Here is a 144,179-nt window from a genome sequence, read left to right as displayed (position 1 = left end):
GAGGTGTGGCCTTGTTGGAAGAGGTGTGGCCTTGTTGGAGTAGGTGTGGCCTTGTTAGAGGAGGTGTGGCCTTGTTGGAAGAGGTGTGGCCTTGTTGGAGGAGGTGTGTCACTCACAGATGTTGTGTAGGAGGGCTGTGAGGTTTCCTAGTGCTCAAGCCCTTCTCAATGTGGAAGTTCCCTCCTGGCTGCCTTAGGATGAAGATAGGAACTCTCAGCTCCCTCTCCAGCACCAAGTCGGCCTGTGTGATGCCGTGTTTCCCACCTTGATGATAATGGATCGAACCTCTGAAAGTGTAAGCCAGCCCCAGTTAAATGTTTGCCTTTATAAGAGTTGTTTTGGTCATGCTGGTCTCTTCATGGTAAGTAAGACATTGAGTTACCTGATGTGGGAAGAGCTAGCCCAGTGTGGGTTGCGCCATTCCCTAGGCAGATGGTAGTGAATTGTGTAAAAGTGGAGAGGTTGAGACCAGAAAGCAAGCATGCGTTTACTTTCTCCCTGCTCTCGACTGTGGATATGGTGTAACGTGCTGCTTTGAGTTTCTACTTTGACTTCCTGGCAGTGATGGGCTGTAACCTGGAATTACCATCTAAAATAACCCCTTTATCATACAAGCTGCTTTTGTCAGAGTATTTCATCACAGAAATGAAACTCGGACTGTTTTTCTGTGAATAGCTGATCACTGTTGCAAAGGAGAGTTGGACCCTGTACCTGCTCCTGGAGGTACATAACTTAACCTTCCCAGTATGTAGAAGTCCTAAGATGCTAAACAGACACGAGAAGCTGCAGTATGTGTCTGCCAAGAGGCCCATTTAGGAGTCCTTCCTTAACCACGGAGGATCTTACCAATGGGTGTCCCTCGTTTTGTTCCCTACATGTCCCTTAAGGTTACAAATTGTTTTATATTCCCTATGTGTTTCAAATACATTATTACATTTGCTGCTTACCACAGCATTATTTGGGAGATCTAAGGGATTCAAGTGACCACTTTAAGATCAAGAGGAAATATTTATGCTCCTGAGTTATTTATATTAAGAAATGATTAGGATTTATGCAAGTCTTTCTATTTCTTTGATCTCTGTACTACTTCTCAATTTGTGAACATTGACCGTGCTGTTCCTTTGTGTTAATTACTCGATTTCTTCTTTGGACCAATCCATTTTTAAATCACCTCTTGTCCACTTTAAAAACAAATTTCCAGATTCAGTTTCATTTTTTGTACACACCATCTCTGGTTCCCAGAAGTCTAGGTGATCATTTCTTTCTTTCTGCTTTGTAATAATACCCTTAAGATGTTTTGTGTGTGTGTGTGTGTGTGTGTGTGTGTGTGTGTGTGTGTGTATGCAATGATATATGTGTATAATTTACTAATGTGTCTATCATTATGTCTTTCTATCCTGTATTTTATGTAATATATGATATAGTATTATTATATATGATACATATTACATACTGTGTATTTGTGCTCGCATGCTTGTGTGTGTGTGTATGCAATGATATATGTGTATAATTTACTACAGTGTCTATCATTATCTCTTTCTATCCTGCATTTTATGTAATATATGATATAGTATTATTATATATGATACATATTACATACTGTGTATTTGTGCTTGCATGCTTGTGTGTGTGTGTGTGTGTGTGATATTTGTGTCCTTGTATCCCTAGTGTCCAGTTCTGGGAAGATGATGTGCCTACTGCATGCTACCCTTTGTGTTTCCAAGTTTAAGAACTGAAGCACCCCTTTGTGGCGGTGCCTGGCTCGGGTCACACTTCTATCAATCACTGATTGACAGTGTTGTGACAAAGCTCACCAGGAAACTGAACATCGTGATGTTTCCATGATTGGCATTGTTGGGATTTGTTTCTTCATGGGCCTTACTTTCCTTTGCAATTCTTCATATGTGTTCACATTCTTTTCATTATTTGTTGTACGCAGTTGATCATGTGTGCAGCAAAGAGCACATGCTCGGTTTATTTGTCACACGCTCAGTACAGCAGGCTCACGGATGTGCCTTGCTTTATAACCGAGCTACATACATGTCTGGGGCTCTTCTGAGAAGGCTGATGGGCTCCCACAGGTTTTTTCCATGCACACGCCTATGTTCTGAGAGGAGATGTGTTGGGCTTGGGGAAAGATGCCCGTGATCTCATATAATTTAGCAAATCTCCTGAACCTGTAGTAGACTCAGACCCCTAAGTGAATCTGACTGTGCTTTGTGCTAAGACCTGCTCAGTAAAGGTCTTCAGATTCTCTCTGCAGACAGCTGTCTGTCTCAGTAGCTGCCTGGGGAAGCAAAAGAAGTCAGATGCATCTGGTTTTTGAGGTTAGTGGACTCTGGTCTGTAAGGGCTATGCTAATTCCATGGAGGCATATTTTTTTCTTTTTGTCCAGAAGTCTGAATAATGGAGACATTTTCTCAGAAGGCCCTGCAAAGAGCCAATGGCTTTTCCTATTATGGTTATTTGTCAGTCTGTGAACTAATCCATTATTTTCTATACCTGCATTGATTTTTTTTTTTTGGTGAGGAGACTGAAGTTTTATTCATACAGATTCCACTCTGTTTTTGCCAAAACATGTTCCTGAGAAATTCCCGAATGTATTTCTACACGGGGGGCAGGGCGTTCTTACTCACTGCTGTGCATTTGGAGTTAAGATCCCAACAAAACAACAGCTTCAAAATATCACAAGTGGCCTTCATGACCAACAAATCCAAGATACAAAGTTCAAAATCTTAAGAGAATGTGTAGTATCTAACTACTATTAATGTGCAAAACTGTAAATTGACAAGTTTACATCCAGACATGTATTTCATATCCATTGTATCTAAGCACCTCCTGTATGGAGCATCCACACATCTCATAATAGATTAGGCCATTACCATGTTAACAGAAAGCACATTGTGCTGGGTATAAAAAGTATCCTGAAAAATTAAATTCATTTTGCTTATAGAACTTTTTAGAATGGTTTTGATCTTCCTCAGGTTGCCCCCAAATGAGTTTTCTGTAGCAGCTGTTTTCCTGTTGCTGTGATAAAACACCCAGCCACAGCAGTTAAGGCAGAAAGTGTTTATTTTGGGTCTCAGTCGGAAGGCACAGTCTATCATGGTGGGGCAGTCACGGTAGCATGAGCTTCATACAACTGGTCCCAGTGCATCTAAAGTCAGGAAGTAGAGAGTGGTGAATGCTGCTCATAAGCTCTTTCCTTATTCAGTCTAAGACTTTAGTTCAAGAAGTAAGAGACTTTCGACTGGGATTAAACTAATCTAGATACACATCTAACAGTCACACCTAGAAGTTTGTCTCCTAAGTGACGCTACATCTTGTAAAGTTGACAATCAGTATTAACCACTACACTTTTGCTTTTTCATTACCTTGCATGGTGTGCTGATTTATCACACAACCAACTACACTGGACAATACTTATCTGTGACGGTGTTCATCGTGATGCTTGTGACGGTCGCACTCCTGACACTTCATTAAGAGGGACAAAAGTGACTACAGATTGCCATCACCACCTAGCAACATTCAAGCAATAAAGACACGAAACTACCAAAGAAACGACAGCTTTTTTTTTGTTGTTGTTGTTGTCAACGATATTTCTAACTAGCAGACAAAATCTGGGCTGTGGCTGCAACTCACCGTCAAGTATCCGGCTAGAGCGGATGAGGCCCAGCATTAGATGTCCAGTCCTGGGGGAAGACTTGGAATCAATCAAACACCTCACAAGTATGAAGGAAGCCAACCATGGGGCATTAAAGTAAAAACTTCTTCTCATGGTTGAGATGTGTTGTGTTCTCATGAACATAAGGTTTGAGTTCATCAGAATGGCAGAGAGGACCCAGAACTCTGGAACTAACCTGTCACAGGGCTCTACCTTAGAGTCTGGGACACAAGGATAGCTGATAATGAGACAGTTTGTTATCTTTGGTCAGAATTAGTTCTGCATATAAATTCCTAAGGAAGCGCCCATACGTGATGGTTGTACAGGAGGCCATCATCATTTTAATCCACTGACACCTTGCACGGCTTTCTACCACATAAGAAGACAGGTAGTTTCCTGTCTAGCTTCCAGCTAACCTGAAAATTCAATTAAAGAGCACCCTCCTCACACCGCAATCCATTGATGCTCAACTGTGCACGCTCTGCGAAAGGCCAAGTTAGATGAAACTAATATTTTGACAGTCGCATTTCGGGCTGAAATAGAAATTGAAATAGGAAAGTTTTTTTTTTTTTTTTTTTGGCTTGCTTGTTTTGGTGTGGCTTTTCTGATAGGAAGTTGTGAGAGGGGACGGTTGTGCTTATGATCAGCCAGCATTTCCCCAGCCTCCCTTGCTGCATTCCTGAGTGTGCTCCATGAAATTATGGACCAACTTTGGCTTACAGTGGCTACTTCCTGTCTGGTTTCTCAGAAGATCTTTGGGTAGTTAAAGGTTAGGGCCACTGAGACTATTGTTGACCGGCTTTCAAGGGTTTCTCTGCACTCAAACTCAGAGTTAATGAGCATAACAAACAGAGGTACTGATAACCCCAGTCTGCTTGGTCACAGAATAATGGTATCCTTGGAGGAGGGTACGTCTTGCAGGGGACGGTGGCAAGCTTGGAGAAGAACCCTTGGGTTCTGTTTAGTTGAAGATTTGTTTCACGGAGTTGCTTCTGGTAGTGAGCATCTCATGTCACAGCGTGTCCTCAAAGTCTGATTAGGCGAGCCTCTTCCCTCTGCCCTTCCTGTCAGCCTTTGGATGCGCTTATTTGATACCAATCTCTTCAGTTCTCGACACTGCAAACATGGCACAAACCCATGTTGCTGAATCTCTGGGGGCAAATCGTCCTTAAAAGGCAAACACACAAACAAGCAAACGATAAGAGCAACAACAAAACCTTCAGCTTTTTCACTCTCCTGAATCAAATTACAGCTAGAAAAAAGCAAAGTGGATAAATAGAGACAAGATTCACTGAGTGGCAAATGCTATCAAGCAACTACAGCGTTCTCTTCCAAGGCTCCCGTGTTGCTGTTAGCTTGACTGTTTTTGTTACTCCTTCTTGACATTGCCTTCTGCATTTCTTACCTTCCTCTTGAAAACCATATTCCCTTATGTTCTAGGACTTGAGGATTTACATATATATATGTGTGTGTGTGTGTGTGTGTGTGTGTGTGTGTGTGTGTGTATTATATAAATCTGGGAGTGTCTAGAAATGCATATATTGTTTTCTTTTTTTACATAGTCTTGAAGGAAAGAAAAGGAGGCCTCCATTTGTTTCTGAGCTACAAAAGAACAGTTCCTTTCCCAAAGGCCTACTGCAGAACTAAGAGCCCTAGAGACAGGGATGGGATGTACTCTGTCCTTCAAGCTCAGAGCTGTGCCCTTGAGGTGTTCAGCATTTACTGGTAAGAGTTATTTCATGGATTTTAGCAGCTGTTCTTTTTAAAGGTTTAGACTTATTGCAGTGGTTCTCAACCTTCCTTATGATGTGGTGATCCCCAACCGTAAAATTAACTCCATTGGTATTTCATAACTGTAATTTTGCTACTGTTGTGAATCGTAATGTAAATATCAGATATCTAGGATATGCAACTCCCAAAGAGGTCTCAACCCACAGATTGAGAACCATGACCTATTGGGGATGCAAGAAGAAAGAGAGAGGCTTATCTGTACATAGTTATTTGTGTGTGCACACATATGTATATATGTGTGAATTCACATGCACACGTGTAGAGTGTTGTGGAGTCTAGCGGTCCATCTCAGTTCTCTTAGGCATGGTGTCAATTACTTTTCTGTTGTTGTGATAGAACACTGTGACCAGAAATGACTTCCAGAAGGAGACCTTCCTTTATTTTGGTCTCTGGTTCCAGAGGGATAAGAATTCACCACGGCACGGAAGTATGGCAGCAAGAAACAGGAGCAAGAAGCTGAGAGGTTACATCTTTTATGACCAGCGTGAAGCGAAGAGTCCACTACTTAGAAATAAGATGAGGTCATGCAATTTCCCATCCAACCTCAATGACAGACTTCTTCCAGCAATCTTCCTAAGCCTCCCCGCATAGAACAGTGACCAAGTGTATCGAAGACCTTCCTCATTCCAACCACCACCAGGCTATCTAGCTGTTTGCTTCCCTTAGCCTGGATCAGCTAGGGTGATAGCCAGTTACATTCATTTGTCTCGGCAGTCTGGCTCTGAGCATGCGCTGTTTCTCTGGGCATGGGCTGTCTCTCTGAGCATGCGCCGTCACTCCAAGCTTTTTCATGTGGGTGGTGCAGAGAGAATTCAGGTTATCAAGCTTTTCCATGTAACGATCACTTTGCCAGTTAAACCATCTTCCCAGCCTATAAGAGAGCCTTTCTTAAACTGAAGTCGTTTTTTGAAGGTTGCAAGATGGAAAGGGGCTCTTTAATCGAACGGCTCCTCTAAGGTGCTAGAGCCAACTTGGTCCGTGGTTTCAGAGACTGTTGTTAGAAAGTTCTTACTTTCAGCAGGGCAATCGGCTCCAAGCTTCTAGGCTAGGAGTCCTGTGTCTTATGTATTTAGTGTGCGGGATGCTAAGGGGCCTTTATTCCAGGTCCAATATTACGCTGAATCATTGATTCTACAGTGTCTCTTTCATGGGTAAGGTATTCTATTTGGGCCTCAGATATTTGCATGTTAGGGAATCTCGTTCCATTAGTGGTGCAGGTCATTTGTGGTTTCTGTAATTATACATATCAACTCCCTCAGGCAGATACCTCTCCCACCTTCTGACTTCCATGGAGCCACTTTTCCCATGATGGGTATTTAATGTGTAATATTTCTAGATTTTAAAAAAATCTCTCACTACACACACACACACACACACACACACATGTATGTATGTATGTATGTATGTATGTATGTATGTATGTATGTATGTATGTATATGCAAGCATACACATGTCCTGTATGTGGAAGTCTGTGAGTGGTGATAGTGGTGGTGGTGTGTGCGGGTAGGTCAAAAGAAAAACTGCTGAAGTTACTTCTTTCTCTCACGTGGGTTCTAGGTCAAGCTCAGTGGCTATTTTGCCTGTTCACATGTTTTTCTCTCTGGGGCTTCTCTTCCTTGGGTGTTCAGTGTTATGCAGGTTCTCTTGTCTATAGAAGACGCTACTGGCGTGTGCAGGCATCTTTAGCAGAAAGTACCAGATGATCGGGTCCAGGATTGGGGTGGGATGGTGGCTATCTTAGAGGTTGTAACCAGGGCAGAGCAGACAAAGGGCTAAGAAAGTACTTTCTAGAATGTTCTCACATTCTTAGTTATTGGAGAAACTCCTCTCTGTTAAACACCCTACTGATCCAGGGTCCTAGGCACTATCTATGACTCCATAACTCTATTTATCCAAAGGCCTGTATGAAATCAGATTTCCAAAATCTAAGTCACGGTCTCTCATCTGATGTCATTGTCACGCCTCTGCTGTTCTGAAGGTGACATCGCTTCCACGTCTCATGACGTCTTTTCAGCTGCCACCTGTTCTCTCCGAACTGTAAAAATCAGCATCCCTCAGCAGGACAAGTCAAGGAGGACTTGCTACCTTACGGCTGGATCTACACAACTGGGAACGCGCTCACGCAGCAGAGACAAAAGAGGAAGACAAGAGTTATCTGTTTCTTGAAGGAGCCAGTGTTGAAAAGGCTAGGAGAGGAACGCGTTCTCGAACTGAGCAGTATCTACTACATATGGTTAAAAGTAAAAATGTTCCTGGGCCAGGGGCCATGGTTGCACTAGGGGAGTGGGGCAGAAGTTTTGATTGAGAACTTTGATTTCCCACAGATTGTTTGGGTCTTAAGTGAAAGTTGGAGAAGTGCCCTTCACATCAAAGACTGTTCTTTTTGGCTAATCGATTGAGTATGTTGCGCCCATCCTCCCCCGGGTCTTCCTCCCTTCCCCAGCTCGAACATATGTCAGATTCTTTCATTGCCAGTGATTTGGAAGCTTGGGACAATAAACGTCCTTTCTGCTTTTTCTTTGCCTTTTTTCCCCCCTAAGTACTAGGAAGGGTGGTCCTGGGGACTGTTAGTGTAGCAGGGCTCTGCAACAATTTAGTCTTCTCTGAGAAAATATACAAAGTCGAGCCAGTCCTTCTTTATCTAAATATTATCTCCATAATTTGAAAATAACTGAGGGAAAGGAGGAGACCCCACCTCGCTCACTCCTCTCTGCTCACATCTGCAACAGCTGCCCAGGCCTCTCCAAGTGGATTTTGTTCTGTTCTGCAGGGCTGATTTGAAACTCAGGCAGAAAATGAAAGTGAGCAAATTTACCCCTGGCATTCAAAGAAATGCTTTTGGTCAAAGTGTTTCTGACCATGACTCATTTTCAAAAGGAGCATTGAATTCACTTTGTCATCTCTGTCTGGATCGGGCTCAATCGGCCCTTTTATGATTTTTAAAATATCCTATATAGCTAGGACGGCATTTATTAGACTCTGGCTATTCAATATTGCATTTCAATGTATAAAAGTCACTGTTCAATTGAATATTGAGTTTTTCTAAGGAAATAAACCTACAGAAAAGAAATTTGCAAGAATCTAAAATAAATGAGTTTGAGGGAGATCAAACTGCCCCTTTGGCTGTTTCAAAGATCAAACGAACTCGCCTTTATAGAGCAGTTTGAATAGCTTTCTCTCCTCCTCTGCAAAGCTCCGCTTGTCCCCGTCATTGATAGCTTAGGAACCGCACCATAACGGTACGAAAGGCCGCGGGGTAGGGAGATGGCTTCATTCTCCAGAACTTTTGCACCTGAAATAACAAACATTTTAATTAATTTAGTCTGAATCCCAGTAGAAGGAGCACTGAAAATATGTCCTGGGCTCTTTGAGGAAGGGATGGTGGTAGTCATGTTGGCCTCCAGAGGAGCTCCTGGGAGTTCTTCTGCAGGTTCTACCCAAGGGAGACTATAAATAAGAACGCCATCTTGGGCCACACTTCCTAGAATGCTGCATACTCTTAGGAAGGAAGTCACCTAACCTCACCCCATTGCTTCAGGTGTAAACGGAGAAAGCATGAGGTGGTTCATTGGCTTAGCTCCTTCCAACTTGGGCCGCCATGTTCCTTCAACTGAATGGGGAAATAGGGAAGCGACGTTATACAACGGCATCTTCTAGGAAGACAAGAACAAAATGGTGAAGTGAATGAAAAGCATCAAACCCGGCACATGGTTGGTGACACAGAGATAACATGTCCTCCTCTTCCCTTGTCCTGTGATCTCCCAGGACTTGGGGCGTGTTGATACGTAGATAGGCCTTGTCAATCACTACGCTATATCCAATCGCCTTCTTCCCCGATTTATCTCCAAGGGTATCAGGATGACACTGTTCCTTTCTGCTTGCTGAAACTGTTCTCTTTGGGGGGAAGATTGTCCTGGTTTCACAAGAGCTTCCTAGGAGACATCTACAGTATGAAAAAGCCAGGTTTTAGGGTTATAAGGAACTGGGGACTAGATTTAACTGCCGAGCTTTACACACTAGGATGGTTCTCTTCTGCCTTAAACACCAGCAACCATGGCCATCATCATGAACCACTAACTTCCTTAGAGTTGGAAAACCCAAATTGTTATCTTCTGGTCTGCGGGGGGTGGGGGAGGCCTTCATTAACACTGGGAGAGCATTCTTGCGTGAATGCCCATCATTGCAACCTGTTTGCTTGGGATAGGGTTCTAGAAAGAAGTTCTTTGTTGATATTAGCCACTTAGGAAGTAGTTTATTACCAAATTATGTCTGAGAAGACAAAGGCCCACATATTAGGGCATCTGGTGGCTTAAGTGGAAGGGAAGATTTTCGCTTGTTTAGACTTTACGTGGGCCGTCTTTGGCAGGAGGAGTTTTCAGAATTCAGACTTGGAAAGGCTAGAAGAATGAGCTCCAGGCAGACATTCCAGGATTCCTACTTCAGAAGAACTCCTCAGACCTGACTAGCCGTGAGAGGTCATTCCTCTATCATTGTCAAGCTGGAGAACAAGGAGATCATCTTTAAACTAATACTCTTGAACACTGTCTTAACCTGCACTGGCAAAACTCCTGGGTAAAGGAAGGAGGGGAATGCCCTTTGTAGGACTTAAGAGATGCTGGGAATTGTGGGAAGTGTGGCCACTTTTCTCTAGCCTATGAAAAGGCTGGCATGGACTGGTAAGGACCACATGTAGATTCCACCACATAAGCAGGGCAGTCAGGAGAACATGCTTGTGGGAGAAATAGATGGGAAAAGGACTGTACTGTTGACATTGCCTAGGGCTGGTTATTCAGGCAACTCTTGTTAGGTAGCCATTATTATTCTTTTTGGATAGTTGATCTTGAGGCCTCCAAGTCTACTTGTTTAACAACTCTCCTCTGTGTCCTGCATCTTGGCATCGATGGTGGTAGTGGTGGTGGAGGAGCATTTGAATTCCTTCCTCAGCAAAGGAAGAAAGGACAGGCCCTCCCCGCCCATTTTGGGACTGACCTGCAAATGTCAGGCTGCGGTGGGCAAGGGCCTCAGAATAATGAGTGACAGGAGAATATTTGGATGGCCCCTGTGTACGTTCATCATCTTATACAAGAGGTGACTGTTTCCCTGATGCAGAGAACCAATGGGAGCCTGAAGATGCTGGATGTTGGTGGATCCCGGGAGCCCCTGGGTATTTTGGAAGCTGGCAGTCGGCGATGCTTTCCCTCCACCATCTTTTTAACATTCAATCCAGCCAAACACCTTAAGCTTTAATAAACAGCTCCTCCTTTAATAGTGTTGACTCCAAGCTAATAAGGCAACGGGTGAATCAAGCGAAGGTAAATTTCTCATTAACAATTTATTTAACTTTGTTGAAGAGAGCAATTTCAACTTCTGCTAATTGAATTTGTAGCAAAATACAGGCATCCATTTTACTACCACCCTCAGGACCTTAATCAAACTCCAGGAAAGGTAAAGCCGCTCTCACCAGCAGAGGAAGAGCTAAAAATCGAGGATGGGACAGAAGGTACCAGGACGTTGTTAAATCCCGGAAACTTTAACAGGCTTGTCACGCTGAGGCAGAGACTGGCATTCTGCAGTGGTTTGAATTTTATTTGATGATAGAAGAGTCCTTACAACATGGAGCTGAGGCTGGACACCTGTCAGCCTTTGAAGACGCTGTCTGGAGTATTTGGTTACTATGTTTCACTTATGTAATAGCTCCCCGTGAAACCCGGAAGAGGCAGCTGGGTAGACTGTGAGAGGACCTGCCTCTTTCAGTCCATCCTTGTCCTGAGGCTCTGGAGGTGGCTGTAGGAGGAGTTTGGTTAGGAAGGGCTGAACAGGATTTCCTGAAGTGACAGTCCCTCCAGGCAGGGGGCGTGCAGCATGTTTGTGATGGAACCGGGATTGAACTTGAAGGGATTTAATAATTCTTCTATAAAACTTTTGTGTTTTCAGACTTTCCCCTGGAAGCCTTATTAAATGTGTATTATTCCTTCTTAAGTGATTTTTCAGGGCCTTTATTTTGGATTTATGAGCGTCAACACATTTTAGAAGGTATTAGTGAGCTGTTCTGTTGGGGCTTGATCTCTCCTTTATTCTCTCGAATAACTCCTTTTCCATTACACTTTTATATAGGAAACAAGAGTCTGAAAGCACTGACTGTGTGCTGAGGATTGTTACAAGGCCTAGAAATGCATCTGTGTTGTGGGGACATAAAAATAATTAACTTGGAAATATCTATATAATTATAAACTATGAGGAATGGATTAGGATTTGCCTGTCCATTCGAGTTTTCATGCTGAGTTACAGCCTAGAGAGGAGAGGCCTGAGAATAGCTCGTGTGTGTGTGTGTGTGTGTGTGTGTGTGTGTGTGTGTGTGTGTGTAGCTTTTGATCAAATAGCCAATTCTGTGAGTGTGCGTGCAGAAGGTTAGTAATGGAGGCTACAGGGCATTCTAAGCTATTTTCCCTTTGGTACTGTTCATTCTTTTCTTTGAATCAGGGTCTCTCATTGATCTGAACTTGGCCAAATAGGCTGGGCTGGCTGGTGAGTCATTCACAGAGGTCCACGTTTTCTCACTTCCCCATCGCTGGACTTATAGGCATATGCTACCATATGTGTCTTTTTTGTTTTTGCTTTTTTAAGAAATATGGGTTCCAGAAGTTGAACTCAGGTCCTTGTGTATGTGGGTTTTTGACTGTGGCTGGTGTGTAGGCCGCACTTAAGGTCGATATGAAGGCGTGTGCTGATGCTAGTACCTTGTCCTTATCCTTATTCATGCTCATCGTCTTCTAAGATACCTGTCCCATAGAATTAGGAATTTCACAGTTGTCCCAGCTCCTCAGGGTCTCACTGCTAAGAAATTCCTTTGGTTGGTTCTTTGAGAAGTGCATCTGTAGTCTTAGTTATTTTTCCTCTTTACTGTGACAATATACTCTAGCATAAGAAACTTCAGGAAGAAACAACCCATTTGGTTGCCTATAGTTAGAGCAGATACTTAATCACAGTTAGAGGCAGCTAATCACACTGTATCCATAGTCAAGCCTTGAATGCTTATGCTCAGCTCACTGTCTCCTTTTTTTATACAGTCTAGGGCACAGCCTAGGGAATAGTGACACCCATAGCAGGCAGGTCTCCCTACCTCAAATAACCTAACCAAGATAGCTCCTTACAGGCTTCCCCAGTTGATTCTGGATCTCAGAAAGTTGACAACTGACTAACTACCTATAAAGTTTTTGTCTGGGAGCTGGATAGAGCAAGTAAAGGAAACATTGGGAAGTGAATCCTTTGAATCATGATGGAAATGATAACCAAAAGGTTCAAAACAGAATCTTGGATCTACCTGTTAAGCTAGAATGGTGAGTAAAAAACAAAAAAAAAAAAAAAAAAAAAAAAAAAGCCAAAATGTCAGAATACAGGTAGGCAGGAAAGTGTATGGACATGTATAGACATGTCCAGTGTGCAACCCATGGGCTGCACATAGGTTTCTATAGGTGAGTAGAGTTATGACCAGAGCCCAAGATAATACTCAAAATGTACTTAAAAGCTCGATATTTTGCTTTTTTGCTGGTTTTTGTTTTTTATAATTTTCTTTTTGTGACTTGATTGAACGTTTCTCCAGCATCAACTTTGTAGATGATAGCATCATACCACAAAGTGAAAAGGTTGATTGTACGTGAAAGCCTTGTCTCTAACTGGTGTGGGTACCCACATGTCAGCTGAAAACTTCTTGTTAGGGTTCATACCAGAGGTGGTCAGCTACAAGTGAGTCCCTTAGGACAACTTATCTACTCTACCCATGGTTTGGGGAACCTTGAATAAAATATATGGGAGGGCCAAAATGCCATCTCCTCTCAGGCGGAAATAGAGTTAGCCCAAAGCAGAAGAGAACTGAGTAATTAAGATTCAGCTGAAGACCTTTTTATGAGCCCTTCATTAAACCCCACAATTCAGAGACTTTGGTGATTATTTTTTGGTTAGTAACATGCAAGAATCCAGAGGAATTGTTGAATTCCTAGGAATTGAATGCCTAGGAATCAAGCTTCTGGGCATGTCTGTAAGAGATGGTTAGGTTGAGTCCTGTCCTCCAAGTGGGTGGCGCCATTCCCTTGGCTTGGGTCCCGGACTGCATAAAAGGGAGACAGGAGCTGTGCATCAGCTCTCAGCACTCTGCTTCTTGACCATGGATGTAACAGGAGCAGCTGCTTGAGGCAATGAGTCAAAATTAACTCTTTCTTCCCTGGGTTGGTTTTGTCACAGCAATAGGAAAAGCAAGACAGAGGGTAGGGAGAGAGTAAACAGTTCTTTCTCACCCGATAAGGTGAACTGGAAACCTGCACAGTAGGCAAGGTCATGTGACTAGGCAGAGCCCGACTTAAGGCTGAGTCTAAGTCTCTTCCTTATATTTGCATCCTCTTTCCCCTTATGACTTACTAATATTCTAATAATATATAAATATAAGTAAGGGACAGACCAGAACACTGCGGAACACAGAATCCCTGTGATTTCATTGCAGAAGAGAGCAGCACCTTCTGGCCAGCTCTTGCTTTCTAGCCCTTATAGCACACGGGTATCCCTCTCTATTCACTTCATTTGTTTCCCTGCACACAGTCAGATTTCTCCATCATCAAGGTAATTAGAATGGCAGGAACCAGGAATCACTTTAAGCAGCAATATTTCACTCATTTGCTTGCACAACTGCTGAAGTATCTTCCAGACATAAATCAGAAAGCTATATCATTCTATTTGCCTGTCTTCCTGGGAAATCTGTGGGAAATGAGGTTAATTCACCACTAAATTTCCTAATTAGACTTGGTGCATGTGGTGGTTTGAATGAAAATGGCCCCCGTAAGCTAATTTGCATGCTTAGTCCTCAGTTGATGAACTGTTTGGGAAGGATTAGGAGGTATGACGTTACAGAAAGAGGTGTGGCCTTGTTAGAAGAGATGCGTCACTGGGAGTGGGCTTTGAGATTCCAAAAGCCCACACCATACCTGGTGTCTCTCTATGTGCTTGCTTCCTGTGGATCACAATATAAAACACTCATTTTTTTCTCTAGCACCATACCTGTCTGCCTCCTGCCATGATGATAATAACAACGTAACTTTCTTAGTTTTTTCTTTTTTTTGGAGCTGGGGACCGAACCCAGGGCCTCACGCTTGCTAGGCAAGCGCTCTACCGCTGAGCTAAATCCCCAACCCCTATAACGTAACTTTCAAATTGTAAGCAAGTCTTCAATTAAATGCTTTCAATCTCATTTATAAAAAGAGAGTGTGTTTTCATAACAATAGAAAAGCAGCCAAGACAGTACACACACACACACACACACACACACACAGAGAGAGAGAGAGAGAGAGAGAGAGAGAGAGAGAGAGAGAGAGAGAGATTCTATAGAAGGCAACATGGAGAAAACATAGCTCATGTATGATTACTTGAGAGTAAGAAAGGTTAAAACACACCCACAGTGGGAGAAAGGGAGAGAGAGCACGTGGCTCTGCTCGTTTTTGCTTACTTAAAAAATAAAACTCAAAACCTCTTCCAAATGTAGTTTTAATCCACTTTCCAATGGTAGGCATTATGCATCAAGATTTTGTGCAAAAGGAATTTGAAAAGGAGCGTTTGCATCAAATCACTTCAGTGGATTAAATCTGCAGTTCAGCACATTAAGCTAAAAGTGTACAAGGCGCTCCGAGAGCCCCGTCCCCTTCTGTGTGCCTGGCCACTATCTGAGAGCAATATTAAGCAAGGTCGGAGTCCGGCTACTCTCTTTAAAGAAATTTAAAGAAATTAAGAAAGAATTTTCTCTACCCTCCACTTGTCTCAGAAATGGCTCAAACCATTGAAGACCATGAAGAATGGTTTAGCTAAGCAGTTCTGCAGACTCTAATGTTCTTTCACAAAGAGCTGCCGCTGTCTGAGGTAGATGGATCATGAAGAGACGTCCTTCCGGCAGCCCAGCCACATCGTTCCCTTCCACAAGTAAACTCACCCAGGTTCAGCTTAGTGCTCCATTCCCACCATGTAGAACATCTGGATGGGAAGCGCAGCACCCTGAATTCAGATGTTCTCAAGAAGGAAGGGGTGCTGGACCGTGTTGGAAGCATGGTGGTGTTAACACCACCAACAACATGGACAGCAGAAGTGGGTGCTTGCAAGGCCCAGTCAATGACGTTTTTCTTTCCTGATGCTTACACACTAGATTCTTGAGATCTTGGTAACTCCTTCCTATACCCCAGAGTCCAGGCACCCCCAGAGACCCCTAGAATAACATGCCTTGTAGCAGCTGGGTTGAGTCTGATTTGTCGAGAAAGCCCATTCTGTGGCCCTAATTAAATGTGAGGGTTGTGGATTGACAGGCAGAGACTGACTCTTGAGGATTCACATGGTTATAAGCCACAGGCTATCCCAACAGTCCAGAGGACATCTGAAAATATGTATTGTAATTTCCAGTTTTCCAAGTGCTGAAAAGTTCCTGGTTGTGTGGCGGTTGCCTGGGATACCACGTTGTGTCCACAGCTCTGGTCCTTTCCTGGCAGCTGAAGGTTGGCGTGGCAACCGATGAGAGAAGAGCATTCTGCTTTGAATTTTCCATAAAGCTTATGATTCACTTGGAAACCCGTCTTTTATGAAGGCTGTGAATTCGATGCAATGTGGTTGTTGAGGTGTCCGCATTCAAATTGGATTCCATTAACTTTATGGCGTGATTAAGTGCCTGAACCATCAGACGTAGGGATTGAATTTAAATGCTTTCTGAAAGCGCTTTTGAAGACTGGTAACTTGGATGAGTGTAATTTGATTCCGGAGTTTGGGAGAGCAACCTGGCGAGATGTCACCTCCGATATCTCCAGGACGGAGAACAGAGCTCTGCAGAGGGCGGGGTGGTCACTTGTATGTAGGGTGAAGCTGCTCTTCTGTGTATTTTTCCCTCTAGAGACCTTGATTATTATAGAAAGATTTAGTGAACTGCCATGAGAGTAATTTTTCAGACATTAAGCCCCTTAAGTATTAATTGAGGCTCTTGTCTAAGATGCCAATTTAGGGTATCAGGGAGGTAGACCAGTTGGTAAAACTGTGAGCACAAGCCCCCAAGCGCAATTCCTAGAACTCTTGTTCTAAAGGGTCACATGTGGTGACATTCACTTGTAATCTTCACAGCAGACACAGGTGCCTGGAACGCACTGGACTTAGCTACTTGAAAAGTTTCAGGCCAATGAGAGACTCTGTCCGCATAATAGAAAGGTAGATGGTGCCCAAGGAACCAACTCAGGCCTCCATATTAAAATGCATACATGTGTATACATACCCACACCCATGAAGAAACACTCAATGCCCTAAAAAAAGTGGGTGTGGGATGCGAGCTTCACTGACTCCGTTAGAAACAACCACTGTGCTGCCTCTATGCACGGAGAGAGTGCACGGTTGGTACCCAGACCTAGACCTCTCCATATTGCCGCTCAGCGATTGTTTGTTCCATCACCCCGTTCATTTACGCTCATCCGGATGGATATTTATGACATGGAAATTATCAGTGGTGTGAAAGTCACACATGCCACCACGTTAGAAGAGAAGAATGCAGGCTGGCAGAGTGAGTGGCATATTGCAATTCACCGAAAATGAGTCCCAAAGTCTTGCCAGAAATTTAAAGTACTCTTTAACACAGAGAGGTTAAATGGGGAAGGCATAGTTGAGGCAGCCTTCATTCCCATGTGGGCAGTGGAACAAACACTTTTATTTCTGTGTTTCTCTTTAAAGGTTTCTTTGTGTTTAAATGATTTGAATTGTAGCGTATTTAGAGGCGAGAATGGTTGAAATCAAATACCTTGTTGTTGTTGATAATTTAGATTAATATTTCACAAATTATTTGTCCGGATCCTTAGGAATTTTCTGTTGAGTTATTGACATCTTCTGTGTTGATCCCAAAGTTGTTTTATATTAGAAATCATTAATTTTAATGCCAGAGGTATCTTCTAAAGTTTACAACTTGTATGTTTATGGTAAATTTTTATCTTTTCCCATGGAAAAGTTTAAAAATTTCCACACGAATATTGAAGTTTATTTCCAAGGGCTGGAGAGATGTCTCAAACATTAAAGGTGTAATTCTTTTTTATTTTTGAGTAAGTGTTTAAGCCTCCATGACTTTATGTACACCACATGGACACCAGAGCCCACAGAGGCCAGAAAAGGGTGTCAGGTCCCTTGGTGTAACAATCGCAACAGTTGCGAGCTGCTGATGTGGGTGCTGGGAACCATCAAATTCCAGACATCTATTCTCTTACCTCCTGAGCCACAGTGGCTGGAGTGATGGCTCAGAAGTTAAGAGAGCTTCTTTGCTCTTGCAGAAGACCTGGTTTCAGCTCCCAGCATACATGACTCAGCAGTTAAGAGAACAGGAGATGGAGTTTGATGGTTCCTAACACCCATGTCAGAGAGTTCACAATGGCCTGCCTCTGGCTTCCCTGGGTACCTGTAGGAGGTACCCATGTACACACATGCACATCCACACATCCAAGAAGATAATATCAGTCTTAAGAACTTGTCCTTTTACTTTTCCCTTGAGATAATGCTGCCCTAGTTTTGTCACAGTTCAACTCCCCCCCACCCCGTGAGAAAATAAAACACTCTGATTTCCTTACAGCTATTTTGTAGCCTTTTATGCTCTGTAAAATTCCACACACGTAAACACAAATGTTAACATTCTCCCCGTATAATTAATTGTTTTAACATCACTCCTTACGGGATACGTTCTCTCTGATTCGTTGTTAACTATCATTAGGTGGATTAAGTTGTATGTTTGATAACAGGCTGAGACATCAGGTCAGTTCTTCCTGGAATAGCTCCAAGATGATAGACTTTTGTTCAGCAAGAAATGCTATCATAAGATAAATCCACAATCCTTGGCAATTTCGGAGCCCGCCCGTGTGATTCCAGAACTTGGTTTCTAATTCTGTGTGATAGGCTTCTAAGAATTTGAGTTTTATACTGTGCTCACCTCTGGAAAATGCTGCTGCCCCTGGTTGCTGGTGAGCTTTCTCGTGTCTTCTCTCCCCCTACTGCCTCATTACCTCGGACCAACACCAGAAGATATAGAAATACTGCCTGAGACGTTTCCAGCCATTGAATTTAAAACCCAGTCTTTCTACTAGACTTAAACACTGTGCCTTGGAGAGTGTCCTTTGGAAGAATGTTATTGTTTTCTCTAGACAGGCTGTTTGCTTGTTTGTTTGTTTGTTTGTTTCGCTGTCCTCTCAGAATATCATAAGGGATTTTTTTTTCTACCCCGCTCTGTTCCTAACCATTATTAATTTATATAACATTTAAATGATTTAAGTGTCATCCTACATCTTACGATGTCTTTAGAGTCGCTTTCCTCACGGGTTTTCAGTTAAGTAATCTTATTATTTACACATAATAATGATTTCAGCTGCGGGTTAATTACAGTTCTAATCTCTACATGTTGTCTTATTGCAGTCATAAGAAAAGCAAAATAGTGGAGCTGGGAGTAGTCAACCAGCCAGCGAGTCTGTCTGCCATCTGCTGCTTCTTCCACAAAATATTCATGAAGTACCAGCTCCGAGCCTGGCACTGTGCTCACCCCAGAGAGAGTGCATCAAGCAAGATGGGAACAGTGTGGCTCCTCCCGGAACAGGGGTTCTCAACCTGTGGGTCGTGACGCCCCTTCTTCCCCCACCATGGGACGTGGATCGCCGATCTCATATTTACAGTACAATTCATAACTGTAGCAAAATCACAGTTATGAAGTAGCAATGAAATCGTTTTATGGTTGGGGGGGCTCACCACACCATTAAAGAGTTGCTGAATTAGGAGGACTGAGAACCACTGCTCTAGAGCACAGGCTGGACTGCAGGCCGTCAGTAAACAAGAGCATATGGTTAACTCTTGCCATAGCTTTTATCTTTTATCTGCTAGAATACACCCGCTGTTCAAATTTTAAGCCACTTTGAGATATTCTTTAATGGTATGTTTTTTTGGTGACGATGGTTTGTGTGTGTGTGTGTGTGTGTGTGTGTGTGTGTGTGTGTGTGTGTGTGTGTGTGCATGTGTGTGTATGTGTGTATGTGGGAGCACATGCATGTATGGATATGTGTATGTGTGCATGCATGTACATACACATGTATGTGAAAGCCAGATGTCAACCTCTGGTGCCCTCCCCTGAGTTCTGTATACTGTTTTTTGTTGTTATTTTTGTTTGATGTTATTAAGACAGGGTCTCTCACATGCCTTGGGAATCTTTCTGTCTCAGGTTCCTTGCATTACATCTGTGTTCTATGTGTTTGGCTTTTAATTTTTTGGTCATCTATGTGGTTTTGGGGGAGCCCAGGGAGCACCATTAGCTTCCCAGAAGCAGATGGCCAGGCAGTCGTATTCATACTTGTCAGAGGAAGAAAAAGTTAGTGTGTAAGGCTCTCATCACTGTCAGAAATATGGGAGACAACAAGATAAAGCACAATATTGCCTGGGCCTCTGGTTTGAGAGGTCTCAGTTCATAACACCTTTCTCTCGTGTTCCTGAGCTGCGGGCAGAGCGTTGCAGTGCATGGTATAGGAAATTAGAATGCCTCAGCTCCTGGTGGCCAGGAATGCCTACCCCAGCCTACGGGATGGCAATGGCCACCTTCAGAGCTGTTTGTATCTTCCTGACTGCCATCCTAGTTGATGGTCTTCCAGAAACACCCTCTCAATGCAGCTGAGTCAGCAATGAAGGTAAGCCGTCACAAATGACATGTATGGAGAACAGGCAGTTCAAAAGAAGATCCCCCGCACTGTCAGGATCAAGCCCCCACCACCATCTTGTTTGTTTTTGCCTAATTCTACCTCAAGGCAGTGGAGTATTATGGTATGTGAGAGCTTCTGCCTTTTGTCTTTTTAGGTCATAAGAAATGTTCCAAATGTCCCAAGCTTCATGGTTTTGTCTCTCTCCCAGTGGCTTTGTAATGTCTCTAGTAACGCATCTGGCTGTCCTTTTGTGGAAATTCTAAGGAATACCTGGGCTTTTGAGGATGCCTTGAATAAAGTAGCTGAATCTGAATGCAGAATGCTGGATAAAATTAGTGGGGGCCCTGTCATCCAAGCCTCAAGTGAAGGTACTTGGCCACTAGTCAGGATGAAGTCCTTCATACTGATGAAGGTTGCGTACTCTCATTTCTGTCTCTCATAGATTCGTTGGAACAGTAGCTTCTTCCTCTAAGACAAACCTACTTTTTTAAAACCACATCCACACGCAGAGATAATGATCATCAATAAAATCGTAATATCCGAAAACAGGGGCAGGCTGTAGCTATGTCCTCGTCTGTGGGCAGCACCTGTGTATCTCCCTTCTGCATCTAAGAACTAAGACGTTCCTGGCACCGATGCTGCAGAAGAAGGAGATTATCTGGAACAGTGGACATGATCACTGCCCACCTTTCGAACAGAATCACTGTTTTGTTCGAGGACTGGCTTGACCAAGTTTTAGAAAGCCGACTTCAGCCCCAGCTAATGAATCCTGCCTCACCAAACTTATTTGGTAACTTTCTTCCCCTTGTCTGTCTCTGCCCATGTGACATAGTTCTGGACAAAGGGGTACAGGAGGCTATGGGGAAAAGCTATTTTTGTTCTTAAAAAGTCTTATGAGGGGCTAGGGAGATGGCTCAGCACTTAATAATATATACTGTTTTTCCAGAGGACCAGGATCTGATCCCAGCACATGGACCAGGTCACAACCATCTATAACTCCAGTAATGGGTTCCAGTGTCCTCTTATGGCTCCTTGGTACCCTCAGACCCTGAGAGAAACACTTGCATGCACACATACACAAATAAAATGTTTAAAAAAAAAAGAGAAAGACGCAGTTGGGGTAATGTTTTCATTTCCATCGTTGACATTAATTAAATTTGTTCCTTGGCATTTTCCTCCATGTATAAAATGCATTCTATGTTAATATTGTGGTTTTAACTTTGTACTATTGTCTCCTAAGATGTAATTAGGCAATTCTTGTGTACTGTTTTTATAATTACATATGATTATAATTATTTCAAAATAAGGAATTTAAATTAAAAAGAGAGAGAGGCCAATAAAGAGAAATCTCTGTTTAGCTGAGGATCCTGGGATGTTATTGTCGCCCCTGGATAATAAGGGAACAGCCCTGAGGATTAAAACCAGGAAGCTGAACTGTGTGTGTCACAGCGGGACGCAATCAGGGCCCAGAAGCTCTCTGTATTCAAGTTTCTTTCTTCTGGTTATGCAATATGGTATATATCGGTCAATGTTCAAGATACTTCGAGATGAGATTTCACCACTACAAGGGTGACTGCCGTGACTTCCGTGCTCACAACAGGTAGACAACTGGTTATTGGGTGTGTGTGAGGGAGGGAAAAATCCATTTTTTCTATTTCCAACTCTGAGCCTCGTGCCCTTTCTGTTAACTGACAGCCGGCAACTCGCAAAGCAGACCGATGCTTCAGAAGTGTGTGTCGGTCTTCAGAGCTGGATAAAATTAATATCTGTGGCAGCCGACATATCAATGCTTACCTTAGTAAAGGCCTTGCGCAGAGACCCAGCGTATCTTTAGTATGTAAATTTTAGTGAATTAACTAGTTCATCAACTAAAGAAATGTCCTTAAGCAGGGGTAAAGAATGTGAGCAAATGGGTAATTTAGGATCTTAGTTATATTTTGGTTGTACTAGAGAAATTCTAACTCAACTGTAACAGTTACAAACGTACTAGTCTTGCTCACAGGGGAGTAGGCGGAAGATGGTTGGGCAGTTGGGGTGTGTCGGACAGGCAGGGTGAGGGTGAGTGAGCTCACACCCCAGGAAGCTCAGAGATTTGAGGATGGTGGGAGTAGAGCTGCTTTCCCTATCTCGAACCTCCATTCCCAACTTCCTCTCCAGTCAGTGTGTCGGTGGCACCTGTGTATCTAGAGAGGAGACTGAGAACCACAGCGTTCTTCCCAGAATTCTCCTCCCCTTCCGGTGGAGTGTTCTGTTCAGAAGGGAAACACTGGGCTGTGGACTCTCTCCTTAGGCCTTTTCTGTTTTCTCCAGGCCTGTGTGTAGGCAACGACCGGACAGCCTGGGCAGAGAGGCAGTACAGAAGGTGAGCTCCTGTCAGAAAATTCCCAGATATAGAAGCCAACATATTTGTGGGACTGTGCTAATTATGTCATAGATGACAAGCTTGGGAGAGAAGCTCAGGGTAATGTGAGTGAAGAGGCAGTTACCTCACACGCTACAAAAACACGCAGGCTTCTTCTGATGAATTGGTCAAATGTCACATCTCACAGTGACCAGTAGGAGACGTCAAGTTCCCACAGAGATGAGCACAATGAACCAAGAGAGTCAGGTTACGCGGGGACAACAATAATCCAAAGATGGCTATCTCTAGGGACCAACCCCTCAACCCTCACTGTGTGCAGAGCAGTTTTGCTTTTCCAGACTTTGGTTTCTTTCAACATGGCAGAGTGACATTTCAGATTGTGTTGGGCAGGGAAGTCCAATGGTCTGGGCAATAGAGAGGCTGAGAACCTCCTCCAGCTGCTCAGGGTACAAAGCTGGATGCCTTAGTAGTTCCAACCTGGTGCTCAATGCTTGGAGGACTATTGGAAAGTCAGGTCTTCAGTCCCTATTACACTGAAAGAGACTAGATACTGGTGTCACTGACAGACTGCATTATCGCCGCCATCATCATCATCATCATCATCATCATCATCATCATATGGAGGAGGAGGAGGAGGAAGAGGAGGGTATGGCATATTCAACAGCAAAGAGCAAAGGCAGATTAGCAAGGACTACACCATCTTTATTCTTGGACCTCTTTGTATCTAAGTTGTCCTTTGGAGGGTGCTACCAACTGTGGGGAGGCTCTTCCCTCCCAGATAATGCTTCCTGGAAATGTCCTTGTAGACTTGCCTAGAGCTGAGTCTGCAGGAATCTCTGATTCTGTCGAGCTGATGGTCAGGGATCAAGATCAGCCATCCTGAGGACTTATCACCCTGCAAACTCATGGCCTTCTTGAAACCGAGTCCTGTGTCCCACATCCCTGGGTTTGTTATAGCCAGTTCTGCTTCCTTAGCAAATAGAAGCATTTATGAATCTGGCAAAGGGCAACCTCTTCATTCAAGACCAGCTCATTGACTGACTGTATTATTGTGCAGTCTGTAGAAATTTTATTTCATTTTAATACTCATTTTTATTTATATTTATGCATGCCTGTATGTCTTTAAGTGCACCAATTGTGTACAGGAGCCTGCAGTGGCCAGAAGAGGGCATTGGATCTCCTAGAACTGGGATTACAGGTGGGTTATGAGCTGCCTGGTACGGGTGCTTGTGGAGGAATTTTATTCCAGCAACATGGCTGCTTCTGGTAAGGGAATATCCAAAGATAGATCCAGTGATAATGCAGACATGCCACACATCTTTAATACCTCTGGCTGGAACACAAGCCTACCCTTAGTCTATGCCTTTGATCTCCAAAAAATGATGTCTAACTGAGGGGCAGACAAAGTGATGAATCAGAGAAAGATTTGACAAAATGAGTCAGAGACAGGATATGCTCAATTCATACAAGAATAGATAGGAAAGGGGCTATTTAAAGAAGAGTGAGGGAAAAAGAATTCAATTTGACTCAGTTCAATTCATTTCAGTTCAGTTTGGAGCAGTTCAGCTCATGGAGGTCAGAGTGCTTCAGTCAGAAGCTGAGAGAAGCCAATTTGAATCAGTCAGCTTGGAGAGGAGTTTAAGACAGAACAGCTCATTTGAACCAGCCAGAGTTCAGAAAGAGATAGAAAGGTCAGTTTGTTCAGCGGTGAGTCTCAGAGACTGAAACATTCTGGGCTTAGGTCAGCAGATGAATGCTGGAAGCTGAACCCTTCAAGTTCCTGTCTTGCAGACGATTAGATTGTACTGAGGTTAGAAGGTTCCAATCTTAGGTCTAAGGATAGTTAGAAAAGAGGAGGAAACACTCTAGGCTTAGTCCAAGCTGTGTCTTCTTACAGCTAGGTTTTGGCTCTCATCTCATCGCTTCATCTGAGGAAATAAAAGGAACGGTTTGCATTTACAGGTGCTGGGAAACAAACATGGGTCCTCTGCAAGAGCATTGAAAGCTCTTCACTTCTAGCCATTTCTCTAGCACGGAAGTTTTAGTTCTAAAATAACTCAATATACTATTTACAAAGTGAGTATGTTTTCAGAAAGTTTTGAGCTCTTCCACAGAATTGAGAAGGGTGTGGGGAGATCTTGGAATATGATACACATACCCTTCTCCCCAGAGGGTAGGTACTCTCATCACTGTCTTCTCCATGACCCTATACTCTTTGGTTTACAAGATGAGTATATTTAATTTCTTTTGTGCCACTTATAAGGCACTTCATTAATGACAAAATGTGGCCAGGATCATTTTTCTTCCTAATTACCTTGTTTTATTCTGTTCAATATACCGTCTTTTAATTAATTATTAGATCTTTTTTTTTTTTTTTTTTTTTTTTTTTTATAAACTGTTTTGGATTTTCAGACAAATTGGGCAGGTGTCCCAGACTCATGTAGTCTCCCCCTCCATCCTTCCCAGTTACTACTAATTAGTAACAATTGTCACTAACCTTGCAATAAATAGTAAGATGCATCTGGGTCAGTTAATTAACTGAGATGAAGGATTTTCTTGCATAAAACCCATTATTTACTCATAGCTTCTCTACTTTTTCTGTGTTCCATTCCCCGGTGAAGTGAACAAGCACGCGAGGCCATCCTATCTCCTTAAACTCCTTTTGGAGGTGATATTTTCTCATCTCTCCCTTAATTCTGATGACTTCTGAGAGCATTGGGTGGTATCACTGAGTTAGAGTAGCTTTTCCCAGTGGAATTTTCGTGGTTTTATTCTAATGGTATTTCCCCTTACTTGGGGAGGGAGATGACCGAGATTGAACACTATTTTCAGTTGTTACCAACATGAGTTGTGATGACCTGACCATCCATCTGAAACACTGTTGATCAGGGACGTCCACTGTGAGGGTCTGGTTCCCACCTCTCTCTCTCTTCCACATTTTGTTCTTCGGCAGCAACTCACTTGGCCCTTCCTTACCCGAGTGGGACTAATATGGCTCTACCTTCAGAGTAGTGGGAGTGTACCTGCATAATTTATGTGTAATTCTTCTACATGAGAAATTTCACTGATGATTCTGTAAGTAGAGGAGCCAAAGTAGAGTCAAATCACCATGCTGGATAGAAGGGCTAGAAAGAACACTTGATTGGGAGTGCTAGGGTTTGACATTGGATACCAGCACAGACATTTTATCAGGGGCACGGTCCTGCATATATTCCTGTCCGTCAAAGCTGCTTGAGTGACAAGAGATTCACATGGCAATCAGCAGAAAGACTTCTCTGCTTGAATCCTTCCCGCACGGACCTTGACTCCGCCCCTCCTCTTTCCTCTATGGCCACTGCCTCTCAGTCGCCACCGTCAGAGCATCCTTGGTTCAGTAGACTCGTGTTCCTTTACCATTTCTGCCTTGTGCGTTTCTGTCCTGTGTTTATGCCATTGTTATTGTATTGAATCACCCTGCTTGTCCACGTCTTCCTCATCGGCCATTGGATGATGACCATTATTAGATGCATGCAGTCAAGGACTGTTGTCTTATTCATCCTAATACCAAGAAACTGCCCCAAATGAATTAGATTAGATTCAAAAGAAGATAGAGATATTAGGTTGACCATTGAGGACACTTCCATGGAATGTTCTCTGAAGCTACAAATTAATATAAATGTGAAAGCCCTTTCATAACTCTGGGTAAGTGCGTGGAGCCACTCTTACCAATGGCTGCCCTTCTGTGGAGAGGGAAGAGTTCTGAAAGCAAATTGTATTATTAGCATCTGATCTCTGTTTGGGCATTTGTAAATCCCAACAAGATGTGCTCATTCTGATTTAGACTGACTTTTCTTATGAAACTTAAATTAATAGGTAATTTGCCTGGCATAAAGGAGATCTAACTTAGTTATTTAAGACATTAAGGAAAAACCCTTGACTTTTATGTCAAGTGGAAGGTAGCCTCCCGAGACTCTGGAAGATTCAGAAGAATCATGTGGGTTAAACATCTGGTCCTCTCAAGAATTTCCTAAATGCTGGTCATGTAAGAAGTATCACAACTTTAAAAGGGGGAGGGATATGTTTTTACTTTAATTAATCTTCACCATGAGATAGATAAAGACAAAGGTAGACTCGATCAACTTTATGATTATGTGAATCCAGGTTCGAAAGCCTGTTTTACCACTTGCCAGATGTGCAATAATGGGAAAATGTCTCTGAAGTCCCCTGCATTCACTCTTTGTCTTCTGCAAATTGTATACAACTGCATTTGAAGCGGTGGCCCACTGTTTTTTAAATACGGCTTGTCCATAATTGGGAAGATTAATTAAATCACTACCTAGGCTCTTTTCTATATCCATATTCTAGAATGAGGAGGCAAAGGTGCTGGAGGGAGACATTAAATGTCTGTCTGTCCATCTGTCCATCCTTTTTTCCATCTATCTACCCATCCATTTATCTATCATCTATCTATCTATCTATCTATCTATCTATCTATCTATCTATCTATCTATCCATTTACCATTTACCTATCCATCATCTACTATCTATCTATCTATCTATCTATCTATCTATCTATCTATCTACCATCTACCTATCCATCATCTATCTATCTATCTATCTATCTATCTATCTATCCATCCATTTACCATCTACCTATCCATCATCTATCTATCTATCTATCTATCTATCTATCTATCTATCTATCTATCTATTCATCCATTATCTATCCATCGATCCATTATCTATCTATCCATCCATTATCTATCCATCCATTATCTATCTATCTATCTATCTATCTATCTATCTATCTATCTATCTATCTATCTATCTATCTATCTATCTATCTATCTGTTTACGTGCCTGCAATCCTTCCCCACGACACATTCTTGTAGGTCCACTTGCTGTTGAAACTTTGCTTAGTCATTTCTAGAAGCTTCCTTATTAACTGTCCTTGGTTTCTTCAGGGTCACTGCTGTCTCTGGTGAAAAGATAGCTAAGGGAATGCAGGCCATTCTCAGACAGCTTCTCCTGTTTTCTAAAGGAACAGGGGTTGGGAGAAGAAGGCAATCCCGGGTCTTTAGGGCAAGAAGCAAACCTGCCTTTATCTTAAGAATTCCTTACACCTCTGGACCTGGGTATTTAACAATGCTCTCAGCTTCATCTCTGTCCCAGAAGAACATGTTCTGGCTGGTTCCTTGGGTCCTGATTGAGAGAGCAAGACCGTCATCCATACCCATCCAAATGCCACCCAGAATGAGGTATGTGTACCTCAAAAATTCTTGAGGGAGCGCTCTCCCTCCAGCACTTTTGTGTCCTCTTTCTAGAATATGGATATAGAAAGGAGCCTAGGTAGTGATTTAATTAATCTTCCTAATTATGGATAAGCCATTGGCACATAGCTATTTTCATCTTGAAATTGTATTTTCATAAGGGTATTTAAAGGCTCGAGATTTTTTATTTTTTTCTTCCCTGAGTACCTCATCATCCCTGTGCAGTATAATGGTTAATTTTAGGGACTCTGAGTTTGATTTGTATTTAAGATTTTTACAATCTATATATAGGCTGGCCTTTAATAATCATTTATACGTTGCTTCTTTTTATATAGGTCATGTGTTCTCCTGGGAGGGTAACAAGATTAGAAACAGCAAATACAGTGTGCAGAATAAATTAAAATGCTTCAAACTGCATTATATAATTTCAGAAAATTGGTTTCACACTGAAAGGTTTAAATAAGAAAACCAAATGAGTTAAATAAGAAAAAACAAAAAAACAAAAGAACCAACCCGCCCCCTCAGTGCATAGCAGGATGGCCGTTGTTTAGTAGGTTTGACCTTAGAGTGACGATTTCTGGCCTCTCCTCACAATGCCGCATCAACCGGACCCACCTGGCCACTAATGGGTAAAGGTACTATTACTTTACTACATTTTTTATTGTTATTTCAAAAGGTTAGTTTCATTCCCGAGAAGGAGGAATAGTATTCATTAGTCAAAACAATAGTACTTTCGTATAGAACTTCCAAAATCATACAAAGCAATGCTCTTGCTTTTGGCCCTGTAAACTCAGAGGTGGGTGTGGAATGGGAGGGGCGGGACGACGCCTTGTCAATCACTCGGGATAACGGGAAGTGGGTTTTCCTTCCAGGGCTTCATGGAGGTGACATAGTGCTATAGAGACATTATTATTCTGGCCGGTTTTGTTGGTTTCTCGGAAGATTAACTTGTACTGCATTCTCAGGGTTTCTTCAGTTTCTCTATTCGCGCATTAAAGGACTCTTCCTGTACTTGCAGTTTTTCGTTTATCTCGTTCTGTGGAGACAATCATAAAAAAAAAAAAAGTGGTTATGACGGAGCTATCTTTGGCTGCACACTGTCTTTGTGGTTTTGACATACTATAGTGCCTAAAGACAGACATTATCCCTCGCACACACCTTCCTGTTTTGCAGACAGAGCTGGGTTGCAGCCTGTGGTGATTCGATAACACTTTATCGTATTTCTCTGCGCATTCCCAATGTATAGCGTGTCTACCGCGGACAGGAAGTGGTATTTGGACAGCCATTTTTCACACAGCCTCATGGTGGAAGATAGGATAACTGATCTGCATTGCCAGACACGTTTGCCAATGAGGGCAGAATCAGAGAAACTGCTGTGGGCTCAGTCAGCTCCGTGTTGTGGGCCCTTCCCCCCTTTGTCTTGGCCTGCCCTCTAATGCAGTCTAAATGGGATTCCTGGAAGCTTCAGTGCGCGAAAGAATAGCACAGAGGCTCTCACAATTAGGACAGCTCTCATAATTAAGAGTATTCATCATATATTACAATTCTTGCATGCATGCCACTGTGTAATATACAGTTGATATGGGGAAAAACAAAAAACAAAACAAAACAAAACAAAACCCAACTTCTCATAAGCAGTTGGTGACAGGTTTTAAGATCATGGCAGCCTCTGGCTGTGATACTGTGCACACTAACATCGATACCAGGGTAATTCCAAAAGTGCACCTCATTGCATTTGCACGTTATCTTAACACCAGGGGCTCAGAAAATGCTTTCCTTTTATCAAGGATGAATGATACAGTTGCACACAGGGAAAGCTCCAGTTGGGAGGCTTGTTGCTGACTGAGTGACTCAAGGATCCCACAAGTATATGGAGAACACTTTAAACTCCCGTGTGTTAATGAGTCAAAGTCTAGAACATTAAGTACGTCATGTAATTGGAAATCCTCATGGTTAACTGTGTTTTAAGTAGGGAAAAGGGGGTTCCTGAGCAGATGTGATTGAAAGTATTTTATATGTTTATGTAATTTTTAAGAAAGTCAATGTAATAGGTAATTTTGAAATCTTTTCCCTGATTATCATAGGTCACATTGGTGTGAACAATTGTGGATTTCTGATTTATATGAGGACAGAATGGGGCGGGACTTTTAAGGTGGTGATTGTTGTGTTGTTGTTGTTGTTGTTGTTCTTCTTCTTCTTCTTCTTCTTCTTCCTCCTCCTCCTCCTCCTCCTCCCTCCTCCTCCTTCTTTGATTAACTTTTGACTTTCGATTTCTTCATTTATTTTTCTTTCTTTGTGGTTGAGTGGACGAGGCAGGAGAAGCGATAAAATGGTCCCCTAGTTATCCTTTTACATGGATGCCCCGTGCAGTAATTTCGCAGGACTAAAAAGAATGTGGCCTATGTACCGTCAGCTAGTCTGTGGTCTCGTTTGGCTGTGTCACTTTGGACAAGCCACTTAACCCTTTGGTCTTTATATGGGACATGAAGCAGTGACTAGTTACCACTGCAAGTTTAGCTTAGCATTTATAATCCCAACTCCGGATTTCACCACATACTTCACCAGTGGCATAGTTCGCTAAGGTATTATCATGAAATATTAAAAATTGTCAGCCTTATGAATTGGCATAAACTTATGGGATATTGCACCATGTAGGTGTTGAAATGGTCTGAGGAAATAATTTCGACACGGTTCTAAAGGATTGGGGCGATGTGCTCTAACCAAGTGGTGGGCTTCTCCTCTCACGGGGGTGCTTCTGTGTTCACCCATCATCTCCTGTTCTTCAGAGAAGCATGGCTGGGCTTCCGTTTACCAGCTCCCTCTTGGCACCTCACTAAGGCTTTGGAAAGGACCTGAAAACTCTTCATGCATTTACCGCAGATAGTTTATCATGCTGTGTGTGGGCTTTGGAGAGAAGGTTCCTGAAGGTCGCATGTGCCTAACAGGAAGGAGAAAACTTACAAATCTTCAGACCATGGTGATTCGTGCTTTAGTTTAGCTACAAGTTGCAGAGCCAGAATGAAATGGAATCCACGCCTACCCAATGGATCCGTTGGTTTGCTGTCTCCTTGTTCTTCAAAATGCAGCTGAATAGACATGTTACCTTCATCTTGGGGCTGGGTCTTATTCTATCTCCTTTAGGAAGTGTTCTGAACGCCCTGTCCCGTGTTCAGTAGCTTTCACTGACCACAGCCTCATATGACTTTTCTAACGCATACAATCCAAAGTCATAACGTAACTTACGCAACGTACGTAGCTTTCGTAACGAAATGTAGGGTAACATGACGTAAGGCAACATAAACCGCAGGGTGGCCAGTTATGGTCACCTTTTCCCACATTATTTTATTCGTTTGCTGCGTCAGGGCCAACAGCCAATCTTTTTAATACAAGAGCCCAGCATTCTCGTTCTTAATTCTCTAAAATAGGATTCTTTAAATATATCAAAGTTGCTTTCACTTGGGTCTCATTTTTTATTATGCAGTTTGGGGCCAAACTAATTTCATTTCGAATGTATCTTTAAAATGAAAATATCTAGACTATATTGACTTAGAATGTTTGGTCTATTCCGTGTAATTTTAATTGACATCTGAGGGCCAAGAGAACTTCATTCGTAATAAATCTCTAAAACTGCGAAGCGAATTGTGGGAAAAAAAATAAGTAGGTGAACATAAAAAATTGAGGGCTTACCCTCCATTTTAGGAGTTCTCTACTAGGGAAGTGGACATTGGCTTGGAACCACAATAGAGGACTTACCCTGAGACAATGCACCAAAACAGGAATTCTCCATTGCCCTTTCTGCAGAAACTGCAGTAACAGCACCGCCTTTAAATACAGAGGAAGAAAAAAACAAAACAAGAGCCCACGGAGTGCTCGCAAACGCTGAGAGCAGAAAATGCATTCGCCGAGTGTGTACGGCAGATGCGTGTATCCCGTGGCCACTGACTGACACTGGGTTTCGATAAGGGGCGTGGCAAGTTTTAGAACTAGGATCACGTAAAGGTGGAAAGTAGTTCAGCCCATTGGACACCGGGCAAAACTGCAGCGAGGCTCAGGGCCATCGCCCCACTTGGAACTTGTCCAAGAGGGAGGTAGGTGAGGGGAAAGCAGGAAGCTGCAGGTGCGTTAACAGAGTAGCCTGGGCCCTGTGTTAGATGTGCGGCTTCCTTGGATGGCGCTGGACTTGTGGCTGGGATCAGGCTCATAGCACCTGCTAAGCCCACTGAGCCTGCGAACTACAGACGGATGGCAATCTGTCTGAGTCCCACTTTTTTTTTTTTTTTTTTTTTTGGTTCTTTTTTTTTTGAGCTGGGGACCGAACCCAGGGCCTTGCGCTTCCTAGGCAAAGCGCTCTACCACTGAGCTAAATCCCCAACCCTGAGTCCCACTTTTTTTGATGTTTGTCGTTGGTGCCCTCTTCACTTGCGTGGAGTTTAGCAGATTGCAGAGAGAAATTACACGTGGCGCTTCGCTAAGTTGAGACACTGTAGAAATCCATTATTATTTTGCCATCTTGTTGACAAAACAAAAACCAAAAACCCAGCAGTCATTTGGCCCACGCTGATTAGACCCACCCTATATGGAGATGCTCACAGTACCTATAGGGGTCTCCCTTCTGGGACACGCCCTCCCTCTGCGCATAACTGCGCGTAGGTGATGAAGTTGTTTAACTTCCGTGCTAATGGGATGAGAAAAGGCACACAGACTAACCCTGTTTGTTCTGTCAAGAGGTACTGAGGCCGCAGACTCTAATGCTTTAAAAGAAAAGCCATCAGCCGAATAGTTAAAAACACACAGCTCCCTTCATGGCTTTGGTAAGGATGGTTTCAATTGTGGGTCCTGCAAACAATTCTCTTGCTTGTCTGGTAGTTCCTCGGCGATAATTTCAGAGCTGTGGGATTGCAAAGGGGCCCCGGGCCATGATTATACGTAAACTATATTTAGAGGAAATGTTATCAAATCTAAAAAGGAGGTATGTTCTGAACTCGGCCTAATTCAGCTGCACTCTGCCCTTCTGCACAGTAACTGGTTATTACATTTGCAGGGCCGCTAACAATAGGCCTTTGTGTAAAACGTGTTCTTCCACTATTTCTGGTAAACACTAAACACCCCTTATTAAGCTGGGGACCTTGGCTGGTTCTGTTGGCACCAGGTCATTAAATGCTCGTGTAAATATTGCAAGAACATTTGACGATTAAACGAGTCACAAGGTATGTTTAGGACAACCTAAGGTTTTTGCTCTTCCCAAATTAGTTATTAATACAGTGTGCTTGGTATGTATGGTTCCATGTGCAGGTGAAAAAAATAAATAAATCTTCCCCCGAAATGCATACGTGTTGTTGTGATTTATAGTCATTTCTCAAAATCGGCAATTCACTTTGTTTAAGCGTCTGGCTTAGAAAGCTGTGTGGATTCTTGTAAGTCGTTATGTGAAGGTAATAGTAAGTGTTTGTTTCTTGGACAGAATGACGAAGTATTCAACACTGGTACCCAGAGGCAGCTACCCAGAGGCAGTCTCCACTAACCATTGGCAGGGCACCCTTGGGAAAACAGCTTAGCAATTAGCGATAGATGAAGACAGGAAGTACCTGAGAAGAATTTCGAACCTGACGCTGGGTGAGGTGACTGAGTTAAGCAGGAGTCCCGGTCACTTGACTCATGCACAAGGCCTGTTTACAGTGTGGTGTGGCTCAAAGTCTTCACCGAGCTCTTTTTCTGGGGTTTCAGTGTTGAAAGGTTTTGCAGGCCGATGACACACAACCCACGAGGTGCTGCTGGTGGGTCTGTGTTTGTGATCGTGTTGAATCCAGGAGACCCAGTGGAGGATTGTGTAGCCTTGTGAGGCAGAGTGTGCAAACTGTAAACCTCACTCTTGCCTGGCCAGAGCACAGCGGTGTTTGCAGATGTTGGGGCTGACGCCGCCTACTTTGCCAAGCATAATGGGGACTTCCCTGTCCTTTCTCGTTCAGTACCTGAATGCTTATCAAGACCTCATCCGTCACTCGTGCCAGGGCTAATTTTACGTCTTCAATGGTGAAGCCACCTAAGGGATCCACTTCTCCCATTTCACTCTCCAGCAGCGATTCCCGAGGCCCTTGCTCTTGATCCAGCCCCTAAGACAGTGGAAATAAACACGTTCAGGTACCGAAAGTAAGCAATACTCAGATGAGCACATGAGTGCTCTGGGATTTATGGGCAACCTCAAACTTCTACTCTGTGTGGCCCTACCAGGAGCAGTATCGAGTTGGAAGGAGGCTCTGATTAGGGATTATAGGAAACTTGGGGGGTGTCTCAGTGGTGAAGACAGCATATGATATGGGGAGGAGGAGGTGAAAATGAAGAAGGAGGAGAAGAAGGAGGAGGAGGAGGAGGAAGGAAGAAAGAAGAAGAAGAAGGAAGAAGGAAGAAAGAAGGATGAAGGAAGAAAGAAGGAAGGAAGAAAGAAGAAGAGGAGGAGGAAGAGGAAGGGGAAGAAGGGGGAGAAGAAAGAGAAGAAGAAGGAAGAAAAAAGGAAGAAGGAAGAAGAGGAGGAGGAAGAGGAAAGGGAAGAAGGGGGAGAAGAAAGAGAAGAAGAAGGAGAAGAAGAAGAAGGAGAAGAAGGAGAGGAGAAGGAGAAGGAGAAGGAGAAGGAGAAGGAGAAGAAGAAGAAGAAGAAGAAGAAGAAGAAGAAGAAGAAGAAGAAGAAGAAGAAGAAGAAGAAGAAGGAGAAGAAGAAGGAGAAGAAGAAGGAGAAGCAGCAGCAGCTGCCACCTCTTGATCACTATCAACTGACCTGTGTGTGAATCAAATCTAAAAGGAATATTGGCCAGGAAAATGTCAGAGTCAGGGACAGTGAGGGCACATGAGCTCTTTCCATCTTGGGCCATGGTAGTGCTTTTAGCAGGACAAGGAAAGGCATTGCCAAGCCTACCTTCTGTTCAGTGTCCAGCGTTGGCAACCGCTCTATGAAGGCTGAATACATGCTCAGTGAGATACCTTCTTCCAGAGGGGCTGGGAAAGGGTGGTCTGCAGGCTTGACGGCCTCTATGGTTTGCTGGAGAAGAAGAACTTTTGGTGAGGGACTCTGTCTCAGCCAGCTCCCTTACCGACTGCCATATAAAATCTGGTATTGTACTTAAGTACCATCTGCTTCAAGCCATTGATATCATTTTCTCCTCGTTGCCTTTCTGTCCCCCATTTCTCACCCACAATTAACATCGCCTTCTCATTGTTTCTGGACTCTATGGTTGAGGCTTCATTCATTTGCATCCATCTCTGCACCATGCCCCTGCCTCACACTCCTGTCTACTAGCCCTTTATAGGGAGAGAGCCAAGCCTCAGACCCCACTGTCTATCTGTCTCCCCCATTTTAGGCAGAAGGATTGGTCCTTACTACACCCAGTAATGGTTGATTGACACAATTTAGTGGGATGTCAATGCTCTTTATGGGTACAAGGAAAGTGAGTGTCACCAGTATAGGGGCAATAGGGCCTGACTTGGTCGAGGACCTGAGTTTGAGCCCCAGGACCACCCACATGAAAAAAAAAACAAAAAACAAAAAACAAAAAACCAAGCATGGTGGTATCTGGTTGTAATCCTAGAGCTGAGGAAGCAGAGGCAGGAGGCTCCCTGAGAAACACTGGCAAGCTGCAATGTCAGAAGAGAAAAGAAAAGAAAAAAGAAAAGACAGTGTCACATGCAAAGTTAACCTTTGGCTTCTACATGTACATGGCTATACGTGTGTGTGTGTGTGTGTGTGTGTGTGTGTTTATGCAGACACTTGTGTGCATAAGGCACACATACACACACACGGGGAGAGAGAGAGAGAGAGAGAGAGAGAGAGAGAGAGAGAGAGAGAGAGAGAGAGAGAGAGAGAGAATATCCAGTGGTGGACACACCAGAATTTCTGAAGCTCAGTATGTATAAAAAACCAGAACATAATCGTCAGAGGGACTCACTCACAGCAAACTCACTGTAGAGTGACACTTCCCGTGGGCAGCTGACAATACTTTGCCAACAGGGTACAGATGCGGTGGAGGGAGACTGTCAGAGACAGCATTGAAAGATACCGAGAATTATGGTCGCCAACGTTGGCAGGGTCCGTCCAGCCACCGAGGCACAGAGTGCAAGAGGCGATGGGGTTACTAAAGGCATCAAGCCTCCGAACCTTTTAATTAGTTCCTCTTGTTCTAAATCTGTGTTTAACAGGCACTGTTTTTTTTTTTTTTAAACTATAATTTAATTTCCCATCTCAGTTGATCTGTAAAGACATAGCCACTTGAGTGTTCTGGTTTCCATGTCTTCTACATACCTCAGTATAAATCAATAACTTGTTCCAATTTACATAGCACACTCCCATGAGCTCGTTAGTGAAATCACTCGCTCACTGCTGTGCTAACCAGAGTTGGGCCTGAGCACACGAGTTTGAAGAACTATGAGGATGCCCTGTTACCGTCTTAGGACACTTTTTGGAGGGGAAAATCTCGAGAGAACTGTACAGTCATTTCGGTCATCTCTGTTTTACACCCCATCATTGAAATATTAATGTTTTTTCCTTTACAGGTTTTGTAGAGTGCTGGACGAGGATTTGTTTGGTGTGTATGGATTTTTATTGTTAATTTTTATGTGAGCATACAGGAAGTTGCTGTTCAGTTATACACATATAGAGACAAAGATATTTGGAAATGGAGAGGTAAAGTGGTTGAGCTAAGATCAAATAATTATCTTAGCTCAATCCCTTTAGTAGTGACTGCAGTCGCGTTAGAGCCCGGGGCAGTGGCCCTAAGCTTTGTCCGTTTTCAGTAAATTATAACTTATCATCAAGTGGCCATCCTGGGAAAATACTGATATTGCTAAGCATTCAATTTTTATTCTGTTGGATGATGTCATTCTGCTGTTTATCTTGGGTAGAGTAAGGTTCTTCAGAATTTTCAGGAGACATCAGGACGGTAGGGTTTTCTCCCCGTCACACTCGCACGCAGGCTGATACTTTTCGCCAAGTGAGGGGTCAAGGACCCGTATCTCTTCGTTGTTATGTGCAGCCCCCCATCATGCTTGGCTTGCGAAATCCCAAGTCTTTTGCTGGTCTTCGTCTTTCCCAGACAAGAAAAAGAGGCCAACCAGGGCTCAGTGTCATCTGAAACTTTACAGGTAAAATGCAGACCTTGCCTGCGGGGATTGAGGACCTGGGAAGGCAATTGGGGTGTTAGGTTGGAGGCATGGACTTTAACTTATGGTGAGAAACACAGTGTATGCAGTGCGGGGTGTGTTTGGGGGGTGACCGTGACAAACCAAACACTGAAGGGGAAAAAAAAAAGAATCAGAGTCCACTGGATTGGCTGCTGGCACTGAGCATGCGCTGATGGGTGAGAGCGGCTGGCACTGAGCATGCGCTGATGGGCGGATTGAAAACGCTAGGTGTTTCAAGCAGGTAGAATGCTGTCTTGTTTACTGTCCTCATGTTCGTGCTGTGCTCTCAGGCACACAGGCTGGGGTCATCTACTGACAGTCTTTATAGACAGCCTCTCCCTTTGGTGAAGCAGAGTCCACGATCCGCCCTCTGCTGTCCTGATCCTCCTCAGATTCTGCAGTTAACTGCAAACAGATGTTTGTCTTCAAGTCTTACATTTTCTCCCCCACACCTCTGTGGTCTGGATTCATTGATTGACTTCTTTTTAAAAGGCGCGTGCGTGCGTGCGTGTGTGCGTGTACGTACGTGTACGTGTGTACCGGGGTGCCTTGGATGGCAGAGGGCATCAGATCCCTATGATGCTGTAGTTACAGGTAGTTTTGAGGCCCCTAACACGGGTGTTTTGAACTCAGAACCTTAACCACTGTGCCATACCGCTCTCCCTCCTTTTGTTTTGACTCTGTCTCTGTCTCTCTTTTTCTGTGTATATGTGTGCATTGTGTACGTATGTGAGTGTGTATATGTGTTTACATGTACGTGCATGTGTGACTATGTGTGTCTCGTGTACATGTGTAGATGTGTATGTGTGATGTGTAACTGCATGCGTGTCTATGTGTACATATATATATGCAAATGGTGTGTATACACGTGTACATCTGTGGGCATGTATACACAATGTGTATACCTGTAAACATGTATACGTATTCGAGTCTGTGTTTGTGAATGTCTTTCATTTGTGTGTGTATGAACCTATGTGTGTGAATGTTTGTGCTAATGTGCCTGAGTGTGTCTTTCGCACACGTGCGGAGACTTGGATCTCTCTGGTTTCACACTTCCTTTCTTTGATAGATTGAGCCTTGCATTTATTCCCAGAAGCTGAAATTATGGCTGACAGTTGAGGTTTTCTTTCTCTTGATTTTTAAAATGTGTGTAGTTCATATAACTATTAAATTGATTCAATTCATGCACGGGAGTGGGGGGGTGAGAATTTCTTTTCTTTGCACGCTCTGCATGCTGTTAATGAACCAAACCACAGCTGTTTCTCTCTTTCACGAAGAATTAAATTTAGCTGTGCGAGGCAGTAGACGAAGGTGCAGCTTTAAATACAGAGTTTGGAATAAACAAAAGGCTCCTGAGTATCACAGTGAGGTTTTCCTTATGGAAAGTGCTCGCCTTCCTCAAAAAACAAGTCCAAGGGAAATTAGACTCAATAATTGTGGTGAGCACACGGAGTCAGCAACATGCTTAAACGAAGCCGTCTGATGCAATACTGTCTTTAAAAAAATACAATTAGGCCTTTGTATTTTTTTTTTTTTTTTAACAAAACCTCATGTTTTACAACATTACTGGCTCTGTAATAAAATCTATTTAAAACAGAGAGACCTGGTCAGCTTTATTGAGTTAGATTTTCTGGGAGAACATTATAATTTCCTCAAGTCTATGAATAGTTGAAGCAAATTAATAAAGCCAATTTTATAACCATTTTTATACATTCCTGTAGGATGGCAATTTTTATTTCATATTTTTCCCCCTCAAAAGTCTAATACGTTGCCTTTTAAATCTGGAAAAATAAGACCAGAAAAAAAGGGAAAAGTATCTTATTTTAAAAAAACAAAACAAGAAAATGAATCCAAACCAATTTGGTCTGAATTGATCCATCTCAGAAGCCTTTCCACAGAAGACTAGCGCCATGACATTCAGACTGAGACCCAACGGGAAAAGCTTGGGCTGACTTGCCCCCGGCATGATGCTGAGCTTAAAAGGTAGGACTCTCTGATATATACACGGATCCATTTGGCCAAATGACTGGTTTTTGCTTGACTTTCAAATACCCCCTAAATATTACGTTGGATATAAAGTAATCAATGTGTTTCTCTTGCTGTTTCTGGATGCTTGCATACAAACACCATGTGAACTCCATATTCTGATTTTATATATATATATATGTATATATATATTTATTATTATTATTCTGAGCATGCCATTTGACCCAAAGTGAGTGCATTAAAAGCTCTAATAAAGAGGAGAAGAGATTTCTAAACAGAATAACGGACTGCCAAGTGAACATGCAACACAGCGTCCACAGATGTGGTCACTTGCAAATTAGTTTTGCATAGCTTACTTTCTGCATTTCCCCCAGATGTTTTCTGTTATGTGGGAATTACCTGAAGCTGGCTCTACTGTTCTTTGTGTGTGCGTTGCGTTTGTGTTACTTAAGATGGTTTGTAATCCGTGCTTAACTTGACTTGTGCTACGGTATTTAAGGAATATCAAATGAATGGCATTTTGGCATAATTTAATACTCATCAGTACAAAACTCCACCATCAAATATTGTGTCTTTTTTTTAATGTAAGCCCTTTACTTACGAGCCAAATGAAATCACTAGAAATCTTTTGAAATGTTGTGTTTTCAATATGAATTGGCTATCTACCATGGGAATAAATGCTAGGAATTTCGACCTCTTCTGGAGGGTCAGTTTGGCTTGGAAAATATGCTTATAGGGAATCAGATGCCCTTTCCAGATCTTAGTGCGCCTGAGCAGTGCTGTGCCGATGTCACATGGTATGCGTTGTGATGTTCCCTTCCTTCTCCTAGACTTTGTGAACTCACATTAGGCATTGACTCCCATCCACAGGTTCTCGTCAAAGAATGGGCCAGCCACAAAAGGTTTGTGGGCTGTGTTTGTACCATTAACCCATCCTTAAGGTTATAGATTTGCAGATCTGTTATTAGATCATCTGCGATATTAAAGAATCTAAGGAGATGTCGACTCTTTATTAATTTGAGTAGAAGAGAAAAGCAAGAGCAAAAAGAAAAAAAAAAATTCTACTCTGTTCTGTTGTGAGCCAAAGACCGAAAAAAAAAAAAAAAAAAAAGTGGGCTTGCTTTGAAAAGACATTTGTTTGGAATTGTTGGAGGATGACTTCATATGTAAATCAGAACTTACTAAAATATGTCAAAAGTTTCAGAAAGCGAACTTGATTGCCAACTTTCCCCACTATTAGTGGAAGGGAAAAGACACACACGGAAAAATTCTTGTAAAGTTTTAACTGTCTACCCCTCCCCCCCTTCCTCCCACCCCCACCACCCCCCTCCTCCCGCCGCTCTCCCACCCCCACCCCAACTCCTCCTGCCCCAAAGGAGAGGCATGCCTCGTTTACAATTCTAATGAAGAAGTGCTTGTGTGCTTATGGAAAACTTTTAACAGCCCGGCAACAACAACAACAACAACAACAACAAGGAAAGTTGCCCTGTTGCCCACAATACACTGCATCTAAAGTAGCAGCATCTCAATGACACCTGCGAGGTCACAAGGGAGGCCATAAACACGAAGAGAGGAAGTTCAAAAGCAGAGACAACCTGAGAAACTCCTCAATCCATTTCTGGAGTAGTTTTCCCTTTGTGATCCACCCATTACAAACTTATTACTATATCCATTACTGAAGATACCATTTCCTCCTCCTCTTCCTGCTCCTTCTCCTCCTCCCTCCTCCTCTCCTCCCTGCTCCTCCTGCTCCTCTCCTCCTGCTCCTCCTCCTCCTCCTCCTCCACCTTCTCCTCCCCCTCCCCTTTAGGTTTTTGACTTGGAAAAATGCAAAAGCAGCAGATTAATTTTTCTCTCCTATGCTTAATATGCAGTATTTACATTTTGAAAAGGTTCAAAACGTTGCCAGGCTCCTCCAGGCATGAATTGACATCTAATAACAAGTGCTATTTTTACCCACAGCACCCTGGTAGTTTGAACGTTTGTAACTTACCAGAGCATCGAGACCAGCGGATCCACACACATGCTAATCACCTAACCGGGGACCAGGTTAAGCAGCACAACAAGTTGGGGCAGGAAATGAAGACGCCCTCTGCAGCTGAAGCTGCAGGGAAGAATTTAAATTGGCAAGCCCCAGAAAACCAATTTGCAATCTGGCTTAGGCTACACCAGTTAACACCTTGGGCCCATTTTTTTTTTTAAAACTAATGTATCTTGATTTGATCATGTTAATCTTAGGTTTGAAATCTGTTCTTTTAAGTTGGATAATTAAGCAAACTGATTCTAGAGTCTTCTAGAGAGCCTTGGGATTTGCCAGGGTTCTTCTGTGGGGGTGGGCGCCGTGACGCTATTTGATAGATCCTGGGTGAGCCCCTCATGAGGACCACAGATCCCCCGGACTCTCGCTGATGAATCCCACCTCTCCCCTAGGTGTCCATGCAATTTAGAAGCAAAAGACCTGTTGGTCTGGAGCTGGTAGGAGCATTTCCTGAGGGGTAGAACTGTTCTTCATATGCCCAGGTATTTTCTGAGGACGCAATAATCTGGAAGACGAAGACGGAGAGCTGAATTATAGGCTGTGGGCTTGGCTCCGCTCCTAATTGTGAGATGGGAAGAAAATCCCCAGGCCTCAGTTTATTTATCTATAAAACAAGGGTGATGGTAATTGCTACCTGGCTGCTACATCGGAATTGTTTCGAGCACAAATTAGATAATGCAGATAAAAATGCTGGGCGTTCTTCAAAGGGAGAGGTATTATTAAACCTTATTATTATTTATAATTACTGTTATTATTCAAAGGATGGGGTCACTGGGAGACAGACTACAGCAGCTACATTTGTCGACATGGGTCTGTGGTATCTGTGTTTGCTAATGTTGAGTGGGCCGACTTATACACTTGGTAGAACGTGCTGTCATGGTGCCATCTATTCAGTGACAGTCCCTCAAATGTCAAACACACCCGGTGCCACCTCACTGGATGAGTTCCCTGGACTCGGGAACAGTTTCTCTGGTATCACTGCATAGTTTGCAACTGTGTCACCTTATCAGACCCTAAGCAACTTTACTCTCTCCCTTGCCTGATTTATCAGTCTTTTTGTTTTTCTGTGTCAAGCGTGGCCTTTGATGGCCTGGCTCCCACTCCTTCCCTTTAACATTTTTTTTTTTTTTTAAATCAAAAGGCCGGCTTGCGAGGTCTGTCTGGTGAATGTGGAGTGTCAGTGATTTTGAAAGTACTAAATTTGGATTTGTACTTTTGATTCTTACAGTGGCTATCTGGTAACTTCCTCAGGGCGAGAGTCAAAAACATGTTTATAAATAGCTGGGAAACACCAAATGATTTTTCAGAATAGTTTCTCAGACCACCTGCAGGGTGCCTGTCTACCCAAGCATGTCATATTCTGCAGTAGTGACTCGGGGACAATATGAAGTATTTAAACGAAGCCATTGTCGTGTACGCATTCTGGTTGGCTTTCATTTGGGATGTTGTGTTATTTCTGAGTGTTTTAGTATTAAAAACTGAAGTGTGTGGGCTGGAGAGATGGCTCAGCGGTTAAGAGCACTGACTGCTCTTCCAGAGACCCTGAGTTCAATTCCTAGCAACCACATGGTGGCTCACAACCCTCTGTAATGGGATCTGATGCCCTCTTCTGGTGTGTCTGAAGACAGCCACGGTGTACTCACATAGGTAAAATAAGTAAACCTTTAAAAAAAAAATTGAAATATGTTCAATTATCTATTTTTTAAGGGTCTGAACTTAAACAGCACCGCCAGTCAGTGAGATGGCAAGACGAGGTAGGATATAATAGTAGGGGAAACCTGTTTTGAATCATCAGACATAAACTTAAAATATGGATTTTACCCTTTCTCCTTTTGAATTTCTTGTCGGCCCTGTGGAGGGCTTGCCTACAGCTGAAGCTACCTTGTGGTTTTCAAAGTGGAGAATATTCTCTCGTTTCCTGAACAGCCCTACCTACCTTGGTTTGCAGAAATTACTGGAGACAGCATATCATGGTGGCTAGATGCAGAACTGCAGTGGGAAAATAACTAAATCTTTTTGGTTCCATTCTTGGTGGGGGAGAGCAGTGGGGCGACCAGGGATACTCAGTGTTCTTTTGACAGCGTAAAGTCCCTGTGTGAGATGAGGCTGAAACCGTTTATTTGGCTGAAACACCCATCTTAACTACAAAGAGTTCTGGTTGAGCTCCGAGCCAGTCCTACAGTCATCAGGAAAATTGGGAAGGGGGGGGGGACCTTCTTAAAACCGTCATGAAATGAGTTTCATTTAGAAATCTAGTGTTTGGGAGGCTAAAAGTTAAGGATGTTTATAAAGTGCTAAGAGACTTTTAGGGAAATCAAAGCAGTGATTGTCCCTGACTTTGAAGACCCAACGTATCTATTTTAAGTAATCTGACATTAAAAATGTGCTGACAAATATAGATTTGAAAAACAACACAGGAAGTTGTAAATCAGCCCGTAACCCTTAGCACTGAGGAACCAAGAGACCACGGAAATGTAGCCATTGGCTTTAGTCAACCTTAGCTGTCCTTTTTAACTAAAGAAAGTTTGCCAAAGACACGATGTTTACATTTCAGATTTCTCTCTCTCTCTCTCTTTTTTTTCTTATTCATAGTTTGTGTGCTTCTCTTCTCTCCAGTAGGCTCATAAATTATTACTAGGAAACATGTTGTCATAGCTATAAATATTTCTTTCTGGTTGGCTCTCCTTGGTCCCCCTGCTCCCTGTTTTAATCTCTGCTAGTTACTTCTTTAACTGTATTAGGTGCAGTCTTGAGGCTGGCAGGGAAAGGGCTTCAAGACGATGCTGCGGGTGTCTTTCTGGAGTTTGTTACTGTAAAGCTTGTTACTTCGGAGGGGCCTGGGTCCTTCCTCTTTCCTAGTCAGCTCTTTATTCTATATAGAGGGCGTGTCTGCGTGGCCAGCGTCTGGGGAAATCATGAACTTCCCTGCAGAGAACAGGCTAGAAGAAACTCTAAGGTTCCGGAGTTTTCCATCAAAAGAGAGATCTCAGAAATTAAGCCGAAACCAGACTTTGTGGGCAGTGTTGTTTATACACACAAAGTTCTCAAGGAGACCTTTTGCCTATATTTAGTCGATTCTGCCGGTTTAGTCTTAAACGCAGCTGTGAAGTATTTCGGGGATATCTGGATTCTAGAATGGAATGTTCTAGAAATCTGGGCTCTCTTCACCCCCCCTGCACCCCAGCGTAATGTATATTGAAATCTGAGACTCGCTCCTCCTGCTTCTTTCTGTGTGAAGTCCTTCTGAGCTGTTTTAGGTCCTCTGTGTTTCGGTTAGAGAAGGCACATTCCATGTTGCTGAATTTCAAATGGCCTTTGCTCTGTGTACACAGGACAGAAGTTGCCGGGACCCAGTGTTTTCCGCAGTGATGTAGCGTAACTCAACTGTGTGTTCCGAGTGTACTGGAGTTTTACTGGGCAGGCCCAGGCTCGCCCACTCACACTTACAGCCTCCTTCCCAGCTTGTCTACCTTACTGATATCAGTAGTTTCACATCTACTGGGCCCGGAGTGGTTTATTCCCTCAGCCTGGGCCTAACACTCAAGCAGCCAGGAAGCTCTTTGGGACAGTTCCAGGGTGATTTTATGAGGTGTCTGCCTTACTTTGGCCCTTTTTCTTTCTCGACTCTGCTCATTTGCATCTTTGAAGACCAAGTTCTTGCCTTCACAGACCTTGGGCTCCAGCTGTGAGAACGGCCAAGGTTTTCGAAGTTGTGACGAGAAACACAGCGGGTGCTCCGTAAATGTTTATTAGAGAGGAGAATGGTTAAAGAAGGATGGAGGGGCCTTGGGATGGCTCAGCAGATAACAGGCATTTGCCATGAAAAGCTGGCAGCCTGAGTTCAAGTCCCAGACAACATTGAAGGCAGGGACAGAGAGAGCGAACTCCAGAAATGTTCTCTGGTCTCCATGTTCATTCAATGGTAGGAGGACCCCCCCATCCCCACCCCTGCTGCCGGGTCCGCACCCACGCAGGCACAAACGCAGGCACGCATGCATGCACACACGTACGCACACACGTCTCCCATCACAACCACCAACAAGAGATTAAAGAAAGAAAAGGATGAAAGGAATAAGAAGAAAAGGATGGAAAGAAAGAAGATGAAGGGATGTGGCGGTTGCCCCTCCATGTTCCCCGACTGCTCCCCCTGTGGAAGGCCTCTCCTCTGCATCCTACCCTTGTTATTCCATCCGGTCTCCTGGACCCATTGTTCACTACGCTCAGCTTTTCTTTCTCTCGAGTAGTGGTTGTCACAGGGTCCTTGAGTTGTGTGTGAGCCCTGTTGTCTTGGTCTGTGGAGGTAAACCGAAGGCATGCCTTGCTTCTGTCAGACCTCTAGGGTCAGGGGTGTGCCGTGAGGGCGTGCGTTCCTTTAAAACCCTTCAGGGCGGTCTAACTTAGGTTAGATGGTGGTCTGTTCTGTTCCATCGGCTACAGTTGGGTTTGGTGAAGGTGTGATGGGGAATGGTGCCATCGGGAAGCTGCCTGAGTCCTAGCAGTGCGGATGATACTCAGCCGAGCAGCGCTACACAGACAGTCAGGGGCTCGCTGACTTGTCCACTCTCGGGAGCTGCTTTAACCAACAGCTGTGCTTCCATATGAGTTGACCAGTGATGGTGTGTATTTGTGAGGTGTATACACACGTGCATATGTATTTGCATGTGAGTGGACACTCGGGTCTCTGTGTGTGTGTGTGTGTGTGTGTGTATGTGCACGCACACATATGTTTGTGAACATGTCTGGAGAGGCCCGAGTTTGACAGTGGGTATTTTCCTTGATCACACTCTATGCGATGAAGGGTCTCACATTTGAACCCAGAGCTCACAGATTCTGCCGGCCCAGATAGCTAGACCATGTCAGAGATTCTCTGGTCTCCATCCTCCAACCACCAGAATTAGTGGTGGGCCGCCGTGCCTACTGGGCTGCTAGATACCTGAATTCTGGTCCTTTTTGCTTGAGTGACAAGCGCTTGACCCACTGAGCCATCTCCCCAGGCCTTCATGGTAGTTACTCTAAAGACAGTGTATTCTCAAATTCGGAATGGCCATCACTCCTTCATCTAGACCCCAGTAGCTTCAGGGACTTTCTGTAGGGCAGTGGAGATGCTGTCCTCCTGGACCATGACTCACAGGTTTTCTATTTCCAGTTCTTACCCCCTGCCTGGTACTGTGCGAAAGGTAGGCAGTGGAGCTGTGTGGTGGGTGTCACCTGCCCCAGTGCCACCCATCGCCGCTCAGCAAGGAAATGTTGAGGAGGCAAACATGCTCGGGAATTATGTCTCATTGTAAGGAGAGGGCTTGGGGACAGGTCTTTTTTTTTTTTTTTTTTTAAACAAAACAAAATGAAACAAAACAAAACACTCCTCCTCTCTAACCCAAAGATGTTAGATGATTGAGCCACGGTTACACAGGTAGAAAACGAACTCTGGTGAGAACTTGAATCCACGTGTTTGACAGTAAACCTGGTACTATCTGGTCCTTGGGAATTGGTCATTCGAACACTACAGTGGTTGGTTGGCTGAAATATTTGTCTGCAGTTTAGGGATGAGGAAATGGAAGCTTAGAAGAATAAAAAGACACACACACACACACACAGGATCTACAAAAGAGAGTTCTCAAGTATAATCAGAAAGAGAACTTGTCCCCAAATTAAGCCCTAAGCCTAAGTAAGGGATGGGGAATTGGATTTTTCTATGAAACACGGCACTGTATAAAAACTGTTAGGGTTATCCTGTGTAATCGGGGAGGGGCACCAGGGTGATCGGAAGGCCTGCTTTGCTCCCCTAGTGTTGTCATGGCAATACTCATTTGTTTGTTTGTTTATTGTTGGTTTTTTGTTTGTTCTGTTGTTGCTGTTTTAACCAAGATCACAGTTTTCTCTAGCAAGAGAAATATGGAAAACCAACTAATAACCTAGACAGTTCAAAACCCTTTTTAGAAGTGGACATGGTTGTGTGAGCCGACCTCTCCCAGCCTGCCCTCTAATACACTTAAAATCTATTTCAATATTTTAAATGAACATTTAGTTTCAAAAACAAACTTCCTGGGGGCCATTAAAATCACCACTGTTGGTGGAGGGAGAAGCTAATTTTACTTTGTCAGATAATTGACTAAGGATTATTTTGGTGGATTTTTAAAATTATTTTTACATATTAATGATTCAAATTAAATATGTCCCAGAGACTCAGGACTGAAGACAGTAAGAAAATATTTTTTTCATGACTGGATAGGATTTTCCCATCAAAGCTGGGTGAATGAGATATTAGTTCTGTTGTGGGTAAGTTTCCTTGTCCACCTGGCCCCCAATTCCAGGTCTTATCCGTGCCTCTTATGTAAGGAGTCACAAGGTGGCACCAAGCTTCTGTCCTAACTGAAGTCTCTGGGGTGTCCTGGCATTGTATCATTGTCCCATGGGGACCGTGGTACTGGTTTTGTCCTGTGGATTTCAGACTCCATTTTTCACATTTCAAATCGTCCCTTTATGTCCCCAAGCATGGACAATGGAGAAAAGTTTGTAACACTCCACAGACTGTATTTGACATCCGCTGTGATGACACTCGTGTCACGGTCACAAGGGAGGGGCAGACAGCAGCTGGGAGAGTGCCTGCTCATCGCTGATTCCAGGGCTGGGGCAGTCTATACAGTGGAGATGAAGTGACTGTCCACCACCCATGGGTTTTAAGTGAGATTTAGGTCAGCGTGTGAACAGTACCTGCGCCATGTCTGGTGTGTAGGAAAAATTAAAAGGACGAATGTGTTTGTGTGTGCATGCATGCACACAAGTGGCTGATAGCGGGACAATAATGGTATCTATTCAGTAACTAAATTTAAGAACGCACTGGTTGACCTCATATGGCCAATAAGTCTCCATCGCCTGACATCCCCGAAAGACATTAAATTAGAGTTTTAAGACCCTCCCCCTGTATGGTAGCCACATCCTGAAGTCAGGCTGTTCTTTATTTGAGTATCCGGTGATGCTTGTTCATTTTTAAAGAGTCTTCTCATGATTAGATTCCATATGGGGTGACGTAAAGGGAAGGTATGCTGGCAGCAACGTGTGACTTCCAGGTGAGGAAGCTTGCTCTATGGAGAGGGACTTAAAAGTCTGGAAGACCCTTGAAGGGTCTTTCCGGTTTTCATTCTTGTGTGAACATGGTGGCGGTAAGAAGGGTTGCTAAGCATAGCAATGGAATATGGTCCAGCTCAGTATACTCCATCCAAGGAAACTGCTGATATTTGTAAATCAACGCTGTGCACCAGGCACTCGCAATGATGCAAGAACCCCAGAGAGCAGCCAATCGCGTGCTACGCAGCTTTTAGGCATTGCCCCATCAATCTGGAAAAAGCTAACACCGCTGTGGTACTCAAAACCAAACAGGGACAAAGCGACAGTTTCAAGATTCCCCTGCTGGAAATAAGAAACCAGGACGAGAAACGATTCAAATAATAAGGGTGCATTGTGAAAGCGAGCTATCTCGTTAATTGGGTTAATCTAATTATACAGTCTGCAATTAAGCCTTAACATATCTGTGATTGTGTGTCTTGTTGTAAACACCAGACACCTGATCACCATCTCTGCCCGGGGAGGAGAGGAAAAGGCTTTGAAGGATCTGGTGCTGAAGGTGTATTTTGAGGAGCAAGGAATCTATCAAAATGTTATGAAAAGGCACACTCTGTTTCTTTAGCTTCTATGTATAGTGCGCCTTTATCCTCGCTGGGTTTGATGGTGCTGTGTAAATAAGGACACTGGGAAGACAGTACTCTATATTCCTAAGTCACCAGTCTTCTGTACAGTCTATTTCGCAGCAACTGGTTCATCCTTTCGCCTATTGGTGAATGATTCCCCTTTGGTCTCAGACATAAGAGTATAACATTGTAACCAATCTGTTCTTTTAGCAGGGCCATTTTTTTTTCCATCAGCATGTAAAGATGCTTTATTGTTTTAACAAGAATTTTCTAAGGTGTCTGCTGGTGTGCCTCTGAACTCCGCCATTCCCCAGCATCTGTCAGATTTCATCACCTCCAGAGGTACCTTATACCGATACCTTCTCTGAAGTGCCATCTCTCGAGCTTAGGTGTGAGAGCACGAAACAAAGCTGGTTGCACCAACAACTGCTGTGATAATTTATTGTAAATTATGGTTTTCTTGTTGTTGTTTGTAGAGAGATAAGGCACGAGAAGTGTTTCTATTTAGATTCATTTCCTATTATTTCAGCATAAGTACCCAATAGCTCCATGGGGGAAGGAGGGTGGGTGAGAACACAGAATATCCCTTAAATAGGTTCTAGTGACAGGCAAATTTATTTTCCAAGCTGCGGGCAGCAGAAATGGCATACTGTTCCAGGTACCGCACCACACTGCACAATTAATACAAAACCTGGGTGCTTTGCGTGCTGGTTGGAAGTTTCAGGTCGCCGGAGACCAAGCCTGATTTATAGGATGCGAACGGGAAATAATTGTGTTGCAAGTTGGTCTACAACAAAGCTTTAATTCACTGTCTGACACTGGAAGCAGCTAATCCATGGACCCAGTACCAGCCATGATAGATTATAATTGTTTCCCCGCACAGAAGCCACGCCCCTTTCACGGATAGTCTGTGAACCGTGGTCCACATGAGCTCAGTTAGAAGTGGTGGGAAGGGTTTAACCAAGTTGCTTCTCTAAGAAATGGGAAACTCACGAGTTATATTATTAAAAGCTAGAAGTAGATGGCAGTGAATAGCACATGTAGCTATCGCCTTTAAATCACCAAAGAAAGTGCAAATTGAGCCCTATGAAGCTCCAATGGCCTTAGTGCGCTAACGAGACAAATCTCTTCGACAAGCAAGGTTTTACGATTATATTTTTGCTATGATTATTAAGCGGGAGTGAAACGTAGGGCTGACAGAAGTGAAGGGTTAACGTTGCTGGCATGAGGCGTGGAGCGAAGGCCTGGATTCCGTAGACTTCTTGTAGCTTTGCAGGGTGTCGTGTCCTGGTTTTTTTCTTACTCCCGCACACTTGAGACAGCGTTTGAGTGGTTTTTAGAGCATCCGCTAACAGTGCCCACCGTTCTCACTTTTTTTTTTTTGAGGATTTATTTTATCTGTGTTTGCATATGTGTACATCTATCTCTCCGTGTGTATGAGCACATGTGAGTGCAATGCCCAAAGAGGCCAGAAGAGGGGGATCAGTCCCTTGGAGGTGGAGTTGCAGGAATTTATGAGTTGTACATTGCGGCTTCTAAGATCCAAGTTCCAGTCCCCATGATTGAGCATCAAGCACCATTAACCACTGAGCTACCTCCCAGGCCCTCTTGTATCCCTTCAAACTCTTTCTCGCTTCAGCTTTTAATTTTCTTTCAGTATGTGTGTGTGTGAGTGCATGTGTGTGTTTGTGTATGTATGTGTGCATGGGCATGTGTGTGTGCGAGCGTGCACATACATGTGAATGTCAAACCAAACTGTTGCTAGGTCCTTTGTGACTCTGTTAGTAAGTTCGACACTGTACTGTGGTTTGCCTCTTGTGTAATATTTAGATATGACCTGGGTATCTGTTGTGTATGATATAAGCAAGATTTCTGTTATCACAGGGTGGGGTGTAGTGCAGAGGTCTAGAGATGCTGTTAGAAGGTTGGAGAAAAAAAGTGTGGATGGTCAGTTGTGGTGCTGCACAAAAGGGCTGCAGTTGAGGGCCACCGGGTTAGTCACTCTTTATTTGGCTCTGGAGAAATTTGTGGGACTGTTCATTTCTGACACACATTTCTTTGATTATAGAGAACAGAGGAAATACTGCATTGGCCAATGATTCTTTTTTTACTTAAAATGTGTATACTTAGCGGGAATGGTGACGGATTATGGAAAATGCAGTCGATAGCTAAATATTAAAAAAAAAAATTCCTAATACTGGTAACTACTGACATGTATGTGGTTAGTACTCCCCCCGCCAGCTCTTGACAATAAGTTACTGACTATATATCCTTAGAAATAGCATTGGAAGGTTGCTACGCTTTCAAAGGACTAGATACTAATCCCAGAAATAAAAGCCCAAAGTAGACAATTTACTTAAAATGTAAGTTCCCATTTTTTTGATATATTGATCTCATCTGCCTCTATTATCTTTTCTAGACTCACGCTGTGTATATAAGTTTTTGTTTTTTTCACCTGAGCTCCCAGGTGGCCAAGGGTTGTTGTGGAGGTGTGTTAAAGCAGAGCAATAGTTCTTCCTTTAAAAGACAATGGTTCTGGCTCTTTAGCGCCTCCTACTGTGCAAAAGGCTGATTTGCAGGCATAGCCCAGGCCTACCATCTACAGATAAGTAAATGTATTTCATCTTGAACTGAGGAAGCTTGTGATTATTTGGGAAAACACCTGTGGCGGACTAGTTTTGTTTATAAAACATCTGAGCAAAGACATTGTTTCTGAGTTGCTTGATGACATTGCTAAGGCGACACTCTGTTTCTCAGGCTTGGTTGCACACTATGTAAATGATACAGCAACAATAATTTTTAAAGGCTGGAAGATAGAAAATGTTTAATGTACATGCTTAAGGTCCTTACGGTAAAATATTGTTTTATTACACTCTCAAAGTGTGACTGTCAATGACAGCAATATAAAATATGATGTTTTTTATGTTTTCTGTAATGGTGTTAAAATTTGAACATTTCGGTTCAGGGCATATTTCAAATAACTGGTCTTAAAATTTTAACATTCCCCTTGCCCACCACTGTAGGTCCTATGTGCCTTCAAAAGTGAAGTGGAACTCTAAGCATTTGCTTAAGGCTTTTCTACATATTTTCTCCTTTTACAGAATAAAAAAAGGACCTCGATATTTTTCCATATTACTTATTACTAGATATGTCAGCATATATCCATAATATAATCACTGAGGAATCTGAGACAGGAGGGTTGCAAGTCTGAGGCTAGTTTGGGCTACATAGTAAGGCCCTCAGTCCAACAAAGTTTCCCATTCACTGGGTGGTTTCCCAGGTGTCTTTAGCCGTGTGCTACAGGCCTGGAATCCAGCAATGACAGCACAGTTCTGACTTTCAAAGAGGTCACAGTTCGGTGTGAGGGTTTGCAGTGAAGTAAAGGTGACAAGAGAAATATTCAAAGTGTCCGTAGAGTACCTAGAACATGGCTATTCACTGTCAGAGGAGGGTTTAGTGAACAGGTGATGCCCAGAGTGTGTCAGGGTGAGTTAAGAGAGCGACAACAGGGTTGAATAGGGTGGAAGATGGACTACCTGGGAAGTATCACCACATTAAAGAATAGAACATCCTAGAACAAAAGATTCACATGGCGTCTGCAAAGAGATGAAGCCATCGGGCGTAGGTCCAGGCCCAGCTTTGAGATCTATTAGTCACATGACCTTTGGGAAAACTTATTTGCTCTCCCCAAAGCCTTAGGTTTGCCACCTCTTACACAGGTAAGCAGTCTTCCGGTTGACAGTCATGTAGTCAGCAGAACCAACTTCCTTAGAAATACATCAAAAGTTCCAAAATTAGAACAATGAAAAAATTTTAAAAAAAAAATGCTGTTAGGGTTTAACAAGGACAAAGTAATTTAGTCCAATCGAGGCCCACTAACATTTAAAAACACGTAAATGTAAATGTTTTAAATGCTTCAAATGCAACATACAGACGTGTCTAGAAGTTAGCGTGTGCTTGTTTTTTGTTGTGGCTACAATCAAAGGACAGAGGTTCTAGCAGAGCCTCTCAGGAGACAGCTATATCAGGCTCCTGTCAGCAAACACTTCTTGGCATCAGCAATATTGTCTGGGTTTGGTGACTGCATATGGGATGGATCCCCAGGTAGGGCAGTCTCTGGATGGCCTTTCCTTCAGTTCCTGCTCCATGCTTTGTCTCCACATTTCCTCCTATGAATATTGTTGTTTCCCCTTCTAAGAAGGATTGAAGCATCCACACTTTGTCTTTCTTATTCTTGAGCTTCATGTGGTCTGTGAGTTGTATCTTGGGTATGCCAAGCTTTTGGGCTAATATCTGCTTATCAGTGAGTGCATACCATGTGTGTTCTTTTGTGAATGGGTTACCTTAATCAGGATGATATTTTCAAGTTCCATCCATTTGCCTAAGAATTTATTTTAATAGCTGAGTAGTATTACATTTTGTAAATATACCACACTTTCTGTATCCATTCCTCTGTTGAAGGACATCTGGGTTCTTTCCAGCTTCTAGTTATTATAGATAAGAATGCTATGAACATAGTGGATCATGTGTCCTTGTTATATGTTGGGGCATCTTTTGGGTATATGCCCAGGAATGGAACATCTGGGTCCTCAGGTAATACTATGTCCAATTTTCTGAGGAACCTCCAGACTGATTTCCAGAGTGGTTGTATCAGCTTGAAATCCCATCAACAATGGAGGAGTGTTCCTCTTTCGCCACATCCTGGCCAGCATCTATTGTCACCTGAGTCTTTTATCTTAGCCATTCTGACTGGTACAAGGTGGAATCTCAGGGTTGTTTTGATTTGCATTTCCCTGATGACTAAAGATGTTGAAAATTTCTTTAGGTGCTTCTCGGCCATTCAATATTCCTCAGTTGAGAATTTGTTTAGCTGTGTACCCCATTTTTAATAGCACTATTTGATTCTCTGGAGTCTAACTCCTTGAGGTCTTTATATATATTGGATATTAGCCCTCTATCAGATATAGCAACCATATCCTCAGAGCTTCTAGGTACCACACCACCATCCCAGGAGTACACAGGGATGGACCCATGGCTTCAGCTGCATTTGTAGCAGAGGATGGCCTTGTCAGGCATCAATGGGAGGAAAGGCCCTTGGTCCTGTCAAGGCTTGATGCCCCAGTGTAGGGGAATGTCAGGGTGGAGAGGTGGGAGGGAGAGGGTGGGTAGGTGGGGGAGTACCCTCATAGAAGCAGGGAGAGGGGGGTTGGGATAGCAGGTTTCTGGAGGGGAAACCTGGAAAGGGGATAACTTTTAAAATGTAAATAAGAAAAAGGAAAGGTAGAAGCAAAAAGAGGAGAATAAATCAAGGGGTCTATTTTCCATACGTTTGAATAATATCCAGCAATTTTTAGAAATGAATTTAGCAAAAGTTCGAACAATGTGGTTCCCTCATTATTTGCTGAGAGGAAGCCGGTTGATTAATGTAATTAAAGGGTTGCTTGTAACTCAAGACTCAATTAAGAAAATAAATTTGGCCTTATTACTTTACTTCCAACTGGTGGTTTTCCTAGTGTGATTTTTGAGCTAAAATCTGCCGCTGCTTTGTTCATGACACATGAATTGTTTTAGCACATCCTTTCCCCTGCTGTGCATATGATTAAGAAAGCAGAGGTTAAATAGTGCAGTAAAGAATTGGGTAAATTCATTCTATTTTTGCCACAGTGCCTTTCAGTCCTCCCCCTCCCCCCTTTCCCTTTAGGGCTGCAAGAGTGAAGAAACCTATTATCTTGTCCTGAAATTATTTAAGATATGTTCTTATGCTCAGAATATGTCTTCTCTCACCTCACATTTTCCACTACACTGATTTTGTGGTATCCAAGCTTGAGGTATTATATGTACTAGCCAGGGTACCAAACTCGAGTGCATCCCGGCGTTTATTAAGTGCCGGTGCATGCCGGACATCTTGATGACATTTTTGAATGCGTTTCTGTTGCTTTATTTTAATTTTTACCTTATGATAATCCTAGGTGTGTATTCATTCTCAGTCGCCAGTGCGGGATAAGAGGCTCTGAGAAGCTGTGCTGCTGTTCCAAGTCTCCCAGATGACAAGAGACAGGATTAAGGCTCTAATTCTGGTGTCTTTATGCTCGACCTGGGCTCTTAACCATTGTAATTTGTCCATTAGAGAGATCGAATCTAGTGTTAGTAGAGCATCTTGTAGAGCTGATGGGTTTAACGGGTTTAATTTCAACTGTACTAAATCCTGTGCTTGGTTGAGTGTGGAGCAGTCCTTGCCTTCATTGTGTTTGTGGTCTAACTCGGTGTGCGCTCTTGTGTACTCTGGGCAAGCACTGTGGGAGGTAAGGCGAGGCAGAGGGGAGCACATGACAAGGCAACCCGCTTTATCCGTTAAGCACGTCCATCCCGTTGCTCCAGGTCATCGTTTCGACATCCATCCAGTTGTCAAGCTGAATCCCACGAAGCTTCTTTGATCCCTCCTTTTTCTACTCCTTGGTACCAGCTGACCAGCGAGTCCTTCTAGAGCTGCTTTGGAATGTACCTAAAACAACTTCTCTTCAACCTTTTATGCCTCACTCTGTTCCAAGACACCCCAATCACACCCGTCATGGAGGTGACATTTGCTCTTCTGGGTTCCCTCACTTATCCATGGACAAGAACACCCAGAGCAGACTGTACTAGGCCACAGTAAGACTGTCATCAAGATAGACACAAGAGTGAGTGGCGTGTGTGTATGTAAATGTGTATATATGTCCGTGTGAGTGTGCATGTATATGTGCATGTGTTCAGGTGTGTGCGTGTGCAAATATGTGCGCATGTGTGCATGGGCATGCATGTGAGCTTATATGTGTCTTTATATATGTAAGTGTGCATGCTGTGCATGTACATGTGTGTGTGTACATATATGTGAGTATATGTGTGTGTTGTGTGTTTGTGTGCCTGTGTATGGTGTGTTTTGGGTGGGTGGGTGCATGTATATATTTATGTGTGCATGTATGCATGCATTTGTGTGTGTGCATAGGTGCGTGTATATGTGTGTGTGTGTGCATGTATATGTGTACATGCCATGTGCATGTGTGTATGCGTGTTTATTTCAGATCACTGGTGTGAAGGTTCTGGTCCATGACTGACCAATGGCACCACTGCCTTGGGCCTGTAATAAAGTAAGCTGCTCATCATGGAGGAGGGGAGTTATTCGCCTCTCGGCCAAGAAGCCAGGATCACACAGGTCCAATCAAGGGTATGCCATTTTTGCTGACTGAATGACGTCCCATAAGCTCCCCTCCTGTTGAAGAATCTTCCACAGACCCCCTCTTCCTGAAGGATTCACCAAATCCCAGTAACTGCATTCCAGGGACAAGAACTTTGGCATTTAGGCCCTTAGGAGACAAATTACAAATTTGAGGATACAGAGTAACGAAAGAATTGCTGAGTTACATTTTTTTTTCAGGACTTGAGCACGTTTGTTTTAAGTAGACAAAGTTTGGTTCATAGCATGCTGTGTCTTCATGTTTTTAAGTCTATTTTATTATTGTTGTTATTATTATTATTGTTATTATTATTGTTACTTATTCACTTTACATCCCACTCACTGCCTTTCCCCTCCCACTATTCTTTTCCCCAACCCCCTCCCCTTCTCCTCTGAGCAGGTTGGGGCCCCTGGGTATCCCCCATCCTGCCACATCAAGTCTCTGTATCCTCTCCCAATGAAGCCAGACAAGGCAGCCCGACTAGGAAAACATATCCCACATATAGGCAATGGCCTTTGTGACAGCCCCCACTCCAGTTGTTTGGGACCCACATGAAGACCAAGCTGCACTTCTGCTACATCCGTGCGGGGAGGCCTAGGTTTATGCTCTTTGATTGGTGATTCAGTGATGACTTACGTTATTATAAAGTTAACAAATCTTTAAAATACCAAACCGTGAATTACATTTAATGTGTCAATGGCTCAGTCTACATCTAACATGACATTTCTGCCGGTTTTTAGCTTCAGTCCCTGATCAGACCCAGCAGCATTGAAATATTTTCCATAAACAAAATATTCCCTCTTTCCTCTACCTTGGCAAATAGGAACATTTAAATCACCGATGGCTTAGGGACATCTTGGCCTCAGAAGCTCTCATTGGCAATTATCAATGCATTTTAGGACAGATGCAGCGTATCAGCAGACATTAGTGAGTTGCCTTGAGATGTGGGCCAGAGATTGAAGGTTCTGATCAGTTTCTTTTATGTGAGGGACAATTTGAGACGTTCTATATTCTCCAGTGAATGACAGCCATTATCCAATTTTGTGCGGATGCCCTCATTGTGTGGGCAGACAGGCGTGTCAAGTGATCCTTGTAGATAGTAGGATTCTTTTCACTAAGTTGTAAGAAAGTTAAATGGCTTCTCCAGTAGCCTTGTGAGCTACTCTTCTCCATTAATGACTTTAAATGGGTCAAGAAGGCTGCCTACTGGTCCTCTTCGAGCATCTCTTACCGTTTTACTGCCTTTTCCCATCAGAGGAGTTTTGGGGAAATCATACGTTAGATTTTGTTGTCGGAACAAGTTCTGATGGTTTATGCTATTCTTGCTTCCTCTTTCATTATATGTTGATTTTTTATCCTTTTTTTTTTAATAAACCAATTTTTCAGATGACAAAAGATGCCTTGCATGGAGATCCAAGTCAGAAGCCATCATTTCTCACTTGTTGAACTAAAACATTCCAAGAGTCTGTCCAAATTACAGTTGAAATGGTATATTCAAAACGTATTGAATCAAATGTTTGCATTTCATTTGCACTTTGGTTTCTTTATTCCAAGTCTTCAAAAAAAATATATTTTAGAGTTCTTAAAATGTCATTTAGCTCGCGGCGAGACGTGACTAGCTTTTCACGCAGCTGATGCTTGGAAGAATTTTCCACAGCCTCGCTTCTAGTTTCATGCATTTTTTTTTTTCTTTTTGAGCTGGTTTCTCCTGCTCTGCTCGTGCTTAGCTAGAGCCTGGCCACAAAGGATACAGTCACACTGCAGTGTGACCTTGGACCTGGCACCTTTGTGCTATGGTGTCACAGTGGGCGGTAGGAGGAACGTGCACAAGGATGGCTGTGAAAAGTTAACTGGGCAAGTGTTCCTGCCTGGAGGACCAATTACCTCTCCACTGTGCTTCTCCAGTCGGCTACCTCTACTCGGAAGGACACCATGCCGAAGTCTCCATGTGTGTAGATTTCAATGCAGTTAACACTAAACTCAGCGTCACAACTTTTCTCAGCGTCTTATTAATTATGTGGATGGTATAATCACTGTTATGTAATTACTCTTCTGGACTCTTCCTTAGAACTGTGCCCCCTTTGATTGGTCTCGATGCCCAAGAGCAGCAGTTCTCAACCTTCCTAAGTCTGTGACCCACTGACACAGTTTCTCTGGTTGTGGTGACCCCCAACCATAGTTATTTTGTTGCCACTTCATAACTGTAATTTTGTAGTCATGAATCATAGTGTAAACATCTGACATTTTTGATCGTCTTAGGTTATCCCGGATCATTAGACCCCAAAAGAGGTCATGACCCTCAGGTTGAGAACCACTGACTTAGAGTCAACCACAGCCAATTTTGGCATCAAATTTTCTTTATGGTCTAATAGTTGTCCCTCCTTCTCATTGTTATTGCCACATTCTAGCTATGTTTGGTAATTCCTCCTTTTTTATCTTCCTAATTAGTCTCTCTGTTCCTAATGGCTTTCACTTCAAAATGCTGTGTGTACCCGAGCCAAGTTACATTCCTCAAAATACTCCTTTTATAACAGTCTCACGCTCGAAATTCTGCAAGCGAAATTGCTGTCAGTTACATGTAGATCAGTGCTCTTACCATAGACAGAATTTTAAAATGATTTCACTTTTCCTAAAAACTAAGGCGACTTTTATACTTACCAAAAAGATTTATTTAGGTGAGTTGGCCTGGTAAGCCACTTGTAATTTGATGGCAGTGTGAATTTTAGCATGTTTTCTAAACAGACGATGTACACTTTCAAGGGGACGAATATCAGCCTCAAGAAAGATTTTGCAAAACCAAAATACCCACTGCTTATCATGAATTAACTTTCTATTTATACATATTATCCTTCACAGAATTCAAAATTGTTACCGATTTTCGATTTTCGTTAGGACTCCATTTCTTATGGAAGCCCTGTTAGAAAAGATCGCTAGAGTTACTGTAATTACTAGTAAAGCATTACGAGTAAATATTCTGGGGCTACCTTAATGACTTAGAAGGCAGAAGAGAGCCAAGCACCACTTATAATTAGCAATGTCCATTTGCATATAAACAGCAATTGTCCCAGAATTTAAATTCCACCTTATTAAGAAAGCAAGAACATAAGAAAGTGCAACCAGAGAACAGAGGTCCTGGGGTCGGTCTCTCTCTCTCTCTCTCTCTCTCTCTCTCTCTCTCTCTCTCTGTATGTATGTGTGTGTGTGTGTGTGCATGCATGTGTATGTGTGTGTATATGTGTGTATGTATGTGTGTTGTGTAATGTGTGTATGTGTGTGTTTATGTGTATGTGTGTGTATGTATATGTGTGTGTATGTGTGTGTATGTTTATGTATGTGTATGTGTGTATATGTGTGTGTATGTATGTGTGTTGTGTATATTGTGTGTATGTGTGCGTATGTATGTGTGTTGTGTATATGTGTGTGTATGTGTGTGTGTTGTGTATATGTGTGTGTATGTGTGTGTATATGTGTATGTGTATGTGTGTGTATGTATGTATATGTGTGTGTATGTATATGTATGTGTGTATGTGTATGTGTGTATATGTGTGTATGTATGTGTGTTGTATATATGTGTGTGTATGTGTGTATATATGTATGTGTTGTGTATATATGTGTGTATGTGTGTATATGTGTGTATGTGTGTGTTGTGTATATGTGTGTATGTGTGTATATATGTGTATGTATATGTGTGTGTATGTATATGTATGTGTATGTATGTGTGTGTGTGTGTGTTACATATGATACAGTTTGTTTTCCCATCCTCCTGCAAATAAACTGCTCTAAGTAACAGCATCAAAATTGTGAGTGACTTTATTGTTTTATAGATCGGAGTTTATTATCTCTGCAGTCAGACTGATTGCCTGAAATTGAAAATGATTTGGATTTAAATTAATAGCATCGTACTGTATGTAATTTGTAAGAAGGTTTAAGCTACTACATAATTTATTTTCCAGTGTAGTTAAGATAAAATATAGCATATGTTAGAATAATTCTTTTGATAGGTAATAGAAAAATGTCTCCTTTTCTGGTGGTGGTAGGCGGATGCTGGAGATCCTAGCCAGGGTTTAATGAATGCCATTGAGTTAAACCCAGTCCATCAGAAAAAAAGATATTTTGAAGGAGGAGAACATATCCTTGATGCTTTGATCCTGACACTCTAATAAAACATTTAAAATAATAAAATATTGAAATTTGTGGAGACGGGAGAAGTGGTTTCTGTGTAGTTCTGAGTTCAGATTCGAGCAATGGCATAAAAGCCAAGAAAAGGTCTCATCTGTCTGTAACCCGCACAGTTCAGGGATTGAGACAGGAATTCCTGGGGTTTGCTAGAGACTGTCCCATGCCCTCCCCACAAACATCAATGACAAATCACCCCCAAGTTGACTACAAGAACCATTAGGTCACGTGACCTCGGTTTCACTCACTGTCACCCCTATTAACAGTCTTTTGTGGCTTAGAGAGTAAGAAATGGAGGCTGAGAGACAATCCCACCAGATATCGTCTGTCCTCTGTGTCCATGTCGGGAGGACTTATTTTAGCCAATCACATCCAGTTATAGCAAATTACACCTTAAATATGGTCAACTGCCTGGTTTTTAGCCAGAAGCTAAAAAGCCACCGCCAACAGGAAGTGCTGTTGATGCTTTCTTTTTCCATTGTGCTCCACGTGACTCATTCCAATGCCCTGGTTTTGCAGACAGCACAGGAACCACCAAGTGCTTCAAACCACAAAACTTCCCACGTGTTCGGGGGTGGGGGGGGGAGCAAACTTCCCAGCTTGAGTCCGAGCCCTGCCTTCTAGCACTTTCTTTTTCTCTTCTGCTTTTCTTACTCGCTCATTTGGGCTTTGTTCTAGCTCTTGCGACAGGAAATACAGAGAGAAGAAGAGTAATTTGGGAGTAAACAAATTTTCCCCAAAGGGACCTCAGTGCTAAAACAACATTAAAATTCCAAGCTGAATCTTGTGCTGTGAAAGGAAGGCCTTCAGGTTTTGGAGAGGACCCCTCTGGGACAGTGGGATGCCCCAGAGTGGGGATGCAGCGACAAGGGCTTTCGGAATCTGAGTTTGCAGCTCCCTGAGATTGGCTTGCCTGGAGTCTCTTGATGGGAAACTTAGACTTTGTATCTAGGATCGCAGTTACCCAGTCTTGATGATTTAACTTGTGTGACAGTGTCCAAACTAACTGACAAAGAACGCATTATTATCCTGGGGTCTAAGAAGGTTACCATCTCTCTGGAGAGGGCACACCCTGAAATATGGGATGTCATGAGGTTCACCCTGAATTATTTGAGGGACATTGTCTAACTGTGACCCAATTTTATCTTATTTAAGTCTGGTCTGTTTCCTACTTTGGATATTACCCTTGTTTCCTTGATGGCAAATCTCATTTTTCTAGATTTATTTATTTATTTATTAAAAGAATCATTTATTTATTTTATGTACATGAGTACACTGTAGCTGTCTTCAGACACACCAGAAGAGGGCATCAGATCTCATTACAGATGGTTGTGAGCCACCATGTGGTTGCTGGGATTTGAACTCAGGACCTCTGGAAGAGCAATCAGTGCTCTTAATCACTGAGTCATTTCACCATCCCCTAGAATTTTTATTTTTAAACCCGGAAGACAAAAGATGCCCAGCACTAAATTTATTTAACCTAATATTTATTTATTTTATGTTTTATCATACGTACTCAATAAATACAGTACTGGGCTATACGATGCTATCTTCATACAAGTGCATATCTCATACTGAACGTATCCTTCCTGCCCCTCCCCCAGGCTCCCTAGCCTTCTTTCACAGTTTGTTTATTTGTTTTGTTTTTGTTTTTGTTTTTTTTCCTTTTTTCCCATTTGGTGACTCTTTGGCTAGGTTGAATTTCTCAATTATGCTGCTAATCTAATCTGGTCCTACTAATTAAGCTATTTTTTACTGAAGGAAGCTGACACGGTTCCCCACTCCACCGCCGCACATTTTCTCATGCTATTTTTGCTTTGAAGATTTTGTCCCACACTTCTAGCGTGGATGGGCTTACTCACGGTCTCTCGATCATGGCGACAGCTTCAGACCGAGCTGCACTCTCTTCTCCTGTTATGAGCTCGGCACTTACCTAATAGTCTGTAATTACAGACATTTAGACTTTGAAAATCCTGTGTTTTCCCCATTTCCGTTTGCAGGAGACAGATTTAAAGAAATTTATATGAAGAGACAAAAAAAAAAATCCATTGTATTTTAAAGTCAAATGCTGCCAATGGGATAGCTTTCTTGTTTTCCTCTGAGCTCTCTTTAATTAACCCATTCCTGCTTGAAGACATCCATGGTGGTTCTCAACCTGTGGGTCGAGACCTTTCCAGAGGGGGGATGCTTAAGATGACCTGTATATCATTACGGTTCATTACAGTAGCAAAATCACAGCTATGAAATATCAATGAAAATGATTTTATGGTTGGGGTGACCCCAACCTACCTTAGTGGCTCTTAACACCCATGGAGGAGAAGGTGAGCTTTGAGTGTTGAGTAGGGGGTCCTCAGCATTAATAGGTCTGAAAAGGCTGCACAGGGAAGCAGGAAAAGAGAAGGAAGATATGACAGGAAATTCAGACCGAGTCCATCGACTGGGCGATTCTGCATAGATTGAAATCTATTCATAAATGTCTATCACGAGGGAAGAGATACTGGGTTATATGTGAGTGTGTGACACAGGTCACATTTCCATGCCCAGAAAATTGAGCATAAGAGGAGGGCCAGTTTTGGTGAGAAAATATAAACGAAACAATTAGTTTGAGACAAACATCTAATAAATGACATTGATTTATTCTGGGTGGAAAAGGTAGGTTTTCTAGTAGGGCTAAAAATCAAATGGTTTGAAAATTTAATGGTCACCTTTTTGCATACAGTTAATGAAAATAAATAAGTACAGAATCAAATTAAATTAAACCTCACTGCTCTTTCTTTGTTGTGATTACAAATCTATGGTCTTTATGCTTCTAAAATGAAACCGGTTTTCACTGAACATATCTGAAAAAAAAAATGTCTTTACTGAAGAGTTTGTGTTCCTGCTCCAGGGTCTGAGTTTTCTGGTTGCCCCCTTTAGTGCTTAATTATTTAAGTTAAAGTCAAGGAGGAAAGCTACTTCAATGAAATAATTAAAACATAAAGATGAAAAGCCTCTCTCCCTTTCGTGTATCTGCAAATCCTAGGAACTGTAAATGCTTTTTGGATTTGAAAAGCAGCTCGACGTTCAGTTACAAATGGAACGAGTGACTCAACCAGATAGAATTTCCCTAATTCTGAATGCCTCGATTTTTGTTGATGGGGGGGGGAGTCTTTCTCAAGGGCAGGCAGATGAAGCTTTAAGCAAATCTCCACAGGAGGGCGCCATCGTGTGACTGCTGTGAGCTTCAGCCGCGGAGGCCCTTCCCGCCCTTATCCCTGTTTGGATGAAGTGTCTCAGATAGAGTACGCATTCCCTGAACTGGAAAATTCTATGTTGTCAAAACTCAGGATGATAGGTTTCATGTGAGTTTGCTTTTCTCTGTCGGTTTAAAACGACTGGAAGTAATTTAATCTCTCTTTGGAGGCATGTGGTCATTGTACATTTTATCTTAAAACACAGTTTGGGTGCGATGCAGGCTTTAAATGAAGCAAAAGCTGAACAGGTCAAAACTACAGCGTGCTTGAAAATGGCTGGCTGGTATGTGTTAGAACAAGCTAATTAATCAAAGCTTAAGACATTACAAAAGTGCACTTATTACTTATAATTAGGACGTGTTTATAAGTTGTTTGCATAGATGACATTATTTTCAAGGATATTTATTACGTACAATGGCATGTTTAGCTAACTAGATGGTAGATAGGCAAATTCATCTTAGCAAATATAGAAACAGAATCAAAATATAAATTCTAGAGTAGCTCTCTCTAATGTCATAAAGATTCTGGAAACATCCACTACAACGTTTACGGTAGATATTTGGCCCAAAATACAGATGAAAACAATGTGCCTTTTCCTAACTCACAATTTCAGTAGTATATTTTCCAAACCGTCCTCTACGAGATAAGAAATGTTAATATTTTACTAGATTTAAATCAATATAAAAGTAATTATGATCTTGGCAGTTGCCATGTGTCTTGGTGAGCCTAGCCTTATTATTCTGAGGACAAACAGAGCCTTGTAAGTCCAAGACAGCCGCGCTGAATGGACAGCTTCATTAAATCTGAGAAGGAACAGGCCGGCTGGATATCGATATAGATTATATGGTTCCAATAACTGTTTATATAACATACACATTTCCAGTAAGAAAACTATTCATCTCATTATGGATTTGCTCAAAATATGTCATGTGGGCTAATCCTCACAATGGGGGGGAGTGGGGGAGGGGCATGTGGGCTAATCCTCACAATGGGGGGGGAGTGGGGAGGGCCCTTGGTATTTTGAGAACCTCTGTGGTGGGATGTAACTGTCTTACAGTCAAATGTTGGTAGCTTTGATAGTCTAGGAATTTGTAGTTGAAACAAAATAATGTAAGCGCAGTATAAATGGGACGGCTTTTGGGGTCCGCATTCCTTATTAGAAACGGATGTTACCAAGAGTTCATACAATGAGCCTGCAGCAGTGTCTCAAGGGTGAAAGCGCTTGCCATGCAGAGCCCTGAATTCAACCCCAGGACATGTGGTGAATTGAACTGACTCCTGAAAATTGTCCTCTGACCTAAACACACACACACACACACACACACACACACACACACACACACACACACACACACACACACACAAACACATAAACACACACACAGAAACACACACAAAAACACAAACACACACACAAAACACATAAACACACACACACAAACACACACACAAACACACACACACACACAAAAACACACACACAAACACACACACAAAAACACACACACTACACTCACATGTACACAAAGTATACACACATACAACATACACGCTCACATGCATGTGCACATATAAAAATACACTCACACACACAAGGTGTACTCACACACATACTCAAACACATACAGACACGCCCCCCATACAAACACACAAGCACACACATTCATATTTCACATGCACAGGCATCATACATATAATAAATAATTTTTAAATAAAACTAAAAACACCACGTGCGGGAAAGCACTTGCTTAAGTAGAGATGCTGGTCGACTTTTGACAGCTCACACCTGGTTTGAAAAATTAAATTTGTTAGTAATTAAAATGCTAGTTCACTGCTTTCCCAGGGAATCTAGACACGCTGTCTAAATTTAAATATCTTTTCTTTTTAGCTCCCACTGACAGACCTTTATGTCAATAAATAATTCAGAAGGTAGATTTAAAAATACAAAAAGACTTGGGTATGTGCTTACACATCATATTATTTAGAACATTGTGATGTAAATTTGGCAATTTTACGTAGTCAGATACTTTAATAATTCAACCACATTTAACCAGTTTTTGTTGGATTTTTATTGTATAGACTTATTCTATTTTATGTCTTATAATATTTTATTATTGTGCAATTCTGGGGGTGGGGATTGCTCTACCAATGACTTATGCCTCCTTCCCCTTTACCCGGAATCTAGTTCATCAGAAACTTTATGAGACAAGTTCTTTCTTTAAAATCTTAAGAGATTCATTGTTATGAAATGTCTTGACATCAGGAAGTCAAACTAGCTCAACTTCTGAGTCAGCTTCCACTAGATTTCACACCGTTGTGTGGCTTCAAAATCGCTCTTGCACACAAAAATGCTTTATTGATGACATTCTATTTTGTTTCTCTTTTTCTCTCTCTTTATCCTTTTTTCTTTTCTTCTCAAACTTCTATCACTGTTCTATCATTCTATTCATGTACGTGCATGCATGTGTGAGTGTGCGTGTCCATGTGTGTGTGTGTCTGTGTTGTTCATGTGTGCGTGTGTCTGTGTGTGTGTGTGTGTGTCTGCGTGCGTGTGTACGTGTGTGTTTGGAGTGCCACTAAGCCTGAGAGCTGCACTAACCTACGACCATAATCGTAAATACTTAGATGGCAGTTTGACAACATGTCCGTTTGATACACAAACTGAAATAGCATCCCCCTCCTCCCTGGACCTGTGACCTTCCAAACGGTGGGTTTAGATCATGTTCCCATGACGACGTATAGATTCCTTCTTGTCATGCAGGCCTCAAGTCGAAGGCCGCAGTGGTTGGTTGCCTGCTAACCTCTAAACCACTATTGCAGAGGGGAGCACGTCTTGCTTGGCAGATGGGTTGTTACAGCATCAGAGTTGGCTGCCAGCAGTGCCAGCAATGCCAGCAATAACTTTCGTCCCCTATATTCTCTTATTTTTAAAAAAGTGGCATATATTCATTATCCTTCGTAATTCCTTTCATAAGGACATTTAGTGCAAGCACATAATAAATTTTGATCATAGCCCTGGTCTTCTTCATTCCCCTAGATAGTGACACACCTCCTTTTATGTCATATACGCTTAGATGATTTATATATCAATGTAAACATCTAGGACCCATAGAGAGAAAACATATTTGTCTTACTGACTCTGACTCAACTCCCTTAAATAGCGTGATGCTAAGCCCATCTCCAGTTCATTCATCTTCCTGCGAATGACGTAATCCCACCTTCCTCTTGGGTGAATGAAACCCCACTGTGAATACACAGCTCGCTTTCTTTATCTCCTGACTGTTGAACCTCCGGGTTGTTTCTGCGCCTCAGCAACTGTGATCAGAGTTGGACTGAACAGCTCTGGGAAGGCATTTGTGACCTGTGGACACACAGTCCTCTGGGGTTTCCTTCATCTTTTTTCTTTTTACCCAAAGTAAGGGAGTTTTTTTTTTCTCCAGAAAAAAGTCAAAATGAAATCAAACTGTCGTGCAAGCAAGACGCTCCATTTCTTAAGCACCATTGCTGCGAAAATACATTTAATTCCTAAGTTTGACTTATTTCAACCAATCAGAATTTTGAGGGGGAAATTATTGATTTTCTTTTAACATGAGAAAAAACAAAAAGAAAGAAATAAACCCAGAACGTCATAGTCCTGGATTGTACCTTGGCTTCCTCTTCAGGGGAAGGAAGTGGTACACCATGCCTTTGTAGCACCCCATTCCCTCAGTGACTGACATGAACTGTCCCATGTACCCATGACACTGAACTTGGGATTTAAAAAATCTCATATTGTATTTTGGTCAATATTTTTAATTTGCTTTTTTCCCCTTTCTTGGTATCTTTAACGTGTCAAAAATAATATCTAATGTTCTTAACAACCAACACGAGAACAAGCTGCAGGCTCGTGTCAGCCTCTCTGCCTTGTCCCAGAGTTCTTAAAGTACATTGCTGTTTGTATCATTTAAGTACACTGTTGTTTGTATCATTTGTTTAAGTACACTGTTGTTTGTATCATTTGTCCTTATTAGTTGGAAAAGGTGACATTGGTTGCGTTTTGTCTGGCATTTAGAAATCAAGAGCTACGTGTGAAATGTGCTTTTTTTTTTTTTTTTTTTTTTTTACTGTGGCAATGTCTCAGTTATGTTCTTGATGTAATTTAAAAAAGACTGATAAAAACATCTCAAGGAAGAGAGTGTTTGTTTTGCTGTGATTGGTTTATTTCACTTAGCACAATGTCTTTATGGTTCATCTATGGTGTAGAGTGTTTTTCCTTTTAAAGATTAAACAGATTGTGCATGCCTGCCACAATTTCTTTATCCATCCATCCATTGGTGGATTTTTGTCTTATCTTACATGCTGTAGCTGGAGTGAGCAGGAAAGGGTTAATAAAATGCCTTTGAGATTTGGACTCTCCTATTTTGGATAAATACCACCAGTAGGATTCTGGGTCATCTGGTAGTCCTATTTTTGACACTGTCGGGAACCTCCATTTTGCCTCCTGTGGCAGCTGGGACCATTTTCCACTTTTGCCAACATGCAAGCATGTGTGTGAAATGAGGTCTCACTGTAGTTCTGATCTGCGTTTTGGTCGTGATTTGTGATAGTCGGCATTTTCTCATGTATCTCCGTCCACTTGCGCTTTCTTCGGGGAAGTGTCTTGAACCAGATTTTGCAAACGACAGCAACAATTATAGTAATTAATTCAGTATGCTGTGTGCGCTGGGCTGCGCTGGGCTGTGCTGACTCATAGCCATAGGAGCTTCCAGGTAAAGCTTGACACGTAAGAATGCTGCTGCATGGAAGTGTTACTCTTCTTCACTTTCTCAGAAGACAAACAGGGAGAGATGTTCCACTGTATCCTATCTATCTATCTATCTATCTATCTATCTATCTATCTATCTATCTATCTATCATGTATCCATCCATCCATCCATCCATCCATCCATCCATCCATCCTCTGTATATCACATATCATAGATCCATCTCTCTACCTATCATATATCTACCTACCAACATACCTATATATCTATCATCATCTATTTATCGTCTGCCCTCTCCATACTATCTATCATCAACCTACCCACACATCTGTTATCTACCTATTTGTCACCAAACTACCAACTGTTGTGTGTCTACCGTGGATCTACTGTCTACCAATGTACATGTCATAAATCTACAACTTATGGGCTGTCATCTTAACACGTCCTAGTTTATATCGATGCCACCAGCACTTCAGAGTTTATTCTAATCTCTTTGCCCACATTTAAGACTCCTTTCTCTGTAGAGGCAAAGCCCCTCCCCCAACTATTCTCTATGTGTTTACTTATTTACCCACTCTTGCCCATATGAAACATTGGTTTCATTTCAAAGCTGTGGCCAGTCAAAAGCTTGACCCTAGTTACATGGTCCCATTCATTTTCTCTCTTCATCTGGTCCAGTCTCCAAGAAGGAGAGAGAAGAAAAGAGAGAGGAAAACGGACTCAGCATCCCTGTCTCTGGCCCCACGAATCCCAGGACTGCTGCTGGATGTTCTAATGGCTGAGGGCTGGCTGGGGAAGGCAGCATCAATCCAGGTTCCTATGCAGCTACCCAGGTTCCTATGCAGCTATGCAGATGAAACTTAGCTAAGTCTGGAAACCTGCTTTCTGAAGAAGATGTCATCAGGTTAACTGTGTAAACACAGAGAGAACCCTACATTGTCCAAACTCCTCCCTCATAATCCCCAGGGCTCAAAACCTGTTGTGGTTTTCCTTTAAAGATGTGGTAGTTATATGGAGGTATCCATGAGTTGACAAGGGGTTTGCAAATGGTCTTCCCTTATGATGCCAGTCCCTATGGTGATAGCTCTCCCCGGAGACCTGCCACTGCCTGGCAACACATGACAGTGCTCTGTAATTCTGACAGGCTGACTCTGGTACTGTCCGCATGTCCAGGAAAGAAGATTTTGTTGTCAAACATCTGGAAATTGACATGCCAAGTATTAAGGGCATGTACGTAAACACAGGTCAAAACTAGCATTGTATATTTAAAACAAAAACAAACAAGAAAAGCAGAAAAGACAGTGACACACTAAAAGGCTTCCAGTGTAGAAAGGGAGGGAAGACTTTTAAAGCATCACAAAGGCAACTCTTATCTTTGGAGATGCCCGAAACGGTCTTGGAACAAAGGGGGTTTCAAAACTGTTTAATCCTGGTACCATGTAATCTAAAGACCACTGATGTTGGGGGACACATTGATTTCAAGGCTCTAGCAATAAAATCTATATGTGAGTCTGTAACAGACACCGATGTAAATGATGCGTGCAGGAATTGACAAAACACTTTGGCTGCCTGCTATTAATGTTTTCCATAATTACACCGCGACGTAGATAGTTTATATGGAGAGATGAGTGCAGAGCAGGGAGAAGTGTTCCTATATCAGCATTTGGAGTTCAACCATCTAATTATTTCATCCCCGAGGATATTTTAAATTATCACTGGTTAGGCACTCAAAATTATTTTAGATTTTTTTTTAAATTGAGTCATTCCAATCACCTGAAAATCAGAAAATGTTCTTTCTTAACAAAAAGGCACATTGCAAGAGATAACAATAGACCAACCAGGAAAATACTCCCGTTTCGCTTGTATTTTAGATGCGTGGAAGAAAATCATTTTTAAAACAACCTTGTCTGCTTGAAGAGAGTTATGGATGAAATACACATATCCAATTATTATTCTGATTACTATTGCATTGACTGGAGGGATGCTGTGTGAAAGGCTGTGGGTGTACATTCTGTTTTGAGCTCTAGAACTTTCTGAGCTCTGTGGTAATTAACCTGAAGCAGTTTAAATAGCTTTCTTCAGTATTCTGAGAACATCGCTGAGAAATCTCACCATTGTTAAAATTATCCTCGAGATTTATGTAGCAGAAAATTTATGGGTCTTCTTCGTCGCAACTAAAGAGCTTTGAGAATGTAAAGTGTTTATAAATTCCAGTTGCACTCACATAGATATTAAAATGATGGCATTTTTTTTTTATCGGTTTTGCGAAGGCAATTGGTTTGACTCGATAAATGTTTAATGAGTGTTTTCCTATGTTTAGATCTGTAGAAGTGTCAAATAAATAATGAATAGCCCTACCTTTAGGAAACCTATCATCTAAGTGGGGGCAGTGAGTCGAAGATCATACTCGGTTATTTATGTAGGTGCCGCCCTCTGCGGGCAGATCGCTTTTCCCGAGCAGTGTGGGTTCAGACCCGCTCTTTGGCTACAGAGTGGACCTGGAGAATTCACACGCTTCCAAGCTGCTTCTATTGTGTTGATTCTGCAAACGTGCTTTTCATCCCTAATTGTAAGCAAGCATTGTTTTCAGGTGGTATTTAACACACTATGTATAATGTTGGAATTTATCAAGGACTCTTGTGAGCTTAAAATACAGTAGTTAAGGAACTCCTATAACTATTCAAATTGACGTCTTTTCTGTCGGCCGGGAGATAAACAGAAAGGTTGTTTATGCGCTTGTGTGTGTGCGTGTCCCATGTTAAAGGCCATCAGAGACCATTCACTGCCCACGCGCAGCAAGTGGACACAATGGCCCTACCAGTTGACATCAATGAGCTGTCTCCATCAACTTTGGGGCTGTGTGACAGGGACATGAGTGACCATTCGGACCCATGTGGTCACTCTGATGGCTAATCCTTGTTCCCGGGATATTCCATGGACATGTTTGAACTTGTAGTTCATCACCTACATTGTGTGTCAGCATCTTTCTCTGCCCAGTCCAATGTCTCCACCCCACCTGTTCCCTTCACAGTGATTGATTCTTAACTCCTTCTTGACATCTGATTATGGGAAACCAAGTTTGCAACTTGGAGTACATCTAATTAAAGAAAGAACAAATCAAAACACTACTTATTCTTAATGAAGAAACATAACTAGTGCTCTAGTTAGGCCACCACCTAAAATCTACATGAAGAAACTCAGGCCTGTGCCAGGGAATAGAATCCATTCCCACAGAGAGAAGCAGCCTCCATGTTTTGGAATTTTGAAAGACTTTGAGAAGAAGGCAGAAGAAAGGTCCTCTTGCCTAAGCTACTGTGTTCTTGATCCGATGCTGTTTTCAGTGGCAAGGCTACCTCAGAAACAGCAGGCACTATTTAAAGGTTCTCTCAACTATCTACCAGCCTAGCGCTTAGGAGGGGAACAACAGGGACCTCTCCACAGTTCATCCATGCCAAGTGCTCCCTGGGTTTTCTGCTGTGTGCAGTCCCATGCTGTGTTCATAGCTGGGGAATTTAAGCATGTTTCTCAGCTCCCTCCATCAACATCATTTAAGTAGCATTATCCCCCTCGGTTTTAGTTGAAACTCAAACAAAGTCATTTTGTAAACACACCCTGATGTCGTTACTGTCTCAGGACGGACCACCATGACTGTTGTAAGTCAGCTTTCTGAGACACAGGAAAGCAACGACAAAATTTGGTGTTTGGTTTATGACACAGGGAAATCACAGTCATAGACATGTTTTCTTAAACTATGTCCTGGAATAATGTTTGGAACATCAGAGAGTGTTCCAGAGTGGGGCTTCTTCAACCTCCTGGCTTTCTCTAAAGCTGTTTTTGAAGCATTTTAACAAAATAAAAATTCACTCCTGAGTCTTTGATCTGCCTGTTTTGTTGAGTAATAATAATAATAATAATTATTATTATTATTATTTGGAAATCAATTTCTAAGGACCTAGGAGGCATGGGCAGAAATGAACCTGTGCTTGTGAGAAATAGTCCCAGACATTTCGTCAAACTTAGGTGTGTGTGCAAAGTTTCCAGTTGTTAAATGTGGAGAAAGACTCTATTCCTTTATAAGAGGCTTTGTGGCTTTTCACAATTAACTGCTAACTATTTACACTTATGCTTAGTTGCTTCAAATTTTTCTAGTGACTTTCCTTCTTGGAGGACTGGAGTGGCAAGTTGATGGGTTGCTTTTTAGCCCTGTTGTCATAATCTGCCTTCTGTCCTTGATTTATGAGAGTATGAAAGTAACCCCCCCAACACACACACACACACCAACACATACATACCCCAACACAGACACACACACACACCAACGCACACACACACCCCCCAACACACACACACCTTAACACACACACACCCCAACACACACACACACCCCAACACATACACACCCCAACACACACACCCCAACACACACCCCCAACACACACACACCCCACACCCACACACACCCACACACACACACACACACACACACACATACACACACACACACACACCAACACACACACACACCCCCCACACACACACAACATACACACACACACACACACACACACCCACACACACACACAGACACACACACACACACACACACACACACACACCACACACACACACACACACCCCAACACACACACACCCCAACACACACACACACACCCCCTCACACACACACACACAACTCCCCCAACACACACACACACACCCCAACACACACACATACACACACACACACACACACACGCCCAGACCACTGTTTACTTTTTAAATTAGGTTTAATTATGTGTTTGGGTGTGTGTGTATGGGGCTATGAGCACCTGAGTTCAGCTGCCTGCCAGACATCAGCGTCCCAGCGCTGTAGTAGCAGGCAGTTATGAGTCGCCACATCTGGGTGCTGAGAGTCGCGCCCTGGTCCCCTCCAGGACCAGTAAAGGCTTAACTTCTAGTCATCTACCCAGACCCCGACCTTTGATGTTGTTTAAGGAATAATTTCTTCATGGAAAACTGTTTAATTTTTATAAATAGCTCAGAACTTATTTTTAAATGTAGTTGAGCAAACATTTTCCCAGTGAACTTTCTTTCCATTTTTAAAATTTCTGTACTGGAACGGGCAGCTTGACTGGTTGCCATAACTGTATGTTTGCTATAAACCTGCCCTTTGACCCTGACCTTGGAAATTAAAACACATGCACACGTCACCATGTTGTAGATGTAGACATACACCCGGATTCTGACCTTTGCTTCGTGTCAAAAATAATACTCCCTGTGTAGAAAATCATGCTGATTTCATGGAAAGCAAGCAGGGAGGTTTCACTTCAGGCACACCAAGCAAAATCGTTCCAATGTTAAAACTCAGTTCAAAAGAGGCCATGAGTTTGAAGAAGAGTTGGGGTGGTGTATGTGGGGACGCCTCAGAGGGAGGAAAAAATGGGAGAAATGTACTTGAAATACAATCTCAAAAATAAAGATCAATATATGAGATCGATCAAAATATCAAAAACAGATAAAACTCAATGAAGTTCCCTTTACCGTCATCTGTATTCCCATAGTCAAAGGCTTCAGCCTGTGTACTGCACTAAGCCGGAGCTGTGCGGATGAGTGTAAACTACTTTATTCCCTGCAAACACAAGCTAACTTGCATCCTTAGACTGGAGTCTCTGGTTTCTCCAAGAGCAAGCATGATGAGCATTCTCAGTCTCTTCCCTGTTGCGGGGTTGAAAGGTCATGACCCACTTCCGGCTTCCAAATCGTGGTTTATGATGTCACCCATCTCCACGTTCTCCAAGCAGAATCTGAAAAGGTCTGGGGAAACCTGTCTGAATTCTGTCACTTCCGCTCTCAGCTCCTGTAACGTGATTTTACTTTGTGGTTGCTCGTGGATTCCTCCCTTTCCAGGCCTATGTAGCTTTGTTTTATGATCTCCAGCGAGGCTGTTAAGCACCTAAATATTTGATTATATTTTTTTCTAAACACGTCACGCAGTTCGCTCATGCCAAGTTCCACATCCTGCCACTCCCGCTCTCGGCTTTACCACTTCAGCATCATCAGAACACCCAATAGATTTGGTTGTTCAACAAAATCATCATAAATTTGATTTCTTTTCCCTAATAATGATATTGTACAATTGGTTCCATGGAGAACACTTTTTTTTGCCAAGTAAAGTTCCCATTGGGCTTTCTTCCCCTGAATGGGTGTTTTCAAGATTTTTTACGTCATGAAAATGAAAGTAAAATCAATCCTGCAAAGTTCTAACAGGCTAAAAGCTGATGTATGGGGTGGTTTTTTGTTGTTGTTTTTTGTTTTTTTTTTTTTTTTTTTTGTTTTTTTTTTTTTTTTTTTGGTTTGGCTGTTTGTTTTTTTAAAAACAGACTCCACAAACTATATAGTTCTGTGGGGTGGGTAATGTGGATATGGCAAGGGTAGATTGTAGTTCAGAGGGGAGCTGCCCCGTCCTCTGAAGCCCTACCTGGGTTTTATTCCCAAAGCCTGCATGTCCACTCCACTGAGCCAGTGTGCATCAGAATGTTGTCTTGGAACTGTTCAGAGCCTACAGGATCATTTTCCCTTCCTGGTTCTTTTGTTGTTTTTGGTTATTTTCTTTCCTTCCAAACCTTGCAGGCAGGTAAGTGCTCTAAGAGAGCCCAGCCGCACTTAAGAGCTCAGTAAGTGGCTGTCACTGGGCTATTTTCCTTACTGAGTATGGCTTTTTCCCCTCCAATTGGTGCCTAGAAAATACTTAGCATTATTTTGTGTATCCATGGCTAAGAAATATGATTGAGTATAAAGGAGAGACCAGTGAGCCAAATAACCTTGAAAGGAAACATATTTGGCCCTATTAGAGAGTTTGGGTTTTAGTAAGTAGCACGTATGCAGATCCTAAACTCCTCCGAGCGGAGCATCTCAGTTCACCAACCTGTAATTAAGGTTATTTAAAACAGAAGGGATGAGTTCCAAAGTCATAAGGGCCCCAGAGAAGGTAGAGGCAAGTGGAAAGTTCCTGAGTGTGTAAGGGAAGGGTATAAGGAGTGGGGGAGGAGGTCTTTTCAGTTGAGATTAATAATAGTCCAAGGAAGAGAGAGGATTTGAAATGAACTTTGGTGGTACAGCTCGCATTGGACAAGCATACACTGAAGGAGGAGGATGAACTGGGGATGGCTGCAGAATCTCTGAAACCTCTCCATTGAGAAGCGGGCTTTGCTTCATTCCCATGGAGTTCTACCTTCCTAAGGGACCTCTCCAACCACAGCAATGCAGCCAGTGCAGGCACTGGGCCTTTTTTCCAAGCTTCTGCTTCCTCCCAGGAACCCTCATTTTGGGGATATTAATATTATTGCCTAGTGAGTTTCAGCCATGGACATGGAGAGACTCTTGAGACCACAATGGGTATGAATAGCCAGCTCAGTTCATTTGTGTTTTCTTGATTTCTAATGAATCTAACTAAAATCGTTCATTTGGATATCTTCATTTATGAAGCTCTTGCCCATTTCTAGGTGGGGGTTTACTGGTAGGCCCTTATTTGTTTATTATGAGTCTTTTGTCACATACATTGTATCTTTGAGTTACTTCACTCTCTGTCCTCCTTGTGGACCCTTTTGTTGACAAGAATTCCTTCGTATCAAGTACGGTTTAACAACTTAAACAAAAACATTTGTTTTTAATTATGAGCATGTGTGTGTCTGTGTGCTTGTATGCGCCTGTGAGTTCAGGTTTCTAAGGAGGTCGGAAGAGGATGTCAGGTCCCCTGGAGCTAGAAGTTAGGTCTTCTGCAAGAGCAGTGTGAGTTCTTAGCCACTGGGCCTTTTCCCAGTCCCAGTATACTAGCTTTCCTTCCACAGTTAGTGCTGTGCTGTGTTTGTGTGTGTACGCACACACCTGTGTGTGTGTGTGTGTGTGTGTGTGTGTGTGTGTGAGCCTATGTGTCTGTGACTGTTGAAGGCTATGATGCTATCCTCAGAAACTTGAGCAGTTTAGCTTCATGTTAAAATTTATAATTCACAAGGAATGGGTATTTTCTTATATCATGAGTTAAAATTTTAAATCCATCAATTCATTATTATCCTCAAGGAATATTTCTTAGCCCCTTAATAATTTACTGAAAATATCACTTCTTTCTCTCTTAAATATAGTGGCATATAGCGAATAACTATGTTGGTGTGGGTTCATCTTTTTCTCTTTTATTTCCTTTTGCTTATCCACCCGTATTTATGCCAGTATGAATTCATCAGGGTTCTGAAATTGCCATCAATTTATAAATCTCAGGTCAGTAAAATAAAGCCTATAATTTAAATCTTCGACATCTTTTAAAAAAATCTAATTTTTGCCTTAAAATTATTTTTACTCTCTTACTTTTAAAGCCTTGTTTTTATTTTTAATTATGTACTTGTTTGGGTAGGAGTATGTACACATGAGTCCGGTTGCCCATGGCAGTCTGAATGGAGTTATGGGACAAATGTGGGTGCTGGGACCAGCACTAGGGTCCTCTGCTGGAGCACTACTCACTCTCAATCACTGATCACTTCTAAAGACCTCCCCCATCTCTTCGTACTCATAAATGTCCCAATGCCAAGGTAATGATTCGGTTTTGCTCGTGAGGCTTTGTCATCTCCGTGTATGTGTATTTCATAGTTTTCCTGCCCACTCCTCTCTCTCTTACATTTACAGCAGCATCACGTGTGACAAGCATAGTTCAGGTTCCTGCTTTTCCAGTTAAGACTCCCCGCTTTCTTCCTTCTGTCCCGCTAGCCCAGGCCGAGCTGACAGTGTATAGGAAACAGAATGAGCGCTGGCAGACGGCTTCTCCCTAACTCTTAGGAGGCTTGGCCTCAGCGCTGGACGGTTGACGAGGATGCTCGATGTGCTCACCGTGGCAGCCTTTAAAGTCTACCCACCCGGCAGGGCGTTTCCCTTCCCATCTGGGTTTGCTAATGCACTTTACAATGACTGGGTGTTGGGTTTGTGGGACAACTGCTCAGCAGCTCCTGAGAAACATGGCAAAATCCCTCAGTATTAGCGCGTGCAGCTGTTTTGACTGATTCTCCTTGCGTTCTGGAAAGACACCACGGTCACGGTGCATTCTTGGGTTTGATCTCTTAATATTTTGTTTCTGGTGGGTTTTTTTTTTTTCTTTTTTCTTTTATGCATTCTCATAAAGGAAGGAGCTTAGAGAGTATTTTTTTTTTCTTTCTTTCACTGTCCTGGTAAGGTTTGGCCAGTAGAGTCATTCTGAGCTTTCTACACACCCTGTGGGAACTTCCGATATTGATTTCATTCCTTTCCTAGTAATATGGGCTTGGGAGGTTTCTGTGTGAGCGAAATTTCCGTGTAGCTTCTTTGATACACAGCTATTAAAACTTTGCGAATTCTATCACATTCACACAGTGTGAAAATCAGTGGTAATGTTTATATTTGCATCTGAAGACACCTGGCTCTGTTGCTGATGTCGTAGTCTCTGTTGTCTTTATATTTTAAAAACCTTCTTAGGGGCTTTCTGGTTTCATTAGGTTTTCTGCAGAACCATCCCACCACTTCCTACTGTTACTATCATACGGCTTTTATTTAATTAATTTATTTACTCTTACATCTTTTATTTCCTTTCATATCCCCTCCTTCAAGTTCAATCTGAGATTTTTTTCGGCTTTTTTTTTTTTTTCTTTTTTTTCAGAGCTGGGGACCGAACCCAGGGCCTTGCACTTGCTAGGCAAGTGCTCTACCACTGAGCTAAATTCCCCAATCCCTTTTTTCGGCTTTTTAAAACTATAATTTTATGTGTATGAGTAGTTTGTATATTAGCATGTCTTACATAATGCCTATGCATGTGCACCACACATAGGCAGAGGCTTGAGGAAGCCACGGGGTGGTGTTGGGCCCCCCTGGAGTGGAAGGAACAGCCGGTTGCCAGTGGCTGTGTAGGGACCAACCTTGGTTCTGGGCAAGAGCAGGCAGAGTTGGTAATGAGGGAGCCATGGCTCTAGCTCCTAAGAGTCCCAGTTTTAATTCTTCAGCTTTCTGTCAGGAATCTGGTTTTTTTGTTTGGTTTGCCAATGTCTAGGAACCAGTGTCGCGTCAAGTCAGAAAGGAGGTAAAAGTCGCAGACGCGGCTGGGATCCTTCCGGTCCCAGACACAGACTCTCTACGTCTGTAGAGGTTAGCTGTTGCCACGGCTCTCGTTTCCGATATTGGTGGCTTCTTTCTTCTGCTGTCGTCTGTTTCCTGCTCAGACATTCATAGCGATACCGTTTTTAATGAGTTTTTAAAAGTCCCTCATAATTTGAAAATTGATCTCTGTTCTTTATTATTTTTTTCTGCTCGGAAGTATTTAATCTTCTCTGATTTGCTAGAATTTCAACTTGAAAGGTGAGGCCATAGAGTTAAGATTTTTTTTTTAAAAAAATAATAGTTGTATTTATTCTTTGAGAACTTCATACGTGTATGCAATTAGTCTGATCATGCTCACTTTCCACTCCTCCCAGATCCCTGGATTGTCCTACCAGCTTTCTGTTCCCCTTCCTCCCTTCTTTTCTCCCTCCCTCCCCGCGCCTTCTCTTCCTCTCTTCCTTTCTTCTTTCTATAACCCTAGTCTAATCCGTACTGTCACAAAGCACATGGGGGTGGGGCATCCAGTAGGGCGTGGTCAGCTTACTTGTGGCCACGCCCATAAAAAAACTGGCCTGACTCCTCTGTTTACTTACAAAGTAACTTTTGTTTTACTCTTGTTTTTGTATCTTCCAAGCTTCCTATTTTTATTTATTGTATCATTATGTTATTGGAAGCTGTTTGTACAGGTTTGGATTCTGTTACTGACTTTTAACTTGATGGGGTTGTGATTACAGACCATTCTTTGTATATGTCAGGAATTTGGGATTAATTCAGGGCCTGTATCAGAGACCAGGATGTGGGCCGCTTTCTTGGGATCTTTTGTTTGCTTAGTTGAGTGTGTAGTCTGTGTTGCTCTTCTATGAATGTCGATTGTGTCGGATCGTTTGCTAGCGCTAGTCAAATTGTTTACATCTTGGCTAATTTTATCTTGCTAGTCTATCAATTATTGAGAGGAGGTGTTGAAATCTGTTCCAATTGTGGATTTATCCACTCCTCCATGTTCTGCTGATCCTTTACTTCATGTAATTTGACTGTCTGTTACGATGTACATGAGTGTACAGGGCTGTTTTGTATTCTTGAATTGGCCTCTGTCACTATGGAGTCACTTTCTCTCTGGCAGTTTCCTAGGTGTGACAGCAACCGACGGTTGCAAAATCGTTGCTGCTTTTTATTATTACTGTTACCTGGGTGCTAGAGTGAGTATTAATTGTCTATTTGCCAGAATCTAGAATATCTGGAGATTGGCCTCTGGGTGAATCTGAGGAATTATTTAGATTAAAACTGGCCTCTGGGTCTGTGAAGGTCTTGACTATGTTAATTGAGCTGGGAAGACCCGCCCACTGTGGGCGGCATCATTCCCTGGCTGGGATCTTGAATTACACAGATGGAGAGAGGGAATCAAATGATTAGCCTTCATTGCTGTCCTCTTCTGATATAACTGGCTGCTTGCAGCTCCTGCTTCCTTGGACTCCCTGTCATGTATCATGAATTTAAGGGACTGTACCCTTAAATTCTGAGTCAGAATAAACATTTGTTCATTTAGTAAAGTTGATTTGACACGGTGTCTCATCACAGTGACAGGAAAAGAAACAGATATATCCTTACCCGTTTCACTTCTTGTGTGCCTGTGACCTTATTTGAAGTGCATGTCGTGAACGCTTGGTGTCGTTGGATCACCTGCCTAGCGCTGTTAAATGGGTTGGTGCATTTAATGTGACAACTGATTAAGTTAGGTCTGAATCCACCATGCGACCGTTTCTGTCTCTTCCTGGTTTGTTTTCCTGCCTGCCTTAGGACTGAAAAGATTATATTTCATCTCCCCTTTTCTGTTTGCTTCCTGGCTCTAGGTTTTGGGTAATTATTTATGTGGGGACACTGTCCACCCTCAACTCGATCTGGTCTACTTTAAACGATCGTCTGCCATCTCCCACAAAGTCACACTCGCGACAGCATTTTTTTCCTTATCTCTTTCCGGTTGGTCCCTCTACTAACACTCTCTTACATTTAGTTTCTGTAGGACATAAATCCAAAAACACACTGCTTTCATTTTTCCTTTCGACAGTACCTTATCTCCTTAGTTAAAAATTAATCCACACTGGGTTCCGTTGGTGTTCCTTCTATTTCTTCATGGAGCTGCAGCCATCTATCATGACTACACTGTCCCCTGCGTGAGGGACCCTCCCAAGCATTTCCTGTAATGTCAGTCTCCCATGATGAATTTTTAAGGGTTTTTACATCAGGAAAGTATTTTACCTTCATTTCACAAAACCTTCATGGCGCACACAGTTCTGGGCCGCCAGTTCGTTTCCCCTCTGTGGTCTACGTCTTCAGTTCTCTTAACCATCACTGCTCCCCCACATGGGCACACAGCGTGGCCTTATTCTCTGGGTGTACTTTTTTGTTCAACGCTTCTCTTTGTTGGTGTTAGCATTAGGTACTGCGGCTTGGTTCCTTTTAAGTGTCTTGTGCTTGGAGTTTGTTGGGCTTCTTGGATTTGTGAGTTAATGGTTCCCCTAAACTCGGATACAAATCTCTTCAAATATCTCTTTCTCTCTTCCTCCTTTTTTTCTTGCTTGAGTCCAGTCACACACATCTCTCCAGTTGAAGTTGTCTATGGCTCCGTGACTTGTTATGTCTCTCAGACAGGCAGGAACGAGAGCAGATCACTTCTGTCTGGCCGTGGGTTGAGTTGTCTTGGGTTGTGGGATTCAAACTTGCCGAGGTGAGGGGCTCACTACGCACCCTTGACTCTCAAGGTAGTGCTCCAGGCTCATGCCCACTGGCCTGCTTTCCTTTGGTTTCTGAACTTTAACTATGCTTTCTGCTCTGCCGTGTGGATGTTCTTTTCATGATGAACAGGTTGCTGGTCACAGCCCACGACCTGCCAGGCCTGGAATGGGGCACTTCTGCTGTGTGACCTCACGCCTGCCCAGGTGCCCTTGTCCTGCCTCCCCGTCACCTTGATCCTGTCTGCTTTGGTAAGCCTGCACCCCACCTTTCTGGTCTCAGGAATGTCGTCCATAGTTCTCTTTGCTTCTCTGCTTTGTAGGAATAGTGCTCTGTTTTTCTAGCTCCTGGCTAAACCCTGGTGAGTGCGCAGGGGTAAAGTAGCACTGAGAGACAAGAGTCACTCAGAAGTCTCTGCTTCTCTCTGAGATTGTGGAGTCTGTACTGGATAGGTTTATGGCAACTTGATGTAAGTTCAAGCCATGGTTTTTTCATTTCATTTCTTTTCTTTTTTTTATTGGGTATTTTATGTATTTATATTTCAAATGTTATCCCTTTTCTCCCTCTCCCATCTTCCCTCTCCCTCCCCCTGCTTCTGTGAAGATGCTCCCACTCCCACCCACCCACTCACCTCAACACCCTGCCATTCCCCTACACTGGGGAAAGGAGCCTTCACAGAACCAAGGGTTTTTCCTCCTACTGATGTTGACAAGGCCATCCTCTGCTAAATATGTGGCTGGAGTCATGGGTCCCTCCATGTGTACTTTTTGTTTGTTGGTTGGTTGGTTGGTTTTTTTAAAATATTTTTTATTAACTTGAATATTTCTTATTTACATTTCGAATGTTATTCCCTTTCCCGGTTTCCGGGCCAACATCCCCCTAACCCTTTCCCCTCCCCTTCTTTATGGGTGTTCCCCTCCCCATCCTCCCCGCATTACTGCCCTCCCCACAATCACATTCACTGGGGGTTCAGTCTTAGCAGGACCAAGGGCTTCCCCTTCCACTGGTGCTCTTACTAGGATATTCATTGCTACCTAAGAGGTTAGAGTCCAGGATCAGTTCATGTATAGTCTTTAGGTAGTGGCTTAGTCCCTGGAATGTGTACTCTTTAGTTGGTGGTTTTAGTCCCTGGGATCTCTGGTGGGATCTGGTTGGTTGATGTTGTTGTTCTTCCTATGGGGTTGCAAACTCCTCCAGCTCCTTCAGTCCTTTCCCTAACTTCTCCATTGGGGTCCGATGCTCAGTCCAATGGTTAGTGCAAACATCTTCCTCTGTATGAGTAAGGCTCTGGCAAAGCTTCTCAGGAGACATCTATATCAGGCTCCTGTCAGCAAGCACTTCTTGGCATTAGCAATAGAAGCTCAAGCCATTCGAGAGCCGGGAACCTCCATTGAGAAAATGCCTTCATGAGATTAGGGAGGCCGTAGGACATTTTCTTAATTAGTGAATGATAGGGGAGGGTCCAGCCCATGGTGGGTGGGGCCATCCCTGAGCTGGTGTCCTGAGTTCTGTAAGAAAGTAGGCTGAGCAGGCCAGGTGGAGTAAGTCAGTAAGTTGCACTCCTCCATGTCCTCTGCATCAGCTCCTGCCTCCAGGTTCCTACCCTGCCTGAGTTCCTGTCCTGACTTCCTTTGATGATAAACCATGAGGTAGAAGTGTAAGTCAAATAAAGACTTTTTTCCTTTACAACTTGATTCTTGGTCATGGTGGTTCATCATCACAACAGAAACCCAAGCGGATAGTATTCTGGGGGGCAAGTGGACAGTGCCACCAGAGAGAAGAACTGGTAAGGCTGAGTGAGCCTAAAGCGCATGGAAATCAGAACTGAGTACGGTAGACATGGGGGCCAACTCCCTGCCCAACACTCCTGACTTTGGAACATGTCACCACAACACCCCACTGAGAGGACCGTGACAATCAGTCTCGTGGGGAAAATACCTGAAGCCCTTCCCCATGCAAATAGAGCCTCACTGGCGTCTCAAACTAAGCCAATGGGAAGCGTCGACTCCTGGATCCCACCCTACTCCTCCATGTTTGCAAGGTCCCTATCCACATGGAGTAAAGCACACAAGCTCGCTCACCCAGAATTGTCTGCGACTGGCTGTTGTACGGAGTGTAACACTGAGGAAGAGTGTTCTCTCCGGTCCATTCACTGCTGGACCTTAGCCCTGCCAGGCAGGCTGGTCTCATGCCCCTCCCATGCCCGCTAATGCCCCCTGCCCTTGTTGCTGCCTGCCAGTCCCCCACTACTATGGCCACTGCCCCTGCCTCTGGCATTGGTGCTACCATGGGTGCGGGTGAGACCTGGGACCCCAGCTACTAGGACCCACGGAACCGGAGGATGACAACATTTCATGTCCTAACTCCTGGAAGATCCAAAGCCTTGAGATGGACCTTGGGAACCAACCCTTTCTACTTCCTCGATTAGAGCATGTTCTGGGCTAGCTACAACATCAGACTAAAAAGACACACACAAGCCAAATTGATCGGGTTTTGAAGGAAGTATTTTTTTTTAACACTAGAAAAAATATGGAATTATTTGTAAACTTTTCTGCTCTATTGTTAACATATTCCTACTGCTCGGGAGAGTGAGGACATTTTTGCATTTTTGCATATTCAATGAAGAGAACCAGCACCTTAAGTACACGAGATTCAGACTGTGCAGCTGAGAATGTGCGGTCTCTCCAGCGAGCTCTGAGAGCTCCTTAAAGAAGCAATCACCGGGTTTCCATCACTGTCTCGGGGTGTTGGCTGCACAGACCTGCACGCAGTCAGACAGCATGCACATAAAGACACACACATAGGCACACACAGGAGCAGATGGAATACACACATAGACACATAGGCAGACAGCACAGAGAGAGGCAGGCAGAATACAGCACAGAGGACATACACTCATGGACATACAATATACACAGAGAGTATACAGACGTAGACATACCTAGGCAGCCTACACACATACAGCATATTTGACACAGTATACACACACACACACACACAGAGGCAGACAGCATGTGCACACACACATACATGCACATACACAAAATAGACACACACAGTAGGTCTATAACACACACATAGTAGGCCTCCAGCTCTCTCTAAGGGGACCTCTGAGACTCGGAGGGAGCCCACCATCACAAGGTAGACATAGACACACAGGCACACAGATACACCCAAAGACATACAAAGAGACATGACCACCCATCTACACCCAGTATACAGATACACACAGGTACACGGCTATCCACATATACACGCAAACATGCACCCAAAGACGTATACACAAAAATAGACATGACCACACACCTACACATAGACACACAGGCATATGCACAGACACACAAACAAACATGCATGTACAGATACAGACACAAACACACACAAACAGGAACACACACACATAAGTGCATATATATGCACACATCTTGATGGGATATACGCACAAGAGGACACACATACTCCAGCACGCGTGTGAACAAGGCGCACACACTCATACAGATTCATCATCTCATTTCTCTAGTCACAACACTGCATTAGAAGTAGAAGTCTGTAGCACAGAACAAAACTCGCACCAACCACACACAAAGAACTCAATGGAAACACAGCGACCAGGCAAATACCTTCTCGTTTTCGGCAAATAAGTGCACTATGAATTTAAGCCGCCTTGCCTGGGTCTGGGGTGCAGAAGCCTGACTTTCTAGACTGCGGGTGCTCTCCAAGTCCCACGGGCTGTGGGGACGCTCACCGCTGCCTAACTTACTTCCTCATTCTGGCATGGCAGGGAAAGCTTTTCATCTCTCCCCCACAATTTTTTCCTTTCATCTGAAAAAAAATGTGGGTTTTGCAATGGGCTGAACACACATCTATAAATAAGGCGCGTCCTGCTCCCGCCCCCCCATTACCACGTCAGCTCCGGTTAGCTGGTTGTCAGGCCCTCTTGTAGTACTGGAGTCCAGGGGGAAGGACCGGAGGGGGACGCCACTAAACTGCCCTTGGGAACCTGTGCTGTTCCTTTGTTTTAATTCAAAAGGAGACGTCAGTGACCTTCAGAACCTTAGAGTTTTTGTCTTTAATGGTTCAGTGGGGGTGTGCATTGACTGTTGGATGTAAAATGGACGCCTTTGATGGCTCTGTCTGGTTTTAGGGATTTGGGTAAAAGCACCGTGGACCTACTGTGTGTGTCCATTATGAAATTTTTTACTCGGTTTTTATGGTTGGAGTATGAAGGTTAAAAACAATGCAAATATTGTGGTCATGATTTAATGCAAGGTGACGCTCTTAAATGGACTTAATTCCAAATGTCTGGCCTTATTTTAATTTGAATGGCTCCGTGTCTAAGAAGTAATCTAATTTAAGCTTTTTGTTTATTCCAAGTAAAGTCAGACAATGTGTGCATTTTTAAAGAATAATCCTTGGGTGACATGAGTTGACGTCTCCCATTAGATATGATTAGGTGAGCCTCTTTGGGGTAAACACTTCATACTGTCTCTTACAATTTGCAGAAACATGAGGCATAGAATTAGCTGTGTACCTCGCCTCTTCAGAGTTTTAACGGCCGAATGTTAACTATTTTCCGTGTCTGTTCAGTTTGGATTTATTGCAATAACTTTCACAAATGGGATCCAGTCCAAATTCTTGGAGCATTTTAACCATAAAAGGCGTAGAAATATTTTGCAAGCCCATGGGCAGTAATCTGATATTTAGGAGTTTCATAAAAGGAATGGCTAGTGTGTGGGCTCTCAGAGGGAGAGCTTCGTCCAGCAGCGCATCACAAATGTTTATTTCAGGGCCTGTAATGTGTTCAGCATCTGAAATACTAAAGGCGTGAGAGAAAGACAGACAGATTTACGCAGTACTCTGTATTCTACATATTTCAGTCGTGGTGTAATTTATGTCTTGTAATACTCCTTCCAGGGTGAAACTTTACTGTGTCTTAATACATGTACATTGAAATCTAACTCAAGTGTGCAGGACTGGGGTGAGGTCTTTCCAGGTGAAGGGGTCCTGAGGGCAGAACCCTTGTCCAGATAGATTAATATCACTGATTAATATCAGTGGGAGCAGAAAGGAGATTTTCTTTCTAGTGAAGACACAGGAAGGAGGAGGAGAAAGGGAGCCCTCTGGAGATACTAAGTTAACTTGTTCCTTTGACCATGGACTTCTCAGCCTCCATGACTTTGAGAAATATTTGTGTTGTTTCCAAGCCACCCGACAGACGGCACTTTTGTCGCAGCAGCGTGCATGGACAGAGACAGAGGGGCGACCCATGATGAGGTGGAATGAGGTTCGGGCGGAGGGAAGGAGAAGATAAAGCAATCATTCTCACTGTAGCCTCTTCAAACACAGTCACACATTCAGTCAACTCTCGTGGTGAGGCGCAGCCGCTCTGGGCTGCTCTGGGTTTCAGGTGCTACAGGAGGAGGTTAACTTGCTGTGTTAACTGATCCACTCTCCCCTGTCAGGCGCCATCTTGTCTCTGCTTGTGAAGACTGGAGTCTGGGAGATGGTTAGAAGTCCTCTTTCTTTGTAGAGGAGATAAAGGAGTTGCAGTGGTTAGGGAAATTACCCCCGAGGATGTGTTAGGAGTGCTGACCTTTGACCCAAGCCCGCCCATCAGCGTTTGTTTGTGTCTTGTGCCTGATTTAGGGACTATGCCTTGATTTTTCACATCACATGCACAGGGCACAGGCATTGATGACTGGTGTCCATTTTCACTGGAAATTTCTCTTAAAAATATTTAACTGTGAATGGGCGAGATGGATCAAGTGATAAAGGGTTTGCAATGCAAACAAGAGGATGTGAATTTGGTCCCCCAAATCCCCATAAACGTCTAGGCAATTGGGCAAAATCTGTAATCCTGGCACAGAGGGGTGGAGACAGGTGGATGTCTGGGGCATTCTGGTTTAGAGCTTAGCCTAAGTTCCAACCCAGTGAGGGCCACTCTGTCGGTAAAGACTCTGTGGACTGAACCTGAGGAATGATATTGGAAGTTACCCTGTGTGTGTGTGTGTGTGTGTGTGTGTGTGTGTGTGTGTGTGTGTGTGCACACACACACACACACACACACACACACACACACACACACAATAAAAGTATCTCATCCCAGTACCTCTTTCTAATTACTAGCATAGAATTCCACTCAGGGATAAGGAAAATACAAATATGTCAGTGCCTGAGTGGGGATTGCTGCTCTTAGCATGGTCTCCGTCCCAAACATGGTTCCAAGCATCTCATACTCCAGAGTTGGCTTAAGATGCACGGTCAGTACCCTGGTGACCAGTGATGGTGGAGACCCTCTCCCAGGCAGTCTTCACGTCTTTGTGAGGGAATTGTTAGCAGTGATGGTCAGGAAATAGTTAACTGTTTATATGTGAATTTAACTTCTTGAGCTGTCAGGATCTTTCCTTCCACCTTAGGGCTCGTCAACCTAGTTGTCTGTTGGACAGTGGTGAATTAAGCTGTCAGCCAAGCAGCAAGGCAGACTAGTGGCTGGCTCCCGTTCTGATGACGTAGACATCACTCAGGTTCCGTGTGGACACACAGGCACTTGCACCCTGCCCAAGCTTCTCCTCAGCTCTCTCCCCTTACAAATCCCGATTCCATGCCAGACTTTCCTCTAGTCCTGCACAGTGTTATCTGGATGACACACACACACACACACACACACACACACACACACACACACACACGTACACGTACACACAGACACTCAAACTCTTGCTCTCTGTCTCTTTCTCAAACTTTTAAGAAAACCCCTAACACAGTGAACAATAGTAACTGAGGTGGGCTGAGTAAAGGGCTGTTTGTAGAAGACTGGCTTGGGGGAAAATAATGATGTTAGCCACCTCTGCTCATCCCTGGGGTTATTAGGGTCAGGGACCAAGTTCCATTGTCCAGAAAGAAGCGGTCTGAATAGGCATTGTGGTTGCTGTAGTGGGTCCAGCAGTGAGGCAGCTGAGAGTGAAACCACTTCATTGCCACTATCCTGGTTTATGTCCCCAGTGACCCAAATAGATGCCGAAGGAGGAGGAGGAAGAGGAAGAGGAAAAGACAGGGGAAGAGGAGGAGGAAGAGAAGTAGGAGGAGGGAGATGAGAAGGAGGGAGAGAAGAAAGAGGAAGAGGAGGAGAAGGAAGAGGAAGAAGAGGAGGGGAAGCAGAGGAGGAAAAGGAGGATGAAGAAGAGGAAGAAATTGAAAGGGTTGTAAAAATGATGAATATTTAAAATAACTTTGTTATGATGGTATTTATGCTGTACTTAATTTTTAAGGAGTGTATGTTTGGAAGGCAATAAAGGAGGAAGAGGAGGAGGAGGAAGAAGAGGAGGAAGAGGAGGAGGGAGGAGAGGAGGAGGAAGAGGAGGAGGAAGAGGAAGAGGAGGAGGAGGAGGAGGAGGAGGAGGAGGAGGAGGAAGAGGAGGAGGAGGAGAGGAGGAGGAAGAGGAAGAGGAAGGAGAGGAAGAGGAGGAGGAAGAGGAGGAAGAGGAGGAGGAGGAGGGAGAAGTGGAGGAGGAATCCTATCTAATAAGGGTTCCCATGCAGTGTGGAACTGAGGAACATGGCAGGGTAGAGAGTGGTAGGGATGAATCCAGAAACTTAAATAGAAAATGCTCAAGCTATGTTCTGTTACAGGTATTTTTCTTTTTTTAATGTAGACAACTCACTATGTTGACTCGCTCCTGGTCTGCTTTTATTTAGTGAAAACAGAACAATTAAATACTTGGAACTTTAGCCAAAGAGTTTATCTGAAGGAGACGTTTAACTTTCGAAAAAAATTGTGCATTTCTAGCAGTTATGCTAATTTGTGCTTAATGATCATATTATTTCAAATACATTCATTATTTATCAGGGGCTAATGAACCACATTCCCCTTTCTCTCCTCAGCTTTGGCTGTAATTTAATACATGTAGCGTGTCCACTTTCACACACTGTGTGTTCGGGGAGGCACACGTAATGGATTAGTGTTATTTACCGTGTGAACGAGACCATCGGGAGGCTCTTGGGTGGAAGGCAAAGAAGTTGAAAGGGTTGTAAAAGTGATGAATATTTAAAGTAACTTTGTTACGACGTTATTTATGTTGTGCTAATTTTTTAAGGACTGTATGTTTGGAAGGCAGTAAAGGCAAACTAGGGCCTATCTTGTGATTTGACCGTTGAAACTTCTGAGGGTAATCAACGCGTCACTATGGCTCGACCCTGCAAGTGGACGCCCAATCCTTCATTCCAGAGACTCCATCACCTACCCAGCAAGCATCTGGGACAGCGGCTAAGCGTGCAGACATCTTGCTGGCTTCCATGGTCTTTAAAGTGATGCCTGCCTCTGCTGGCTGTTCAGAAGTGTGCGTGGCTTGAGAGTCAACATATTGGTAAGCACCAGGCTAACGGCCAATGCTCTGCTAACTTCCCAAGCCTGGCATTTGTGTCCACTTTTACACGTTATCCTGTGATCTCTGCTCAGTAACACTGGGCTCCTTCCATCCTCTGGTCCTAGCCCAGAAAGCCTCCCACTTCCGTTTGTTCTACTAACCTGAATCTTCCCTTTGTTTGTGAGTTACATCCTCATGGACGTCCCCAGTGTTCTCACGGAAAGCAACCAGGGCTGTGGGACAAGCTGACATCACAGAATTACGGGAAATTAGGGACCATAGACACCAAACTTCAAAGCATGTGTAAGCATGGTAGAGACACACATTTGCTCAGTAGACGTGATAACCATGCAGCATAGGACCGTGTGCATCACCCAGCCCTGGAAGTACTTGCCAGCTGGGGACCATTTCTTACTTCAAGGCCATTGTACCATAGCCCTACCTGTGTGGGAACAGAGGTGCATGCCGTCTCCCACGGCAGAAGCAAAGGATTGCAGTTCAGTCTGATCTCTAAAGGCTGGGTGTGAGGGGGAGGGTTTTGGCTATCAGGCCAAAGCCTTGTTTATAGAAAGATTAGCTCTGGACACTTGGTATGTCTCTCTGGTCTTCGGTGTGAGTCATTAAGGTATCAGTCAATCAGTCAATCAAGGGATGGTGCTTTCTCCATGATCCAAAAGAAACTGGCAGTCAGGTTTCACATAGATTTTTGCTGAGTATCTATTATGTGCTGTGGTGTTGAACTGGATGTCTGAATTAGGATCATAGCAGTTGTTTTAAGACTGATGGGCAGGAGAGCATCCAAGGCAGTCTGAACACAGAGGGAGGACTGAGCATTTATGGTTGGGTGCTTCATACATGGAGGGGGCAAGCATGTGTTATCTGGTGTTTTGTAATATATTACCCAAGCCTGACCACTTCAGTAGATGTTTAAAGACATGGAGTCCTGTGTAGCAGGCACCACAGGACAGGTCTACCAGGGCCTTGCCTCAAGGACTCTTGAGGTTGTGATCATGTTATCAACAAGACCTACAGCTCTCCGGAGGCTCAGCCAGGATCCCTTCCGAGACTATGCACATGACACTGGGCCCTCTGCAGAGGTTCCCGAGTGTCCCCATGTCACAGAACAGGCAACAAGGCCCTGATGTCAAGAAAGCCACCACCTACACTTATGTGTAACAGTTTCCGCTAAGACAGGCACCTTTCAGCTCAAGGAAGCTCCTTAACTTGAAGTAGCTACACGAAGTCTTTAAAACGGACCTGATTCACGAGGCCTCTCCATCCCAGAGTAAGCAATAAAGATGGCCGAGGGTCACTCTCAGAGAATACACGCTGTAAAGACGATTCTGAGACCAGAGCAGATGCCAGGAAGAAGCAGAAAGCATCCCACTTGCCTGGAAACACCTGAGAGTAATGCGCTGCAACCCGTGGAGCTGCCTACGGCCGTCACTGTGCTCCAGGGTCCCAGCTTTCGTGAGCTGTCACTCATGCTGGGGTGGGCTTAGTTGAGGCAGCTGTCTTTAGTCCTTTCTCTTCCCATACATAACCACTCAGTAACCCACATCCCAGTAACCAGTCCCAGTTAAGCTCTCTGGCTCAGTAAGTTGGACGTCGGTGGTATCCGTACTCTGGTCTGTCCTGGGTTTCTATCTGTTTGTATTGCAACCCCCATACCCAGAAACATCTTGTCACATGACACGGCAGTGGTGTCCCATTCAGACACTACAAAGAATTGGAACCAGGCATTTTTTTTTAAAGAAAGGACCTGGGTCAGGAGTCCCTCATGTTAAGAAGGAAAAGCCAGGATTGGGGAGACAATGTATCGTGCATTTCCTCTTCCACGTGGAACTTAGGGTTTAAGAGAAGACAAGAAAACAGAGGGCCACTATTTGAGAAGATGAAGGGGGCCCGCATAAGGGGAGGCAGAGGGTGAATATAATGACATCACGTTATTTCTACATAAAATACCATGACAAAATACACACTAATGATCGAGAGGGACAAAGAGAGAACACCCGGGAGGGCATCTCAGTTCTCTGTAGACTAATTTTGGAAGAAGCATCCCATCCCTTCCACCCAATGCTAGAAGCAAGATACTGAGTCCAGTACTCTTTGGAGGCAGGAACGTGAGCTCTGCCTCCCAAAGGCTGGAATGCAGAACTTTTAAGTCCAGCATAGGAAACCTGGGTCAAGACTATGGGAGGCCCCTTTTTAATGTACACTTAAAAATAATGTAAAAGATACATCTAGTAAAGAACAACTACTGTCCCAAAGAACATTTCTCTTTTCCTCCTTTTCCCTCTCCCCTCCCCCTCCCCATCCCTCTGAATCCTCTCTGGATAATTCATCATCTCCTATATTTTTTTCTAGGATACAATTCTAAAGCATGAACACACCTCACTGAGGCATGCATGAGTGTGCATGCATGAGTGTGTGCACACATGTGGGCCTGTATATGTGTGTGTGGTGTGTGTGTGTGTGTGAGTGTGTGTGAGTGTGTGTGAGGGTGTGTGAGTGTGTGTGTGTGTGTGTGTGTGTGTGTGTGTGTGTGTGTGTGTGTGTGTGTGTGTGAGAGGAGGAGGTGTGTGTGTGTGTGTGTGTGTGTGTGTGTGTGTGTGTGTAGCGGAGTTAGGCTCTGGTCAGATTCCACATCAGCTACTCCTGTAAGGGACAACATTCTGGTCACATAACAATAGTGGCCTCTATGGGCCCTGTGGTTTCAGTGAAGGTTACTGGAGTTGGGAAGACAGAGAAGATATATGACTTGGCAGACTAAATATTAATATACAATGTTTACTTAAGGCAGTTTGACTTTTATTTAGGAATAGACCATTCTGCTCTGTGTTTCTCAACCCTTATAACATCAGCATGGATAAAATTTCCATCAAAATTCTCCATCGCTTCAGTTGAAAGTCCTTGATTATTTAAATTATCAGCACTTGTTAAGGTCTAAAGAAACTACTTAAGTCATCGGTGGCTACTGTTGAGAGAGAGAGAGAGAGAGAGGAAGAGAGAGAGAGAAAGAGAGAGAGAATGAGTAACAGTGCAAGGCTGCTTCTGCCTACTGAGACATCATCCTGCCAAGGCTGGTGGGTGAGAAGTCTACCCCTCCATGCCTGTCTGTGAGTCTTGCTTCTCCTGCCGCAGTCATTAGAGCTTCAACCAAAAGAAAGAGGGGTGCCAAGCGCAAAGGTCAAGCATCCGTCCCTCTCTGTCTCCTCTGCCCTTGCATTATTCCACCCCTGAGCGCAGCAGCAGCTGGAAAGGTGCTGGAGCTCACAGCAGGAATAGCAGCAAGGCCAGCACCCTCTTCCTGTGTGTCTGTTGTCCCATGCCCACTGGTTCTTCATTTGCACCTTCTGAACCTTGCAGTCTTGAGTGTCTCTTCTCAGGCACTTGTAAAGTATCCACCAACCCTTATGGGTGGTAGCCATCAAATGGGGACACCTAGAAACATAGTAGAGGGGTGTGGCCAAGCCCTTTGTGAAGAAAACAGTTAAATAAAAATGCATCATTCCAGATCGTGGGATCTCGCATCTGACTACATTGTGAATATGGACCCCCTGATTTAGAGCCGGCTGTGTGATACCCATGTAAATGGCTGTCTCTCTCTACTCCCCAACTTCAGAGCCCAGATGATCTCTAGACCATCCTATCTTGTGCTACCTTGACTAGGAGAGGATCAGTGCAAATTCTGAACCTTACTAACAAGAAGAACACTTGGAGATTGACCCATAGGGAGAAGAGGATAGCCTAGCTTAAAGTCGGAAAACCTGGGATAGATGATGCCCCACTTGTAGATAAATCAACTAGCTAATTTACAGCCAAGTCCTCGAACAACTTTCCAGATATTATGGCAAGAAGAACATTGTGAAGCTTCAGATCTGGGTTAGTAGGTGATCAGTTACCACCTGCCAAGGCCTTCTGTGTGGGGGTTCCAGGCTTCCCCATCTTGTCCCCTCTGTTTTTTAGATAATTTCATTTAGCATTTATTTAGCCCAGACCCTCCCCTGAGACGATCCACCAGTTCCAGCCTATCCTTGGGAGTTCTGTGGACCAGACTGTTCCCTTGTGTACGTTACTGCATTGACTGGGCGGGGGGGGGGGACCTCCTGTTTTTCTGAGGCTTCTGGGCCAGAGAAAGATCCATGTTGCTTTCTCTCAAACATTTGAGAATGTTCCTTTTTAGCACTTAGGCTGCTCAGCTGCAAGCGTGTGTGGACACCTCAGACAACACAGAAGAGACTGCTTTATCTGGAAACGAAATCTAGGATTATTAATGATTCTGTGGGCATGTGATCACAGAACAGGGACATGGTGGCGTTTATTTTTCACAGATGGCATTGGGTCCTCTACAGCCTGTCAGTTATTGGCCAGATAACATTTCAAATAGCAAGTGCTGTGGCCGGAGCCCTTGTTTCCCAGATCTTACTTTTATTGCCCTGAATACTCTTCGTGTTGTGTCATTTATACAACTTGAAAATGCTAAGATGATTCTCCTACTCTGATAGCTATGGAGTCTTCATCTGCGACAGAACCTGTGGCTTTAGGGAAATGCACGCTGCCTAATCACATGGTCCTGAAATGCAGCCCTTTACAAAGGACACATTGCTTTCATAGCGAGTGAGAGAAGAACATAGTAAAAACCAGCCGATGAAACAGTGAGGATCTGATCTTTAAGAGGAAAAGAAAAAAATTCATAACCCAACATAAAGATGGCCTTAACAATGGTCCTGGACAGGAACCCAGGGTGATCAGGAAATTCTCAGCACGTGAGCTTCTGAAGTTAGGGGGGCCATTTTAAGCAAGCAGTGAGAAAGTCTGCTACAGCCTGGCTTGGGAGGGCACAGTGCATGGGACCGGATGGGATCAGCCTGAACATTGTGAAGGCAATAAAACCAAGCCATATAACTTCCCATCTTCCTTCCCCTTTAAGGCAAAGGCAGTATAGCCTGAGAAAGTGTGGGAGAAGTCAGTCCCTGATGGACCCGCTTATCACAGCCATTAGGGATACTTGGTTATCCTCACCAGACGTTCCCACAAGTAGAAGGGTCTGGAGGACCATAAAGGAGACGCTATGGTGGGAGCTGATAATGAAGAGAGAAGCTGTGGAGGAACCCAGGGTCACTGGATCAGAGAAAACTGGGCTTAAAGGAAAGGCTGAGCCCTTTCGGTGGGGCGCGATCTTTCTAAGTAGGAGAGTCTTTGGCAGACCTTAATGACTTAGGCTCCTATGAAGAGAGTCCATGAGGTGAGGGCACCATAGAGCAGACCAGCAAACAGTAAAGCAGAAAGAGAGGTCTGTCTGGCTTAGGCAAAGACAAAGGTGGCCAAGAGTTCTGTCAAGTCCGAGTTCACTAAGAAGAATTGGTAGCCAAACATGGTGCCAACCAGCTTCCTGACAGCTGGAGAGTCTTGTCCCACCAGCAGTAATTACTGTGACATACAGAGGTGTGAGGTGAACCAGGAACTGCAGTTTCAATAGGCGCGACTCATGTCTTATTCGATGACTAACATGACGTGGTATTGTCCCAGGTGATGACCTCACTCCCCAGACACTTCCTAATCACCACAGAGTTCTTCTCGGGTACCATTTAGGGGGTTGAGACAGGAAGAATGGGAGTTCAAGGCAACCCACAGCTATAGAGTGAGTTCCGGTCAGCCTAGGATGCACAAGACTCTGTTTCATGCTAAAATACAGCAGGTGGCCGGTGAAAGGGTTCAGAAGGTAAGACGCCTGCTGCCAAGCTTGAGGACCCAAGTTCTAATCCTGGAACGCTTTGGCTCTGGCAATTTATCTACTGACCTCTACAATCACACGGCCACACATATTCTTGTTTATATGCACACCAAATAAAACAACAATGTTTTCCTTCTTTCCTCCCTCTGCCCCTCCCTTCCTTCCTTCCTTCCTTCCTTCCTTCCTTCCTTCCTTCCTTCCTTCCTTCCTTCCTTCTGCCTGCCTGCCTGCCTGCCTGCCTTTCATTCCAAGTGTTGGAGAGATGGCTCAGGATGGCAGAGCAATTGCTGCCCTTCCTGAGGACCCCTGTGTGTGTTTTGGCATCCATGACAGACAGCTCATAACTGTCTATAACTCCAGATTCAGGGTCTCCAGTACCCTCTTCTGGTCTCCAATGGCCCCTGCACACAGGTGCACATACCCATGCAGAGACCCTTCCAAGCCCTTGAGTACACACATGTACACACACACACACACACACACACACACACACACACACACACTCGCAGTCCTTCTGATAAAGGGTGTTTAAGCATGTCATAGCCTATGTTACCTTCTTCAATATTACAGGCAAATGCACCCGCACACGCTCTTATTTCTGCCCCTTGTGTTACTATGAGCTTGAGACAAACTTGGGGAAGTATAGACCTGGATGAAAGGCAGCCATGTTTCAAAACTGCCCTGTTGTCAGTGAACCCAGTTGTCAGTGAACTGCTAAGCCATTTCTGTTCCTGCTGAGCCCGCGTGGGAGTGGTTTTTACCACACTCTCACAAGAGAGGGTGCGACAGATTAAACTTTTCAGGATGCAGATGTTTTGATGGACATTTCTTTCTTTCTCAGGGTCGGAGATTTGAGATTGGATCTCTCTATTGCCCTGGCTCACTATGAACTCACAAGTATCCGGCTGGCCCTCAAATTGTGACCATCCTGCTTGCTTGTAACACCACGCCCACCACGTGGGGCTTTTAATTTATATTCCCTTGGGAACTGAAAATGTTGAAAATCTTTGGCTATTTAAGTATCTTCTCGTACAGATATGCTTTTTTTTTAAATTATCTTTTTAAAATTATATATATATGCGCCTGTGTCTGTATTAGAGTTTGAGCATATGCATGCAGGCAGGTACCTGCGAAGGTCAGAGGACTCCAGATACCCTGGAGCTGCTTGGCAGGGATGCTGTGAACAGAACTCAGATCCTCTGAAAGAACAGCGTGCGCTCTTGAGAGCAGGGCTACCTCTACAACCCCACAAACAAACTTTTGACATTTTCTTCAGAGCAAGTCTTTCGGATTAATTTGCAACATGGAATTCCAGGTGACAGCAGCAGAGTTACTCCCTTTCTGTCACTTCGAAGATTTTGCTTCAGGAGTTTGGTTGTTACATTTGCCTAGAGTAACCGCCTACCCCCAGATGCAAGTTAAAATTCTCATGTCCGCAAAGACATCCGGGATCTTGGCATTTCAAAAGGTGCTCCACAGAAAAGAAAAATTTCATGCTTAAACATGAACGGCAGAGACACATTTTCTTTTAAGGGCAGCTTCTGAGCCCTTGGTAAAGGATTTGGGGAAATGAACATTTATGATTTAAAGACTGACATAGGTTTCTCACCGGACAAACAAAATCCTATTTCGAAAATGTGGTCTTTTTCAAACCAAGAAAATAAAACTCTGCTTTCGCTATTCTTCACCACTTAACTTGGTAAAATTTGGAGCGCTGGCGGGATGTAGGTAGGCCCACAGGGCACAGACTGAGAGAAGTGGGAGGGGCAGGTCTGTACTGAGTGCCATGGTGGAGAGCTGGAGCCTCAGAAGTGAGCTTCTGAGGCAGAGTGCAGGGTTGCCGATCTCCATCAAAGGAGTGGTGCTGAGGGCAGAGACCTAGCAGCGTTAACAATTCTCTCTCGGACTTTCCTCGCCCCCTCCCTCTCTTCCTCCTTCCTTCAGTAAAAATGGCCTCAAAGCTGCACAGCGACGGAATAATCGCTTCGGATTGGCCAAGAAATGTGGCCCAGCAACTGAGACCTTCTTCATCCAGGCAGAGGGGAGGGCGGGGTGTGATTACCCACATTGTAGCCTGGTTCATCCAATGCCCAGGCTGCAGAGCCTCTGAGATGGGGGCTACCGTCATCCGGGAGGGCAGAGACACTTGAACAGCAGGCTCAGGAGCTGAGGTACCCAGTGAGGTGCTATGGAAACCATCTTTAAATTATGCACCTGCCATTTATCAACTGTTTGGCTAGAGACAAATTTGCCCAAATTTCTCGGGAGAAGATTGATATTTAAGGGAGGGTGATTGTTTTCTCAGAGCTTGGAGGGAAAAAGGGCGAGAGTGAGGTTTGATGAATTGTAAGCTGAAGCATCGACCACTTTCTTTAAGTGACAGATTCTCCAGTCACTTTGTCACGCGTGCCAGGCAGGGCAGATAAAGTTATTTCAACACAACAGTTTCTGATGGATTTTTCTCAGTCCCTCCCCCCAACCCCATTCCACTGGGTCAAACAACAAATTACGTGCTGAGTGATACTGCTTTTCAGATGCTTCCTAATGGGCTAATTCAAGGCAGAAACCTCTTTTGGGACAAAGAAAACCGTCTGTGTAAATTTGGGTATTATTTTTAAAGATTTATTTTTAATTGTGGATATATTTATGTCTGGGTGTGGGTATATGTATCTGAGTGTAGGTACTAGAGGTGGCCACAAGGGGGCGCTGGATTTCCCCTGGAGTTGGAGTTGGTCTTGTGATTTTAATAGGTTCATTTTAAGGGTAGACTCAAGGGGGAGGGGGAAGATATTGATAGCTGCTTTTCTATTACCTCTTCCTTTTCCAAATCTATCGAGACTTGAATGCTGCTTGCACTGCTCTCTTATCCATAGGACAGTGGCTGCAGTGGATGTCACGGAAGTTTCCTGCATTGTTTCTCTGACTTCATATATTAAATGAATAAAAGAAATTTTACATTTCTGTCTTGGAATTTTCCTTCTCGAACCTCAATGCCATTAACACCCATAATCTGGGTGGCTTTTGAAATCAGAGGGGGAAAATGTTTTCTTTATTTTTGTGTTTGCCTGAGAGAGCATGGACTCGAAACATGAAATTATATCTCATTGACATCCGCTGAGGTGGAGGAGTTCCGATTTCCTGTATTTGCTGACCTGAAGTGGTATTATTTTAGGATTTGAAAGTCTACCAAAGTATAACTTCAGGCAAGGTAGGCACTTAGGTGTATTTATGATTCTCTTTAAATATCTCCATACATCTCTCACATGTATAATAGTCATATCCGGGCACAGCTCTGCTTGTAAAAGCCAGGTTTCTGCCAATGGCTGCACAGTGGTAGGAGGGGCATCTGGGCAGCAGAGTGTTCCCCGCAGAGTAGTGAGCCTGCCTGCTCCAACCTTCCCATCTCTGTTTAAAAGTTGGGAGAAGATTGAAATGGACTGGATCTTATGAAAATTCTCATCTCTCAAATTATGGACGTGTTTAAGCATGCTCACACGTGCATGCACAGATGTATGCACACACACATGATGACCTTTGAGTGTATGTGTGAGTCAAGGTCTGTAGTGTTGTTGCTCTGCTGAACTTCAACTGAATAAAGATTTTAAGATGAGACACACAGCTCACGGTTCGTGAAGACAATTTTATCTTCATGGAGGGAGTGGGGTTGGTATGTGACAGCAGAATATGCCGGTCTTTGGGTGACTGGTCAGCTAAACCCAGTGCTGTAGTTACAAGGTAAATACGACAGAACAGTTGTAAAGCATTTAAATCCATGGGCTCGAGAATGCACCAGTTGTTTTCCAGTTTAGCCTTTCTCTTGGAAAACACCAGGGGATGTCCCTTGGTCTGGCTGTCTATCTGTCAGGATGTCAGAGGTGAGTGAGTGTAAGTACACACCTGCCCTTGATTTACAAAACATTCCTTCTGCCAAGTCGGCTGGCGTTCTTGTCCTCTTGTGCAAGTTGTACATGAAGGCATTCATGTTGCCAGCATCAATCTAGAATAGACAGGCAAAATGCCTTTCGACTTCCCAGCCTGTCTCCACTTACACCCTGTTCCGGGAGACCAGAGCTTTAGCCTCAGAACAAGCACATCAAAAGCTCGACAGGGCGACACATATGGGACGCCAAGGCTTGCTGGTCACCCAGCCTAACCTAATCGATGAGATCTAGGTCAGTAAACCACCCTGTCTTGAAGGTAGGTTCTCTGCCAAAATTCAATATCCTGAAGTTTTTGAAGAACATCGTTTCCTTTAGGATAGTGATTTGCACTTGGCTACTCGATCACACGGGCCTCCTGCAGTCTCTTTGTATTTTCTGTGGTGGGTGACTTTAATGTGTGCCACGTTCTGGTTATGGGAAAATGGTTGCCGTCAGTGGCAGTGCGGTGCAATTTTGGTTTAGAGAAGGTTAGAATTATATATTGTTTATTAAAATACTCCAGAGAGAATCTTTAACTTGAATTCGGTTCATATAAGGACTGATTTCCCCAAGCGTGATCCTTTGAGGTGTGGCACACACAATTCTTGGGGTCACCTATACTCTTTTTCTCACCATTTTCCTATTTATTAGATACCTGGTTCTTATTTTCTAAGTGTCTTCGCCTCCTTTAAAAAAAAACAACCCAAAAACCAGACACTTAGGTTGAAAGCATCACCCAACTGTCAGGCTTACCTTCGAGATTAATACTTCTTTTTTTTAAAGATATATTTATTGTTGTTAAGTATGTATATGTGTGTGGGTATGCACCTGTGAGATGAGTGCAGGTGCCTGTGGTGACCAGAAGAGGGCGCCAGAGTCCCCTGGAGCTGAAGTAAGGAAGGCTTGTGAGGCACCTGATGTGGGTGCTGTGGACCCAAACTAATGTCCTGGGCAGAAATAATGCGCTCTTGGCTGCCCAGCCATCTCTCCAGCCCCAGATTCATAAAGGTTTTGAGCTGATAGCTGAGATCTCAAATACTTAATTTTTTTAATTTAAATCTTGCCCTGTTTTCCTAGTTCTTGGGGGAAAGGTTAGGGCAAGGTGTATTACAGTCTGCTGACACTGTATGTGTCTGCCACTGGTAAAGAGACCTTTACTGAGTTGAACTGGGTTTAAAATTTTGTATAAGGTGGAAATCTAGCATATAGACGGTTACCCTAGTTTATACTAAATGCTGTTTTTCTAAATGCTCATATATGCCATGTGCTAGAATTCTACATATCCTTTAAGTTTCTACCTAGATTTTATGATGATGATAACACACAATTCTTTTTTTTTTTTCTTGGAGCTGGGGACCGAACCCAGGGCCTTGCGGTTGCTAGGCAAGCGCTCTACCACTGAGCTAAATCCCCAACCCGATAACACACAATTCTTAATCAATGTTGAGAAATCACAGGACCTTCCCATAACAGGCGCCAGGACATTTGACTGAGCTTGGGCCCTTTCAAATCTCTCTCTCTCTCTCCTTCCCCTTCCTTTGCTGAGGTAATTAATGATCATTTCTGAGCCCACCTGAGCAGCACAGAATAATTCTACCCCCTTTCAGGTTCCCCCACTTAGTCAAATTCTCCAACCTTTAAACACTGATAATGGTTTTTACAAGGTACACGGATTAGCCCGCAGTCACTACCAAACGCACAGGTAGCCAGTGTTCAAATAGCCGATGGTCTCTCAGCTAAGCTGGGCTTGTGCTTGGGCTGTTTCCCTGGTTGTTTGAAGGAAGGAAAACTGGTCTGTTTGTTTTGGTTTTGTTTTTTCATTACTAGAACAAAATACTCAGAGCAGACTAACTTTATGAAGAAGAGTAGTTAATTTGTTTCGTAGTTCTAGAGACTTAATGGCAGGTTGCTCTCTTGGGCATAGCTAAGGTGAGACCTGAATGGTAGACAGCGACATTGTGGCAAGGGTGGCTGGCAGGAAGAGTTCTTGTCCTCCATCAAGATGTCGGTGAGACATTAGGTTTCGAAATTCCTTCTAGAATGCTCCTCTAATGATAGGCACTGCTCTGTTCAGGGTCCTGTCCGCTCCACAGTATGGGACTGGAGATTGGCACCAATATGGATCTTTGATGGACACACTTAAACCACACTCGTGCCATAGGATATGCTCCAAACAAAATGTCTGGAGAGCACTTGGAGGCCAGTCATTTCTACCCAGAAGTCTCTCCTTTTCATGGTTTTATTTCCCTGTGTTGTAGTGCTTTAAGAGTCCATATCATAGATCCAACACAACCCTCAGACAGCCAGGATAGCTCACTGAGTTCCGGTGACACCCCTGACACTCATCGGAACTTCCCCTATTCCCAGCAAACGAGCGATTAGTGAGGGAACAGTCAGAACTTCTGACCAGTTCAAAGATCCAGCAGGGAGAGCCAGCAGATAGATTTCTGTGATTATCAAGGAGCCAGCAATAGTTGGTTATTCCTCTTTAGTTCAGCAGCCACCAATCGGCAGTGCTTGGGTCTACTAGTTAATTAGCAGATGGAAAATGGGAACATCATATGTCATTTAGAATTTTTCATTTATGATCTGGACATATCCGTGAATGGAGGCCTGTGTATTTTACTCTAATCCTCTACCAACAGTTAAGAAACTCAGGTTTATCATAATGGTTTGGCTTGCTGAATTTGAAACACGCCCATGATGATCGGGGGTCTCTCATTTGAGCCCAGAGCTCCGGGACCAGCACAAGCTCCTGCCTTCTCCATTCATTAACAACAAGACATTTGCACCAGAAGTCATCAGAGGCTTCCATGATACCACAAAGTGCATGATAACTGCTTTTGAGGGTCCTTTAAGTTCTATGACTCGTCAGCTCTGGAAGACCCAATGTCCTTCCATTAAGCACACTCTGTCACTCTGGCCAGCTTGGGGAAAACACAACGGACAATAAACAAGCTGGTCTCTGTCCACTTCGTCCACGTGATGTTTCCATGCTCTCGGAGGTCGTCAGACCTTGGCCTTGCAGTGCAGAGGAACACAGGAGAGACACTCTGATGTGCTCTATCGTGTATCTAAACATCCCCTTCTGCTAATGTGGAGGCACTGTCACAACCCAAGGCTCCCTAAGTAGCTGGTACAGGGTTAGGTTCATTCTGCCTGGTGCTTGATATGGGGAAAGTCGGGTAAGGGTGGGGTCCCTCTCCATGGCTAACAACAATGTCTGTGCCTGTCACTTTTCCTTCTGGGAGGCAGCAGAGCTGCTTAGGGAGGTGGAGCACTGTCAGGAGCACTTTCAATACGATCTGTATCTCACTGAGATGGATCCACTCGGGGTTCGTTCCCAGTACCTGCGCTTGCATGACTTATCTGAGAGCGCTTCCCTGGCTGGCCACCGACTATTTACCGTAAAACATCCCTTCTTCTGTTTGTCACCCAAATGATGATTTAGGGCTAATTTCAGGAGGACTGATCCTGGATGATTCTACAGGCTGTCTGTCACGTGTTAGAGAAAAGCAGCACGTGACCTTCTCGGGGGATCATTCCTGTTGAGTTGCTCGACTGTATGAACCCACAGGAGACACCCAAGAAATTCCCAGGATGATGAATGTTTGTGTAATGGGAGCCAAAATTTTATAAGAGAAGGTCAGTGGAAATTAAGGGGGGAAAAAGAAAAAAGAACAACCCTTAAAGGCTGTGTGGAGTGAATGAACCCAAATTCTTTGTTAGAAACACAATACCGTGAATCAGGCTTGCTCCAGGGAAGAAGTGAGGTTTGAAGTAGGTCTTAAAAAGCAGCAGAGGAAAAGAACACAAATAGAAAAAGAAGAGAGAGAGAGAGAGAGAGAGAGAGAGAGAGAGAGAGAGAGAGAGAGAGAGAGAGAGATTGAGAGAGAAGAGAGAACGCTGGGCTGGTCCACTTCAGAGTGTCCTGACTTTATTTGGGCGGAGACACGAGAATCCTATTTGAGTGCTTGTCCAACAATTCATACGCACCTAACCGTTCTCCCGACACTCAAAGTTGGCTTATTTTCTTAATCAGAATCTCACCTGGTCTGAGTATTCTTGTTTCGTTAGTGCTTGGTTGTTATTAACACTTCCACAGCATGGCCCGGATTTGTGCTGAGGAGTTCCGGATTCAGGTACACTAGGCAGAATCTCCCCACCTTCACTCACCTCGGTCCCGATGACAATTTCTTCCCTGGCCGAGTAGAACAGAAACTCGTAGAGCCTGTAGTGCTGGAATAAGCTGAAACATGAAACACAAATGCAGCTCGCATACCTTGGCAGCGGGAGAGAAGGGAAAGTATCTGAGGCAAAGGGAAAGGGCTTGGGCCAAGCTGGACAGAGTCAACAATGGTTCAGAAATCTTTCTTTTCATGGCAAACGGAAGCTGCTTGGGAATCCTGGGAGACTCGAGGTTTGCTTTGAAGACACCAACAGGACAACATAGCCGTTAGAAAGTGTCAGAGATCCATCTGTGATGTGGGGGAGGGTGACCCGGGATGTGTCTCTAGGGTAGAGAAGCATCCACAGCAGCCATTCTCTGTGGGTGGCCATCCCTGGTGTGGGGAGCTCACATATCAGATATCTCGAATATCAGATATTATATTACAAATATAGCAAAATTACAGTTATGAAGTAGCAATAAAATAATCTTATTATTGAGGTCACCACAACATGAGGAAGTGTATTACAGGGTCACCATGTTAGGAAGGTTGAGAACCACTGATCTAGTGTGCTTCCTAGTTTGAAACCTAGCACCCTCCTAGGCAGTGACCAACGTCACAGCATTGGCTACACTTTGCTCTAGACCTGACTCAGTCCTGGTGTGCTGTGTTTTTATATCCAAAACGTATCCTACTGCCAAAATGTTTTAAGAGTAAATCAGTCTCTAAGAACACCAGGAAAAAAATGGCCTGGCTAGGTCTGAAATTTGTTTTTGAGGTGTCTGACCTGCTTGTGGGCTGTGTGGTCACTCATTAAAGGCTGGTGTACATTAAGGTGGGTCATTTCCTTTTCTTCTCACCAGAAAGCTAGGTGGTCAGTGACTACAGACTGTGAAGAACCCAAAGTCACAAGTTCGCAAATAAATATTTCTAGTAAGTTCAGAGCTTGGCAATGTATTGTTAAGAGTTAAAAATGTTACTGAAGAGCTGACGTCTAATATCCTGTGATACTATTTGAATTTTTCTAATTCTCTTCCTGCTGGTAGGGAAAATTAATGGACTCATAATACAGCAAAATGCCCAAGAACAACAAAAAAAAATTGTCTTAGTGGGTTTCTCTTTCACTCTGCTATTTAAGCAAACTGATTTTAATATAACCGAGAAATTAACAGTTGTGAAAACGTAGCAACAGAGCATGCATAATAACGGCATCTTCCGGATGCCACAATTGATCAACGTTTCAATTCATTTGTAATCGATGGAGAAGTCCTCAGGCAGCTGGGCTTCTCAGGGTTACATTAGCAGTGGTGCTCCCTAGGAACACAGTCCATTAAGGAGTCATGGCTGTGTGGGCCTAGTCATGTTTCCCCTCTCCTCTACAGAAGTGAATACTGGATACAGTCATCAACACGCACAGGCCTAGCTTAGCTCTTGACATTGCCTTGATCTGTGGGCTAGAAAAACCCAGAGAGATCAGTGAGCTCTGATAACTCACTAAAGCAAAATAAATCCAAATCCCCCATCCTTTCTATTGGTACAAGCGATTAAATACCATATTTGGGGGCTAGCTTGCTATTTATTCTCTAAATCGGTGTTTTTCAACCTTCCAATGCCGTGACCCTTTAGTTCTGTTCCCCATAGAGTTATTTTCGTTGCTACTTTGTAACTATACCTTTGCTACGGCTTTAATTGTAAATGTTTTTGAGACAGTGGGTTCGCCAAAGGGGTCCTGACCCAAAGGTTGAGAACTGCTGCTCTAAATGAACTAAAAGAAAAATCTCATTTTGCCCATCTTGGCCACCTCGTACTAGACACGGATCATAGGGTAAGAAGTTTCCACTCTGAAATGTCATAATCTTTCAGTCTCTGCATCCTTGTTGCATATAGGGATGGGGTTGCTCCATGTCTGCTGAGAAGAGGGCATAGAAATGGCATCTAGGATTATCAGTCAGTGATGCAGCAAGGAGGCAGGGCCTGGACCAGGACCAGGATGTGTACCTGGGGGAAGATATTCAATGGGACACTTCCTGAAGGACCATCCCCCTCCCTGCCTCTCTCCCAGCTTCTCCAGGGAGCAAATGGGGGCCTCGCCTGAGAACTAAGGGACAGTTCAGCTGTGGGAAGGTATTTTCTATCTCTCCCATTGGGCTTCTGCCTGACTCAGGCTTCTAGATGTTGGCATCCAGCTGTTTGGCCGGTGTCATGCATTGTTGGGTATAAAGTGGGAATGGGGCTGGTTTTCTTACAGTAGGACAGATGTGTTTCTAAGGGAAAAAGAACAATCAAGGAATAAAGGATAAATACTTGCAATTATAATTGTGTATATAGTGTATTATACATGCTTAATTAGACTACATAAGCAGATAGCACTGTGTGTGTGTGTGTGTGTGTGTGTGTGTGTGTGTGTGTGCGATCTTGTTTAGATTGTGTAAGCAGATAAAAGTAGTCCTCATAGCCATGTGGAGAAGAGATTTTGGGAGCAGTATTTCCAGAGCACAGGTTAAACAGGTATCATTTAGACTAAATTGAGAGTGTCTGAAGAAATGTAAATTTACTGACAAGGTAAGTTTCACACTATTGTGTGACTATTTCCTCCCAACTGCAGCATTCTCTCTTAGAGGGAGAGTTTTGTAAGACTCAGGTTGACAAGAAATCATTCAAGGCTGAGGAGATTCTGAAACCATGGGCTCAAGAAGTCCAGAACATAACTAGATTCCGAGCCCCCACTCCACAGCTGGATGAGCAGTAAAAAGCCAGAGGAGAGAGTCACTGAGAAAGCTACCCGTCACTCTGTCAGGGAGCTTGAAGGATGTGGCTTTCACAGTTGTCACCCAGGCTGGTGGTGGGGGTGGGGTGGGGACTCAACTGTCTTTTTGTGGGAGTCACCCATGCTCCCACAAGAAATTCTAATAAGCAAATATTTCACTAAGCTAGACTTGGGGAGAACTATTTCTTTGGTCTATCTCTTCATCCTCTGGTGTGAACAGGCATTTGTTGACGTCTCTCTGGGAACAGTTATGGGATGCACACGCCAGGGGCCATGGTGGGAAAAACTCCTTCCCTTAAGTTGCATATGGCTTTCGGTGGTTTGATCAACAGAAAATCAGGCTGAACTGAAGCACGCATACTTTTGATAGTTTAGTTGTTGGCATATTCATAAAACATAATAATCGTTGAATTGAACATGTTGTGTGATTTCACTCCTACTAAATTTCTATTTGTGGACCTGTGAGGGATTCTTAACCATTCTGGAAAGGCTCCCACTGCTTCGTGCAACTCCATTATCGATTCCAGATAGCCTAATAACTGATACTTTATCTTTCGTGTAATAACTATATTTAAATGCATGGATCACCATGTGGAGATTTAGTAGCATTACATTTGGATTTTCTGTATTTGACTAATCCCTTTAAATAGTCTTTTCATTACGAGATCTAAGATCGGGCATGGAGAGCTGTTAAGATGTGCACTGAGGAAAATGCCTGTGGGGGATGATGAGTCGAGACAAGGAAGGCAGCTTGTCTGTCCCACACTGTCAGAAAGGGGTCATCTTGGCATGCATGGGGGCTTTGATGCTGGGCTTGGGGCTCAGCTGTAAAAATGTATCCTGCCAGACAGACAGCATGTGTAGATGAAGAAGGAAGCCAGTGCAAATATGCATGGTCAACTTATCCTGTCTGGTAAGGGGCAGAAAGGGCTTGAGTACACAGATTTTCCTGAGTGTGCACATGGCACATGTGTGCTTGAGTGTGCATGTGTGCATGTGTGTGCATGTGTGCACGTGTGTGCACATGTATGTTCATGTGTGCACATGTGTGTATACATGTTTGTGCATGTGTATGTATGTTCGTGTGCATGCATGCACTGTGTGCACATGTGTATACATGTGTGCATGTATGTGTACTCGTGTGTATGTGCATTTGTATGTGTGTTCGTGTGTGTCAATGTGTGTACATGTGTCTGCATATGTGTGGATCGCCACATATTCCATCACTCAGGAGTTGGAGACAGACAGACTTTCCCCGGAGCCACAGTGGCTAGGTGAATACTCTGAGATCTCTGAGTCCAAATGAGAGATTCAGTTTCCTCTGTACACATGTGTGCTCCTGTGTAAGTAAATATGCATGCATACTACACAAACACAGGCAAAAAACACGATGGATGTCTTCCCTCAGTCACGGTGATATAGAAATACTTCCATGCCACAAACCATCATTTTCTAAGTAGGAAGCATGACTTTCTAATGAGTTAAACTGGCCATTACTTCAAAACAAGTTTAACAAATTTGATCAAATATGTGAATGTCTTCTTTTTCTTTTTTTTCATACTGGGGATTGAGCATAGAGCCTCATGCTTGGTAGAGGCCAATGCTCTAGAAAGAGCCAGACCCTAACCCTCTTTGCAAACGCTGTTGACATAGGATCTCACTCATTTGCTTATTGAAACCGTGTTGTAATACTTTAGCCTCCCCTGCCTGGGACTATAGGCCTCTGCCACAACTCTTGTGTTGCAAAGACAAATCGTGCAAAATCAACTTTTAAGTGGAAATAAATGTTACCCTTTAACGCACAAATGTGGCTCCTTGGATAAAAACCAGGCACCTAAAATATAGGTCCTAATGCTGCTAATAGAATGCTGTTGGGTACAGACTTGGGACAAAAGGTGGTCCCTATGGTGATGACAGGCCAGATGACACCATGGTGTCATCCGGGAATTGTCTTTAGGAATGCAGAGGGAGAGACGTGCTTGGGTCCCCACTGTCATTTGTCAGATAGATAAATATTTTCTCCTTGCTAAGCATAAACTTTGTGCTCATGTTGGTGTATGGATGCCTCTGGGCCTCTGATACGTGCCAGGGGACAGCCTGGAGGGGTTAGTTGACTCTTTCCCTCTGTTATGTGGTTCCCGGGGATGGAGCTCCAGTCACCAGGACTTGGTGGCAAGCACCTTTGCCGAGCCGTCTCCCGAGCCTGTGAGGTATCCGCTTCTTGAGTAGTTACTGCACAGCTCCTGTAGCCCTCTGGATCACTACGGTCTAAGTTGTCCCTTACGGAGGTGGTCTAGAAGACACGCAGGGAACCATGGGGCGAGCACAAGTCCTACCTGATTTTTAAATAATCGATGATGGCATTGGCTTCCTTGACATTGAAGATATGAAAATTCTTATTCTTCTGTGAATGGTTTGGTCCAATTTCTGCCATCACTTCCCCGAGCCACTTGATGCTGTCCTCTAAGGACATATGCAGCGCTGAAACCAGAGGGAGCGGAGACTTCCGTTATCTCGATAGCTCTTGTGGGGGCACTGTATCTGCCAGGACCTGAATGCGCCCTGGGTACTGTATCTGCCAGGACCTGATGTGCCCTGGGTACTGTATCTGCCAGGACCTGAATGCGCCCTGGGTACTGTATCTGCGAGGACCTGCATGCGCCCTGGGTACTGTATCTGCGAGGACCTGCATGCGCCCTGGTTTACCCTTCCCAGCATTTGCGGAGAGAAAAGGCAAACCTCTTGTTTCTTTACCACAGATTAACATTGCTTTTTGGATGAGTTAGCTGTGGTTTGTCTTGTCACCGTGGCCATACACACATCGATGCGTGGACAGTTCATTTCCATTTTAAAAAGCGAAGCCATGATTATCTATCTAAATGCCACTTCTAAATGGAAAGGAAACTTTTAAAACAGATTTGTAAGGGACAGAGAAAGATATAGAAAACTTAGAGAAGAGCCGGTTGTCATAGGTGGCTAGGAGACCCAGATCACGGGTTTAGCCACTGTGGAAGTCAGTGCTGAACTCAGCAGAGAAGGTCAATAAGAAGAACCCTCATATTCTTGGTAGAACTGGGTGTTATCATGTGAAAACTTGACTTGGAGATGTTTGATAGGAATGAAACATATGGATGTTTTCAAACTTTTTATACTTATTTTTGCATTTTATTTATTTTGTGCATTTTAATTTCATTGAATTTCCCTTCCACCAGTGTGTTTCCAAGGACTGAACTTGGGTCATCAGCCTTGGTGGCAGGGGTCTTTACCTGTTGAGCCATCTGGAAAACCCTTTAAATATTTATATCGAAAATAGGAATTTTTTGTATAAAATTTGCCCCCATTACAGACTTCAAAGTCATGTAACCTGTTTGCAAAATGGGCCTTGGTGAGACTGTCAGGCCTGGGGGGAAATGGTACAGCTTCCTCACCATGACCCACAGTGAGCAGGTTGGTGGTTCTAGAAGATTCTCAGAAAACTACAAATACACAAGAGCAAAACACATGTGCACACAACCAAACAACAGCATGACTGTGTGGGCTCTTGCCCGTGATACTTGCCCAGCTGAAAACAAACAATATTAATAACCTCTGCCTTGACTCTAAGGTGTCTTTGGTGAAAATATAAGCGTGTACAATTTGTTTTGACAGGTGGAGTGTGTTTGTCTCCTTCTTGTGACAGGCAGAATAGCATCTGTAACCTGTAGGCCCTCTCGCCTCTCACCCTGGAGACTCTATGCTTACGACTGGAGCATCCTGAGGGTCTTTCCTGTCACGGGTGGGTAGCATGCACACGGTTAAGGCCTAGGTCATGATTAGGCCTAGATGGAATGTTAAGGCCTACATAACCACTGCCTGGCTAGCCTGCCATTATAAGGGAACTTTCTGATATGTTTCTGCTGTTACTAGAAAACTTTCTAATACCAACCTGGATTATATAATCTTTTATGTTCTGTGCCCTTGGAAACCACTCATGATAGAAGGCAGTAGAACTGTTTTTGTTACCCACAATAAGCTTGGACCGGAACCAACCACCCAACATCACTTCCTGTGTAAGCTTTTATGGTATAAGCTGCCCCTAGAATAGATCCCAACATATGAGAGACAACTGCACCAATATAAGACACTATTTAAAGTCAAACTTCCATTTTAAGTAGTGGCCTAGTAAAATTTAAGTTCCCCAATACCTCCCTGGGAACTGAGCTCCTACTTGACAGAGACCTGTATGTGGGTAACTGACATCCTGGTTGGCAAATTAAGACATGATGTTACACAAGTCCCAGCCTGGCAAACAAGTGAAGACAAGGCAAGTCCCCTGCCACAGTAGAATACCCCAACCGGTGGGAGCAGGATAAATGCACAACAGAGACATGCTCCTGAAGAAATCACCTATCCCTAAATTCCAATTGGTAAAATAACTTGGCATGGATTGATTTAGGGCTTAAAAGCCCTGTAGGATCTTAACTCGGGGTCAATGGATCAGTTCCTGAATCTGGGCCATGGCCCTAGTCAACCAGTCCTGGGGCGTACGCTCAATAAACTCTCCCTGTGTGACTGAGATCGGTGTTTGTGTGGTCTGTGAGGCGTTTCCCGGACCCCAGCACATATGAAGCAGAGGCAGCCAGAGGCAGAGTTGAAAGGTCTTGGGAAAATGTGTACGGACTGAATGTCGAGAGAGGTGACTCTCAGCTGAGGTGCCTGAGGGAATTATTTGTGAACGCTGCATCCCAGAGTTGAAGATCTCTTAGGAAACCATGGAGAAACACCCTCCTTCTTGCAATAGAATGGAATGTTGGAGGACAAGGTTGGAGATAGAGATGAACTGTGAGAACATCGCCTGAGAGTCGCTCTAGCCACGTCTAGAGCAGCTGAGCCAAGCACCTACCCTACCCCCTTCCCTTTCTCTGGAACATTCAATGTGCACCAGATCTTAAAATCACCGATACACTCCACTTTTTAGAAAGACATGACAGGCAAACTCTAGCTTATCATTTATTCAGTTCAACTTTTCCTCTATCTATAGCAGTTATTAAGAGATGTAAAGCAATTGAACCCCACCGAGCACTGCAGTAAATGCACCTGGTGCTGGGGGTGGGCCCTGGAAAGCAGGCTGACCCAGAAATGACTAGGGGTGATCCTTCTGCAGTCACGCCCGCCTACAGCTCATGATTAGCACAGAGCCACACACACTGAGCAGGGCCAGGGGTTTTGTTCACCATCTCAGGTAAAACATAGCCCAACTGCACATTTCTCTACTCACACTAAGTCCTAAAAACCCCAATGTTGGAGGGGATTTGGGAAGGAAAGATGGACACGGTTGAGATAGGATGAGAGCCAGCCATCATAAATGGAAAATCAAGCTCATTAATTCAAGATGCTGAGGAAGAGAGAATTTAGATTATTGATTTGAATTCTGGAGGGAAGTGTAGTTATCAAACACAGAAAGCATCTAGTTGTAAGGCTGTTGCTTGGGCTACCCGATGGCTGACCCTTTAGAACTGTGTCATGGCGCCTCCTGCCTTTCTCGAGGTGATCGCTTTGAGAATTTCAGGCGTTATCCTTTCATGTGTCTGACTGAAGTCCTACAACGGAGTGGCAAGATCGAGAGGGACTAAGCCAAATGCATTCTGGGAAACCTAGGTAAGGAAGGAGACTCCAGATTTGTACCAGTAAGAAAATTTGGGGTGAGATCAGGTAAAAGGACACTTACTAGCTGTAAAGTTTATCTTTGAACTCCGGCATCCAAGAGGAAGATGACCGTGCTATCATAGCAGAAAAATAAGAAGTGTACGGGAAACCCTTGGTCAGTGGGTCTACACGGGAGCTCTTTTGAGTTGATGCTTCCTGAACTTCAGTGTGGTTTGTCTCCTCTGAATGTGCCGTTCCCAAGGTGTTCCACCTTTCCATCTACTGGGCATGTAGTATTTCTACTGAGAACCGCTTCAAACTTATTTCACACATGCCCGCCATTCATGGAGTGCAGTGCTCTCTGACCTTTTACATATGTGTCCTTCTTAGCACGTACCCGTGTCTGACCCTTTACCTATGCACCCTTTGCATATATACCTTTCCTTTCGTGTGCTCATTTCTGGGCCGCTACGCATGCGCTGTGCCTGGCATGCACCATTTCTTGTCCATCACATGCTCCCTTGCTGGGTGAGCATTCTGCTGGTCAGGTTCTAGCTTATTCTCTTTGTTGCTCGCTGTAGGTTTCTGACTCCTGCCTGCCACGTCCGATGTGGCATCAAAGGGGCAGTCTCTTGTTTGCTGAAGACGACCTCGTGTCACCTTCAGGAATTAACTCTCTGACTCTGACCCTGACTCCGATCTCCCTGAATAATAACATATAAATTATTTGCTGTCATCTACTGTTCAAGGAATGCCGACAAGGATGAAGTCTGAGCCTGGCGAACAGACGTGATCTATTTTCTTTCTTTTTTTTTCAGAAATATTTTCTGCCTTCAGTGGGGACAACCCACAAAAGTATGGTCCTAAGATTAAGTCTCAGTACTGCCCTTCACATCTGAGATGGTCTGTTGAGATTCAAGGCGGGCTCTCTGCAGACTGACTTACAATCATTTAGCAGGGCCATCCTCCCTGGCCCGACCTGTGGTGGAGTGGGCCTGATGCCTTTGTGGTCAAGACCCCATCGTCCCCTGGTTTAACTGTGAACACATTTCACCTCCTTGAAACCAACTGAAGCTCTTTGTCCACAGTCTAATTATATCGAAGGGTTGGAGAAGGTGTTTTCTTACCAGAGGAAAAGAGAAAATGAATTTGTTTGCTTTCTCCTCTTTTGGCATTTGTACTTCAACGCTCTCGAGCCTTAGCTGGACAAAAGAGGGTCAGAAGTCCAGGTTCGAGTTGATACCCACCATGTGAAGCTCAACGAAAGGCCGTCTGAAGACAGAGGGGATGTGTGGGAAAGGTGTAAAATGGAAACACTCCATACACTTGGATTGTGAAGCTTTTTTGGGGGGCGGGGTTCACCTTCTTCTGCTCTCTTCAGACTATGAATACTCTACCCAGAAGTTGCAAAGCTTGAGACAGCCACATCAAACACTCTTTGACACTTTAGTTCTCGCATGAATGACTGAGGTAGTCAAGGTTGGCTTTATATGAAGATCGGTCTTGAAAAAGGCTTCCTCCAGCCCCTGCTGCTCACATCGAGTTTTCCACATCCTCCCCAGAAGTTTATTTTTATTTTTATTTTTAAAACCCATTCTTGGCTGCCTGTTAGGTTCATCTTAGACTTTCAAGTCCCCTCTCTGCTCCCAAGCACTAGCGTTCAAGTCTGTGCCTCCATGCCTGACTTCACAGACAGTTCTGGTTTTTTCCCTCTGTATTCTTTCTGCCTTCCTGAACACATATAAATAACAATGCATTCAGATTTCTATTTTTATAAACAAAAGTGCATAGTGCTTCCTGTTCCTTTACTCTAATAATATGCACACAGCATGCAGAAACCTTTCTTATTTTTTCCTTTTTCTAACTACATAGTATTCCACTTTAAAGGCAGAATGAATTATTTGGATTTCAAAATAGTTCCGGATATACAGAACTTGGCCGAAATAACAGCGTATTCTCAGATATCTGTGGTGCGAGGAATGTCAATTAGAATATCTTTGGCGAATCAACAAAGAGAACCTTAGTCTACTAAGAATTCTTTGAGGATTTACCATTCAGTGAGAAATGAGCGGCCCCTGTTGTATCTAGGAAACAAGCCTCAGTCCTTATTAAAGAAATCACAATGAAGCAAGCGTCTTGGCGTCTGAATATTAATTTACACGCGCTACATTTCTTCTCCTTAAAGTGACAGAGAGGGATTACACTTACTTTGAAGATTTTGAAGTAACATGTCCAGCAAAGTCATAAATTTTGAATACTGGTCAATAGAAAAGTTCATTCCCTTGGCCCAGCAGAACCCAGCCACGTAGTAGTCTAATAGAATGGCGTCTCGTAGATTAGTCTGAAGATTTTTAAAATTCAGAAACGTTCCCATTTTTCTGTAACAAAAAGAAAAAAAAATGCAGATGTTAAATGGGATTGAATAGAGAACAGTTTCCAGAAGTTTTGAAAGCAAGTATTTTAATGAAAGTTCTAGAATGCTTCTCATCCTAAAGTATTGTCATATCTGAGCCCCAAAGATGAGAGGAAGAGAGGAGAGAGAGGGAGAAAGGAAAAGAATGGGTAGGACGCTTGCTTTGTGACTTTGTGTCTCTCTGTGTCTGTCTCTGTCTGTCTCTCTCTGTCTCTGTCTCTGTCTTTCTCCTTCTCTTTCTCTTTCTCTCTCAATTCTTTCTCCCTGTCTCCACTTCTTATATCTTCAACACCTGGTACTTTTTCTGCCTGGAACTCAACATTCCATGCAGGCTGTCATGCGGTTGACCTAGAGCTCCAGCCTCAGTCCAGTTGCTATGGCTGGGATTAGCGATGGCCCTGACAAGTAGGGCTCACTGGAGCCACCCCCTCCAGATACTTTCCCTACCAACTCAGCCACATACACAACGAGGATCTAAGTTTGTTCCATTTCTGAAAAAAGACTGTTAAGTATTCTGTCCTTTTCTTTCTGTAAAGAAAACTCTGTGTGTGTGTGTGTGTACATATACATACACATACATACACATATTCTGTGAAATATTTTTTAATTAATTAATTTATTTACTTTACATCCCAATATCATCTCCCACTCCACTTCCAGTACCTACTCAAGCAGATCCTCCCCCTTACTCCCTCCCTTTCTCCTCTGAGAATGGGGATCCCCCTCTGGGTATCACCCTCCACATGACTCCACAACATCCTGAACATCAGGTCACTGCAGGATTAAGCCTATGTGTTTCCACTCGCACACAGTACAGACAAGGCAGCCCAGTTAGGGGAATGAATAGGACCCACAGGCAGGCAACAGATTCAGGGACAGCCTCTGCTCCAGTTGTTTCCGGGACCTGCATGAAGACCAAGCTGCACATCTGCTACAAATGTTCAGGGGCCCTAGATCCAGCCAATGCTCATTCTTTGGTTGATGACTCAGTCTTGAGAGCCCTGAAGGGTCAAGGCTCTATTGGTTTTCCTGTGGAGTCACTATGCCCCTCTGGTCCCTCAATCCTTTCCCCAACTCTTTCACAAGATTCCCTGTGCTCCATCTAATGTTTGGCTGTGGGTCTCTATAGCTATTTCCATCGACTGCTGGGTGGAGCCTCTCAAAGGACAGTTATTGTAGGTTCCTGACTGCAAGCACAACAGAGTATCGTTAACAGTGTCAGGGATTGGCTCGGCCATTCCCTCTACATTTGCTCCATCATTGTCCCTGTACCTTTTGTAGGCAGGGCATATTTTAGGTTGAAGGTTTTGTTGGTATTCTGTCTAAACTCCACCTACACAGCTACCTAGGAACAGCCAGGCATGCTCCACCCACAGTTGCCTGACAACTGCCAGCTGTTCCTGACTCACTATAAAAGGGGATGCTTGCCCCCTCCACGTTCTCTTTGTTCTATGCTCCTCTGCTCTCTTCCCCTCTGTCTCTGTCCCTTCTCTTCCCATCCCCCCTTCCCTCCACATGCTCATGGCCGGCCTTTCCTCTCCTCTCTTCTCTCATTAAACCTCTCCATGTGGAGCCATGTTGGCTTGGTGTGCGATGTCTGGGCGAGAGCCAGAGACTTAAACCCTAACAGGTTTTGTGGGTGGGTTGGTGTCCTATCCCTCCACTGAGAGACCTGCCTGGCTACAGGAAGTGGCCACTTCAGGATCCATATCCTCCAGTGCTAGGAGTCTCAGCTAGAGTCGACCCCCCTGGGAACTCCACACATTCCAGTCTCTGGCATGTCCTAGAGTCCCTCAACCCCCATTTCTGTTTCCTCTTCCCTGTTCTCCTTCTACCACCTCCACTAATCCCCATTATCTTGTTTGTTTTATGTTAGGTACACTTTTCCCCCCCTAACACACTTCCTTTCTTCTGGTCTATTTCTTGTTACTTCTTCTCTCTCAGGATGCGTTCAACACTCGGTCCTTTCCTGAGCTGCTGTTAGATCTTTCTTTTTCTACATTTTTCTTTTGATATTTACAGTCTTTTCTTCCTCATGATCTCTTCCTCCCTGTTTTATGGTCCTGTTGCAGTTTTAAGATCGTGTGGCACAGCGTTTGCCTGTATTTTCTGTGTGTTCCCCCTCATGTCTTTCTAGTGTCCCTTCTCTGTATGTTTATGTGTACACGCCTCTTCATGCATATTCCTCATGGGTTTATTATCTTTGAGTGAATTTATGTCTGTGGACAGCTGCTTGTGGGAAATGAAGTGGATGTGAAGACCTGGCTAGGGTACAAACTATTAGCTGCTTCCTGTGTCGTGATATAAGCCGCTTGGTACTTCCTGTGTTCTGATAATCAACACACAGGCGTTTCCTGTGTGGAGTGACTTTCTGTCAGTTCTTTAAACACTTGTTACTGTTTTGGTTAGTGAGGTAAAAGAAGAAAGGAATATAGGCGCATTTTACAGCAGCATAAACAGATAGGTGTGCTCCAAATCTGCGCACCCTGGTCCTACACCGCCAGTGGGGCTTCAGGGCATGGTGTCTAGGTTGTTTTGTTGTTTCTGTTTTTGTCCCTCCAGGAAGTGTCCTGTATCTTTCCTTCCTTCTAAGACCTGTAGCTGTATCTCCCTCAAACTGTTTCCGTCTTGTGCAGATGATCTGTGATAATCGTGGGGGATCATCTTCAAAGCTCAAGGCTAGGGCCTTCAGATTAATTGGTTTTCCTTGTTGCTTACATGTGGTTTCTTGGGACAAACTGGGTGACGGTTCCTGCAGCAAATTTACCCTGCCACTTTCAAAAGGGGAGCCTTTGTCCTTCACCATAGTCAAAGCTTGATAATTGAAACAAGGTTACAAGTTAATAAAGTTTTTTTTTTTTTTTGAACGTCTGTAACAAATCAACGTCTTTCTCAAGTGCTGGTAATCCGAGTTATGTGGGGCAATTGAAGAAAGAGAGACACCAGAGGACATAAGAAAGCCTTGTAGGAGCAGAGAGGAAGCAACAGCCTGGTGGACTGAACCCCAAGTGCTCCTGTAGAGCATTGTTTAATTGATCATTACGCACAGGTGCAGCCCCATCCGGGAAACCACAAACCCAACATAAAGTCTGATGAATTTAAGCAACGATTTCGTCTTCCCCTCCCCTTCCCACCATGCTACACAGTGCCGTTCAGCCTACGAAGCTGGTCTAAGAGGAGGGCTTTGCTGTAGTTATCTGACTATTTTACTAATTCATAACGACGAGGTAGCTTCCTTCCAATGTACGACAAACAAAAAAGAATTAACGAGGAGCTTTGGTTGTTACTGGCAAACATCTTCTAGTCATTATCTAAAAACTCCCATGTCTGGAAACTCAGAAGGCAGTTTGACTTCAAAACTGAGTTTGATGGGGACGTTAAATATAATATAGGCCTATGTTTATGCATATTGATGTATATACATACATGCAGTATTTATGTATACGAATCCATTTAAAAACGTTTAACGTGTATTATGTATATGCATGCATGTGGAGGCCAGAGGATAATGTGTCAGCTTGTCCTGGGATCTGCTGTCTGCCTCCATGTGCTGGGATTACAGATGGTCGCCATGACTCCCAGCCTCAACATGGTGGCTGGTGGCTGGGGCTCTATCCCAGAGCAGGGTAAGACTTGATACACTGAGCATTTCCTCCAATCCCACTGGTTGCTTTCACAAATGATTTTCTAAGAACGTCTCTCTCTCTCTCTCTCTCTCTCTCTCTCTCTCTCTCTCTCTCTCTCTCTCTCTCTCTCTGTGTGTGTGTGTGTGTGTGTGTGTGTATAACAAGGACTATTGACCCTTCATCCCTTCATATTTTGGATACAGTGTTTATAAAGCATTCTGAAATTCAGTTTCATGTACGTGAAAGGAAGAAAGTGGGTTATTTCCCCCTCACACACATACTTATTTTTACCAGAAGGTTCTAGAATAGTTGTTCTAGTTTATAATTGTCCTGTTTGCCTTTATTTTAATTTCAAATGAGTCTTGTGCTTACTGACAGGGATTTATTTTATTTCATTTTTAGATCACAATTTCTCTTTGGCAGTTTTCTTATTATTGCTATGTTAGAGGGATAATGAATTGATTAATCTTGCCTGATTTTGTTATGTTAGATGCATAATGAATTGATTAATCTCGCCTGAGGCAATAGGTCAATTTTTCAATTAAACCTCAGGACACACCCTGGCTTTTGAGTTCTTTATATCAAAATGTCCTGAACAATCTCTGCTAGCATTTGGTTCTGAAACCCTGTTCTTTCCACAGACCAGGCTCTGATGACTTGTCTGTCCCCCCCCAGACAGCTGCTGTCCAGCCCTGGCAGGGAACTGTGCGAGGCTTGCCTGCTCATTGTCCTTCCTGGGTCACTTTATCCTGGACACGAGATGTCTGCAGCGTCATCCCGGAGCATGTATTACACCAAGCATCATTCTCTTCTTGTTCGTTGTGTTGTGTGTGCAACCCAGTATCCCCCGCCCCCCGCCAGCGCATTATGACATTATGACACTGCTGTGAATTTTCCGACTTCATTTTCAGCCAAGCAGATTCCATGTTAACTCCCTTCTCTATGCCTAGCGTCTTCTTTTAGCTCCCACAGCTCCTTTATGTGCATATCTTACCAGCTCTTTAATCTCTTGCCTCGTGGAATCGATTCAGCTTTTAATCATGACTTTGGTTAACATTTCTTCTCGCTTCTGTCGATCCCCTCCACACCCCACCACATTCTCTTCATCTGCCCTCTGCATTCTGCGTGTTCTTCAGTAAACATTTGTCCTCAACACCTTCATGTGTTCCTTGCTTCCTGCTTTTATTTTTTCAGCTTTTGTGTTTGAATGAACTCAACGATGATGTTTTCCAACTTGTTGAGGTGACTCCTCTCTGACCTCCCTCCGCCCCAGCCTTGGCGCACAGTCTCCCTCATTCCATCCCTCCCTCCCTCCTCTCTCTCCCAGCCTCCCTTCCTCTCTCCCTCCATTTTTTCCCTCCCTCCCTCCTTCCAGTTTCCTTGTACCAGTGGATTCCTGCCCGTGGTTGACCCTCAGGGCTTAGTGTTGACTGTTACAATAATGTGTTTTATTTCGCTCCAAAGGAGGAGATACAGGGAGTCATGCTACGCCCATAGCTGGAACACAGGTTCTCTGGTGCTACTGCTCATTTGGTCATGAGGGAGGACGGAGTCAGAGAGCCAGGAGGGAGAGAGCCACAGACACTGAGGGCTGATGCACAGGAAGGGGAAGCAGCTCAGCAGAGCCTGGCTGCAGGAGGTGTCCTGGGAGACCTGGTGTGGTGCTGCATAGCCCAAAGCGCAGCACTTGAGAAGCAGAGGCAGGGGCGTTCTCTTGAGCATGAGGCCAGCGTGGGTGATGGAATAAGACTCGGTTTCCAAAGACGCAAACGAAACCAAGGTTCCATGTTACTTCTATAACTACCCTCTATCATTTAAAAAGATTTTAAAACTTTTTAATTTTTATTTTATGTGTGTGGGTATTTGGCTTGCATGGTTGTCTGGGTCCTACTTGTACGTGTGGTCCCCAAGGAGGCCAGAGGATGACATTGGATCCCCATTCTCTGGAACTGGACTTACGGATGGTTGTGACCCACCCTGTGGGTGCTGGGAATCACAGCTGGAACCTCTGTAAGGGCAGCTGGTGCTCTCAACTACTGAGCTATTTTTGAAGGCACCTCTTTTTTAATGAAACTTTGGAATAGATTTGTAAGTATTGCTGAGTTACATATAAATAAAATATTGGTAGAAATTAGAAGTCATGAGAAGAACACCAGACATGCGAAGTCTATTTCAAAATGTATTTTGAATAATCCCTCATGTCTCTTGGGTTGCCTGTTGGTATAGAGAAATAACTCATAATTGTGAAATGTAGGGAAATATGGTGATTTTGTTGTAATTTATTTAAGTAGGTTTATAGCTTTTCAAACTGCATAATCTTGGACTATTTTGGTCACCCGGGAGAGGATAATTAAATTATACTACTGTCTTTTTGAAAAATATATAACTATCACTTACAATAATGCTGTTTTAAATTGAAAATGATTGCAAACACATGTAGATTATTGTTACAGAAATTATATTTAAACACATGAGAAAAGTAAAAAAAAAAAAAATGGCTCCCAAGATAGCGCTGTCCTAACATTTGACATCCCTTTGTGTGATTTCTATGTTCTGATCACTGGCAATGACTGTCAACCTGCTTTTGACACAGCTGTTGTATCTATATTTCCTATATTGCTACATTTTAGGTTGTGTTTTGTTGTGTCTTGTGTCTTTAGGATAGGATCTGGCCAGGCGGTCCTAGATATACTAGAGTGTTTTGAAATCTTGGCTGACTATGGTGAGCCTATGCTTCTGTCCCTGAATGAGCTGCTTGTCCTGTCCTTCACCAACAGCTGTGGCATCACTTGTGTCCTGCGCTTCGTTCCACACACACAGCCCTGATGCTCAAAAGTATTTTCTGAATTTGAATATGTCACAACAACATAGAGTCGATAACTGAAAGAGAACGTGTTCTATAATCACAGCCTAAGTTATGATGTGGGAAAATAACCTTCTAAAATCCTAACATTTTATTTAATATTAGTTAAATAATAGTTGTTTGGTATTTTTAATGTTGGCATTTTACTTACTATCCATTACAAGTAAATTGGAAGCTGGATTAAATATGTCCCTTGCCCTGATTACTCTCACTTTGTATTGAGCACTGCTGTGCATGACAATGGCGAAGACTACTTTCATATTAAAGTATATTAAAGCCTTCATGTGGGAGAGACATTCTACATAAAAACCACAATGTCTATTATTAATACTGTAATTACTTGAAATCAATTTTAAAAATTGTTTTGTATTTATTTGTTACCTCTGTGTGTGTGTGTGTGTGTGTGTGTGTGTGTGTGTATGGGTTGTATGTGTGTGTGTGTGTATGTTTGTGTGTGTGTGTGTGTGTGTGTGTCCACACAAGTGTGGAACACAGAGAATAACTTATTGGAATTCATTCTTTTCTTCCTCTGTGTAGATCAGGGCTCAAACTCAGGCATCAAGATCCATCTGTGATCAGAGGGTTGTGTGTGTCTGTTTCATTTTTTAAACAATCCCTAATCTAAGAATCAGAATTCCTAGTAAATATTTATTTTGTAAAAGTCGTATGCATAGGTAGCAGAGGATGGCCTTTTTGGGCACCAATGGAAGGAGAAGCCCTTGGTCCTGCCAAGGCTGGACCCCTCTAGTGTAGGGGAATGTGGGAGGGGAAGGGAGGATGGGAAGGGGAACACCCTTACAGAAGAAGGGGAGGCGGATGGGATAGTGAGTTTATGTCCGGGAAACCGGGAATAACATTCGAAATGTAAATAAAAAAAATCCAATAAAAGAAAAAATTTCTAAGAATGTTACAAGACATCATTTAAAACTGGTGGGAATTTTATTTTCCTGACCAACTCTGTGGAAGCTGAAGAGAGCAGACAGTGGGGTCCAGTCATTCTATCTCTGCCCAGAAGAGTCTGCCAGTGTTGGAGGTGAAGTGCATCTTGGGAAAAATCTGTCATGTTACTTGCTTCTCTTGATGAATTTTCTCTTCTCCCATTCCCCTGCCATCCGGGATGGACGTCATAGCTAGCTCCTCAGGAGGAATAGCTTCAGTGCCCTAGCACTTGTAAAGTCTGTCTGGGGCCACCAGTGATGGAATCACTTTCTATGTGTCATTTCGGTCTGTGACACCTTGCTTGTGTCCTGCATATTGGCTTGCAAACACCAGGACTCGGGCCCAGGTTCTTGAATCACACCAACCCAGAGCCACAGGCCATAGTCAAGTAGGTTCCCACTTCAAGGTGGGGTGACTTCTTTTTAAATGGGGGATGACTAAAACATCTTTTTTTTTTTAATTTTTAGAATTTTTTTTTTTTTATTAACTTGAGTATTTCTTATGTACATTTAAAGTGTTATTCCTTTCCGGTTTCGGCAAACATCCTTCCTCCCCCTTCCTTATGGGTGTTCCCCTCCCACCCTCCCCCATTGCCGCCTCCCCACAACAGTCTAGTTCACTGGGGGTTCAGTCTTAGCAGGACCCAGGGCTTCCCCTTCCACTGGTGCTCTTACTAGGATATTCATTGCTCCCTAGGAGGGCAGAGACCAGGGTCAGTCCATGTATAGTCTTTAGGTAGTGGCTTAGTCCCTGGAAGCTCTGGTTGCTTGGCATTGTTGTACATATGGGGTCTCAAGCCCTTCAAGCTCTTCCAGTTCTTTCTCTGATTCCTTCAACGGGGTCCCGCTCTCAGTTCAGTGGTTTGCTGCTGGCATTCGCCTCTGTATTTGCTGTATTCTGGCTGTCTCTCTCAGGATCGATCTACATCCGGCTCCTGTCGGTCTGCACTTCTTTGCTTCATCAATCTTGTCTAATTGGGTGGCTCTATATGTATGGGCCACATGTGGGGCAGGCTCTGAATGGGTGTTCCTTCAGTCTCTGTTTTAATCTTTGCCTCTCTCTTCCCTGCCAAGGGTATTCTTGTTCCCCTTTTAAAGAAGGAGTGAAGCCTTCACATTTTGATCATCCGTCTTGAGTTTCATGTGTTCTAGGCATCTAGGGTAATTCAAGCATTTGGGCTAATAGCCACTTATCAGTGAGTGCATACCATGTATGTCTTTCTGTGATTGGGTTAGCTCACTCAGGATGATATTTTCCAGTTCCAACCATTTGCCTACGAATTTCATAAACTCGTTGTTTTTGATAGCTGAGTAATATTCCATTGTGTAAATGTACCACATTTTCTGTATCCATTCCTCTGTTGAAGGGCATCTGGGTTCTTTCCAGCTTCTGGCTATTATAAATAAGGCTGCGATGAACATAGTGGAGCACGTGTCTTTTTTATATGTTGGGGCATCTTTTGGGTATATGCCCAAGAGAGGTATAGCTGGATCCTCAGGCAGTTCAATGTCCAATTTTCTGAGAAACCTCCAGACTGATTTCCAGAATGGTTGTACCAGTCTGCAACCCCACCAACAATGGAGGAGTGTTCCTCTTTCTCCACATCCTCGCCAGCATTTGCTGTCACCTGAGTTTTTGATCTTAGCCATTCTCACTGGTGTGAGGTGAAATCTCAGGGTTGTTTTGATTTGCATTTCCTGATGACTAAAGATGTTGAACATTTCTTTAGGTGTTTCTCAGCCATTCAGCATTCCTCAGCTGTGAATTCTTTGTTTAGCTCTGAACCCCATTTTTTAATAGGGTTATTTGTCTCCCTGCGGTCTAACTTTTTGAGTTCTTTGTATATTTTGGATATAAGGCCTCTATCTGTTGTAGGATTGGTAAAGATCTTTTCCCAATCTGTTGGTTGCCGTTTTGTCCTGACCACAGTGTCCTTTGCCTTACAGAAGCTTTGTAGTTTTATGAGATCCCATTTGTCGATTCTTGATCTTAGAGCATAAGCCATTGGTGTTTTGTTCAGGAAATTTTTCCAGTGCCCATGTGTTCCAGATGCTTCCCTAGTTTTTCTTCTATTAGTTTGAGTGTGTCTGGTTTGATGTGGAGGTCCTTGATCCACTTGGACTTAAGCTTTGTACAGGGTGATAAGCATGGATCGATCTGCATTCTTCTACATGTTGACCTCCAGTTGAACCAGCACCATTTGCTGAAAATGCTATCTTTTTCCATTGGATGGTTTTGGCTCCTTTGTCAAAAAATCAAGTGACCATAGGTGTGGGGTTCATTTCTGGGTTTTCAATTCTATTCCATTGGTCTATCTGTCTGTATCTGTACCAATACCATGCAGTTTTTATCACTATTGCTTTGTAATACTGCTTGAGTTCAGGGATAGCGATTCCCCCTGAAGTCCTTTTATTGTTGAGGATAGTTTTAGCTATCCTGGGTAAAACATCTTTTTTTAAAACGACTTGTATGTGTGTCTGTCTGTCTGGAGGGTATGTGCAAATGAGTCAGGTACCCACATAGGACCAGAAAGAGTTTTGTGTTCTCTGGAGATAGTTTTAGGCAGTTAGTTACAAACTTCCTATTGTGGGTACAGGGAATGGAGTATGGCCCCTCTACAAGATCGTAACGTGTTCTTAGCCACTGAGACACCTTTCTAGCCCTAATAGACATTTTAAAAGAAATCACGTTGATTGACCTATCTGGCTAATATTCTAAATAAATGGCATTCCCTAGTCCTATATACCCAAGAGAGTGCAGTGTTAGAATTACTGTGACAAATTCTGTCTTACCTACATTTAAGAGTCTAGAGTATACATCATTTTTTTAATAAATATCATTGGTAAATGGCTAATGTGCAGAATTTTCAAAATCATGAGTTTGATGTCAACTTGACACAAGCTAGAGTCATCTGAGAAGAGGATACCTCGATGTAGAAAATGCCTCCATAAAATCAGACTACAGTCAAGCCAATAGAAAATATTCTTAATGATTGATGGGGGAGGGTCACGCCTATTGTGGGTGGGGCTACCCCTGGGCGGGACCTGGACTCCTTAAGAAAGCAGGTTGAGCAAGGCATGAGGAGAAAGCCAGTAAGCAGCATCTCTCCAAGGCTACTGAACCAGCTCCTGCCTCCAGGTTCCTGCCCTGTTTGAGTTCCTGTCCTGACCTGTTGAAGGATGAACAGTGATGAGGAAGTGGCTAAATAACGGAATAAACCTCTTCCCACAAGGTGCCTTGGTCTTGACGTTTGATCACAGTAAGAGTAATGCAAACTAAGACAATAACCTACTTAACTATTAACGCTCGTGACATATTTACTATATCATACGAATAGAGTTGATGTTAGAAGAGGATGCTCTTTAAATTACTGGACATATTGAGAGTTCCGTGCATGCAAGAGAAGAGAGCTCGGGGTAGATACAGGTGCTCTTGGTCAACATTAACAGATAGGTTTCCAAGCACGTTAATCACCAGTAAAGGCTCCTGAGCTGTACACAGTCAATACTCATGCGTGTGTGTGTGTGTGTGTGTGTGTGTGTCCAAGACTTGACATATTTTAGTAGATACTGTAATAGCCCATAGCTTGAATTAAAAGCTTAATATAAATAAATAAAGCACTGTGTGGTCACTTAGCAACGAAGGCCTAAGACTGATGTCTACTTGACTGAGACTCTGGAGTAACTGAGACTCTGGAGTAACTGAGACTCTGGAGTAACTGAGACTCTGGAGTAACTGAGACTCTGGAGTAACTGAGATTCTGGAGTAACTGAGATTCCTCTGGAGTAACTGAGACTCTGGAGTAACTGAGACTCTGGAGTAACTGAGACTCTGGAGTAACCGAGACTCTGGAGTAACTGAGACTCTGGAGTAACCGAGACTCTGGAGTAACCGAGACTCTGGAGTAACTGAGACTCTGGAATAACTGAGACTCTGGAATAACTGAGACTCCTCTGGAGTAACTGAGACTCTGGAGTAACCGAGACTCTGGAGTAACCGAGACTCTTGAGTAACCGAGACTCTGGAGTAACCGAGACTCTGGAGTAACTGAGACTCTGGAGTAACTGAGACTCCTCTGGAGTAACTGAGACTCTGGAGTAACTTACTCTTGAATTTTTTCCACGTCCTCTTCTCCCAGCAGGTCAATGATCTGGTTAGTGGTGAGTATATCTGGAGACAGAATCCTTTCATTCTCCTGGAATTCAATATTTTTCTATTAAAGCAAATCAAAAAAGAAGGAGTTATCTGAATCAGATATTTTGCGTACTGACAACAATGATATTAAAAACCTTTGTTGGTTTTTTTTTTTCTGTTGTTACATGGTAGTGGCTCACCTCTGAAAAGTCACACAGTTAATGACTGGACAGCTTATTCTTAGGTATGTGTAGAGCTGAGGGCTGCTTTACAATTCAGCAAACACTAACTGTCTATTCCTACATGTTATATATATATACACATATACATATACATATCATATATATATACACATATACATATATATATATATATATATATATATTTCTACACATTCCTAGTCAAACTATAGGCTCAAGAGAGGTGAAGTGAGCAGAGTCTTGCCACTCCAAGGAGTTCAATGTCGAGTCAGGAAAAGGGACCACAGATGAACAAAACATGAGCTGAGGACAGGGGTCGAGGTGGAGTTCATCAGAACACTTTGTGCGCATGGATTTGGTTCTCAAACAGCCAGAAGCAGTATTTCAAAGGAAAACAAACATGAGACATGAGTTGTACAAAGTGAGGCACTCGGTCTCTAAGCAAAGACGAGGACAGGAATGTGGGGATCCGTGAATGACCCTTCAGGACCAGCATAACCAGAACCCTGCACGAAAGATTCCCAGCGGTGTGCAGGACAGGCACCAGGAATGAGGTGTCATCAGGTGGGCCGTGCTCACTGCAGGGTGTGGTGGGAGGGCCTGAGTTTAAGGAGACAATATGTACTTCCTAAATGTTTACAAAGACATCAGCTATATGTGGGATCATAGACGTTTTAGACTCTGGCCAGTGGAGGAATGTCGAGCCATGGTGTTTTCTCCCACCAATACAGAAGATGAGGATGCATGGAATTTCTGAGTAGGGAAACGGTCAGACGAGACTGTAACCTGTGGCAGACGCAGAGAAAATGGTTATTGATGGGAAGCGGGGGAAGGGATCAAAGGAAACGGAGTCTTAACACAGTTTTGATGCAGAGCTGAGGTTTCCAGAGCAGGTGGTTCCGGGCCTTTCACAGTAGAGTTGGCAGTGGGCTGCGCAGAGCACGGTACAAATATTTCAAAGTTAATTAGAAACGGCAGAGTCAGGAAGATCAAGTTTGAAGATGTCAGTTAATGGACGAGACTGTCCCGTTCACAGTAGGAAGAGTTCTGAATCCAGTCGGAAGAGGGGGTGAGGTACAGTTATAGCCAGGAGACCAGAGCAGCTGCGCGCACACCGAAGCTTGTCGGGAATCTGGGGGGCTCAGGTGAATGTCTTTCAATTAACCAAACGGGGATTGAATTGTTTACATGCTGGCATCAGAGAATCGAGAGCGAGGAAATGCTCACTGTAGCTAATAACCAGGCAACACGGCAATTACACCCCTTCCCTCGCCCCCTCTCAAGATGGCCTGGAGATCACCGTATAGCAGATCACTTTGAACTTTTGGTCCTCCGGCCTCTAGCTCCAGATGCTGGGATTCCAAGCGGGTGCTATCATGGCTATGTTGATTCGGTGCCAGAGATAAATCCAGGCCTTCCCAGCCATCCCACAAGCACCCCACCCACTACGGCATTGGCACCACCGTTTCCTAACGGAGAATCGCAAAACGAACACCGTTGTTATAACTTAATATTAGATTATTACACTGAGGCTGCACTATTAAATATGAATAAATTAAACCCAACTATAATTGCTTGGATCTGATCTCTTAGCACCTGCTATGATATACTTTGCACCTGCTGGGTTTGCAGATACTTTGAAGCCCAATCAAATCGATGGGCTTGGGTAGAGGATGGTATTTCAGTCAGACAACGGTGTTACCTTCTCTCAAATGTGTTTGTCTATGCATATCCTTTATTAGCATTCAAGGGTACTCGGTCTTATACTGAGAAGTCCCTTACATGCTCCTCCCATCTTTGCTTCTGTTTGGAATTTTACAAGCCCTGCCGGGTCAGCATGGGTTGGAAGGGGCTGTTGAGTTTCATCTCTGCGCCATGATGGAGTGCTTGCCGGGAGAGAGTTGAGGAACTGGGACTTTAGAAGAACGGGAGATGAGGTGACAGTTTGGGTGCTGATTAATTTAATGACCTGAGCCAACTCATTTGATTTTAAATTCAGATTCAGATTTTTTTTTTTAAAAAAAAAATCATTTTCTGTGTTTTGAGGACTAACGGAATAGCCACGGTGAGTCAGAGCAAGAGAGAAGTATGTGGAAAACGAAAGACATGGACATACAGATCCATTTACTTGCTGAGAAAAATTGGTGAGAATAGAAAAAAAAATTGGGTCACATAGAGAGAGCTATATGTAGTTCATATAGATAGAAAGTTATATAGATATAAAATGAATCTAGGGCTGGAGAGATGGCTCAGTGGTTAAGGGCACTGACTGCTCTTCCAGAGGTCCTGAGTTCAATTCCCAGCACCCACATGGTGGCTCTCAACCATCTGTAATGGGATCTGATGCCCTCTACTGATGTGTCTGAAGATGGCTACAGTGTACTCACATACATAAAAACTAATAAAAAATTAAAAAAAAATCAAGTGAATGTAGCTGTGTCAGGACTTTGACAGCCAGAGCGGAAGCAATGATGCCCCACGCCAGGGCCACTCTTCTTACTGAGATGTGTGAATTTAATCATCTTTCCGCAGAGTTTGCCTCTCTTATTAGTTTTAGTGTTGGTAATAGCAGCATTTAAAGAAATACCTGTATTTCTGGACCTACTCTGAATGAGGCTTCTTCTCCTCCTCCTTTCTTATATACATGATCATATGTGTGTGTGTGTGTGTGTGTGTGTGTGTGTGTGTCTATTATATATAATTTATATACACACATACACATGTAATATATATTATATACAATTCCCATGCCTTGCACTAGAAGAGCATTAGGTGACTGAAAACCTTGGTCTTCCAGTGTATACGTCCCAATCTGTACAGCAGAAGACATCGCAGTGATTCTTAAACAGGTTAAACTTGCCCACCTGTCTCTGGCTCTCGGCGCCTCTGTGTTTCCACCAGAAACTCCAGGGCTACACTGCACTGTTAGCTCACACCTTCTCAGCACTGCTGGATCTTAGCATCCCTTCCAAAGTCAGCGTGTTCAACCTCTGATTAGCTACCAGATAACCTTTTGTCAGATTTCTCCTTCTCGGTGTCACCTAAACACCCCCCATTTGTAAGTGAGCACCCACTGTTGATGGTGCTTCATACAGGAGAGTCTAAAGGGCCCTATTAAAGGATGAGGAAAAGATGGCTTTCTCAGTCAGAAGAACATGAGCTCGCCTACAAACGCCGGAGTTTAGACTGAGGAGCGCCATTAGGGAGTCTGAGGTAAAAGACAGGTCAGGAATATTGTTGCTGTTTTCATTTTAACGTGTGATCCATTCCAGCATATCCCGCATCCACTTGAGTTTATCAATGAGGCTCACAGAGGCATCACCCGTCTGGAGCGCTAAGGTACTGGCTGGTGCTTCTTGCACACTGAGCCTGGTGGGGCCTCCCTCATCCTCCTCATCGTGAGCTTCCCACAAAGCTAGTCAACCAGTTATTTGTAAAAGAAGACAACTAAGTAAGGGAAAAGAAAGACAAATAAAATAAAAACTTAGCTATTTAAAAATATAGGTAAAAAGGCAACTCTCTGGTAAGTATGATTAAATAAAAATTAAGTAAATGTTACCACAGCAGGTAGCAAACATTAGAAAATATAAGGAGGTGGGGGATTTCCTAGAAAAATATAAATTGTTCAAACTTAGTGGGGACACTTGGGGGCTCCCAGAAACTGAGTCACCAACCACAGACCGTACACGGGCTGGAGCTAGACCCCAAGCACACACATAGCAGATGTCCAGCTTGGTCTCATGTGGCTCCCCCACAGCTGGAGGTGGGGGCCGACCCTGAGCCTGTTGCCTGCCTGTGGATCCTGTTCTGCTTACTGGGCTGCCTTGTCTTGCTTCAGTGGGAGAGGACTGCCTAGTCCTGCAGTGACTTGAGGTGCCAGGGTGGGTTGGTACCCAGGGGCAACCTCGCCTTCTCAGAGGTGAAGGGAGTGGGAGATAGGCTATGTGACATGGTGGGGACCAGGGTGTAGGGTAAGGGGAACTGTGATTGGTGTGTAACGTGAACAAATACAGAAGTTATTGGAAAAAAGATACTTAGTGGGGATAAAGGAGGAAATGTATCCCACCAAACAGGACCCAAACTGGATTCTACCTTTTGTTAAGCCAACACGCCCATCCTGTATTACACACAGTCAAAACCTAGGTTAATCAAAACCTAGGTTAATAATTTTAGGCTTCTAAGAGTTCGGTTTTTAAAAGCTGTCCATCTACATAGAAGAGTCCAAAGAAGAACAAAGAGAATAGTTCAAATCACTAATGGACTTGGGCTGTCATCGGAGTTAAAAATCGATCTCTCGAGAGTGGATCCCACTGTGATTAAAGGACAACGTGCCATCCCCGAACAGAACCTGCGGTGGGGAACGTGGGTTCATGTCAAATTCAACATGGATTCTGTGAACGTTACATAGATACTGACCAGGTACCTTCTAAACTCTGCAGCAAAGCGCTTGGTCAAATTAAATGGAAAAAGAAACCAGACTCAGGCTGGAGAGTATTTGCCAAAACTAACAGCCACCACCGACCCTGGGGATCACGGGGACAGTAGTCAGAGCTGTGGGACCAAGAGCTGGGGACAGCATCCAGACGAGCAGCTTTACTGTAATTCAACATTAAAGTCATTCTTCCTCGTTATGGTAAGAAGATAAGAAAATGAAATATTCGGTTTAAGCATTAGACACAAAGGAACAAAAGGGCCTTTCTTTGAGAATGACATCATAGTGTCCCTAAGAAGGCTGACATTGTGCTAACACTCAGCTCGGAAATGGGGTAAGATGGTTATACATCCCGTAAATACACAAAGCCGGGTTCTTTTCTCCGTTTGAGAAGCTAATTAGACATGGAAATGTCCGAAGTGATTGAATTGTGCTTTGTTCCGACTATAATAAAGGCAAAAGCATTGTGGCAAGACTCTAAGCCTCTAACCCTCTGTCCCTCAGCGCTCGAGGGATAAGAACTGATGAAAGATACGCAGCAGAAACTCCTTCAGACTCGAGGAATAAATTCCTCTCACATCATAAACGGGAAGCAAAGACAATTCTGAATTCCTGTCGGATTTTCCCAGAGCTTTACGAGATAGCGTCTAAATTCCTAGGAGGGAATACAGACACTTGGAAGGAGTTAAGATGGTGGGCGGGGCCTTCCCAAACTAGATGTGAACGTTCAATATAAAAATGGCGTGACGTTAATAAAGAATGGACAGACTCCTCAGTCTGGGGAGATGGCTCAGTGGGTACAATGCCTGCTATGGAATCACCAGGACCTGAGTTCAGATCCCCGGAACTCAACAGGAAAAGCCAGGTGGTGGGCTTTAATAATCCCAGTACCGAATTGGCAGAGACAGGCAGATCCCTGGAAGATCACGGCCACAGTCTAACGCAGCAGTTTTCAGCCTGTCCCAGTGCGCTGTCCCCAGGGATGCTCACATTATGACTCAGAACAGTAGCAAAATTCCACTTAGGAAGTAGCAATGACTGTAACTCTATGGTTGGAGGTCACCACAGCATGAGGAACTGTCTTAATATAGACACATACAGACACACACAGACACACACACACACAGACAGACAGACAGACAGAGACAGAGAGAGATATGGATGGATGGACAGACTGACTGACTGGTCAGTGGAAAAGAATAGCAATCTAAAATGCATAATTTGCACATACATAGAAAGCCTGAATTCTGCTTTAATGGTGAGTCCACTCATATTACCCCTACTTGTTCTGAGTGTGATGGGAAGAGACCGACTGGTATACTCAGGAGAATCCTCATTTCAAAAAAAAAAAATATATATATATACATATATACATATATATATAAATATATACACACATATAAGTATATATAATACATTATATTTATATAGTGTAATATCATATATATATACACACACATATATATATGTATGTATATATATGTATATATAATACATTATATTTATATAGTGTAATATCATATATATATATATACATATACATATACATATATACAGCCTGCGAGAGAGCTCAGTGGGTCAGCTGCTTGTAGCCCAGGCCTGATAGCTAGAGTCTGATCCTTGGCGCTCATAGTGAAAGAAAGGGCTTGACTCCCCAATGTTGCCTCCTGCGTGTGCCCCGTGTCATATACAAGAGCCTCCCCTGTCAATACATAAGAATTTGGACTTCTTAAAGACTTACTCTTAGTGCCTAGATCTTTTAATAACTGGAAGATTGAAAATGAGTTAGGCTCACCTGAGAGGAGGATGGGGGTGGAAAACAGAATGGCTTAAAGGGGTCTGTAGCTCTAGGCATGGGAAGAAACGAACCAGGCAGTGTCCCCGCATCCACACTTCGATAAAGATGGTGACCTCGATAAAGAGGTCTATTTATATTTTTTTTCCACCATCACACAGCCTATCCAGGTTGACCTGCTCATCCACATTGAAGTATCATACTTTAAATAAGAAGTTTCTAGGATGTTATTGAAAATGTGTTCATTTGAAGGTCTGCTATCCAAGTTGAGCCCACATATGTACGTGCGCTCACACGGGAGGACCACCTCTAACGTTCTAGAAGACCATCAGGTGTAGATAAATCTGTCCACACACAGATTCCCACCAGACATACTGACGATCTCTAAGACAAACTTCAGCATCTCTCTCTGTAAGATAATTGTCTGCATTCTGGTGATTTACCAGAGGGAGCGGGTTCACATCCCCTGTGGTGGACATCCCCTGTGGTGGGCATGCTATAACTCTCATTCAGCACCAGAATTCCCTGGAGCTCCCTAACGTGACCAAGCCACATCCCTTTGAAGAATGAGCATTTTTGAGGATGCTACTAATGAACTAACTGGCCAGGAGGCTGCAGAATTTGAATTGGATATTTATTTAGAAAGCTATTTTCACATAGGTCTATAATAGCTAACCTTTATGTTCAGTTTTTGTTGTTTTTTTCCTTTCTGCCCTTGCACATTCATACAAACAAAAGCTGAAAGTTTAGTCTTACATTTCAGAAGGAGGTATTTTTGCCCAATATGACTGGAGAAACTGGACTCCGTAGTTCAGATATTAGCAAGCAGAGCTCATGGGACATCCCCCACAAAAATCTCCTTTCTTGGTTCTGTGCCCGCATGCCCTCTGCTCAGGGTATCTCAGTGTAGACCATGGTTTCTGGTGACCTCCTTGACTGGCCCATGACAGGCTGCCTGTGATATCAATGGGCTAACAAAACTGCTTGAGGACCTACTATGTGAATCAGGCCACCATTTTTAGTCTAGATGTTGCCTATCCCCAACACATGGGGAACCACGGGGACTGAAACGTGTGCTTTATTTCTGATAGACTTGGCCGGAAAAGAAATAGTTCACTCTTGTATGCCTCAGATGACTAGATGGTCTTCTAGCTGAGTCAATTTAGATGCGGAATTTACCAGAAAAGAAACCTTAATCGTGGATCACTATTAAGGGGGTCACCTCTGCAAGGAATCTGACCCCAGTGCCTTTCCTTGCCTAAAAGGGTCTTTGCCGTGTTTTCCTGACAAACTCAAAGTCCGGAGACAGCCCAGATTGGCAGTCCGGCTGGTGGGCCGGCCATCTTGCTGTGTTCTAGGATTCGGTTTTACAGGGCTGGAAAGTGGAGAGCGCTCCTCTGAATATTAACCGTCATTCTTGGTTAAGGCACACCGCTAAGTGAGCCCGCGGCACAACTGGATTTCTTCAGTGTCTTACTAATAAAAAGACTGAGCTAATAAAAATTGAAATATAGATTTATGTGTATTTGTGTCCATGTTATATTAGCTCCGTCTTTTTTTTTATTAAACTCACACATTCTCTCCACACACACCCCCTCCCCCTTCAAATACTGATTCATTAAGCCTCAAATCATTAAATGTTCTTAGGAAGGGCATTGCATCCACTGGTACGCTAGCGTGCAAGCACAAGGAGGCATACAGTCACAGAAGATTTTGTATATGTTTAAACGACACAGAATTTAATTGGAAAGTTTCCTATGCCGGTTTAAAAATTATGTTAACTTACATTAGCGATCACAAGGGAGGAATGAGCCTAGGATCCAGTTTATCATGTTAAAATGTGCATTTAATGTATGCTAATTTTATTTTGAAAGGCTCATGGGAGAGCCTGCAGGCTTAGCGGTCTGCCTGCAGTGCTGGGGGACTTGGAGGGGGTGGGGTGGGACTGGCTCGCTTGTTTGTTGGAGAGGAAGGCATGAAATTATTGGCTTTGTGCTTTCTGACTGCTGAGTCTGCATCGAATACTTATCTTCTTCACAAAGACAGTTGTTTAGACTAATATGGAGGCTGAACAAAGCCGTGTTAATTAACACTCCATTATTCACTCTTCAGAGTCTTTAAAAAAAAAAAAAGGAAAAAATAACATCCCAGAAACAGTATTTGATATACTCGTCGAGAAGATTTAAATATATATACATATATAAAACCGAACAAAATAGATGCCTTAGCTGATACACTTGTGGTTAAAAATCCTAGCAAGGAGTGTGGCACCTTCTGCCAAAGCTGAACTCCTGACCTTCATCTTTGGGACCCACGTGGACAATCATCAAGTGGTCCTCTGACCTCCACACCGAGCACCGAGCACCGAGCACCGAGCACCGAGCACCGAGTACTGAGCTCCGAGCACCGAGCACCGGCACTGGGACGTCCATCCACCCACCCACAAATAAGTATAAATAAAATAATAATGAACTGTTTCAACTATTAAGTCTAGGGACAAAATGACTTAATGCCCCCCACCCGTTGACAGTTGGTGCTGGGGGGGGTTCTTAAGGTGACCTGGTGGTATCCAAGAGGACTGGGACAAATTCACTATGAGCCAGGAGGCTAGGGGCAGAGAATAAACTCTCAGGGTGTTTGGTCTTGTCTCCTGGGACAGGGACAGGTGACAACAGAAACCAAGCCTGACTCACTCAAATCGCGGCAATCTTTAACACCTTTTGAACACTTGTTTATCTTCACAATCTGTGGCGCTTGCAAAAAGGGACTGGTTCCCTTTAAGATCAGAGATTACTTTTTTTCCCCCCAGTTGAAGATTTGCATATTTAAGAGGTTGTATGAGCATGGAACTTTCCAGAGTAAGCTCTCAGGGCTTGTGATGAGTTTCAGAGGTCCTGGGGAGCCCTGCACCAAGCTTGCAGGCCATTACCGGTTGAATCCCCTGTGACTCTGGCCTTGACCTTGAGTGACCTTGGAATTAGCCGAGGGCCGGGTCCTGGACTGCCTAGAAAGGAGCGCATACCTCAGAATCAGTCGTGCTGCCTGCTGGCGTCACCCCAGGGGTGGTCGGGCCCCAGGAGGTCATTCCTACGGACGACCCTGCCATGTTTTCTTTAGAGGAAGCCCTCATCGTCAAGGCAACTGGGATGGGCGGTGGTAACCCCTAACCGGAGCTCAGGCCCCGCCCACTTCTGGGCCCCGTGAGGCCACCTGCTGCTTGAATGACAGTGGAAACTGAGAAATTGACTTAAGTAGCAGTTCCGGTGTTGACACAGAAGGCTCACTCTAAAAGGGAGATGCTAAGCGATTTGGGGCTTTGGCCCTTGATGGTTGATCTTAAGCAATTTTTGTAACGTTCAAAAGTCTGATCGTGGCGTTGTGGTCTTTAGTAGAAAAAAAAAACTGACTCTAATTTTAGAGGCGCATATTTAGCTAGTGATGGGAGTGACAATCAGCAACTTACTCCAAAATACCGAGGGAGGAGGATGGACTTGTGAATTAAAATTGTGGCAGAGGTGGGGGTTCGGACGCTGTCTCCTCTCCCAAGTGTTGGAAATGTCCACAGTAAAATGCCTGGAAACAACAAGGTATTATATCGGGAGTATGAAGAGACTCCATAGACACCACGTTTGTAACCCAGGCTGAAGATGACCTTGAATTGCTGATCCTCCTACCTCCACCTCCCAAAAGCTTGCAATCCAGGGCACCATACCCACTTTATATATGCACAGATTGAACCCAGGGTCCCCCAGTGCTGGCAAACACCCTAACCACTGAGCTACAACGCCTGACCCTACATATTTAGATTTTTTTTTTTTTTTTTTTGGTTATTCGGTACTTCCTTTGGCTGTGGGATGCACCATACATTTACCTGCTCGGAGGTTGCTACTAAAGATGCTTACTGTAAAATCCAGACAGTATGGGGTCAGTCTCCCCCATGCTTAAAATAAAACCGCAACCACTAACGGCCTCAAAGCTTTCCAAAGAGATTGAACAGATTATTGTGTTAGAAACGTTCAGGGGGATCTTGGCACCTCCTAGTGTTCAGAGTGCTGGTGTTTGTACTAAACTTTTCCTGGCTGGATCCATGCTGTGCATTGCTACCAATTTCCCCCTGAATCAGTAGACTTCTCTCCCATTGCAGTTCCGAGGAATTTAACATGTCGCTTTGTTAAGCTTCCTAGTGGTGTCTCTCCCTCAAGCGTTTTCACAGTTTAAACAACCCAAATCCTGGTAGAGCCCACCTGTATCCAAGAGTCCTTTTTTTAGCTTAGCTCACACATTCCCCATCGAGTCAAGCAGGGTTGTGAGGTCGCATTTCTTGGAATTTTTACTCTTCAAGAGCCTGGCTGAGTTCTCAGTACAAAGTATTAACTCAACAACATTGCTCTGACTTTTAACCCCATTTTAAAAGGGTTTTAGAATGTGTTCAATTAGTGATAAAAAAAAAAACAGTCAATTCATAGTTACTGCTAGACTTAATAGGAGCCACCAACTTCCAAACTCATTAAAGTGTTTAATATTTTTTTCTCTTTTTTCCTTTTGATCTTTACTCCAGAGAAATGCAATGCAGCGAACCACCTTCTGTGAAGTTAGAACGGCTTACATTCCTGCAATGTAGTGCTTGCTAAACTGCAAACACATTTATTTCTCCTAAGAGTAGTTTGCGGTTTCCGACGACGACGACGACGACGACGACGACGACGACGACGACGACGACGACGACGACGACGACGACGACGACGACGACGACGACGACGACGACGGAACAGATTTTGCTGCCCCTTAGGGGTTTTGCCCTCTCTTTGGCCGTTTTACATCTTTATGTCTAGCTCTGGACCCCAGAAGTAGATGGAACGTTACACTAAAGATGGAGTGATTGACGGGCGTGGTACCTCAGGAAACACGAAATTCCAAATGTTACCTTAATGCATTCAATGTTATAATTTATAGAGGAGTGAGTTGGGAGGCGGTCATTTAATTTTATGGGGCAGAATGTTACCCCATCACCACCACCACCACTACCCTGGTATAGAATGATGTTGAAAAGCCATTAGCCCAAAGGTTTCTTTAACTTGCACACATTCCGGCGGACGTTAGCTTTCCACTTCTTGGGGAGAGACAGGCGAGTGAGAAAGACATCGTACCAGACTCAACGGAGGCTTCCTGTTCAAGCTCCTCTTGAACTTACAGGCCTCTAAGTGGAGCCTGCGGCCTGCCTCCTCTTGGCTTTACCTTGTTGCTTTAGTACTGGAAAGGGAAGGAGGACATGGAACTTGGTGTTTACGGTCATTTATATTTTCTTTAGCATTCTCTGACTTTGGGCACATTTACAAAAGGTGAGGTGGTTTGATCAACTGATGACGGTTGATCCTTGAGGCAAACCCTTGCTGTAATGAGAGCGTTCCAGTCTCCGTACCTGTGGGCACAGGAAGAGGTTAATTTGGTGATGAGTATTGATGGTTTTTGTAGAGCACTAAGTGACCAAACGTGGTGACCCTGAGACCTTGAGGTTTCTTTTTATAAAGGCTGAACATGTCCACGTCATCCTTTATGAGCCTGCTCTCCCTGGTTCAAGCTAAAAATTGGCCAGGTTTGTCGACAACACAAAGAATAATAGCACGAATGGGATTCACAGCGTCTTAAGCATTCAAATACTGTCATTCTCAAGGTTTTCAACGCAGCGACTGATACCTGACAACTTCTTTAGAGGATCGGGCCAGAAACACTCACATACTTTAAACACATCCTTTGAAGGTAGTGAGAGGATCCAGAATTCTGGAGCTCGAATTTCGACAGCAAACTCTAACGAGGCTTTGAAATAATACAAGACTGCTTGATATGAAAGGTAAAATACATACAAAGCTATTTGATTGGTAAGTCATTTTCCTGACTCATCTGTTTAGTTTTTAGCAAGGAAAACATTCTAGTTTGCATTCTGTTGCTATGATTTAAAAAAAAAAACCCTCTGTGAACAAAGCAAGGTAAGGGAATAAAGGCTTGACTTGGTTTACACTGCTAGTGTCCAGCCCATCTCTGAGGTGAGTCAGAGCAGGAACTGAAGCAAAGAACACGGAGTGACTTGGTTCGCTGAGTATCTCTTGCGTCTGCCTTCTTCTGACTTACACATCTCAGAACCACCTGCTGGGGAATGGTGCCACCCACAGTGGGCTGGGCTCTCCCTTATCAATCATCCACCAAGACAATTCTCCGGAGACAAGACCACAGGACGGTCTGATCTGGGCAAGTCTACGATTGAGGTTCATTCTTTCCAGACAACTCTCAACTGTAATCAGTCAGCAGTGAAGACTAACCAGTATAGAAAGTCAAACAGCTATGAAACCTAGTTAAAGTTTTCACAAGCTCTAGCTAACCCTTGGAGCTCCCCTTATTTCACTAAAGTGTCTTAACTTAAGTAGATAACTTCCTGGTAGAGACCTGGTGAGATCTTATCCTGGTAAAACATGATTAGGAGATGACCACCAACTAACCCACCAACAAACCAACCAACCAATCAACCAATATTAAAGCTGATGAGTATCGTCAACCTTGGTCATCTGTGAACTCCATAGCTCTCTGCTGTCTCTTGTTCCTTCTACCATGATGTTCACACAGAAGCAAGTTCCCTGGCCCAACCTCTCCGAAATCATGAGCTGAAGTATGTAATTCCTTCCCTAAGTTGCTAGAATCAGGTACTGTGGTCACAGCAACAGTAAAAACCAACTGACTAGTGAATTGCCAACAGAGAGGAAGCACTGTTTCCTTGACTGAACCTAACCATGTCCTCTGTCCTCCATAGGCTTCTAGAACTGGTCTCTGTAATCTGGTCTGAACTGGACTGGAGGCCATTCATGGCATATTCCAGAAAATTATTCGTCTGCACTTTATCTTTGTTTTGAAACTCTGTGGAAGACTGGCTTCCGAGTTGCAAGACAAGGTATTTTGGCGGAAAAATGTTTCAGAGCAGCCCAGCATTTGTGCTCTGGAATGGCCATTGGTACTCACTTAGAGCCATATTTACCCTTGAGGATTAGGAGCCAAAAGCAAAGTTTGAGGATTTAAATAACTGGAATTTTGGCAAGTAAGAAAGGCGTGGACCAACAAGAGATTAACACTATTACGGAAAAGCAAAGTGCTTCCCACTAGGTCAGTAGGAACGTGCCATACCCCGCCCATCACTTCCTTCGGAGTATGAAATGTAAACATCTTTAAAATACCTTTGCTGGTGACAAGCACTTTTCTTCTAAAGAGATGCCCAGGGAAAACTTTTCCAAGGTTTGTTTTCCCAGGCACTCAGAGCCTGCTGTGGCTGGGGTCCAAGGAAATCCGGCTACTGTTTGAGCTGGTCGTAGACATGGTGGTGGTTTTGTAGGTATTGACAACACAAATGTTTTAGAGTCATGGGTTCATCCATTAAGATTTATGGAATACCTGCAGATCCAGGCAGTGTTTTTTCTTAAATCCTACAGGCCTATGCCCAGTTCTCGGTACCTTGACCAGCGCCAGTGAGGTTCCATAGACAACTCTCCTCATCAAAATGTTCAACTTTTCCAGGTTGAGGTTAATCTGCTCACTGTCATTCTCCCTTTGTGCCGAATTCTTCTGATCCTCAGATAAATACTCTATCTTTTTTTTCTTTAAATCAGGGATCATGATCTTTTCCTGTCCCTGGGGATATTTAAAGATGGTTCTGTAAGGTGTTCCCTTTCTTTCTGCTTCATTCATTAAAAGGGTTGTTCCTCAGTCATCAGCCCTCCCTAGCTTTCCCGAGTTCAGCAGTCCCTACCTCCTTTGCTGTTTGGAAGCTGTGCCCTCAAGGGTTACCACTGGGTCCTGCCTTTTGTGGTATGTGGACATTTACCCCTTGCCTTTTGAACCCACTCTAGCTTTGTCCAATACTTGTACTAGAGATGTAACTCTCTAGGCTCCAAAAGATGGGACTGCCATTCCTCTTGCCTCTCGGCTTATGGTTGCAATGGGCCAATGAGAGCCCAGACGATTGGACAGTGAAGGGTCACAAAGGAGGTCAGAGCATTCTCTCGGGTCCCTTCCTGCTGGACAACAAATTAGCAATAATTGGGTTTTTATAGCAAAGATATTGAAGACAATATCCTATCCCTTAGTCCATCCATGGTTACAGCTCTCTGAGTGTGGGTAACTTTTACCAATTTAGAACTAAGAATGGTGGCTCCTTCCTGCAGATAGCCTTCTTGACTTCCTTCATAAATATTGGCACAGTCATAGATGGCTTTAAATTAGTAAGCTGTATATATCCAGATGGTTTTAGGGGCTGGAGAGACGGCTCAGCCTGTTAGAGTACCTGCTGTTCTTGCAGAGGACCGAAGTTCAGTTCCTAGAACCTACATTCAGTGCCTCCCTCACAGCATCCTTGTAACTTCTGGTCCAAGGGATCAGATGTCCTCTTCTGGCCTCTGCAGACATTGCACTTGCTCACACATAGGCATGCAGGCATGCACATATGCTCATAGTTAAAAACAAGAACAAAGCAAAACCATTTTCATTACTTTCCCTGTTTCTAAAACTATCTAAAAGTGACTTTGGGCCACTTAATTAATGGCAGGAGTCTCTTCTGTTCTTCAGATACATTTTCTGAGCCGCTGTCCCCTTGGGAATCCACTGAGCAAGAATTGTCCCCTTTTCTATGGGACCTCTCAACTCATTTTATTCATATATATATATATATATATTCTTGTTTTATCTGTTTTACATAATAGCTTTCATGCAAATTCTGCAAGGAAGGATTTTTGAGCTTTAAAAAGTTTCAAAAACCACCAGATAATCTCTAAGGAAGCTCTGTCTCCGAAAATTCTATTACCATATAATTTCCCCAAGCGTCCATCGCCCGAGCTGTTCCCCGCAGCAAATACACACTGTGACTGTTTTTGAACACTTCTGCTGTGCACACATGTTTATGAATCTGGGGAAATGAAGTCACACCGGTGACTCAGCTGCTCACCAGAATCACCACAGCAGATGAGGGTCCTGAATCTCCCGGGGCGTGGGAGGACTGACCTTGTGTCTCATGGGTACGAATGGGACAGGCAGGCGGATTGGGAACAAGCTCCTGGGAGAGAGGCCCCGCCCACTGCCTCACGTCACCTCGCCATTGTGGAACACTCTGGAGCAGAGATTGGCCGAGATTGGCCCATGGAATTTTTTTTACCTGGGCCATCACATTTTCTAGGCCTCTCTTCTCTTCTCTCTACCTCCCCTGGTACTTTTCACAACAAATGCTAACTCAGCTAGCATCTTCTTCTTGCTAGGTTAGCAACCCTAGTCTACAGTAGTAATAAAAGTTTGAGATGGTATAGCCCAACACCTACTGGGAGTGAGCCCTTGCATTTTACTAGGAGACCTTTGAAGATGGAAATTTCTTTGATAGCTCAAAGAGTGAGCTCTAACAGGATTGCCAAACCAGAGTTCACACAATGGAAATCGGAAGACCGATCTGATGCCTTCTTAGACCTTACTGTATACACTTTATTCTATGTACTCAAGTCCGGGCTGAGACTGAGATCGCTTCCACCATCCGCTGTAGGTTCCAATAAATATTAGAAGCGTAGCGACGAGAAATATAATTAATCAATAGGAACGATTCTTGCAGGTAGGCTTTTTCTCGGCCTCAGTACGATAGCGAATTTCACATACTAATTTGATTTAACACTTGTGTGGGTCCTTTCTGGATGAGGCGCATTTTGGAATGCCTTCAAGGAGGGTTGCTCATTTGCACTGCAGATGGTGAAGATGTTTTCTGTGCACCCTTTTGAAGATATCGATCCTCTTATGGCTCACGCCGCCATTTTCCCTGTTATCTGACAACAATGGGAATCTCTAATTAGGATGATGGTGTTGTTTCTCTGTGCCGAGAGGTCAGATCCATACATGAGATGGGGCTGATGCTTCCTAAGCCACAGATTACAGCCAGTGGATGATTGACAACTGTTTCCAACTTACGATTTGACGGCTACCACATCATGCTCTTCTATGCTGCAACCCTGTGGGTACCAGGATCCAGGAATGGCTTGGGTACGATATAGTCTAGTGTCTTCAATCACGTGATGTTTTTGACCAGTTTTGAGCAGTTAAGTGACTGCAAGAAAAAAAAATCCATTTTCATGCAGAAAAAAAATCCTTTTAGAAAAATCTTTAAATAATTCATTATGCTAGACCAAGTATAAATTTAGACTGCAAAGGAAAAACAGAAGTTGAAGATTGGGAGAAAAATAAATGGAGAAAAGCTTGATGACAGAAGGGAATGGTGTTGGGAATTCAGTAGAAAGTTGACCTGGGACCATCCTGACCTTTGGCCATAGGAACTTGATGTGTGGGGCGAGGGTGCTCTGGTAGGTTCTGTTTTGTTGTGAAATCACCCCAGTGTGTGATTTTCGTCTTTCTGGACTGTGGTAAGATGGCCTCTTCTGTCTCTTTCATCAATAGACCGTCTGACAATAATTGGTGCAATGACCACAGATACAGAGCTGATTGGTCCAGCGTGGTTCTATTTCAGCCACTGAATAAGGCAGAGAAAGTGGGGAGACTTTAAATGGATGAGGGAACCCCTTACCTGGCTAATTCAGTTCTGATGCGTCATCACTCAGGATGCGGTATTCTCCTTACCTGTCTCTGGAGAGCCATGGTGCTCAGTGAGCTCCAGCAGCACTTGGATAACCTGGTCTTCCATCTGACAATAGAGCATGATACTCCCTGGTGTCATCTTGCTGGTGCATCCCCTGAAACCATTGGCAGATCTGATGTCCCTCCCTTGAACAGGCAAGAAAGTCCATTTTTCCTCTGGCCACACAACCGTTGGGGGTGGTGCTTATTTTCAGGGAGCAGAGTGTGTCACACTCTGCATGGATAAGACAAGTCTTTCCTTCCCTCTGTGCTCAGGAAGCTGCCTTCTTTCTCCCCGATGGAGCCTAAGTCAGGAGGGCTACAATGACAGCTGATGACTTTTGAGCTGTTTCTATATATGTAGAGATAAAATCAATATTTAGGCTAAATTTTCCATTAATTTATTTATTATTAACTTTACATCCCAATCGAGGTCCTCCTTGTCCCCTTACCCCCAATCCTTCTCCAATCTTCCCCCTCCACTTCTCCAAGAAGAGGGAGGCTACCAGTGGGTATCCCCCAACCCTGGTACATCAAGTCACTAGAGGACTAGGTGCATCCTCTCCCACTGAAGCCAGACGAAACAGCCATGTTAGGAGAACTGGATCCACAGGCAGGCAACAGATTCAGGGAGTGTTCAAGTTTAACTCAACAACCACTGATGGGTGCTTAGTGGTGCTATTATAGAGAGTGCTAGAAACGAAACACCAGTAAAAGAAACGTCCTTCCCAATTCGAGACAACTAAAAATGCGTAGCTGACAATATGCAGCAAGGAGCATAATTTGCCCAGGCTAACCTTGACCTTGAATTTGCTTTGTTGACCAGGCAGTCTTTGAACACTCCTGCTTCCTGTCTCAGCTTTCTCAGTAGCCAAGATTATAGTCCTATACAAATGTCCAGCAAATCTCATGGTCCAGTGGCTAGGTGTCATTGTCACAAATGCTTGGCCAGCAAACTAGACATCCCACCCCCAACAACAACAACAAAAAGCTACCACCACCACCACCACCACCAAAAAACCCCTGAACCTCTGCCCTCCTAGGAATTCGTGCTCTGTGAGTTTGTAAGCCTCCTGCAATTTCAAGATGGAAGCCACACTAAATTATTATTTTGGAAAGCATTTTGTTGGTACCTGGGAAGATAAGATCCACAAAGAGCAGCGTTTAAAAACAGGAAACTGTACTCACTGTCTGATGACTAATGCAGGGTTTTGTGTTTTTTTTTTTTTTTTTTTTTTGTAAGAAAGTGGGAAGAACACGCCGCAGGGAATCGGGAGCAGGGCTGGGGGAATTCAGGCATTCTGCAACTATCAGTCAGATAGGGCAAGCCTGAGAGGGAAAAGAATATCAATCAAGTAAAGCTTATCATTTCTGTTATCATAACCAGCATTCTGGCTAACTGCTTTCTGTGCGCTACCTTCCTTAAAACCTCACAACAGATGTGATCGCTGGGGCTTAGAGGAATTAATTATTTACCCAGCGTTACAGAGCTCTTTAGTGGAGGTGATAGAATTTAAACTCAAGACTATCAAATTAAGAGCCCATGTTACAATACACTGCATTGTGTCTCAGAGCATAGTCTGCAAGCCGTATTCAGATGTTCTACTAATATTTAACTTGATACGCACTTTTAAAAGCACCTATTGTTAGTCATGTCTTCAATTTGTAATTAAAAGCATGTACTGAAATATACTATTATCCACACATGATCAT

The 144,179-nt window shown here is 43.6% G+C and overlaps 1 protein-coding gene across 2 annotated transcripts; it reads right to left on the bottom strand.

Moving 5' to 3' along the window:
• Positions 1–28,175: 28,175 nt before the first annotated feature.
• Cabcoco1 (ciliary associated calcium binding coiled-coil 1) lies at positions 28,176–135,018 on the bottom strand. Of its 2 annotated transcripts, none has more exons than XM_032888844.1 (8): positions 134,854–135,018; positions 125,377–125,483; positions 113,638–113,807; positions 108,141–108,285; positions 103,045–103,117; positions 34,686–34,808; positions 33,748–33,888; positions 28,176–28,814 (listed from the first exon to the last, which is right to left on the bottom strand). In XM_032888844.1, exons 1-8 carry the CDS (start codon positions 134,959–134,961, stop codon positions 28,740–28,742), a joined length of 942 nt encoding a protein of 313 aa, XP_032744735.1. In that variant the 5' UTR covers positions 134,962–135,018; the 3' UTR covers positions 28,176–28,739. The 2 variants fall into 2 exon arrangements, with proteins under 2 accessions (XP_032744735.1, XP_032744737.1); XM_032888846.1 differs by having other exon boundaries at positions 125,377–125,465.
• Positions 135,019–144,179: the final 9,161 nt, after the last annotated feature.

This window comes from Rattus rattus, chromosome 18 (genome assembly GCF_011064425.1).
Source record: "Rattus rattus isolate New Zealand chromosome 18, Rrattus_CSIRO_v1, whole genome shotgun sequence".
Lineage (NCBI taxonomy): Eukaryota > Metazoa > Chordata > Mammalia > Rodentia > Muridae > Rattus > Rattus rattus.
Note: the sequence above shows the minus strand (reverse complement) of the source record. Positions and strands in the feature narration are given on the sequence as shown.

What these genes read in the sequence shown, in the direction of transcription:
- Cabcoco1 (XM_032888844.1), bottom strand. Translation starts at nt 134,961, where the DNA reads ATGAGGGCTTCCTCTAAAGAAAACATGGCAGGGTCGTCCGTAGGAATG. An exon ending in GTTACTTCAAAATCTTCAAA is followed by an intron (nt 108,286 to 113,637) that starts GTAAGTGTAATC and finishes CTCTGGTTTCAG; the next exon opens with CGCTGCATATGTCCTTAGAG. An exon ending in AGGTCTTGATAAGCATTCAG is followed by an intron (nt 28,815 to 33,747) that starts GTACTGAACGAG and finishes TTGTCTCCACAG; the next exon opens with AACGAGATAAACGAAAAACT.